Raw genomic sequence first — 144179 nt, 5'->3', positions numbered from 1 at the left:
AGGGTGTTTGCCCCTCTTTAATTTGGCCAAAAATACACTTTGCTTCTAATCCCAGTGTTCTTGATGAAAAAGGAGCATTGGCCCCAGGGTCTATTCCAGAACATTCATGCCTGATCTGCTGCCTGTTATGGGCAGACAATGTAGGTTCTTTACCCTAATGTATGGACACAAGGGAAGGAGATGCCGACCAGTCACCTTGGCGGTTCGTTATTAGAAGATGCATGTTTTGTCTTGAATGCCTTCATCATCTCAGAAGGAGAGAAACAGTGGGCCCTCCCACAGGCATGACAGCCAAGTTGAATTTTGAAGCATGGGAAGGAATTAGCAAGCCGAGAGTGTGTGTGTGTGTGTGTGTGTGTGTGTGTCGGGGGTGGTATTCTAAACACAGGGCACAGCCCATGCAAATGCAGAGAAATGAGAGACCAGAGTGTCATGTTCTGGAAAGCAGGGAAAATGCTGCAACACTGAAGGCGTCCAGTAGGACTAGAATATATGGCAAAGGGGTGGGAGATGAGCTTGGAGAGGAGGGCGGAAGCCAGCTGAGGTAAGGCAGGGCTCTGCGGAAGGCGTAAGACTATGCCCTTTATTTTGCAGTGAAGGAGGAGCCAGCTGAAGATTCTAAGCAGGAAAGTCACAACATTAGGTTTTTATTACAGAAAGATAACTTTGGAAATGGAGTGGGGCGTTTATATAATTGAAGCAAGACCTGAGAAGATCCCTCACGTGTGGTGAAGAGACAGGGACAAGGAGAGTCTGCACAGCCTTCTTTGCAATAGCAAAGAATCAGAAAAAATCTACGTGTTCATTATTGGAGGACTGACTATATCAAATGCTGCAGAGTCACAGGAATAAATGTATTAACACAATTAAATAGTATGAATTTGGTTTTTATATAGCAACATACACTGGCCTTAAAATAATGATGTTGGACCCCCTCTAAAAAACACACACAGGGGGCGTCTGGGTGGCTCAGTGGATTGGGCCACTGCCTTCGGCTCGGGTCATGATCTCAGGGTCCTGGGATCGAGCCCCGCATCGGGCTCTCTGCTCCGCGGGGAGCCTGCTTCCTCCTCTCTCTCTGCCTGCCTCTCTGCCTACTTGTGATCTCTCTCTCTGTCAAATAAATAAATAAAAATTAAAAAACACACACAGAACCAAATAACATATGACTATGTATATGTGTGAGTAAAAATTTTAAAATGAACTGGAGAGTTCATTTTATGATAATGTCATAATGGTTGCCTGAGGAGAAGGGGCAGGGAAGGAGATAGAGTTAAGGGTAGTGAATGAAGAAAACTTTAGCTTTTTAAAGGAAATGCAGCATTTCCTTCCCCCCCCCCCGGAAAGGAAAATATAGGGTGTATTACTTATGTAATTTTTGTAAGGGTACAATTAGGGGGAAAAAGAGTCTGACAGCAAATATCACACCATGTTATAGATATTAATTCTGAGCTTTAAATAAGTATGAATTCTGGGTATTTGCTAAATTGCATTATATTATTCTGTACTTGAAAAATCAATTCTCTCCTTACACGTTAAAAAGTGTGTTCGTGTGTAAGAGCAGTGGCCAGAGGTGTGTGAGTGCCAGTGGAGTGCGATGGCTGCAAAACCAAGAGATCCGAAGGTTCCAGAAGAATTGTTCATAGGGTCAAGTTGGGAACTAACAGAGCTGAATCATCTCGTGATTCAGCAGGTCACTGGGGGCCTGGACAGGGATGATTTCAGCACAATGCTATGAGTGGTAGTCATACGGGAGTTGGTTGAGAAAATGAGGGGAAGATGAAGAGGTGACAGCGAATTCCATCTGCTTCCAGAAGCTTGACCATAAAAGGGAAGAAATAGATGGCTAGAACCTAGAGGATGATAGAGGTAAGGAAGGTGGTTGTTATCTTTAAGAGGAGAGGAACTTGAGACTGCTTATCTGAAAGAGGAAAAATATATCAAAGCGGAGAGGTTGAAGAGACATGGGTGAGAGGAGAAGACACCGAGGGGTCTGGGGTCAGGAGAAGGAAGGAGGGAACATTCTTTGGTGTGACAGTGAGAGCCTTTCTGAAGAGTGGAAGTTGAGGGGAGTAAGCAGAAACTCAGGATTGTGGGGAGGGAGAGAGGGATGGAATGATTTTGAAGACGTTCAGATCAACTGCTTCAGATTTTTTTCAATCAAAATGCCCTTTCTGAGTATTTCATCACTTGCATATAAAAAGTATTTTTAAATATATACTTTGTGTACATGATAACTGTGCAACCATTTATCTTCTTAGCACTGTAAGAAATGATCAAAGGTAGTAAAAATATTCTTCTTCTGGCACTGAGATCAATTTTGGTTTCTGTAAGTATAGTGAATATTAGAAAAAAAAAATAAACTACCAGGAAATAGAAATGCACTTTTAAATGAAGCTCTTGCCTTAGAGTGTGGAGATTAGGTCTTCTCTACACTGATACATCTTGTAGGAGGCAAACATACTTGCGAATCCTGTCTACCGACTTCATTCATTCAAGAACACTAACGGAGTTGCTATTACCAGTTACTATTAACTTGATAATAACTTAAAACACATGGGATCATAGAATTCCAGCATCAGAAGAAGAATGAAATGGCTTTTACTGATCGACTTCAGCTTCCAATCCATAGAATGAGTCCTCACTGTCCAAAGAAAAGGTGGAGGGATATTAGGACCACAGTGAGACAGTAAGGAACCAGCAACATTTTCTTCTTTCTCTAGCTGAGCCACTCATGGATGACTTCTTGCCCGCTGATGAATATGCTAAGAGCAGCAGTAAGCCTTTATCTCTTTTCATTCAGCCAAGAGTGGCTGAGTACGTTTGTTGAATAAATACAAAGTTATTGGGAAACGGTCACCTCCTTTGCCAACCAAGAGCTTCCAGTAGAATAAGAGAGGAAAACCCCCAGAAATCCAGTGAGACTCACGAATACTCCATCCCTAACGTAGAGTGCAGCTAGTTTTATAGACAGCCAGCCATAGTTATCTGTCCACGGACACATACATTGCTCTAGAGATGTATGCTTGACAGAGATCATCCCATTGGGGAAATCAGGAAATCTTTAATGAGCAAGTGGAATTTGAGTTGGATTTTGGAGGACGGATATGTTTGGACATGGAAACTGGTGGGAAATGGGCATCCCAGGGAGACCTTGAGGAGAGGAACTAAGTCACAGGGCCACCCAGGCACAGGGCAGGTCTGGGAGCAGAGAGGGCTTTAGCTGCTTCTCGGTGAGCTGCGAATCGAGAAAATGCAGGAGACGGGTTGAGGTCAGACTGTGGAAGGCTTTATTCAGGAAACTGAAGCAACACCTATACCCTTTTGTCTAGATACTTTTTGTTTCATATGCGTTATTCTTTCTCAATTAAAAAAGGAGGTGAATTTCCTTACTCAAATTTCTTACTTCCTCCTTATTTGCTAGATCACCATTAAGGAAGTGAGCACCGAATTCACTACACTTTTCGTTGAGGGAGGAGAGGGTGTAAATCATAGTTGTCTAGGAGCAAGGTTAAATGATAAAACTGCTCCTAGTTACCTGATGTCTGCAAATAAGAGTGTGTTCACACCTTACCCACCTTCTTTACACTCGAACCCAACAGCGATACTTGCACAATAAAACTCTTTAAATAATTAAGAATTCATCCACCGAGCGGCTTATTTGGGCTAAATCTGACTATCCTATTATTGATTATTGCTCTAGATTTTCATTCACCAACTCTTCCATTCTTAAAGAGAAAATTTCTTCCGGTTGGTGTTACACATGTTTTCTGTTTCTTAAGTCTCGGAGGAAAGAACCACCTTGAATTAACAAATGTGTTGACAATATGTGATATGACAATACATTCAGATTGGGAATTTTAACAGTTTGAGGATAAATTTAACAGAGATAGAAAATTTTTCTTTTAGCACAAAAGTAAAGGACAAAAGTCAAGATATTTTTGGGACACTAGCCTTGTCTCTGTGGATGTCCTGTGGAGTTTTGTTGTTTGAGGGACTATTTCAGTTATCTTTCTACTGAAGAGGTGTCTTATTAATTAGCTAGTGAATGACTGAAAACTTTACAGAGACTCAGGGTGTTTGGAGTATCATTTTTGTCACTCAGATCATCTAATTTATATATTCTTAGAAAGCTTCCATGTGAAGAAAGCCACATGAATGGTGATGATAATGTGTTACAGTGGAGTATCAACCCCATTAGGGAATGACTGTGCTTCCATTCTCCCTGACAACCTAACAGCTGTGTCAGTTTCCAATTAAAACGCTGTGTGTTGGTGATCTGCAAAGGTGACGAGAGGGGGGTCAGGCAAGGTAGAACTTGTGAGAGCAGCAAAATCTTCATTTAAGGGATGTTTAATCCTAGCCCAAAATTTCTTAAAATATTTGGACCAAAAAAACAGTGCAAAAAGGAAGAGCAAATCAGTTAAATTTTCTGCTAAAAAGTTATATTGTAAGGTTAAGAACTGCATTTTTTGATACATTGGTTAGCTTCAGCCAAGACCTTTACTAAGTTGCTCTCCCCGACAAATTGCACTGTTTTTAGCAGATCTATTGGTTTAGAGAAGCACAAGTTGATGGCAAATTACTCTTTTACTTGGGAAAATTTTCATGTTATATTATTATAGAGACAATTTGGGTAGATTGCATATTTGATAATGTGTCTGATTTGACATATTTGATAGAAAGAATTTTATCATTTTTTCATTAGAGGTTATTAAAGTTAAAGGCTAATTAGTTAAGACGGTGGAGGCGTATCTTGAATTTCCAATCACTTCTTGGGGAGGGAAGAACAAAGGTTGCAAAGCCAGGAGTTCTTGAGCACAAAAGCACCATCTAGTGACCAGAGTGAGTAACTGCATGGACACAATAATAAAGGCAGAACCCATTACAGCGCTGGGCACAGTAATTGGCTCCCTTGTGTTCGCTCTTCTACCAGCGTCAGTGTTACTATCAAATGAAAATAAATTAGCAGCTAATCTGTAATTAGTTTCAAGCCTTATATTTATCTCCTTTCAGTAAATTCTTATGGTTTAATGTTTTCATGCATTTTTCCGCCTTTCAGTATTGGCTGTTTCAAAATGACCTGATAATCATATTAAGTTGCAAATGACTAATAACTGATCTCAAGTCTTCTCGTCCCAAGATGTATTTAAATTTTGAAAGAAAACTCTCTATGAACAATATAGGAATCTTGAGTATTAACTAGACTTACAGTAGTGGTCATATCACAATATGGACATATATAAAATCATTATGTTGTACACCTGCAACTAACTTATATAATTATATCTCAGCAAAAAGAGAGATCTTACGGGTTAGTAGGTCTGTAGGTATTTTTAATAAAAGAAAACTCCTCAACCTTTTAAAATAATTGACCAACTTTTGATAGCATAATTTTTTTTCTCAATTGGATGGCATGGCCATTAGAAAACCACTTGGAAACATCACCAAGGCATTAAAATTGCTGGCTACTCATGCCCTCCTATTGCTTAGGAGGGCAGTATGTGTAAATAAAACACTACAGAGTTAAGCTGATACACAGAGATATCATGTGTTATTTTTTTTCTTATGAGATGTCACGATTTTTCGTTGTCACTTTATAGCCAAAATATAGCTTACTAAAAGCAAAGAGATGGCTGCTGCCTTTTACAAAGAAGAAACAGATTTCCTGAAAGTACAACCACATAAAAGTTTTACAATTGTTTTTTTCAGGCCTGGATTTTCACTCTCTACCCACCGTGCAACCTACCTCTTCAGAATATCCCTATGTGCTTCTATGACACAAAGTGTCATTTTTATCATCAGGGAGCATGCCTACTACTTGTTAAGAAAATAGTGTTCTCAAACTAAATGCCCAACAACAGTAAAATGATTAAAAATATATAGCTTATCTCTGTGCTCGACTAATAAGTACCCAGCAAAAACAAATTGTCTAAGAATATTTAATGACATCAAAAGATGCTTTGGACATACTTTGATCAGATTCTTTAAGCCTTCATAACTATATTTAAGTCTGCTCTCAAGTTTTAAAAAAGTCGAAGAATTTTTTACATCCCTAGAAAAAATAATGGAACATTAATGTCATTATTAGTCATGGTCTTCTGTGGATGTTGGGATGAGGGGATAAGTTTTCATTTCCTATTTACTCGTTTGTCTTTTTAAAAAATTTCAACTCCTGTTTTTGCCAGATTGTATTAATGTCCTCAACTATTTGTCCATCCTATAGTCTCACACTTCATGTAATTTTGTAGCTTCCCCAATAAAAAGGGATATTCTCATCACCCCTTGTATTTGAGTTCACACTTGTGACTTGCTTTAGTCAACAGAATGTTAGCAAGCGTGCCATGAGCAAAGGCTTGAAAAGTGATTTTGTGGTTGGGCTTGCCCTCTGGCACCTCTGCCAGCTCCACGAGAAGACTGGCCTAAGCTAGCCTGCTGGTCCCAGGAGGAGGATAAAGCACGCACCAAGCAGAGTCAAGCAGAGTCAAGCAGAGCTGAGCCCAGCTGAGCCCTGCCTTCATGCTCATCTTTCTCTGAGAGGTTTGTGGTTGATGGTAATGCAACATTGTTGTAGCAAGAGCTCCGTAATTCACTAGTATTCCAACGAAGAGTCTACACGGGCGGTTCAAACCAGTAGTGTCCAGGATAACTGCAGAGTAGAAAAGAGAGACCCAAGGACGGGACAGATGTCTCCTCACTGTGCAACAGGTGCAATAATGCTCATTCTCATATCTTCCTTCTTTAATGTCTTCTTATAATGAGATCTTAAATACTGGAATCTGTAGTCCAGGTAAAGAGATTACCAAGATTCTGGATCAACTCTTCTCATTTGTGTGCCTTTCCTGAGATTTTCCCTTTGGTTTTCCTTTTAGTCATACGTAAGGAAATTTGTCAATAATATCATCCTTGTCAGAGAAGTCACCATGTTATTTTTCAGGTTTTCATGCTCCAATTTATCTCTCTTCTTTCTCTGTTCTTCCCTTCTTTTCCTCATCTATGGTTTTCTTGATCACAACAGTGAAACAACACAAAGGAGCAGCAATTCTAGTGGGGGTTTTTTTGTTTGTTTGTTTTTTGTTGTTGTTTTTCTTCAGGGACCTCTGCCCTGGATCAGCTTGATTTGATACAAGACTGTCTCACTACATGTTTACCCCTGCAGGTGTTCCTCTTGTGTGCCATCCAGCCTCTGGTTTTCGGGGACTCCAGTACCTTAATAGACAGCACTTGATTACATTGACCAGCCAGGCTGAGGCCAGCAAATTCAGTCACTGTTCCCCTGTCTCAAGCCAAAGCAAGTAGGGTTTTAGTGGAGGTGGAGGACTCAGGACTAAGTTCCTCCAGAGTGGGCTCCGAGCCACTTCTCTCAAAGACCTGAGGTGTTGGGACAGGTCCTAGATCATCAGCAATGCTGAGGAACCAGCCGTGTGCCTTCACACCCTGAGCTAATCAACAGGGGACACCTGATACCCAGAAGGAACCATGAGGCACTCAGGGCTGTGGAGAAGGCATGAATAAGATGGCAACTCATCATGGGTCTTCAAGCAGGGTGACACCATCTGGTCTCCTTTGTCTTCCTCCCCGTTTAGCAGCAGAAGAGTAGATGTAAGGAAGAAGGAGCCCCATCCCACCTCCACTCCAGGCCCCTCCCGCCTATGCTGGCTTGGGGATGAGAAAAGCTTGAATACGTATGAGATTCAAGCTAAAAAAAAAAAAAAAAATGGAAGGAAAAAAAAAACCTGGAGTACATTTGAAGAACTAAAATAAAACATTTGATAAATTGAAGTGACTTAAAAAGATGGGTGCTCAGTCTGGTATCATTAAGGAAACGTGAAAGCCAGCTGGAATGCGCAGTTAGAACACTGCTGAGAGCAGATACTGGAAAACTAAAACTACTTAATGCCTAAGCTCCCAGCCAGCTGAACCTGCTTACTCAACCAGCTTCCTCAACTTAACCAAACAAGAGATTTCGGATGAGGAGGAAGAAGAGAAAAACAGATGACTCTTTCATTGACTGATCATGAGAGAATGGCCTTCCCCTCCACTCCCTGCCATCCATCTCTTTCTCACCCCCATCCCACCCCATCCCACCTCCCAAGGACTTTGCTCCTTTTATGGACCAGTGACTTTCAGCTAAGAGATGATCTCACCAGGCATCCCTTCAGTCTTGTAGGAAGAGAAGCCAGGTGTCTGCATCCATTTAGAAAGAGATAATTAATGCTACACACACTTTGTTCCTCATAAGGCTTCCTTCCCTAGACTGAGTCCTCCATGCGCGTGTGTGCACGCACACGTGTCCGCGCTCTCAGACAAGCTGGTGCGTGTGGTGGGGGAAAGGGGTTGCTTGTTTCAGTTCTCCTAAAAGGTGCCTTGGAAATCTTTACACCTGGAATGGGAGGGCCTAAGTGTCTCAGGTCCTCATCACTAGGCTGTAGTAGCTCATTCCAGGCAAACGGGAAGCACTTGCCTCTCACACTGGCCTGTTGGAAACATGGAACTCACGTGAGTGTAGCTCGCGCTCACTGCTCATGGGCCCAGCCAGCCACTCGGCTTGACCCCCGCAGCTGGACTCACCTTGTATTGCTACCACCGCAGCCACTCCTGAGAATGGCTGTTTACAAATGACCGCTAGGATGGCCACTCCACGTGGCATGTGCTTTACCCGCTCTCGGTCATGGCCGGCTCCCTGCAGCACAAAGTCTCCTCAGCCCCACTGACGGACATGGAGGCCCTGGCTTTGACCTCCTCTCTCCCATCCAGTGTCTGAGCTCTAATATATCCTTTCCTAACTTGAGACCCTTGTGGGCCAGCGAGGGGTCCTCCCAGTCACACCCCGCCCAGGAAGCCAGGGCCATCTTTCCCAGCGGCGGGGTCAAAGAGGAAGGTAATTCTCCAGAACCAGTTATGGTGGTTCACAATGGCAAGCTATTCTGTTGACAACAGTGAGCAGATGATTTCTTCAAAGTCAGGTCAGACTGATTCCCTACTGCGTGGGCAACAGGTCTCCCATTTTGGTGGCTTTTTGCTCCCTGCCTCTACAAATCTAGGACCCCTTTGATGAGGTCCCTTCTTCGCATCTTTCACTGTGTACTACCTCACTTCTCCCCAGTGGCTTGCCTTCCTGGTTGGTCCCCACTTCAAGTGACACAGATGCTATATTACATCATCTGAGCTAGCCATGTCTGTAAGTCTTAGAGTCAAATACCCGCACCATGTGTGTGTGCTTTAACCTCATCCCTCACACTTAAACACAATCAGGGTGTAGCAGAGACTTTCTGTTGCGTGAAGTCAACTCCTGTATGTTTTATCAGAACTTGTGTTAGAAGATTTAATATTTTGGGATGCCTGGGTGGCTCAGTCAGTTAAGCGTCTGCCTTAGGCTTAGGTCATGATCCCAGGGTCCTTGGATTGAGTCCTGCATCAGGCTCCATGCTCAGCGAGGAGCCTGGTTCTCCCTCTTCCTGTTGCTCCCCCTGCTTATGTGCTCTGTCTCTCTCTATCTCAGACAAATACGTAAAATCTTTTAAAAAATTAGAAGATTTAATATTTTAATTACACAGTGAAAATCTCTTTATGACTTCGCATTTCCTTTTATCACACAAGCACCATGGCCCATCTCGGTCTGCCACACAGGTGTTTATTGTCTTGTTTTGGCTAAAATCAAGCACAGTGGTGACCGTTTAGCAGAGTTGATGGTCCTATATCATTCAAGTGTCCTATAGGTAAACGCTCCTATATCACATTCAGTTTGATTGCTTGTCAAGTTGAAACATCAATAAAATGAACACTATTAAGCTGTCTTAAGTAAATGCTAAACCCAGAGAAGCTAAGTCATAAAAGTATTTCCTGGACGTGTTTATTTGAAACAGACATACCACCACTGTCCGAAAAGAGCAACCTTTTTTATCACCTCAGGTGTTCTCAATTCAGAGAAATTAGTGTTCTAAGTGAGAGAGAATAGTGTAGCCTTTCAGGGAAAATGAGGTCTCCTGAGCGGGCTGGTTCGCTCTAAATGCGCCGCAGTGTCAGATTCCGAGCGCACTCCCAAGCTGCTCAGCCCTCCTGGGTTCTAATTCGGAGCGCTTAGAAAGGCCTCCTTCCTGGTTGTTCAAGTCACACATCCTAAAATCCTGCAGCTGTTCCCATAAGATGGCCAGCAAGATAACAGCTATAAAATTCAAACCGTAAGATGCAAATGTTTGCCCATTTTCTCAGTTCTGCCCTAGCAAAAAAACATTCTGCCTCCTTCCCTGCTTCCGAAGAGCTCTTGCTCTGGGGCAGGAGAGGGGGGCCTCTTTATGACTGTCCACAGGGAAAGGAAGAAGATCCTGCGACCAGTCGAGCTTACTACATGTCTTGGTTTCTTGAAGGCCTACAATTTACCCACAAATGACTTAGTTTAGTAATGCTGAGTTTGTTTCCAAGGACACCCAGCGAAAGGAAGGGCCACCTTTGAAGTGAGTGGGCACGGACCGCCCTTCTGTTTTTTGCCCGTGAACAAAAGCCCGGCCTTTCTAGTTCTAACGGTTTGGACTAATACAGTGTGAAAAACTAAATATAGAATACTTTCGTTAAAATCAGATTAGGCTAATTCTATATGAAGTGCTTTAATGAAAAATGTTTAATGGTGGAAAGACTAGAAGGCTGGAGGTAAAGCACAGATGCAGGAATGATATTCTACCCTCCCCGGAGAGCCCGCTGCTACACACTGTGAAACGTCAATTAAAGTTTAGAGTTGCCTGGCTCGGCTAAATGTCTTTTTCATGGGAAATTTTCATTCTCTTCTGAAATGATCATTTGGGCTTAAAATATGTGCTGAATTACGTGGGCATTCCAAGTTACGAAGAAATGGCTTTCTTTTACAAGCGAGCTGTAAGCATTCTTTGCTGTTTTTATGAGGTCATCGACATGACTTTTAAATGGGGCTCTAGGCCAACTCTGATTCTCACATCAGTTCATTAATTCACACAGCTGTCTCTGAAAACTACAAGAATAATATATACCGCAGACAGAGGGCCGGAGAGGGGTGGGGTGAGATTTCAAGGCTGTATTTCAGTCGGGAGATCCTGCTGACATCATAAACTATGAGAAGACAGCCTAAGCTGTTTGGGGAACAGCAGTAGCCCCCCTGATGGAAATATGGCTGGTTTTATTGATTCTTTTTCGTTTTAGAACATACGGGGCTGGGGCGGGGGGGGGATGCCCGGCCATTTTTATTCTGATCGAAGTCAGAACATGAAAGGCAGGCACTGCAGGAATGCATTCGCAGGGAACCCCAAGCAGCACCCTGGGGTGGGAGGGATGGACCGCGATGGTGTGGACGATACGCGCGCAGCCGCACTGACGTGGGAAGGGCAGGGGAAGAGCTGACCGCACGCTGAGTTTGTGGCGTGGGCCATTGCAAACTCACCGTCTCCATCAAGAGTCTTCTCAGATGAGATGTGACACAGATGTGATGGCAGCAGGGCTGAGGCATTGGGAGAACCAAACCCTCTGACAAAGGTTCCTTTCCCTCGGCTCCAAGGTGTTGTGGCAAACACGAAGCGTGGAGGATCGCATGTGCTGTGATGGGACTTTGGACCGCTTTGCCCACTTGGTCCCCGAGAGGAGAGGCGTTGTTAACGTCTGCACCACCACTTCAGTCTGCTAGGGGCCCAGACCAGAAGGGTTTGACACCCAACTGGATTTAGAGGCAGCGAAAGAAATGTTCGTGAGGCGGTGCTGGTTTCCAGCGCCGCCTTCAGCATTACAATGGTATTTTTAAAAAGGATAGCTGCGGTTTCATAGCCTTTCCATTTCCGGATTTGTTTTGGTTGCCATGGGAAGGTGAGCTAAGCCTCTTGGAGAGCAATTTTAGTTTCACAAATACATCCAGCCAAATTTCTATGTCTTTGGATGGGAGAAAGTTCTATGAAATGTGACATTTTAAGTGTGCTCTTCAGTGGGATATTGGAGGTTTGGGTGCCCTTACCTCTGTACATAAAAATGACCTTTTGTACATGCAAATTGAAGCTTTGCATGAGAAACATAAGTGTCCTTGAAGAGTATAAGATGGCTAATGCGTGGAAAAAAAGGTGAAAAAATTAAGTTTACTGAAGAGATCAGAAATGAATCTCCCATACGATTTCTGGAAATTACACACTTTTCATTCTCCTTCTATACTTAATTATTCTGGGCATAAAAGCTGTGGATCTTTCACCTAGAATCTTGAAAGTATGTAAAAGCCTAACAAATTGAGCAGGATTGTCTTAGTATGCTGAGGTTGCTACAAAAAATTACTATAGACAGTGACTTATAAACAGCAAACATTTATTTCTAAGAGTTCAGGAGGCTAGGTAGTCCAAAATCGTGGCGCCCACAGATTCTGTGTCAAGTGAGAGCCCAAGCCTGCTTCTTGCGGTAACCTCACAAAGTGGAAGGGCTAAGAGGGAGCTCTCTGGGGTCCCTTTCATAATGGTACTAATCCCATTCATAAAGTCTCCACTCCCATGATCTAATCGCTTCCCAAAGGTCCCACCTCCAAATATCATCACATTGGGGATAAGGATTTCAACATGACTTTGGGAGGAACACAGATATTTATATCATAGCTGGATTCCCAAGACATAGGCGGCAATCCCCAAGCTTTACCTGAGAGGCTTTCAAGTTGGCAGCCACGGCTCTGCCCCTAACATCCCAGGCCCTGCCCTACCTTATAGCTTCCCCCACAACTCTGTGAGCTCTGACCAGATGTTAGACCAGGTGGGAGTGCCTCTTCATCAAGGAAAGTTTGAGCAGTCCTCATGGAGACCATGTGCAACCTTAGCAAGGCGGGTTCACCTTTTGATAGACTTGTGTTGAGAAGTCCAAGTTTAGTTAAATATGTTGTGATTTGTTTTTAAAAAGATGTTTTGTGTACATTTCTGTAAAGAAAGCATGACTATAGCCTGCTCATGGGTTTTCATTTCTTTTTTTTTTTTATAAGATTTTATTGATTTATTTGAGAGAGACAGTGAGAGAGAGCATGAGAGGGGAGAAGGTCAGAGGTAGAAGCAGACTCCCCGCGGAGCTGGGGGCCTGATGTGGGACTCGATCCCAGGACTCCGGGATCATGACCTGAGCCGAAGGTAGTCGCTTAACCAACTGAGCCATGCAGGCACCCGGGTTGTCATTTCTTAAGAGAGAATGACTCAATTTTGCATGCTAGCAGTAGTAAATGGGTAAAAATAAATGACATCTCTCATTAAGCAAAATTGCATAATTTTAATTAAGGAATAGTTTATAAATTGGGGAAGCAGGAACTGAGGGAGAAAACTTAGTGTAAGAATTTTAAATGTTTAGAGAGAGATGTTTGAAATCCGAAACTAATCTTGCTAGCTTTTTAAGGGGTAAGACCGCCAGAGTGACGAGTTAGGAGATGTTATGGACTGATGTTTGTGTTCCCACAGAATTCATAGGTTGAAGCCCTGACCACTAATATGATGATATTGGGAGGTAGGACCTTTGGAAGGTTAATTAGGCTTAGATAAGGTCATGGGGGTAAAGCATCATAATGGGATTAGTGACCCTATAAAGAGGAGGAAAGGACATCAGAGCTTTCTCTCTCTCTCTCTGCCTTGCGAGCACACATTAAGAAGTTTCTCATGAGGAACTGTATCAGCCAGCATCATCATCTTAGACTTCCCAGCCTCCATAACTGTTGAGAAATAAATATGTGTCATTTAAACCAGCCGGTCTATTATGTTTTATTATAGCAGCCCAAGCCAAGACAGCAGCAGCATTCTGAATTTTATTATTTTAGTCCAGTGAATGAGTCCTTTTTAAAATAATTACTGAATTTTCTCTTTTGTTATTAAGATTTATTTTATTTATAGATTATAGACTTATCAACTGTTTCACTGTAGTTGAATTTTCTCAGTTACACGCTTCAGGTCCTCGTACTGTATAGCAGACAGCTTACCAGCCATGGGTAGCCTCAAAACTGGAATGTCCAGGTGACAAGGAAGACATCAAAAGAATCTCTGTAAAATGTGGAATATTTAGAACTTGTGGATCCTTTGTTTATATAACAAATCTAGTCTTTTCCTTGGTGAATAAAAATTTAAGGTATTAAAAATGCTCTTGTAATCTCGATATGATATGGACTCGAAGATTGAAGTCCTGTCTTTGCTCCTTGGTTATTCTTTCTTGTTTTCAAATAGAAAACTGACCTAGGAGAGAGAGACTCTAAATATTAGACAGATTCATACTGTGAATAATTTCTGTTTATCTCTTTCAAATATAGCCAAGTGCTTCCATTCTGATTTCAAATAATTGTCATCTAAGCAATAATGTTCCTTTGGGACTAGTAATATTGTCTAATGGCCAGCCATTCCTTCTGAGAGTAGTTTTCATTTTTATCTATTTATTGATTTATTAGTGACCTATCTCTTTGATCCCTTTTTAGAAAGAAAGGAGGCCACTTTAGATAATCCCATTGTTTTCTTGGAAGGATTTTTATTACTGATTATATTTATCCTCAGGAGCGCTAGGAAACTGTTCAGCCCTTGAAGATGGGATCTGCAGATACGCTGTCTGGAACTTTGGTCCTTTGTGGGACTAACGGTTGGGTCAATGATCCAACCATCAGGATCAGCTGGATTTCTGCCTCCCTTCCCCTACACAAGTCTCCATGCCCTTAGTGGCCTAGTGTTCCCATGACTTCCCCTCATTGCTTCCTAAGTCCTCAGGAACAGTGTTAGGTAATGGTTAAAAGCATGGCCTCTGGTTTCAGACCTCAGTTTAAATCTTCATCCTATTTAAATATTATATGACATAGGAAACAACTCTATTTCTTCATCTGTAAAATGGGCATCATAATGATCATACTATCTTATGAAATGATTTGGGGGTTAAAATGAGACAATGTATTTGAATTACCTGGAAATACTTGCATGACCTAGGCACTCAGTAAACATCCATTCCACTGTGTTCGCCGTATCTGGACCCATTTCTTCTGTTTGATTTTCTCTGGTTCAACTCAAAGCTGAACTCCGGTGGTTATCCCATTGAAAGAAATATAACAAAGATCTACACATAGATATCAGCAACTAATGAAACTGAGTTTCAGGAAAGTTAAGCAACTTTCCTAAGATGACAGAATTAATGGCAGAGTCCATTGTCAAGCTCAGGGTGATCTGACATCAAAGTCCATCCCCTTGACCACTATACTGACAGACTCACAGAAGCTGCTGCCAAGACTCCATGCAATGGGGAATTCTCCTCTAAGATAGTTCTCGGTATAGATGGTGAAAAGAGCAAAGTGGACACTAAACAGCTAAAAATAAGCAAATGTCCTTTATCAAAGATCTACAGTGGAAGTAATTCTCTCAACAGTGGAAGCACACCTCTTTCACGACATATTAGCTGATTCTGAATATTAATGACCTTTGTTATTTTTAACTCTAATAAATGAAAACTGTCACTTTGGAGGGGGTCAGTGACCAGTAAGGAAGCATTGCATTAATCCGGGAATAGATGATAAGCTGAACTGGGAAATGGTGCTAGGAATTGAAAAGAAAAGATAGAAACATATTCCAGAAACTTCCCACCTGCTGAGTCAACCTCCCTGCCTTCTGCCCTCCGTGGCTGATCATATCGCACCAGTCCACTACCTCTGCCCCACCAAGGACAACCTCATTCTCAATTGTTTTACTTTCCTCTCAGTCTCTCCAGCCTCCAGGCCATTATGGACAAGATGGGCTTTGAAACCATTGCCTAATTCACAGCCTTCTTCTCCTGGCCTCTCTTGAGTTCGACCTCTGTGTCCAAAAACTATCATCTTGATCTTCTGGAAAATAACTACTGAATTTTCTCATATGCATACCAAGGAAGCAAAGTTGGCCCCTTGATTTACTCTGTGTCTTTGCTTGTTTGACCACTCTGTGCTCTAGCTTCAGAATTCCAGTGCTTCCATAAATTCAGCACAATCTCAATGATTAAAGTCATCACTTTTCTAAGAGTTAATAACCTGTGACCTAGCAAACACACTTTGAGATATAAAATGACTTTGGAAATTCTTTTTTTCAGTATTCTAGAAGAATTTTAAAAAGATTGGTACTAATTGTTGTTTAAATGTTTAGCATACCTTATTTTTAAAAATAGTACCTCCATTTACCAGCTATGATGTTAAGGGAGTAACAGCTATCTCATAATTTAAAGGTTAGATGACAAAATAGATACAAAGTCCTATCACAGTGTCTGCAATGTAAAAGAAGCTCAATTAAAAGTAGTTAAAAGTAATCTTTCCTCCCCTCTATCTCAGTAGACAAGGCAGGAAACCTCAATGCTCACAGAGTTTTTAAAGTTTATTTACACACACACACGTGTAATTTATATATTACTGTAAGAATGAAACCTTATTTCTCATTGATACCTAACAGTGAATGGCACCTGATATTAGCTTCCAACTTTTTATACAATAAACTACACAATTAAGTCTTACTATATAAAAAGTGACACTTTAAATTTATTTGATGAGTGATTTATTAAGACATTTACAAAATTAGGGTAGTAGGTTTTTATCCTTTATTAATACATAGACACATTTTCAAGATTAACCTTAAAATCTTTAATATCACTTTTATAAAAGTATATTATTGTAAATTGTTCAGTAAATCCTGGAAACATGTTAAAGTATTAGTCTAAACTGTTACAAAAAGAAAAACAAACAAACAAACATGAAAGCTCTTTCTCTAAAAGCCTTTAAATCCTTCCCAAGTATATTTTTCTCCAATGATTTGCTTTTATTCTGTCTACTTTTTGCATAAATTTTATGAGTGAAATTTCAAGATTTCTAAGGGGGTATATGAAAAGCTTTCATTTTGTGTTCTACACTTAACTATTCTTCCTTGTCATTTATAAGGTGAGCTCAGTAACGCTTATAGTAATGCAATTGAATGTTTATTTAGATGTATTGACGTCCTAAAAATTGAAGCTTAGTTTCCAACCATCCTTGTTGTGTGAGCTTGGAATTTTGCTAGTTATTCTTTCCTTTTCACTGTGTTATGTGCAGGTAAAAACAATGCATAACTGGAGATTGGGGACAAAATTTCAAATCCATTTACAAATGTCCACATATTCTGACTTCAACTTAGTTTATAATTAAGTGTTGATATTTAGGAACCAACTTAACAACATTTACTTTATTAATGACTACAAACAATATGATTTAATTTTTTAATTTACCATTTCTTTCACAATAAGAAAGATTTAGCTCATTATTTTAAGGAATTTGCTAACTTTTCTATTGTCAGGTTAAATTTTTAAATGTCGAAGAATGCAAATGTTCTTATTTGGTTATTTTCACTACTAGAATTTTTCCCCAATATTATTTTACCCTCGAATGGGATTATTTGTAGCATAGCTCACACAAGTAAGTGCATTTAAATTAGTTTACATCAACACTCCTTTAGTTTTGGTTCATTTATGGTTTTATGTAATACTACTAACCCCACTTCTCCCCACTTTTAAAATGAGATGCTTACAACAGAAAGGTTATGAAGATATAACAAAAAAGGATATTAAGATATAAAAAAATTACATGTAATTTGCCTCCTGCCTTATAATATTAGCAATTTGTAGGTTTATGATGCTGGTGATGTATCAGGTGTTGGCTGTGAAAGTGAATAGGGGTTTTCACAGGTAGACCCATGCGCACAATGAGTGTAACTTGATCTGGATGGAATTTCATATTGAAAGAAGTAATTTATTGCATATTTGACCCTTTCAATCTCATGAAAGTATTCCAGGAAAAATTGTAGCACCTCATATAAAGAATTTCTTAGATGAATGTTTTGTACTATTTTGACTTTGACTAGGCTGTTTTTCTTAGGTCCTTATCAAATAAAATAATTCTCCATCAGACTGAAATGGAATTGCATATTTTAAAGTGTAATTGAAGATGAACTTACATTGTGTCAAAGATTGAAGCTTATATTGGGATTGAAATGCAATTATATAACTGAATGTGGAGAATAGTGTGTGACTATTATTAAAATTCTCTTTAAGATTAACTCAGCTTGTGGAATTTGACACAAATTCTCCTTTTCCATATTGATGGACTGGCTTCTTGAATCGGCACAGTCATTAATTTGAAAGGAGACTTTGAAAAGGTCTCAAGGGAGACTTTCTGCCCCTAATCTACCTCTGATTCAAGTTGCCACCGCATTTGGTATCTGTCTTTCCAGATCTCTCCCATTACTTTAAGCAGACTTTGTTCAACAGGGTGACTCACTGTGTGGCCTGTCTAGCTAGTAACTTGGGTCTCTTTACCCCTCTTTCTTACTAACAGCCCCCGCACTCAATTGATCATAAATGCCTCCTAGATTCTGTCCTTCTCTGCTCTCACAACCATTTCCTGGAGCCTCTGAGCATCCTGTCTTCACTCCCCGACCATTAGAAGCCTGTTCCTAGGCTTGCTTTCTCCCAGAGCTCCTCAGCTACTGATGACACGTCTTTGCTCAGGCACACTGAAGTCTCAACTTTGCTGAATATTTCTGGCCTTTTCTCAACTCTCAAATATTTCTGGACTTTCTCTTCCCCGCTGTGCTTTTCTTCTGCTTGGCCAAGGAAAAAATACTTACCAGTCCATAGTTCTCAAAACATGTTTGGTGAGTAACTGGCTGAACGAAACTCCAACATTGGAGAGTAAAACATCAACCTACCACCTCCAGATAGACTCATTAGGTTCATTTCTCTGGGTTTGGAGGTGCTGACTAGTAAGAGGACACAGGGCCTTGAGGACAGTGATGGAGCAGATGAGAGATCAGCAGGGACCCAGGAGGCCACCAGCCACACTTCACCTACATCACCGTGGGCCAGGGACACATCTGGTCAACATGGCCAGACTCAAAGTCTTAAAATACAACCCAAAGAAAGAGGAAGGGAGAATGGAAAGTGGAGTCTGATATTCTTGAACCCTTAGATCATTTAGGTGATTGCTTCGTGGATAACTTTGAAAAAATAATGTATTGAGGTGATTATGTATTGAGGTTATTAACATAACATGAAAGTAACCACTTTAAAGTGAAAAACTGTGGCATTTAGTACCTTCCCGATAGTGTGCCGCCAGCAGTGATGGAAATGGTTTGGAACCACATAAATACATATTTTCCATCTTTCCCTCCTACCACTGTTTCACACAATATCCCTTCAGCACATGGATACACTCTGAAGCTCTCCTCCCTCTCAACCTTGAAGGTAATGTCCAGCTGAAGTACCAGAAATGTGTCTGAACGTCTGGGAGATGCGAATCTCACTTCTTATAATTCTTATAATTCTTATAATTCTGGTGTAACTGCGTGATGCTGAGCGAGGAGCTGGAAATGCAGATCGGGTGGATGACGCTGGACCCAGACTCAAGCCTACATTTCTGCCTTGGAGTTTGGGACAAGAAATACGCCTCTGGTGGCTCTTCTATGTCCGATTGCAGATCAGAGGTAACAAGGAAATTCCCCGATTAAAGAGAAGAGCAGTGAACGCACAACATGAGAGTAGTGGAAGATGGTACGAGATGGAGCTTCTCCTGGGCTCCTGGGAAGGGTGTGTGTGTGTGTGCGCACGTTTCTGTAGACTTATATCACTTACTCTCTTCATAAGGGTGGTAGATGTTGGTAAATCTTGAGATTTGTAAATGTGTAGTGGTGAGTCTTTCTTATTTTCATTTTCTCACTGTTAAAAGACCCCATGCAGTGCCATGTAGAGGCCAGTTTTGGCCAGAGCGAATATCAGCATTTAACTTCAATCTTGAAGGGCGCCTGGGTGGCTCAGTGAGTTAAAGCCTCTGCCTTTGGCTCAGGTCATGATCTCAGGGTCTTGGGATCGAGCCCCGAATCGGTGGGGGGGGGGTCTCTGCTCAGCAGGGAGTCTGCTTCCTCCTCTGTCTCTGTCTGCCTCTCTGCCTACTTGTGATCTCTGTCTGTCAAATAATAAATAACCTTTAAACTTCATTCTCAAAATATGTCTAAGTATCTGAAATGTGATTGGCACCAAGAACACGTTTCTCTATAAAGCACTGAGATCATGTGACTGTGGATCTGTTAGCTGACGAATTTATATGTATATATATTTATATGACGAATCTATATAATGTCTACAGTGAATTGTATGAGAGCATTACCTACACTTCTTCTAAATTATTTTATTTTTAGAATTAACCACACATATTCTTTCTAAATCATGGAAATACCTTTCAAGCTACTATGACCATCCCATCACCAAGGTAAGACTGTCCTCACATTATCCACAAATACTTGGTCCAGAATAATTCCAAGTGACAAAATTTCGAGAACAGGCTGCCACTGCCTGCATAAGACAACATCCCACTGTAACAGAATGGACAGACTGTTAGGAGATTCACCCTGATCTGCTGTATGTGATTTCCTTCCCGTAACACTGGCTGCTGCATGCTGGTTTTAAGACATGGCTTAATCGATGCTATGAACCCAAACCACATTCTCTGGCTCCTGTAAGAAGTCCGTGCTACTGAGTATGAGCTTTGTTTTCTTAGTGACATCAGTTTGTTTTAACATTCTCATCAGGGACTCTTGTGAGAGGAGACGTAAATTAGGCTTTACTCTGTTCATTCTGAGTTTCTCACAAGCAGAATTTTGGTGAATAATCTTTGGAAATCCAAAAGCCTTACACAGTATGATAGCATAATTCACTTTCTCCCTCACATCTCATCTGACATCCTTCTGCGGGGAAAAATGAGTATTTGAGGCAGGAGACAAACACAAATGAAAGAAGAAGGGGCTGTGAGGGTGAAATGCGGGACAGCTGAGAACAGCGGAGTTTGTTGAAATGTATCTGCTCACTCGGGGTGTGGATTCTCAATCGTCCAGCTCCCTCCACGCTTCCACCCGTCTGACTTCCCCACCTGCAAGGGCAGCTGCTCCAAGGAGCAATTTATAAAGTTGCAGTTCATATTGTGGTTGCAGTTCTAGGACTGACATGAAATTAAATCAGGCTTGAGTGCTGTAGGATACAAAGTTACCTTCCGAGTTTGCAGAGCCCTCTATGACTCCTAATAAATCTTAGAAAGGTAGCATTCCACCAGTAACTGCCCAGTTTCCCCCCTCAGGAGAGGACATTGAAATGGAAGCAATGAAGTTTTCTTTGCTGCCAGATTTCATACCACAGAGATGTACATTGGAAGCCACATTCCTAAGCACCCCCTTTCCAACTATGGGGTACATGCTTTCTGAGACTGTTAATGAGCCCTTAACCTACTCCTCTGTTTTCTAAGTTGCTGGGGCCACATGGTAGGAAATCATCCATGAAAAGATGACTGTACCCACAAAGTTTCTTATTTCTCTGTTTTTCAAGTCTAAAAGGTAAGTCTTTAAAAAAAAAAGTCTAGGAGCCTATAAACATGCCTTTGCTCAGGTGTCATCCTTCAGCCTCCAAGGACAACAACTGAAGCTTGACCGCCAGGGACTCCTCCGTGTGGCTGAAGCAGGAACCATCAGAGGGTAATGCCGAATTATACCTAGTGCTAACTCAGGTTTTCTACTGTTTTAAAATTTAACCTTCAATTTTGAGTCAATCTGTCTTAAATCTTGGGACACAAATGGTCAGCTGAGGCCCACACCAAGTGTTTGTTGGCAATGGCACTTAATTTTCCTCAAACCTACTTGAGTGAAGCATTACCATGATGCCCCGTGATGATGGTTGATTTTATGTGTCAACTTGGCTAGGTCATGGTACCCAAGGTTCCCAGTTTTTGGTTAAACACCAATTTAGATGTAGCTGTGAAGGTAAGTTTCAGATGAAATTAACGTTTAAATCAGTAGCCTTTGGGAAGCCTGGGTGGTGCTGTTGCTTAAGCGTCTGCATTCAGCTCAGGTCATGACCTTGGGGTCCTGGGATGGAGTCTCCTGTCAGTTCCCTGCTCCGCAGGGAGTCTGCTTCTCCTTCTCCCTCTGCCCCTTCCCCTGCTCATGCATTTGCTTGCTCTCAAAAATAAATAAATAAAATCTTTAAAAATAGATCGGGAGCCTTTGAGTAAAGCAGATTACCATCTGTAACGGGTATGTACCATCTATAGTCCAGTCTGTGGAAGGCCGTAAGAACAAAGGCTGAACTCCCCCAAGGAGAAGGGAAGTCTGCCTCAAGAATGCTTGTGGACCCAAGCCACATGGGCTCTTGCCTGGGCATCCAGCTGCAGATTTTCCTTGTCTGCACTCAAAATCCTATGTCCCAATTCCTTAAAATACAGCTCTGTCTTTCTCATTGTGTATGTGTGTGTGTTTGTATATTTTAACTCTGGAGAACCCTAACACATCTCTTTTGCAAATGATGAAACAAGAGTTAGAAATTAATTGACTGTAGGCCATGTAGGTGGTTAGCGGCAGGGTAGAGGGTGGACTGCCCTTTCCTGCAAGGCCATCCTCCTTCTAGTCAACCTAGAGAGTCCGTGTCCCTCCCCGCCTGTGACCCACAGCTACATGAGGGGTGCATGAGGAGCTGCTTGTCTTTAATCCTGTCAGCAGTTTATTGGAAAGCTTTTCGCTGCAGCTTGCGTGAGGGAAAACGATTTGCTTGGGATGAATGTGGCCACCGATGTGCTTATTTCCCTTAATCTAAACAGGGCCTCAGGCACACTTCATTGATCATGGCTCTTAGCTGAGAGGTGGCCTTAAAGCTGGCGGGCAAATATTATGTTTCTCAGGCAGCCCTACGCTGTCAGCCACATTTCCTGATCTACTCTGATTAGATATATAAACAGCTTCAGTAAAACAGAGCCCAAGCTTTGCTGTTAAAAATATAAGATAAGACTTCCATAAAGATTCATCAACAGCAGAGACACTGTCAAAGTCAAGCCTGAGCCCTCAGAGCTCACAGCTTTTTTTTTTTTTTTTTTTTTTTTTTGTGCTGTAAGTAAGGTCAGTGGGTGAATAACCATGATTTATAATCCTGTTTTAATAGTGGCTAGTGCTTTGGTTAAGGGACACCTTGGGGAGAAGAAAGGGTTAAAATAATTGAGCAGGGTCACAGAGTGTTCTCATATTGAGAACCCAGCAAGGGACTGACATTACCAAAAGTTACTTAGTCATTTTTTACCTGCTAAGAAGTATCACCCAGCTCCAGCGAACAACAGGCAAGAAGTGGGCTGCTGCCAGCAAGGGGCAGAAAGCTTATGAAGAAGACCAAGAACTCCCCTGAAACTCAACTGGGGAAATGCAGCAACTAAAACCAAACATTTTATACCTTCAAACCATCACGGCTGTTTCAGATACATTTTGTATGATAATAAAGTACAGGGTAGGAGAAGTTTGTGGAATTTTCTCATAAATGTGTGTTTAATTAGTGTGTGTTACAATATACCCTTTGAGTGTTGGTCCCAAGGATCAATGAGAGGACCTAAAGGGCGTGTCCAGCTCCAATTTCTTGGAATGAGAACATATCCCTTTTCTATGTAAATTTTAGTATTTGTTTTTCAGAAAGAAAGGGATTGATATCAGTTAAGAGGAAGAAGGAAGGCGAGAGCAAGAAGAGGTCTCTCCAATATTGCTTGGTGGGAAAATGTAAGAAGTTAACATGTCCGTGGTTTTAATGTGTTTTGGTATTTATATATAATTTCTAAAAGGCATTTTGCTCACACAAAGAGCTGATCATTCCCTGCCTTAATGATCACTTACGGTTTTCCTAGGTGAACCAACACAGTTTCCATGCAATACTAAAAATAATTGTTAACATTGAGCATTTACCATATACCCAGTACTGGTTAAGCCCTTTACACAGATTAGCTGAGGAAATCCTGCCAGAAATCAATGGCTTCCTGCTTTTTTTCCCTCTTAATCTCAGCCTATAAAATTACGCATGCTAAATTTAAGCCTTTCTTGGTATAGGATACTATCCTCCCAGGTTCATGCCTGGTTTGGGTGAACGTGAAATGTAAATATGCCTTTTGTTTTTCCCCAAATAATAGTTTTATTGTCTTGGAATTATTGTAATCAGTCAAGGGTTCCTGTGTCTGGCTGTACATCAGAATGGCAGGAGGACCTTCCCAAAAATGATGGGTACTGGGCCTCCCAAGTGCCGAATCTTTAAGAGCGGAACTCAGGAATTTGCATTTCTGGCAAGGAAGGTGATATCTTTCTCCCTTTCACCGAAGAGTTAACAGAGCCTCATAACGTTTAACAGCCAAAAATTTACACTGGTAGCAAGTAGGTAGATAGTGAAATTGAAATGCAGGTGGTTTTAGGACTGTTTGTGTTTCTATAAGAAAAAATGTATTTTCTTTCTACAAAGTACTTCACTGCTTAAAGCTAAAGTGATATTGGGCTGCCCTGAAGGGTACATTTGAGGCACTTGGGCCACCTCTCTGAAGTTTCTAGAAAAATGAGTGCATACAGACTTTCTTTTTTGTTTTGTTTTTAAGATTTTATTTATCTATTTGAGAGAAAGAGTGAGCGAGAGTATGAGAGGGTCAGAGGGAGAAGCAGATTCCCAGCCGAGCGGGGAGCCTGGCATGGGACTCGATCCCAGGAATCCAGGATCGTGACCTGAGCTGAAGGCAGTTGCTTAATGAACTGAGCCACCCAGGCACCCCTGGACTTTCATTCTTTAGATTAAATATCCTTAGGTTTGGTTTATACATGGAAATGGGTTTCGATTGTTAGATTGCCTGGAGAGAAGCTTTCAGGCTGGTGTGGGTCTATGAATGGATGTAAGGAAGTCTGGGGCCACCAACATTTCGGGAGCAGACCTAACCTTGCACCCAGAATCAGAAACCCAGGCTGTCCCAGTCACTTCCTATCTGCTCAGCTCCGAGCAAACCTTCCGATGTCTTTGGGAGCTCTTCTATCTCGCTCTTGTCTCTGGCATTTCAGTGAAGGACCGTGAAGGACCATACCCAAGCATTTTGTCCTGAGGAGGGGCTTCTGCTTCCCTGAACAAAGATTGAGAACAGAGGTGCAGGCAGTCATTTGATGCGGTAAATCCTGCGTGAGAGATAAAAAACGAATCTCTGATAAAATCCAGGCATGGAGAGCCTGACTGAGAGAAGGGTCTCATCTTCAGTTCATACTAAATTTGCTTGATATTGGTGTTGGGGAAGGACGGGGTGCACTTAGCTTTTCATCAGCAAAATGAGCATTCTGTTCTGTATGTTATTTTAGAAAGTTCCTGCAACAGAGTTCCCCGCATTTTTTAAGGGAGGGAATTTTGTGTCCTAAATATTGCACTCAGGGCTTTTAACAGTAACAGTAAATGATTTCCTTAATTTTTTCTCAATCCCCAAGTATACAGTGCAGACACAAACAGATCTAGCCTTTTACTATTTCAAGCTCTGAAATATTTCTATATCAATCCAGGAGCACTGCAAAGCTTAGTGGGCAGGGTGATTCAGAGCAGGTTACTCTGATTATGGGGCAGTCTGTAGTTGTAATTTCCTGTTTACCCGAGGTAACAGAGCATCTTGCTACCACAGAGTGGAATCAGACGGACCCTGTTTGCACCCACGAGAGCCGAAGTTACAAGGACCATTTCTGTTTTTTAAACAAGCCATGTTTACTCTCCACGGGGCTTAGCCCTGCCCATTTCCTCCTCATGTTTATGTCCCATTGCTCTATTTACATATTTCTTCCAAAATCCTATCATGGCAGTTGCACAATTGTGATTTTCTTCCCCTATAAAGAATTGTATATAATAATTACATGAATAGCGGCGCCTGGGTGGTTCAGTGGGTTAAAGCCTCTGCCTTCGGCTCAGGTCATGATCTCAGGGTCCTGGGATCAAGTCTTGCATCAGGCTCTCTGCTCAGCAGGGAGCCTGCTTCCTCCTCTCTCTGCCTGCCTCTCTGCCTACTTGTGATCTCTGTCTGTCATAAATAAATAAATAAAATCTTTAAAAATATATATAAAATAATTACACGAATAATATTGAAATATGCTATAAATATACAATATATAATTATCACTAATATAAATTTCCCTCCTGTATCACATGCTCCAGCTGCTCCCTGACAACCCTGCCAAACCCATTCTGTTCACTACCGAATAACCTTGGGGAGAAAAATGTGAAGCTGACAACGATTCAAGAAAGAGGACAGTTCTCTGAAGCCCCAACCTTACAAAATGCTATTCATTCCACCGTACCTGTTTAGTTAAACTGAAAGAAGTGTCAGTCTTGCAAGCCGAAGTGTGAGCATCCTGACCAGCGAGGCCGAGCCTTGCACGCCCGGGGCGCGGTCACCATCACCAGCGTGGCGAGGGCCACTACCCGCGAGTGCATTCGGGCCCTACTTTGTGCTGCAATGTCTTTCGGCATGCAGCTGGGATTGGTGGTTGAGGCCTTTGCTTTGAAGCAAACACCAAGAAAATGTACTTCTTGGGAGGTTTTGACTAATCTTCCTATTTTCAGATGCAGTGCTGACTAATCTGACCATTTTCAGATATGATGCAGAGTGGAGTTGCAGAAATGCAAAGTAAGGAGCTGGTTTAAGAATTAGCAAAAGTCTCTTAATGAGAAATTGAGCTAGCATCAAGGGACATCCATGTGGGGAGCAAGAACCCATTTTAAGAGTATCTTAAAATTTTATAACTCCATCTATGAATGAAACCAGGCACACTGGCAGGAGGGAATAGAGCAAGTCTTCTGGAAACTCTAGAGAACAACCGGTTAAGTGATGGCCCTTCTCAGGTTCTGTTCTGATTGTTTGAACTCTCGTAGGGTATTACAGACTTCATTTTATAGCATCCCGATTATTGCTCCTCTAATCTTGTGTTTGGCAGCCTCAGGCTACGGACATTAAGGGAGTAAGTGTTTGCTCTGGGAACTGGCCTGTACATTGTAGAACATTTAGCATCATACTCATTAGACACAAGCAGCATTTCCTGCACCCCAATTGTGACAACCAAAATGACCCTGTGCAGCATTCTTCAAACTGAATGAAAACAACACCCATTTGGCATTTCCATTTCCATTAGGAAATGGACCAGATGTTCAAGAGGAAAATAAAATGCACTAAAGAAGAAAAATACTGGCTTCTGTTCACAGGTGGCCTGAAGGTCATCCCAACTCCACCCTGTTTTGGCTCCTCCTCTTGTAAATGGTTGGCTTTCCTGGGTATTATTTTCTTGCTTCTAACATTTCTTTTAATGTCTGTATCCTGTATCCCATAGTAATGAGACACTTTGCTGCCCACTCTCCTCTAGATGTGATGGGGGACTTGCCTCAAAGATCTGGCTGCACCCAAGCCTTTTAAAGGGCACATTAATAAGTGGAACTGTAATCATAGGAAGACAGCAAAGGGGTGGAGAAATCTAGATAGAATATGTCATGAAGGGGCGCCTGGGTGCTCAGTGGGTTAAAGCCTCTGCCTTCGGCTCAAGTCATGATCCCGAGTCCTGGGATCGAGCCCCACTTTGGACTCTCTGCTCACCAGGGAGCCTACTTCCTCCCCTCTCTCTCTGCCTGCTTCTCTGCCTACTTGTGATCTCTGTCTCTCAAATAAATAAATAAAATCTTAAAAAAAAAAGAATATGTCATTAAAAATTCTGGGAGAAATGAGCTTGTATAGAGAGAGAAGGAAAAGAATGAAATAATAGAATATACACTAATAGTCTTTCAATCTATTGAGTTATAAAGGGAAAATTCTGCGCTTATCAGCCAGGCTAGCTAGGGCTAGGAGGTCTGAAGTTAAAATATGGACTATCTTTCTGTATTTAAGGCTTAAGTGTATTTAAGTTTAAGGTGTTGATTTGATACAATTATAAGTTGCAAAAATGGTTACTGCTATAATATTAGCTACCTTCTCCCATCTCTTCACATAGTTATGATTTCTTTTTTGTGGTGAGAACACTTAAGATCTACTCTCTTAGCAGTAGCCAAGTATATGATACATTAGTATTAACTATAATCACCATGCTGCACTTTTGTTTTTTAATTTATTGTTCCATTTTGGAAGTCTCATCTCTCAATCACGCACTTCAGCCCCTGGCTCTCCTCTGCTCTTAAGTAAACTCTTTCCAATAACTGATGACATCCACATGATCATTCTTGTGTCCACATCCTGGGAGAGATGGTGACTTTCTGGACTCTGGCTGTACTATCAGCCAGGGAAGCTCATCTTCTTTGTCCCCCTGCAGTTCCTTGTAAGAGGAACTCAATAACGATCTGTTGAATGAATCACTCGGTCAATCAGGAAAGCTTAATTTGGGGCGCCTGTGTGGCTCAGTTGGTTAAGCAACTGCCTTTGGCTCAGGTCATGATCCTGGAGTCCTGGGATCGAGTCCTGCATCGAGTCCTGCATCAGGCTCCCAACTCCACGGGGAGTCTGCTTCTCCCTCTGACCTTCTCTCTCACTCTCTCTCAAATAAATAAATAAAATCTTTTTTTTAAAAAAAAAGCTTAATTTTATTTTTCATTCTAGGAAATTAATTTTTTCTGCATTTATAACCATGACAGCATGAAAGCCCGTTTTAAAGTAATGTCCACCAGTTAATTAGAAGGATTAATGTTGTGCTGATTAGACAATAACTATCACAGTAGTGAATTGTGTTTGCCTTTAGGTACTGGAGAAATAAAATCAGCTGAACCATTACAGGTAGAAAAAAACCAAAGCAGAATCATGACAGAACTGGCAGAGACTGCATAAAGGAGGGTTCCATTAATATCCAACCCCTATAGAAGAGTGGAGTCACTTCCAAGGGCGCCTGGCGTACATCAGGCACTCAGTCAACGTCAGTATGATATGATGACATCATCAGCATCATCACCCTTGTGGTAACAAGGTAATTTTAAGTAATGTTCAGGTAAGACACATGATAATGTCAAATCACACATTGATGAAGCTATTTCACTTTTGTTTTCAATTATTCTGATGACCCACAGAAGGTGGCCAGCTGGTACCCGTGTGTCTCGTACACAGTTTGCAGTTTAATCCCTGAGCCTACCTCAAGCTCAGAGCTGGAACTGACTACCACTGTTTTGTTTTCATTACTCTTTATTTAATGATTACTTTATTACAAACAATATCAATTAATTAATGATGGTGTCTACATTGTCCTTTAAGATATGTATTTTGGGGGATAAAGCAAACCAATTTAAAGAAAATGTGAAGTTATTGATAGGAGAGGAGGAGTATGGCTCAGATAAAATCTTTTTTCTTTTTTAAAGATTTTATTTATTTGAGAGAGCAAACAGAGGGAGCGGGAGAGGAAGAAGCAAGCTCCCTGCTGAGGGGGAAACCCGACATGGGACTGACACGGAGCTGCGACCTCCAGGATGGGGCTTGATCCTGGACCCTGAGATCAGGACCTGATCCAAAGGCAGATGCTTAACCCACTGAGCCACCCGGGCGTCCCCAGATCAGGCAAAATCTTGATGGGGAAGGCTTGTGTCTAAACTCTGGGAGAAGGCTTGGGGGGCATTTACTTGACTTCATCAAACCTCCATAATCTAGATGTTTCTGCCCACGAAGGAGGCTATCTTTAGGTGCCCCGTCTACACTACTTGGCCACTTGATTGGCACAGGTGGCCTAGGAAGTAATCCTTCCTCCTCAGTCTACTAATGGAGAGAAGGAAACAATACGACCCTCAAGTCAGATGCCTCGGCCCCCTGCCCAGTTCCCCCCTCAGGGGCCAGTAGTTGGAAATACTCACTGGATCCTGGTTGGTAGCAAGGAGGAGCCCTCACAAGAGACATGAACTTCCTCCAGTGCTGGGCAGGTCAGCGGCTAACAGCAGGGGCTCCGGGGGAAGGACCCGTTTGTGACATTTACTGATTTCAGTGGTCTCAGTTCTCCCACCTCAGCTCATCCCATTCATGGCCGTGTTTAACAACTGGCTGACAACATCCCTGAATATTGAACAGTTGCCCCTGGGGAGCCAGTACCAATGGGGTTCAACACACAGGTGTTAGTGATCCGCAGTGTAAGCACGTGATCACGTAACCACTTATTTCCTCCATGCCAGTCTTTTCCTCTAAACTTCATGCTCCAGGAGAGAAGAAATGACATCTGTCTTATTCGCCCCGGGAACCCCCATGCCTAGCGCAGTCTTGACACTTAGCAGATGTCCCACAAGTACTTATTGGCTAGTACTTACTGGCAGACGGTCTGAGGTTATAAGGAGTTTCCACAAGGGTCCCAGTTTCTTCAATTGTGCAGTTTTCTTAAGCTCAGTCAAGTTTGAGGGCTTTTTGTTTTGTTTTATTTTGTTTGTATTCTTTTTCTTTGAGCAGCAGACCAGCATGGCTCCACCATTTCAAAGAGCAAGTGTATATTTATGTAAGCCCGAGAGGAACTGGAGCTGGAAGGAAGGCGAGCTGGGCTGCTTCAAGTGCTCCTGCCTCCCGCCACCTGCCCCACCACCCCAGAGAGCAACCCCAAGCCTGCCGCCCCTCCTGCCAGTGGCCTGTGGACCCTGCAGCCTTACAAGTTAACCTCCGGGAATCAGAAGAGTCAGGAGAGCCAGTACTGGCCGCCCTGCCCCACTGACCCCTGGGGAGCTTTCATGCCTGCCCCACCCACCCTGCAGTAGGGGCCGGAGGAGGTGAGGCCAGCGTCTGGCTTGGAAAGGACTGCTGTGTGGGCGTCATGTTGGGACCAGGAGGTGGTGACAGTGGATGCGCTGTGGCCAGCGGGGCGCCGGCCGAGGTTCCCTGCACGCTGTTCCGGGTCAGCTGCGTGGCCACTGGTTGTCCCAGACTACACAGCTTCACAGACCGAGCCCTGGCTGCCATCCTCCTTTAAATGTAGGGTTGGTGACACTCCTTTCCTCCTGAAGGCAGGGGCATTGCTTCAGTGTCTTAAAGGGAGCCTGTCCTTCGTATCCCACCTGTTTGAATGTCCTGCCCCTAACTGATGTTGCAGAGCGTGCCTGGGACTTCTGGCCTGCTTGGCTGGGCTTCAAGGTCATAGAAGCTAGCTGAAAGGAAATGACTGCAGATGGGACATCACCCCAACCTGGTACCTCAGCTTCTTCCATTCACAGCCTTTGGCCTGGGAGCTTCAAAAGTAATGAAAAAACTATGCGGGCCAAGATACCTTGGTTCTATTTTTAACTTCATCACTGATGGGCTGTGTGACCTCAGGCAAGCTACTAAACTTCTCTGAACCTTAGTTATTTCATTTGAAAACTTGGACCACATGATTGTTAAGGTCCCTTTTAGCTCTGATGGTCCAAGGTGCAAAAATTCTACATAACTTCTTCCTTTAAAACTGAAGTATGCTATCTTAAAAAAAAAAAAAAAAAAAAAACTGAAGTACGCTTACTGTCTCTAAAGAGTCTATATATGTTTGAAAAAAAAACAAACAATGAGGTGCCTTGGTGGCTCAGTCAGTTAAGTGTCTGCCTTGGGCTCAAGTCATGATCTCAGGGTCCTGGGATGGAGCTCTGCCTCACGCTCAGTGGGGAGTCCGTTTTTTCCCTCTCTCTCTGCCCCTCCCCACCCCACTCGTGCTCGCTCACGGTCTGTCTCAAATAAATAAAACTTAAAGAAATTTACATTAAGGCACATAAATGTAAAAGATCACCACACTGAAATAAAGAATAGAGAAACTGAACGTAACACAGAACTTTGAGACAAAACTATAGTTACCTATAGCGAAGCAAAAAACTAATGTGTTTAATATTTCACTTGGATTATAGCAAAAAGAGTGAACTAAGGCAAGAGTGATCAGGTGATTTTTGTTATGGTGGTGGTGTTCTATGTCAAGCCCCAAGATAGTCCAAATATGCCCATGATGTCATTATTAATGACAACCAATTCCTATTTCCTAATAAATACTATCATTCACTGCCATCTAGTGTTAACCAGATAAATGAAATTTTTTCATGTTGTCTCCCTAAATTCTTTTCCCAGCCAGCCCTCTGTGTTCAGATTATAGAGCTTGCAAACCATCTCTTCCGAACATCTGGTCTTGTGCTGTGCTGTCTGTGTCCTGAAAAACTGTGTTTCCTTTCTCCCCAGGCGTACCCTGCGGCTCGGTCTCTCTCACTTTGTTTCTCTTCCCCAGACCTCCATCACTGCTACCAGCGCTCCTTGCACGGACTTTTCCTTCAGGATTCATAACGTCATAGAATTAGATGCATTTGTTCTTGGGAGAGAAAGTTTGTAACAGAAAGAGAAAGTCTGTAACTCATCAGTGAATCAGGGAGATCATCAAGAAAAGGATTTCTCCACGTTTGTAAGTGAGCTTCAACGTTCACTTGAATAAAACTCCAAGAGAAGCCTCTGAACTTCGTATTAAACGCTTGAGTTCCAAAGGCTCTGCGAGAGTTTCTAATAACCAACTAAGTTATTCAGGTAAACATTAAGTTGTATAGTAATTACATCCCTGGGCATGTACAGACATGGCCTCTGTTTCAAATGTCTCTAATTACTTCGTGCAAGTGTCTTCGGTTTGTCGCACACGTCTCCAATTGCTGATATAAAATTCCTGTACTACTTTTGTGAACTTTTTAAACAACAAAATACTAAACTTAACCTATTTAGAATCAGAATAAGAAGAATATAACTTATTCATGTATTCGAATTTAAATCATCTGTATTTTTAAAACACTATCTTTAAGAATTAGAACTCTATCAAGATTCATTTAAAGCCATTTGCACAATCCTTTACAGCAGTGAAGCCAAAATATAGAAAATTAAAAATCCCATTTTATGAGAGAGAAAAATTATTGCTGTTCTTCCTAGATCTTCAGAAGTACGCTTCTCTGAAGCTTCAATTAGCCTCTGCTCTCAGGATATAGGGATACGGGAACAAGCTCAGTGTTTACGGCAGAGTCCTTTCACTATGCCAACAGGTGTGTCAGAGAGGAAAATCTCTGTTCTGGTCACTCAGTTCATTCGCTCTTTTCCTTCCTATTTCAGTTTCCTGATAAAGCAGGTTTATGCTTTCCTGAAGATGGAGATTTTTCGTCCAAACCCTCTTCTATGGCTGCCTCCACACCTGAATGCCTGGAGCTAGTCTTCATTCTTCTGATGTATTTGTAAGGCTGCTCTGGCTCCAGCTGCCCGTGTCTGGATTTTGAGGCAACTTCTCGATTCTGAGGTAAATCCTTCTTGTTACATCCTAGCTAATTAAAGTTCGGCTATATTAAAGTCTGAATTAAATTTAGCTTAATCCAGACCAATATTCTTACCATTCAGTTAACAGGAACTATACACATATCCTGAACTTCTGTCAAAATTTCTCACCCCGATCCCCGATCAGCTGTTTGGGCCATATCTTGGCTCATCTGGAAAGCCCAAGCAAGGTTTTCTTCTGGCTGTCCTATGATAGTGTGTTTCTATCACACAAAAGTATACCAACCACATCTAAATGTTGACTTATTTTAGTCCCCACGTAGAATATTTTCACTTCAGTGAAGCAGCTGCATCTCAGCCATAGTGTATCCCCATCACTGGCTACCCCTGGAGTGTTACTGAGTAAATGAATGAATGAGAGGGATGTGGCTGACACTAACCTAAGGAATCCTACATCAGAGCTTTCCACAAAGTCCTGCGCTAGAGTGTCTAGAGGTAGGGCTTCTGCAATCACATGTCTCTACATTCAAATCCCAACTTACCATTTACTGGTTGAATGATCTTGGAAATTCTGTAATCTTTTCTATGCCTCCATTTCCTCATCTGTAAAATGGGGAATATAATAGTTACTTTCTTATGAGGTAGTTATGATTTATTTTATGCATGATCTGTATCATGATGGGCCAAAGTTGGTTTGCGGTGGCTCACGAGGACTGATAGTGTGTATAACTTTTCTGATTCTCCAAATCCTCCCATCCCCCAATCCAGTAACCTCTTATCAGTAGCTTGAAATGAATTGGTCCTGTGAGAGGATATATACCACGGAAACTGCCAAACATTACACATCAAGGTCTGGCTTGGCTTGGCTGTATGCCATAAATTCTCTATAAATGTTAAATCATTACAATTATCACTCAGTAGGTACTCCAAATCCTTTGTGGTTTTTGAGAAACCATTCTGCTAATTAAATAAATTCTGAGTTGAAATAACACTGATGGGACTGTCTATAGATCTTAATCCTTAATTCACTGATTTTTGGCTCCATGAAAATAGGAAATATTTCTGTTTTTCTCATTGCTATAACCCCCATACCCAGCACAGACCTAGGACAGAGTAGACACTCATAAATATTTGTTCAGTGGACAAATAAATGAATGAAATTTTTCTCACTACTCATATTTTCAGAGGGCTTTGAGATATATTTCATCTTTTTCTCCAAACTACCCTTTGGCATTACTAGGTCTGTTTTATCCCTATTGAGTAGCTGAGGAAACTGAAACCCAGAGATGTGCCTAATTAGTGATTTATTTTCATTCAGCGTGTTATGTCCATTAGTCCAGCATTTCTCAAAATGTATTCCATAGATTGTGAATTCTGGAGGATGATAATAGTTATCATGGACAGGGGGATCCATGGAAGAGTAAGTTGCTGCAAAAATACTAAAGTTAAAAAAAATTGGTTTATTCAATACAGTTTTAGCAGAGACTTTATTAAGCCAAGGGACATTGAGAACCTGGAGTGAGGATGGTTCAACACATTATTGGATGTATCCGGCAGTATTTGCGGGAAAGAATCACTAAAGCAGTGCTTTTTAGACTGTCGCATGCACGTGAATCACCAGGTAATCTTGTTAAAATGCAGATTCTGATTGTGTGAGTTTAAGGTAGGGTCTGAGAGTCTGTGTTTCTAATGAGCTCCCAGGGGATGCTCCTGCTGCTGGCCTACAGGCCACACTTGGAGGAGAAATGTGCTAGAACATATGAAGAGTCAAGAAAAAATTTTTGGTATTATGGAGAAAGAGCTAATAACACCACCCAAGCATACCCTACTCCCCATAGGGACCAACTGTTTAAACAAGAATGCCATTGAGCAGGGATGAGGGAAGAGGGGATAAACCCATATGCAGAGCAGTTCTGGAGGAAGCAGCAAGCAAGACTATATTTAGGTAGCTTAAGTGGGCAGGTTTCATTCAGATGTTTGGGGGTGAATTAATTGGGGGAAGGGGCATAAGGAGGGTTAAATAGCCCCTTAAAAGGCATATGGACTAACACAGGTTAATTTTTGTCATTAAAACCCAGGTAAGGAGGGAAGAAACCAGTATTGGTTCGTTATCATTTTCTTTATCTATAAACTCAAGTTCTGTGGGTTGTGAATTTTTAAAAACTAATTCATTATTCAAAACGGAGTATTAATGGCAGAAATTGGAGGGGAGAAAATGGACTGAGATGAAAAGTGAGGAGGTAACACTACAAAATGAGTCAGATGGCTAAGAGCTTCAGAGACCCTCTTATCTCCAAAGACCCACCTGTCCTCTGAGGCCCTGGTCTTGTCTGGGAACCTGGTTTTGGCACCTGTGTTACTCTAGCAACTGCTAGTCTCTGCCGGCGGCCTTGGCCCGCAGCCTCTTCTCTCCTGGTCCTTTGACAACTGTGTTTTAATAACCTTTGTGGGTCACACAGTTCATAAATGTAGAGCTAGGGATTAGTCTAATGGAGGTGTGATAAGGTTCTCCCATAATATTTCTACCAGTGATTCATTTCTACCAGTTACGGCTTGACATATTTTGGTAACTTATTTGAAACAAAAAAGGCTAATAACTCATGACTTCCTGATGGAGCAAAACCTTTATCAGTGTAAAGCACTATTTTTGCTTAATTTCATAATTCCTCCCTTCAGCTCTTTGTGTTAAATTCATTTGATCACTAATGTTGTTTACATTTTAACATTTCTCTTTATCTTTCTGTAATTCCAGTTTATATCATTCTCTAGTAATTACATTTCTGGGCTCAAATGCAGAATATTTGCTTTTTGCTGATGTTTGTATTTATTTGTTAGAGTTGATGGGTGTTATTTTATGTGGGTAGTCTTTTTTATGTTTTAGGATTTTTGTGTGTTTTGATTTTTCTGTCTTTTAAAGAACGCTTTTCTGATATGGCTTCTTTTATTTTCTTCTACTTTTAGTGCATTTGTAGGTATTTGTTCTGTTTAAAGCATGTTTGTAGTTCCTTAATTTTTAAAAGAAATCGTCAAACCTCTCTTTCTTAAGCTGCAAGGGTCAGGTATGAAGCAGTACCTTTACTTGATTTGAATAGAACTGACTCCTTGCTAAGAAAAATGATTAAACACATTTACCATCCCTCGTTCACCACCCATAATTGTGAAATGCAGTATGATTTTTTTATAGTTGTCAGAACCGTCACTGATCAATACTGAAGGCATCATCTACAGTTACATAGCACTGGCGGTCTTTGAAATGTATACAGTGGAAATTTACAAATGGGTTAGCCACTTCCCCATAAACATCTGTGCCCTGTGCCATAGGCATCCATGCTCTGGTGTGCCTGATCTTCTGGAACATTTGTTGATTAGTGAGAATTCCTAGGTATTTCTGTTCCAAATTTTGGACTCAGGCATGGTCAGTTAAAGCTAAGCTTCAAAATATCATAAAACAATGATCCAGTGCCCAAGAGGACCTTAGGAAACACTCCTTTTTTCATGTTTCAGCCTTGTGTTTTATTGCTCTTCTCTTATCTAGTGAATTGGAGCACATGTCAAATGGTGTTCCTCATTATGGTGAAAAATGAAACAAAAGGCGCTTTCCCCCCATTACCTTATATCCTGAAATAGCCAAAATATATACACATGGCACCAGAAGAACAGAGAGTTTGCCTTTTTCTAACTTGTTTTACAAGTGCAGTGCAGACAGGCTAAATCCAGCTGCGATTGCTGTGGGTCACAAGTGTCATTAGCAGCCCCGAGTTGAAGCCCCTGTCTAGAGCGGACTCTAGAATATTCACATGGCAAGGTTGTTGGTGCTGCCTCACATCTTCTCCTTTGAAGGTTGCGAAGCCACTTAATGATGGAGGGGTTATGTTTTATCAGTGATGCATTCTTTTGTATAATTCAAAAGCATCTGATCCTTCTTACCTTAACACAAATTCTTAAGTCCTACACACAACACTCGGTATATTAATATAATAGCCCAGATGTACAGTCCTAATTTTCTACTTACTCCTGTGATTTGTGTCATTTGAAATATATTGTGGAAATCAGAGTTTACGTTTTAAAAGTTATCTTCAGTGGTAACTCTCAATATATTCACTTGTAAATCCTTTTTAGGATGTCATTTTTCAGAACATGAAGATAGATGTGTATATCCTTGGGAACTTAAAACTTCAGCTAATTACAGTTTTCTGAAATTTTGTGTATATATGTATGTATATAAATGTAATAGTTTTCTATGATAATGATTTCTTAGAACATTTCTTTAAAAGCAAATATTAACAATAAATGGAAACATTTAAAATTATACTTACTTTAGCAACTGCCACTCTTTTTTTTTTAAGATTTTATTTATTTATTTGACAGAGAGTGATCACAAGTAGGCAGAGAAGCAGGCAGAGAGAGAGGGAGAAACAGACTTCCCTCTGAGCAGAGAGCCCAATGCGGGGCTCGACCCCAGGACCCTGAGACCATGACCTAAGCCGAGGCAGAGGCATAACCCACTGAGCCACCCAGGCGCCCCTAAATAGTTTAATCAAAACACTCATCCTGACTTTTTCTTTCTCATCCTTTCCAAGCAGGTAAGGACCTAAATCTTAAGAAACATTTTACCGAACCAGCAAAATTGTGCCCAGATTGAAAGACATACCCCACGTTTCTGCTCCAGTACCTTCTCAAGGTAGACAACCTTAAAAACTGAAAATAGAACAGAATGACTACTTTAAGCAGCTCAGCACTTTTTTGGCTCCATTTCATTATGTTTTCAAAGTGCGTTATGGTAATTGCATACCAATCTTGGGGAAAACTAAAAGCAGCAGTTTGCTGAATCTCCACGTGCAAAGAATATCAGTAAATCTAACATGGTATTATGTTTTGTTTTGTTTTTAAGATTTTATTTTTCTTTAGTAATCCCTACACCCAGGGTGGGGCTTGAACTCACAACCCCAAGATCAAGAGGCCCATGTTCTACCAACTGAGCCGGCCAGGTGCTCTCAACATGGTATTATCTTAATAATAAGGAAGTTGTTGTATTATGTTGATTCTTATTACAAATTCTAGGACTTAAAATGGCAGTAACAAACACCTCATTTTGAGGTATTCCATAGCATTTAGCTTTTTCTCTCACTGGCTTTTTTTCATAGCTAACACACACACACACACACACACACACACACACACACACACACACCCCTACTTTAAAAACTTAACATTTTGAAAAATTTGATCTGCCACACAGGTGGCACACTTCACATTATGAAATTAATATAATCCACATTTCAAAGGTTATGTCAATTCTGTGGACTGTCATTCACCAATTTTTTTTTTAAAGATTTTATTTATTTATTTGACAGAGAGAGATCACAAGCAGACAGGCAGGCAGAGAGAGAGAGAGGGAAGCAGGCTCACTGCTGAGCAGAGAGACCGATGCGGGACTCGATCCCAGGACCCTGAGATCATGACCTGAGCCGAAGGCAGCGGCTTAACCCACTGAGCCACCCAGGCGCCCTGTCATTCACCAATTTATAGAAACTTGGAAAATCCCTGATCTTCAGGCTGGTCGTTTGCTGGCTGTCTCTGTGACCAGCTTGGGTGGAATCCATTTGAAGTCAGGCAGTGGCCGCTTGGCTCCCGGAGAGTGGTAGGTCTGCGGAGATTCAGATGAGGAAAAGGCCGCTTGCTTGTCGTGCAAGTGGAGAGGGAATGGCGGAGCTGACCACTAGATGGCAGTGCTCCGACGGCCCCAAAGCTGCAGGGCTCTGCTTGACTGAGAAGGACAGTTGGGCTTCACAGTGCCCAGGCCATTTAAATTTGGGTGAACGCATTTTTTTAGCAGGTTTGTAATGGGAAAAGGTTTCAAAGTGACCCTGAATGGTGGTAAGTGCATACATTTTTTTTTTAATTTTTTTTTTTTCTTTTTTACAGATAGAGAGAGAGAGAGAGAGAGATTACAAGTAGGCAGAGCAGCAGCCAGAGAGGGGAGGAAGCAGGCTCCCTGCCAAGCAGAGAGCCCGATACGGGGCTCGATCCCAGAGACCCTGAGATCATGACCTGAGCTGAAGGCAGAGGCCCAACCCACTGAGCCACCCAGGCGCCCCAAGTGCATACATTTTTATAGGGAGTCCAATACTGCAGTTCTCTGGCACTTTTCTGGTTCCTGTAGCGCACCCTGGACTTGAAAGACAAAACTGTCTGAGTCACCATGGTGTTGGAGAGATGGCTCTCAGTCCCTTTTTGAAGACTACAGTGTGCTTATTGGTTCCATTCCTTCACGGGACCTATCCCGTGTCTCCAGGGCTGGGGACACCTCCCAGCATCACTGTAAACTTGGGAGGTGTATCTGGTTGTGAAAGATTTTGTGTCTGCCTGAGGTGTCTGGAAAGTAGAGACGTCCGTCCTCTTCATCCCCAGATCCTTTGGCTTCTTCAGAATGAGTGCTCTTTACAGTATGTGGTTCTCAATCAGCCTATAGTGTTTTTGCATTTATTGAGTCACATTGGAGACAGGAAAACAATTATCTTTGTTAAGCCACTTGATATCCAGCTCTCCCCACCAACACTCCACCACGCACACATCCCTCTCTTTGTGGAAGTCCTTAAGTAGGGACTTAAACCAAGGGTCCTGCTTTGCCTGAAACCATACCTGTAGCAGGTGTTGATGAGAAATTCATGTTGTTGTTGTTGTTTTTTAAGATTTTATTTATTTATTTGACAGAGATCACAAGTAGGCAGAAAGGCAGGCAGAGAGAGAGGAAGAAGCAGGCTCCCCACTGAGCAGGGAATCCGAAGCAGGGCTTGATCCCAGGACCCTGGGACCATGACCTGAGCCGAAAGCAGAGGCTTAACCCTCTGAGCCACCCAGATGCTCCTGAGAAATTCACCTTTTGAGAGCAACTGTCTCTGTGGCCAGCTGTGGAAGAGTTGGTTGTTACTCTAACAGGTTCCCGAGCTTCGGTATTGCTTCAAAATTAGATTCTTGGAAGCTGGTTTGGAAGGTGCAAGTGAAACTGTCTTTCAGGTTTTGCTGGTACTACTGAGACCCTTTCTGTCCATGCACCGTAATAACCCTCCTTCTCCTCCCTTTCCTTCTTTTTTCTCCATCAGTTTTTAAAAACAACCAAACGGTTGAGGTTACCACTGATAACTTTCTCTTCTGAGACTGGTCCTCCCTTTTTTCAGATTTGGTTCTAGACAGGGACTAGATCTCCTTTAAGCCGCTAAATACTTCTGATTCACAAAGAAGTTCCATTTTCTATACCTGCTTATTCTGTGTACTGTTTCTTGGCGGCCTCAGTAATGCAGGCTACAACAGTTAAAGCCTTTGTGAATCAGCAGCACCATCCACCTTTGCCCTTGCAGGTGCCCAGTACATTTTAGCAGAAGAATGGGCAAAACCGTATGTAATTGTCACTGTAGAGATTCCTGAAATCAAAACCCTTCTGCACAAAATGAGGTCTCTGTCAATGAGATCTTCCATTTGGGCTCCGTATCAATTACACCTCAAGGGGGCGCTAGTTTTACTGTTGACATTACTGGAATGGCAGCTGGGTTGTCTGAAGTCTCCTTTTGCTTCCTGAGAACCTGTGGAAAGTTCTGAATGCCTTCCAAGGGGGTGGGGGTGGTTTCTAGTTGGAAATTGCAAGGGGTGGCCTGCAGCTTCCTGTCTTGTCTCCCACTGAAACTGCTCTTCCTTGAAAGCATGTTAGTGGCAAAGACGTTGGTGCCGGAGACTCTACAGTAGAAGGCTCAGTTGTAACAGAGTGAACTTTAACCCAGCATGAAGCTACACAGTGAACAGAACTGTTACCATCCCTAGAATCAGAGACAGGTCCTCTGTCATTGGGCTTTGACTGCTTTCTTGACACCATTTCCATAATGCTGTCAGGAGATGTTCTAGCTCCTGGTTCCTGCAATTTCCCTGCAACTGTACTTGGGATTGGGCAGCCAAGCAGGTGCTGCTCTGGAAGTTTCTGTGGCAGTCTTGGCACCTGGGATCCCTGGATTACAGGGTTACTGGCCCCTCTGTCAGACCCTACAGACATCTACAGACGCTGCACACACTAAGGAATGTCTAAAGTTAAACATTTCTTAGATATACTTGATAGGTTTGTAAAATATCACTCTCTACTCTGGCCAATGATTATTTCTTTTGGAAGGATTCGGGCCATTTCCAGGCTGCCTTTTTAAATCTCAATGCCCTTAAAAATCAGTCTTTAAAATAACTCTGTGGACTAAACACATTTGGCAGACAGAGAACCTGGATAATTCCTATATGCGCTCACATTCATATCTAATCTTCAAATGATATGTTTTATTTTCACCATCTTCTTATAAATCACCATTATTTTAAACAGATACTAGACCCACAAAAGGGCTCTCTAGGGCCTTGTGGCCCTCTATGTTAGTCTATTAAAAAAACAACAACAACAACAATATGCCCATTTGAATTTTTACAACTTACAAAGTATCACTCATAATCTGGGAAGATAGTGAGGTCTTACATATCAAGCACATGGATGAAATTGGATTTGAGAGATTTGGGGATCAAACTGGGTGGGGGAGTCTGTACTAGGTTAGGACAGCTAAATTTGTAACATTGTCCTTGTACAGTTCTTATATTTTTCAGCTTGGATGAAAAGGAAAAAAAAAGCTTTAAATAAATAATTGTTCTTCCAGAACTTTACAGATGATTCACTCTTCTATAGTGGCTAGTGTTTTTTGAGTGCTAATACCTAGAATAGTGCCAGTTCACTACGCCAAGCATCTTACCTGCATGAACTCGCTGAATCATCAGCACAACTCTGTGAGGTATGTGCTCTTTTTAGCCCCCCTGAGAGGTTAAGTATGTTGTTCAAGGTCACACAGCTAGGAAGTCATTTGACTTGGAGAGACTCAGTCAGCCTGACTTTAGAGGCTGCACACCCAATTTCACTCAGTCTGTCATGCCCCATGTCTTCTAACCTTCAAATCCCCGTACCTGTGAATGTGACATTGCCAATATCCGCTCAGTGACCTTTCAGGTATAGTGTCCCCAGGGGAAAAAAAATTACGTTTCTCCTGATTTTTATTCAAGAGATAGGAAGGCTTCAATGTAAGGTCACAGCATGCACAAGTAGACCTATGAGGTCACATCTGAGCACTGTGACTTTGGACAAGCTACTCTACCTAAAAGTGTCATGATTTCTTTCATAAAGCAAGGATGATGAATAATAGGACCTACCTCATGTGGTTGTTTTGAGAATCAAGTGAGTTAGCAGTGCTTGGAGCAGTACCTGAAACACAGTAAATATTTCATAAGCCACCTTCTTGTTACTGTCTTTTTTTTAAAGATTTTATTTATTTGACAGAGAGAGACACAGAGAGAAAAGGAACACAAGAAGGGGGAGTGGGAAAGGGAGAGGCAGGCTGCCTGCTGAGCAGGGAGCACAATGTGGGGCTCAATCCCAGGACTCTGGGATCATGACCTGAGACGAAGGCAGAGGCTTAAGGACTGAGCCACCCAGGGGACCCTTGTTACTGTCTTTAAATGTGCTCACATCAAAATGTTGAAAATGGTTTAGAAATACACAGTCGTGATGGCTTATCCTGACCAGCACAGAGTTTGTACTCTGTTGATGTTTGGTGATTTGAATCTGGGGCAAAAACAAGAATAAGAAAAAGTGCTGTAATACATATTTGAATTAGTTTTCTCTAAATGTGAGGTTTTTTTGGTGGTACACACTCCATGATTTGTTTGGCTGATGAGATCCAGAAGTACCTGGGAGCGCCAGCTTGTATCGGAAGAAATTCCCTGTGTAATCACTAGGATATAATCCCCTTTACCTCAGCTAAGTCAGTTCTCCTAAATACACTGTAATCGCATTTATTGAGGTAGGCACTTTGCATGCATGATATTTTCCAATCCTACCAACACAATAGCAATTTATACTCAGATCACCATTTTAGAAATGTGGAAACATATCCAGAGTCACTCAGTCAATAGGAATTAGGATCAGTATTAAGGTTCAGTTGCGTTATTGCAAAGTACAGACGTCACCCACATTAACCATAGTCAAAAAACCATACTCAGCAACCACAGAAGACAGAAACAGTAGAAAAGACAGAAAAGTGGCATTCGAATGTCTCTTTCATCAGTTAGAGATGTGTTATTCAACTTTTGTAGGGCAAATGGTCAGCAAGAATTTGGGACACTAAACTTCTTTTCTGAGGCACATTGAACCGGTTTTCATGCAGTATCTTTTAGGCCTGTGATATTTGTTGTTTTCACTGATTTTTGTTATTTACTTTATATGTGTGTATTCATTGACATCTGTTATGTGCAAGGGCCTGGGCCAGGAGCTACAAAGGATGAAAAAAGGAAACATAAAGAAATAAGGTGTAAGTCTTTAGATCACTTGGGACTGATGATGATAATCTCAAAGATGAACTTGAGATGGACTCTCTTTCCCACTAGATGGACCCTAGTGGAACGAGAGGCATGGTCAACCGAAGAGGCACAAGTGGCAGAGGAGAAATGCACTGTCAGCAGTTATGAGGATGCAGGGAGCATCATCAGTTGGCCCATTAAGGAAGACTTCAAGATGCAAGTTCTACTTATACTGAGCTTGAGAAGAGCTGGAGGGAGGACATCTGGGGTGGAAGAGAGCCTAGTAAGAGGCAGGAAGTGGGAGGCCATGGTGTGTTTGGATGAAATAGTGTTCTGGTTTGGATGAAATGCAGATAAGGCTAAATTAGACTGATGAGTCAAGTTACAAAATTAAGGTTGCTTATGAAAGAAAAGCAAAGTCTTTAAAGCCTTACAGCATGGGTGTGAAGGCCAAGAGCTCTACTTCAGAAAGATTAAGCAATGCAGTACGTTGGTTTCAAGTCTAGGACCCTGAGAGAATGGTACCATTGGTAGGAAATAGGAAACCTGGAGGAACTGGTATGCACTCCCCTATTCATATTCATGGGTATTCAATTGGAAGAACTATGGGAATGCAGAACTAGAATTTGGGGGGAGGGGCAGAAGAGATTATATCAAGGAGTGGTTACAAACCTAAGCGAAGTTGTGATATGGCAAGACGGCCGGCAAAGAGATGAGTATGCAAGAGAAAAGGGTCAAGGACAGACCTCAGGGGTGTAAGTATTAGCTAGTAGGCCATAGAGAGAAGACAGTGGGAAGTAGAGGAGGAGCAGTAAGAAAAATAGTGGAAAAAACAGAATTCAGTGTTTGGGGGTAAAAGGGAGAATTTCAGAAAGCTAAATGATTTATTCAACTGTCATCTCCTCAAGAGCAAGTTGGATAGCCTATTTCCACACACCCCCCCCCCCATAATAGGTGTAGTACAATATGGCACGTATTCTTACATTCTTGGTGTTCAATTAATATTAAATGAATGGTGTCAATGCTCCACAAAGTTTGAGGAGTGGGAAGACTGTGAGAAGACCATTCGTTTTCATGAGTAGGACATCCTGGTGATCCTATACTGTGAATTTCAGCCTTTATGTCTTAAGGAAAATAAAGGACAAAGATCTTGTCTGAATCAAAGACTAAGGAACATACAATATTGTCTCTAGGGCATGTATTCTGTTAGACCATAAATGAAAACATGTCTGGTTTCCTCATATATTATCACTTAGCACTCTGCCTGTTTGTATGAGTGTGTGGCTGAGAATGCGTATGACAGCAGGAGATGGAGGCCACCAAGATGTCCATCTGTGGAAAAGAGAGGAGTCCATGCAATGGGGTCCACAAAATTACAGTAACATCTGTCAGAACCCTTGTGCTAGGTGGACAGAGGGTTCCATAGTTGTCTCATCAACACATTAAATGGAAAGAAGTAAGGAGAACAAGAACCTTGGCATCATAACACCTATGTAAATAAAAACACACATGAACCAATACTGGTCAGTGTAATACAAGGGTACACATATAGCCAAAGACATCCATTAGAGTGGGCATGTCCTGGGCAAGTGAGGGAATAAACATGAGAATTAGGGTGAAGAGGAAAATAAAAACAAGGACCTTGAAAAGATCAACAACGATGTATGTGACCAATGCATACTTTGTGGTGGACATCAAAAGAAAAAAGGGCATATGTGATGGAGGCATTTTTTTTTCATCATGGTAAGTGTACTCTTTATTCCCCACCCCCAACTTCACCCATCCTCCCACCCACCTCCCCACTGGTTTGTTCTGTATAGTTAAGAGTCTGCTTCTTGGTTTGTCTTTTTCCTTTACTCATTTGTTGCTTAAATTCCACACATGAGTGAGATCATCTATTTGTCTTTCTCTGGCTTATTTTGCTTAGCATTATACTTAACACTATCCATGTTGTTGCAAATGGCAAGATTTCTTTCTTTTTTATGGCTGAATAATCGTCCATTGCAGGTAGGTACATGTGTGTGAGTTTGTGTGTGTATATACACTCACACACATCTTCTTTATCCATTCATCTATTGACGGACACCTGGGCTTCCTCTACAGTTTGGCTATTATAAATAATGCTGCAGTAAACATACGGTGCATATATCTTTTTGAATGAGTGTTTTCATATTCTTTGGGTAAATACCCAATTTTGAAATAACTGGATCATATGGTATTTCTATTTTTAGTCTTCGGAGGAATCTCCATACTGCTTTTCAGTGTTTGTACTGATTTACATTCCCACCAGTAGTGCATAAGGGTTCTGTTTTCTCCAAATCCTTGCCAACACTTACTGTTTATTTTGTTTTCGATTTTAGTCATTCTGACAGGTGTAAGGTATAATATCTCATTGTGGTTTTGATTTGCATTTCCCTGATGATTTGCGACATTGAGCATCTTTGCATGTGTCTGTTGACCATTTGTATGTCTAAGAAATATCTGCTCATATCTTCAGTCTATTTCTAAACTGGATTATTTCCTTTTTGGGTGTTGAGTTGTATCAGTTCTTTATATATTTTGGACACTAACAATTTATTGGATATGTCATTTGCAAATATCTTCTCCCATACTGTAAGTTGCCTTTTAGTTTTCTTGTTTCCTTCATTGTGCAGAAACTTCTTTATTTTGATGAGGTCCCAACAGTTTATTTTTGCTGTATTTTGCTTGCCTCAGGAGATGGAGCTCAGAAAATGTTGCTTGCCCGATGTCAGAGAAATTACTGCCTGTGCTCTCATCTAGGATTTTTATGGCTTCAGGTCTCACATTTAAATATTTAATCCATTTTGAATTTATTTTTGTGTATGATGGAAGAAAGGGGTCCAGTTTCATTCTTTTGCATGTTCCTGTCCAGTTTTCCCAATACCACTGTATTTTCATTTCTCCTGTGTTGAAGATTGACTATATGATTGTGGGTTTGTTTCTGGGTTTTCCATTCTAGCCCACTGATCTATGTGTCTATTTTTGTGACCGTAACATACTGTTGTAATTACTACTGCTTTGAAATATAACTTGAAATCTGGAATTATGATACTTCATTTTGTTTTTCAAGATTGCTTTGCTATCTGAGGTCTTTTGCGGTTCCTTACAAATTTTAGAATTGTATGTTCTAGTTCTATGAAAAATGCTCTTGGTATTTTGATAGGGATTGCATTAAATCTGTAAATTGCTTTGGATAGTATGACATTTTAACAATATTTGTTCTTCCAACCCATGAGCATTGAGATGTCTTTTTTTTTTTTTTTTTACATCATCTTGAATTTCTTTCATCGATGTTTTATAGTCCTCAGAGTATAGGTCTTTCACCTCTTTCATTAAATTTATTCCTAGAAAATTTGTTTTAGGTGCAATTGTAAATGAGATTGTTTTCTTAATTTCATTTTCTGTTGCTTCGTTATTAATTTATAGGAATGCAACAGATTTCTGTATACTGATTTTGTACCATGCGACTTCACTGAATTCATTTATCAGTTCTAGTAATTTTTTTGTGGGTCCTTAGGGTTTTCTATATATAGCATTATATAATCTGCAAATAAAATTATATTTCTTCCTTATAATTTGGATGCCTTTTATTTCTCTATGTTGTCTAATTGCTGTGGCTAGGACTTCCAGTACTACATTGAATACAAGTGGTAAGAGTGGATATCTTTTTCTTCCTGATCCTCGAGGGAAAAGCTCTCAATTTTTTACCATGGACTCTGATGTTGGCTGTGGATTTTTCATATAAGGCCTTTATTATGCTGAGGTATGTTCCCTCTAGAGCTACACTGCAGAGTTTTTATTATGAATGGATGTTGTACTTTGTGAAATGCTTTCTTGGCACCTATTGAAATGATCATATGGCTTTTATTCTTTCTCTTACTGATGTGACTTATCATGCTGATTGTTTGACAAATATTGGACCACCCTTGCAATGGATTCCACTTACTGTGGTGTATGATTTTTTAAAATGTATTATTGGATTCAGTTCGCTAATATTTTGCTGAGGACCTAGGTCATTAGAAATACTGGCTTGTAGTTCTCTTTTTTTGTAGTGTCTTTCTCTAGTTCCATGTGTGATGGAAGCATTTTTACAAATCTCAAAAAACTAAGTGTAGTAAAAAGCTCACACAATAATCAGTGGGGTGACTATATAGATTTTACATTTATTATGATTATTAGCAAACCAAAAATATAGAAACAGCACATCCTATCTATATCTATAGTAAAATTCATGCATATAATGTCTATTAATTTGGATCTCAACTCAAAGTGACATCAGGTGTGTTAGGAGCAGCAAGAAGGGTGTGGTAGTTTATTATAGTTGGAACAGAGTACACGGTGTTCCACCCACAAGTTCTTACAACACACACAAAAAAAGCATACCCAATGGTATAACCTAATATAACACTTTATTGTCTAATGCATTACATATTACATAATTATCAAGCAGGAATCCAGTATATTGACATTTGTATTCTAGCTTAAGAGTTACATTTACTAGTCCTTATCATTAAAATGTGTGTTCTAACAAGTCAGTTTTCTACCCAAATAATGAGAAGTGAAGTACAACTTGAACTCATTAGCAAGGATATTCTCTATACATACTAACTGGCATAAAATATGAATAGAGAGAAGGTTTATTTTACAAAGAATACAGGAACCATCCTTTCATATGTAGTGAAATCAGAGTCCTAGTTCTGCTTTTTCCTCACTTTTGCTAACCTGGAAATTGGACTCAACAGGGTCATGCAAACTTCCCCGACAGGAAGCCCCACTGCAGCCTAAGGCAAAGGGTTGTGGGTCTTTGTCTTTACTGCTTTCAACACAGAATTCCACTTGCTATTCCTTTGTTCTAACTGTTCTTTTTTAAACCTATCTTGAAAAGAACTATGGTTATCTTCATCCTCTGTCTCAGAGATGATTTCCATCTTCTGAATGATGAGTTTGATAAGCTCATGCTGTTTTTCCAGAAGAGAAGTGAGATCCTTCAGCCTAAAAGGATATACATGTCTCATGAATTTACTGTCAATGATCTTTTCAGTCCTTGAGTGCAGAGAGGCCTAGGTTACGAGAGGTGTTCTATATCCAATGGGCTGTGTCAGGTCATAGCTTTGTGGTAGTCCTAATCCTTCTAAGAAATACACATTTTTTAAGGTTAGGTGTTCTTCTTAAGGTTGTGCTGTCAGTTCTTGGCCAGTTTACTTTTGTTCCCATTTTAAAGATTAAAGTGCTGTTGCACAGAAAGAATAAGCAGCTTACCCAAGGTCATAGTTAGTAAGCAGTTGAATAGGGCTTTAAACTCAGGTGAATAAACTCTAATGCCCTAATGCTTAACTACCGTACACTATAGCTTCTCTAGGAATTCTCAAAATCTTTCAAAACTTTGATGTATGAATTCAGATGGCTCATGGGAATGCAGTTTAAGATACTAACTAGAAAACTGATTGTTGAACTGCAGCAAGTAAATTGTTGGGTCTCAAAAATTTCTCATGATTCTCAATATACTATGACATCAGTCAACTAAAGTATGACTTAATATATGAGATAAACACAAATATATAATATAACCTTACACTATACATCATTATTTAAAAGTTTTAAGTTTCTCAAATACAGATGTAAAGAAAAACACATACCGATACTTCTGCTTCAATATTTCTATTTCTAGAGATGTGTCAACATTTGGAATTTCCTGTCTTGTTTCTTTGGTGTGAAAAATAAAATGAAATATACGCTGTGGGATAAACAACGAATAGTTACTCAGGTTGAACTCAATTCAGGAACTATTTCTTGAACGTGGGCCATGACTCAGCTACTGCATCAGGTATGCTAGGATGACAAAGAGCTAAGACATGGCTATGGCCCTTAAGGAGCTCACAGTTTGTTAAGAGAAACTGGAAGAGATGATGCTGAGTGAAATAAGTGAGGCAGAGAGAGTCAATGATCATATGTGGAGCACAAGAAATAACACGGAGGACATGGGGAGATGGAGAGAAGGGAGTGGGGGGAAATTGGAGGGGGAGATGAAAGATGAGAGAACTATGGACTCTGAAAAACAATCTGAGAGTTTTGGAGGGGTTGGGGGTGGGAGGTTGGGGGAGCCTGGTGGTGGGTATTATGGAGGGCACGTATTGCATGGAGCACTGGGTGTGGTACATAAACAATGAGTTCTGGTACACTGAAAAGAAATTTAAAAAATAAAAAAAAAAGAGAAACAGGCATATAAAGAGCTATAAAACAAATCATGCATATTATAATAAAGTACAAGCTGTATAGATAAGATAGAAGGAGAAAATTAGAGTGGAAGACTGCTTATGAAAAAGTGTAACCAAATCATCTTATATTTTCTCATGAAAAATGCTCATCATAAGTGGTGGTATTCCATACAAGATTAATTGTTCTCTAAAACCACACCATTATCCAACACAACTGAATTTCCCATAAGGATGTTTCTGAAATGCTATTTTAATAAATATTTTTAAAATTTTAGTGTCTTAAACCATTGATAGACTGGAATGGGTCAAGGACAGAAATGAAATCACCAGAAATGAGACAATTCTAGGAGTCCAGGCAAGACAAGAGGACAGTACACACAGGTCATCCGGGAAGCCTAATAAACCAAACATGGGAGTCACTGGGTGTGAGGGGTCAGCAGGGGGGAAAAGAAACATCAAGGATGACATCTTGCATAAGCAAGTGAATGGTGTTGACATGAATTGAAAGAAACTTTGGAGAGAAAAGAGGCTTTTTCATTCTTTCCCTGCAGGGAAAGTGAAACATGGGAGAAGTGAAAATTGTGAGTTTTTTTTTGCATGAGTTTGTTCTGAATATGCAGAATTGAGGTACCTTGAGACATACTAGTAAAGAGTCAGGGTAGACAGCTGGACATAGGAGCCTGGAACTCAAGGAGAGTTTTAGGCTAGGGAATCAATTGCTGAGAGCCTTCTGTGTTTTAGGAGTAGTCACAACCATGGATCTGAATGCAATTAAACAGGGAAATAGTGTAGACAGAATAAAGCCTAGGCCAATGCTCAGATTGACTTTATCATTTCATGACTACACATGGAAAAGTAATATGCAAAGAACTGAGAAAAAAATGTTCATAGAAGAGGAAGCCCAGGCATGGCCAGGATTAGCATCTAGTACTTCTGATTCTTAATAAAGTCCTTTTCCATTATAAGGCAGTGGCTTGCTTAGTCTTGGACACTTAGTATATTGTCTATAATGTACACTCCCCATGCACGTGCGTATGTGCGTAAGTATCTGAGCATAGGTACATACGTGCTCTACATTTGCACATAGACATATTCTTTGCACATATTATGTAGGTGGCATGTGACTAGGAAAAATGAAGCGTACACTGTAAGAAAGATACAGGGCACAGCCAATCACCCACCCATGCATCTGCCCTCACAGGGATGTGGTATACATTTAACACAGATGTTGTGAATGAGCCAGTAGGACAGATGCCTCCCTCCCACTGCCCATCACTTTCTCACTGTGAGTTAATCATGCACTTATTATTTTTTTTTAAATCACAATTACTTCTTTTCCTAAGGGCACCCTTAAGGATAACACCATGAATGAATGTCAAACAGTATCACGTTATTTATGCCGACATTTTTCACACGTACTTACCAATAACCCTGAACATCTGGGTCTGTTGGGATACACAACGATGGTTTTCTGGTCGACTCTGCGCAGGAACCAGAGAGGCAGCTTCTTCTCTAAGCTGGTATGAAGTTCCACCTAAAGTGCAGTTTGGATTGATTGAGAGGAATCATTAATAAACATCTGGATTTTTACACCACAGGAAAGCAACCATTAGTACAGCGAACTGAAAACAGACTCTGGTGCCCTGCTTAACGCACAAGCAGCCGGGCTGGCCAGGTTCACCACCTCTCCGCTCATCCACTGACACGATGGGGGCCGCAGTCTGCAGCTGAGGCAAACTGCTTAAAGAGGGAATTCAATGGAAGTGAGCAGATGCTCACTCTTCAGGGACGGTGACTGACACCACCCACAGAAGAAGACAACTTGGCCCGTCCTCTGGGGCGTCGTACAAGATGCACACCTGTGACAGGGGAGGAACTCGTGCTTAGACGGAGGACCACAACCGGAGCCAGTGGAAGGAATACAGCTGGTGCATCAAAGACTAGTACTCCACTGACTTTTCACGCTGTGCTATCGGGTGCAAAATGGTTTATCCGTGACCCATCTTGAGTCTAATTTCTATTTTCAGAGATATAATCATTTGCGTCATTTAATGGGTTTACCTTGAGTTGACATTTTACTTTTTGTTTGCCAAATTTATCTTCTACTCACTTTTTGTAGTCCTTTGTGTCTGTTTAGATATGTTTATTGTAATTACCATGTAGGTGAGAGTTTGCTCTCTAAGCTAAGAACACTGGCTTGTTTATATATGGGCAATTCAGTGGCTCACATCCACAAATGGTGAGATGCTAAGAACTTCCCTGACCACCTGTTTAAAACACTGGCCCCCCTCCCACATAACACACTCTATCTTGCTTCCCTATTTTTATAGCACTTACCACCACTTAACATGCTCTTTATTGGTTCTAGTTTCAAGAATAGCTATGTTTTCTTGTATTTTATTCACAACACCAATTAAAAATTTTCTTTGGGTTTCTATAATAGTTTCCAAGGTTCCTTTTTCCTTGGGCTTAAGAGCAATATTCCTTTCCTCTTACAATATACATTTTTTCAGAGGTCACATGTTATCATTCACTTACTTGATTGAAAAAGATTTATTCAAGCCTAGTGCCTGCCAACAGACAAAGCACATGCTGTGTCTTAACCCTGTTCATTTTCTACATAGGACCTGCCAGATTTCCTTCCTTAAATATGGTCCTAGGGAGGGTGGCAAGCAGAGCTTCAAGTCCAACCTTGGTGGGTCTGGTGGCACCCACTAAGCATGGCTCCTGTGGGCTCAGGACTGATCTGCACCTCCTCTACCTGGTGGCTTTCCCACGCTGGAGGTAAGTGAGTTCCATGGATCTCCCTCTGTGATGTGCCTGTCCGTGTGCAGTGTTGACAGTTGCCAGCCTGTCCTGGAAATGGGATACTTAATGTGGAAAACTACAGAGCTCCAAGCTCCTCATAATACAACTCCTGTCTTTGAGAAACTGTTCCGTCTCCCAGCATGCACTGCCCCAGGGACCTCTCTGTCCCCATTTAGGTCTGAGAGGACTCTGTGAAAAGACCAAATGTCCCTCTGTGAGAGGGCTGCTGCCGTCCCCTTATGCTCTGGTTCTGATGTGGCCTCACACTCAGGTTGTACCTGACAGAGTTGCCCATGGATTATAGAAATTTGCTTAAAAAAAAAACAACTTAGGGGAAATAAGAGAATGGCTTCCTGGTTTTCTAGCCAATGCTCTTCGTGATCCAAAACGAGGCAGATAACATAGGAGCAGTTGCTGTGCCCATTTCCTTTACAAGCCCTTTTGTTGCTGTGTTTCAGGGAAGAGGTCAAACCTAATATAGAATTGTGCTTTTCCTATTAACCGTATGAACTGGTCAACTGTATTAACCGTGTAGTTTAGTGGGCTTCCCGCAGAAATCTTATGTAGTGCTGTTGCTTGTATTGTTCTTTTTATTTACTTTCCTTGACCTTTTCAAGAGTTGTTAGTTATGAGGTACTGCTGGCATGCCTGCGAGGAGGTTTCTGCATCTCTTTTCCTCCTCTTCCCTACCTCCCTCAAGTCCCACACGCCATCTTTGTTCCAGTAGGAACTGGTCAGTTAGCTCTTTCTTTAAACTTTCTCCACTAAATCAAGATAATTACAGATCATCTTAAACACCACTTTCATTTTGTTCTCATTCTTTGGAAGAGCCAATAGCGTCCCACACACTAACGAAATAACTTGAAGCACTTCCATCATTTACTGCCCTTGCTTTCAAAGCTAAGGTTTTCTGAGGTGCCTGGCTGGCTCGGTCAGTAGAGCAAGACTCTAGATCTCGGGATTGAGAGTTAAAACCCCAGGTTGGGGACGTCTGGGTGGCTCAGTTGGTTAAGTGGCTGCCTTCGGCTCAGGTCATGATCCTAGTGTCCTGGGATCGAGTCCCATATCGGGCTCCTTGCTTGGCAGGGAGCCTGCTTCTCCCTCTGCCTTTGCCTACCTCTCTGCCTACTTGGGATCTTTCTCTGTTTCTCTCTCTCTGACAAATAAATAATAAAATCTTAAAAAAAAAAAAAAAAAACAAACCCCAGGTTGGTAGTGAGATATTACTCAAAAATAAAATCTTAAAAAAAAAAAAAAAACAGAGCTAAGGTTTTCTTTTGCTATTTTTTAATAAAGCCCTCTATAATCTTGAGCAGCCTTAGTGCCCTCTAAGGAGCCATCCTTCTAGGCCAGGCGGCCCTTCACCCCTCCTTAGCCACTCCTCATTCTGCCTTCAGCCCTTTGCTCCTGCCGGGTCCTGCCCTTCTAGACCAGCCTCACTACTCTTCTGAATCCTATCTTTCAAGGTCTGGCTCGCATGCCAACTCTTCCATGTAGCATTTTCTTAACTGTGTTTGCATTCATTTTCTGGACCTAACACTTTAATCAGTTAATTTATATATTTTTGTTCTTTAAATGTGCCAAGTCCTCTGTATAATGTACAGCTTAGTCACAGAACAGAGACTTTAAGGATGGTTCTAAGTTGACTTCGATGTTTTACACTCTGAGTGTTCTGTTGGTGTCTCTCTAATTAGAATTCTCTTACGTGTTAAAGTTAGCAAATAACTGGATGACTTTGTGCTGGGGCTCTGTGTTCCCTCAGGCAGATTGTGCTGTGCTCCACACGTGTCATGTACGGGAACACTGTTCAGAAATAAACATGTGCTAATGGAGAGCTGAGTGAGTGACACAGAAGCAAGCAGTGTGACAAAGAAAAGTGAAGAGAATAAAGTTAAATCTTACCATGAATTTGTCTTTCTCTTGAACTGGCCTAAGTTTCTGAACGTGTATGTTCAACTGGTCATCAGGTATTTTTGAAGCATCAAATATTCCCATTCAAATTTGAAATTTAAAGACAAGGCAAATAAGAGCATAGAAATAGTTTTGCATTGTGTAACAGGAGATCACCTCACAGGATTCAGCAGCCAAGGACCTATTCAGAAGCCTCTGACTTGAGCGGATTTTACATTGGATTATTTAGAAAGATGTCAGGGATGTGACAAAGGAACAAAATCTCATGGATGCAGTGAACACTTCAATATAACACGTGATATAGGAACCTTGCAAGAGTATGGCCAAAATACCAGGATCCTTGGAACAGTGGGGCTGTGACAAGACAGAACACCTTATACCTGTCACATCCTTATTTAGCAGCTAGCTACCTGGTTGGCCACATGCTGACATTAAAAGAGGCCCAGGGGCGCCTGGATGGCTCAGTGGGTTAGAGCCTCTGCCTTCGTCGGCTCAAGTCATGATCCCAGGGTCCTGGGATCGAGCCCCGCACTGGGCTCTCTGCTCTGCAGGGAGCCTGCTTCCTCCTCTCTCTCTGCCTGCCTCTCTGCCTACTTGCGATCTCTGTCTGTCAAATAAATAAAATCTTAAAAAAATAAAAGAGGCCCAGATAATTTCTCAGGTTCTCTGCTGAATTTTTTCTGAAAGTTTTTCCCTCATTTCTGAGTCTTTGACTACAGCTATAGAGAACTATAGAGAACAGGCCCAACAAGCACTATACGGTGTGGTACTTTCAGCACTAACAAAATACCTGTTTTAAATAACTGTTTGCAGAAATCAGCTATGCTCATACATGAATAATTAAGATGGTGTTAATTTCAAGGAGTTTTAAATAAATGCAGTACCTACCTGCATAGCAATCCTCTTCAACAACGCATGCTTTTGGACCTCTGCAATGTCGCCAACGGCCAAACCAATCTACAGTACAACACAGCAGTGAGTCATCACCAGTTTAGTGACACCTAAAAATGCACTAAGATCTCTCTGGTGCAGTGGGGGAGTGAGCACGTAACTGCCTAGTAGTGGCCCCAACACACAGGGCTAACACCTCTTGCAGCAAACCGTAAAGCCTATATACCTTGGTCACAATGGTAGCCACATGGGTTGTGATTTTTAAGTGTTATCATAAAACACTAGGACACCCATCTGAAAATTAATTTTAATTTAAAATAAAAATTTGTTATTTTTGGAGAGGACAAGGGTGCTAGAATATCAAATGCCACTGAGGTAACCACGCAACACGGTTGCAAACTCCAGGAGTTGGGCCTCTCTAAGGTAAACAAGAGTGACTTGACAAATGGAGAAGTTAAATAGCAAACCGAGGTGATGCAGAAATATATATCTTACATAGGTTTGGCAGGAAGAGATACACTTCAAGGGTAGGTGTGGCTTTGGTAATAAACAAAAACAAACAGGAACTCCATCTAGAAATCCGTGGCTTCATAGAATTAGGTGAGGGGAACCTGTCAGCTTAGTTCTACTCAATCCCAATTAAATCCACTTACTTACATGAGCTGACACGTATCTGTTAGACAATCACCGCCTATGCTGAACCAGCCTCCTGGATGCTCGTGTTCTCAGAAAGTCAAGTAAACTGCATACAAGAAGGGCTCGGTCTGTCCAGCTCACCACTGTATGCCCAGTGCTTAGAACCACAGCGGGGACAGAGCAGGAACACTAGATAGCTAGTGAGTGAATGAGCAGCGAGCGTATACTACAGAGTGGGCAGACTAGCACTGAGAACCACATGTAGTCAGCAAGTAGGCTTTATTTGGCAGGATAGTGTTTTTTATTTTTAATTTGTAAGGCTTTTGGTGGGCAATCTCTCTAGTTTATATCAGCCTCCATCAAAAACCAGATGTCTCATACCGGCGGCTTCACACGCTGAAGATACTTGCCTAGAATCTGAAGACATCTGATCTTGTGAGTCAGAGAGTAGATAAATTACTATTTAATTCTAGCTAATGTTTATTTAATGCTTATCATGTGCCAAATGATTATCATGTGCCAAGTGCCATTTCAAGTGCTTTGTATTAGCTTATTTCCTCTGCATAAGCTAGAAAGTAAGTTTTATGATATTTTTCTGATTTGTGTCCCCCAAACTACGAAAACACAAGGAAGGGGCATCTGATTCAGACCAGGGTGATGGCAGGGATGTGTTGGTTAAGAAAATCTACCTAGGAGAGATGATGCTTGAGCTGAGTGTTGAGAGCTTGGAAAGAGTTAACCCAAAGTGGGAGGGCCTTCCGGGAAAAGGAGCAGTTTGAACAGAGCCCAGAAAGCACACAGAAAAGTCTGGCACACTCAGTGAACATTCATGGTGCATGTCTGGGTGAATCCTGCCAACAGTGGGGAGCTGGGTGAGATCTGGGTAAGAATCAGATCATGAGGACCCTTGTGTAGCATGCTGATGGGTTTAGACTGAATTAAAGAGTCCTAGAGATTAAAAAAGAAAAAGATGAAAAAAGCAATTTCAGCTTTTCCTTAGAACATCTCTGTGATGACAACTGGCAGGAAGGATTAGACAGAGAAGTGAGACAAGAGAGCCTCTTTGGGCTACTGCAACTTTATGGAGGAGGAACCATAAGGGTGTAAGCCAACTGAAAGTAGGCATTAGAGGCAAGTATTTACTGGGAGAAGTGGGGGAAGGGCAGAGCTCAATCTAGAGTATCTTCCAATGATCTGAGTCAGATAATCAGGAAGGTTCTACTGAGAGGAGCAGAAGAGCTTGAAGGAAAGAAAACACTGACAGTCTTGGCTCTGTTGGGTCTGATTTTCTTCTGGGATGTGCAGGTAGAGATGGCACCCCTGTGTACTACTGCTAGGCCAAATCCTCTTCTAGATGATTATCTTCTAAAACATAAGTGATTCTAAGGGAAGAATGTGAGCTTTATGTCATTCTTTATTATTCTTAGTGCTATCCTATATTTTTCTAGGTCATCAACATGAAACACTGGAGTTGCATCAAGTAAGCGAATCAAAATATTAAGTAGTTGATATTTTCTTTTCTTTCTGGAAACACTGTATAGCACAATCTCTGCTGTATAGTCAGACTCAGTGTACTGAATGTGTGCATGTATGCATAAATGAATAAGGAAAAAAATACACTGTAATGTCAGCTCAGGCATTCCATGGATCTGGGATGTACTTCTGCCTGCACTGGCTCAGGCTCTCATGGCTGGAGCAGGTTCTCTGTGAAGGGCACATTCGTGTCTGCTGAGGATGTTCAGCCTGTAACTGGTTTAGAGATGGCACCCAAATGCCACAGATGCTCTCATGCCTGAGAGGCTCTTCCCCACTTGAATCTCTGGTTAATGAGAAATTTAAAGGCAGAGATGAGGTTTTTTTTTAATCCTTCATTCCACCAAGATCTCTGCTGATGCTCTGACCTCCCACCCAAACTCAGAGCGGCACAAACACCATTCATCTTTATTTCCTTATTCTGCTTTGTAGTTCTTCATAGCATTTTTTCATCCACATGACATTGTATCACATACTTATTTACTATTTAACTTCATGACTGGATTACAATGTCAGGCCTGGGTGTTGGTCTATTCACTGCTGTTTCCCAGCACCTGGATCAAGGTCTAGATTCTTCATAAGTATCTGCCAAGTGAATGCATCTTGGCTGGCATCCTCTGGGCCTCATGCTGTGCCTGGCACACCTGGGCACTAAATGAATGTTGAATGAATAGATTTTATCATAGTCCCTTTTTCCTTTCATGAAGAGAGTTGAAGGAGGCTAAGAATAATGATCATTGCTAAATGCCCCACATGATCAACAAACAGGAAATATAAGGAAAAATTACTTACAAGTAAATTCATGAGCACAATTGGGACAAACATGGTAAAGGCAATAATCTGTATAAAGGACAGAACTGGATATGCCAATTCGTTTCTCAAAAACGGTTCTAGGAAGGCATCACGGTAATTAATATCTCCTAGCATCATGCTGAAGGTCTGGATAATAGAAAGCAATGGAGTGCTGAAAGCATCCTGAGAAAAGATGGTAAAAGTGAAATGCAAAATGCATATAAGGAAAAAATACTTCCTCAAGAGTAAAATGATAAAAATCATATTGAGAATACTTTAAGTCACGGGACTATAGCTACTGAACGTGATAAGAACTACTAATAAACTGGCAATAAAGTTGTCAAAAAAGATCTTTTCTGCATCTATAAAAAATCATCATGCATTTTATATATAAACATTTTTAAAAGATTTTATTTATTTGACAGAGGTTAAGTAGGCAGAGAGAGAGGGGAAAGCAGGCTCCTCGCCGAACAGAGAGCCTGATGCGGGGCTCAAGCCCAGGACCCCGAGATCATGACCTGAGCCGAAAGCAGAGACTCAACCAACTGAGCTACCCAGGCATCGCTATATAAACATTTTGACACTGGGAAAAAGTCATTGAGTTAGATGGTATTTTTTCCTGTGATAAAAATAATTTGAAGGCAATTTTATCAGATAAAAATAGTTATGTTACTATTAATTTTCTAGGCCATTCAGATTTAAGTATAAATATATATTCATAACATTCACATCAACAAAATTAACTACTAACATAGCTACCTCACCTGCAAGCTCAGGAGGACGTAAAAGCTGAGGCCAAAAGCCAGAAGAAGGAAGACAAACACGACCGTAGACCTTAACAAAGTTTTCATAATCACCTCCAACATAACAATGAAAATCCCACAATTTTCAAATCTAGGAAAATGTAAAAATTAAAGTATGTATTTACTTTTCTGGTCAAATTGTATTTCACTCAGAGTTAATATTTACCATACATTAGGAACTGTGTTTCACAGATGAGTAACGGAGACATGAGAAATCAGGACTAGTGGGCGCCTGCGTGGCTCAGTGGATTAAGCCGCTGCCTTCGGCTCAGGTCATGATCCCAGGGTCCTGGGATCGAGCCCCACATCAGGCTCTCTGCTCCGCGGAGAGCCTGCTTCCTCCTCTCTCTCTGCCTGCCTCTCTGCCTACTTGTGATCTCTCTCTCTCTGTCAAATAAATAAATAAAATCTTTAAAAAAAAAAAAAAAAAAAAAAAAAAAAAAAAAAAGAAATCAGGACTAGTTGTCTCATTTTCAAACTGTTGAAGGGTTTTATTTTTCCTTCTTGTTCATGTTTATCATTGTTTTACTACTTGACCACTAGGTTATTACTTCAAGCAAAGAGGAGAGAAAAATCTCCTCATGATCATAGAAAGTGCTAGCAAAGCCCGATAAAGGGATCCTAGAGCTGAGTTAGGAGATGCATCCAGTGGGGACTCTAAATGAGCTCATATACCACAAGGGCACACCCATATGATTTACAGGACCTCCTGACCTCCTGAGGTTTCCTTTTTCTCTCCTGCAAACCAAAATTGTGAAACATTTAGAGAGATAATGGATGTGTCCTCTAGCCACAAATCTGTTTTGGCAAAAACAACTTGTTAAAGGCGGAGTCATGAGACTTTAAAGATGAAAGGGACTTTAGAGGCCTCAGAAATGAAGTTCCCAAAGCTGTCCAGGAACTCGCTAAGGTCACTGATAATGGCAAAGCCAAGGGAGTGGCAGTACCCAGACTTGCCTTGAAGCCTCTTGACTTTCAGACCACTGTTCTTCCCACCACACCATGTCCTTTCCAAGGTGCTGGGCTCAGCCCCACAGCATTGTGCTTGTGAACAGTGATGTAGATGATATAGTAGGAAAACCATGGTCCCTGGGGTTAGAAAGATGTGGGTAAAATGTCCACTTACTAGCTGAGATCCTGGGAAAGTTATTTAATGCATACCTTCATTTTCTTCTTTTATATACCGTGAGTAATAACATTTACCCCCTGTTATTGTAAAGATTATATGAAGTAACACTATCTGGAGGTAAGGGAGCCTAGTCCTTTTCCCCCCTCTATAGTTTTTTCCTAAATTATTTTTTCTTGTATATCATTATTATTCCCCCTACCAATGACTTCATTTTGATTATTTTAATCTAAAGCAAATTCTTTTCTTGCTGTTGTTAAAAATTTTTTTATTTATTTGACAGACAGATCACAAGTAGGCAGAGGCAGGCAGAGAGAGAGGGAAGCAGGCTCCCTGCTGAGCAGAGAGCCTGAAGCGGGGCTCAATCCCAGAACCCTGGGGTCATGACCTGAGCTGAAGGCAGAGGCTTTAACCCACTGAGCCACCCAGGCACCCCAATCCAAAGCAAATTCTTACCAAATAATACCAAGTAAAGCCAAGAATAGCTAATACTTTTATCTCCACTTACTACTCACATTTAACCCAGATTTGTCTAGACCAGTGTTTCTCCACCCCAGGCGATTTTGCCACTCAGAAGAACTGGACAATATCTGCATACCTTTTTTGTTGTCACATGGTGGGGGTGTGCTACTGCTTATCTAGTGGGTAGAGGCCAGAGATGCTGCTAAACATTCTTCAATGCACAGAGCAGTATCTGCCCCCATCAAAAAAATTATCTAACCATGGGGCACCTGGGTGACTCAGTGGGTTAAAGCCTCTGCCTTCAGCTCAGGTCATGATCCCAGGGTCCTGGGATTGAGGCCCTCATCAGGATCTCTACTCAGCAGGGAGCCTGCTTCCTCCTCTTGCTCTCTCTGACGGCCTCTCTGTCTACTTGTGATCTCTGTCTGTCAAATAAATAAATAAAATCTTTTTTTTTTAAAGATTTATTTATTTGACAGATAGAGATCACAAGTAGGCAGAGAGGCAGGCAGAGAGACAGAGAGGAGGAAGCAGACTCCCCACTAAGCAGAGAGCCCAATGCGGGGCTCGATCCCAGGACCCTGGGATCATGACCCGAGCTGAAGGCAGAGGCTTTAACCTGCTGAGCCACCCAGGCGCCCCAATAAATAAAATCTTAAAAAGAATTATCTAGCCACAAATTTCAGTAGTGCCAAGGTTAAGAAATCTTGGTCTACACTCTGAGTTCCAAACTTCTCTCACTTTTTCCTTAATAGTATATAAAAGATATCTTCATAGTCTAAAACAATTGGAAAAGGAATAAGACAATTATAAATCTATGGTACTTCAAATATTAAAAATACCTAAGGGACACAGAAATCATTCAAACTGGCTTTACCTCTGAAGATACAATAAGAAGTTCATCCAGTAGAAGTGTATAGCAATTGCCCCACATTGCCACTGCAAAGAAGCTGGTATATCAACGAATAAGGGGGACACGAAAATGATGCTTGTTGTGTAGATAATCCATTCAACTACATTGGTGTTATCCAAAATATAGTTCTTTTTCTGAAAGAATTCAGAATTACCACATGTAGAGACCAAGACCTGGCATCCTACACACACACACACACACACACACACACACACACACACACTTTGGCCAGCAGCAACATTTTTGCACTTGGGAGAGGTTTAGGACCAAGGACCCAGCTCCTGCCTCCCTTGACTGAACTTCGAGCCCAGGTATGGACCAGTACTGGAGATGGCCCAGCCTCTTCTATTGACCTGGCACACTTTGGAAATCTGATACCTAAGGAAATTCAACAAGTTTCTGGACTTTCTCTGTAGAGTTCATTCCTTATTAAAGAAATTCTTGGGGAGCTGCAAGTTGATTTAGATCATTCTTTTCTCCCTGTGTAAGGACATACATGTGGATTTCTCAGGATACAAATAAACTGAAGCTGCTTCTAAGGGGGTTTGAGACCTGTGCTAAGACTTAATGACCACAACAATTCGAAGTCGTTTCCTCCTCTTAAAGATTTCATGTTTTGGACATCGAATTTCCTGTAGAGGCAATGATTTTACTATCAATAAAAAAATGTGGAGACCAACTCTGTTAGAGAAATCATGTAACTTTATAGTTTAAACTACAATCTGTAAAAATGAAAATTATGACAAGATTAAGTAATATGCTCACTATAAAGTTACAATGAAACAATATAGTCTAATTCTCCAAATTGTGACAATTTACTACAACCATTGATAGATTTACACACATACCTACATACACACACATAGACATACATATATAACTACTTGCAATGTAAAGTATATCAAACAAATGTGAAGCATTGTAACTATCATTAACATTCTTTAATGCAGGTATCAGTGTGCTTATATAACTTATATAACATTTTATGTAAAAAAAAATTTTCACATAAAATGAGGTATTATATAAAAGATATATATCTTATAAAAAGATGCACTAAAAAAACCCCATAATGAATAGAAGACTTTAAACCTCCACACTGAGAAATAAAAGATTGGTGCCATTTATTAGCCAATGTAAGGACCTGTAGATAATTTACGTAATTCTTGAGTCTGATCTGAATTTGGTTCACCCATTAAAAAAAAGGTATGAAGTAAAAATTATGCTATAAAGAGCTCCAAATTTTATTATAACTTGAAATTTTATCCAATAAAGAAAAGCATTCTTTTTTTTTTAATTTTATTTATTTGATAGCACAAGCAGGTGGAGCAGCAGGCAGAAGGAGAGAGAGAAGCAGGCTCCCTGCTGAGCAAGGAGCCCGACACAGGGCTCGTTCCCAGGACCCTGGGCTCCATCTCAGGGCCCTGGGATCATGACCTGAGCTGAAGGCAGTCGCCTAATCAACTGAACCACCCAGATGCCCCTGAAAAGCTTTCTAATTAAGAAAGGAATTCAAGGAAAAACCCAGTTGAAATGGAGTCATGGATCAAGTAAATTTTTTATAAATTGTTACATTTAAAAGTATCAATTCAAAATCTACGATGTCAGCAAAATATCTAATTGATATGCGAGAAAAATACAGAAAAGGCATTCATAAGCTCATTTGTAGCCAAGCAGACCCATATGGACTGACTAGTACAACTAGAACATCTTTACTTCAATTTTATCAAATAGGCGCCATTCAATGCAGGAGTCTTATCTAAAATCATGTGATTTCTACAGTTTGAAAAGTTTATGCTTGGTATTTCCAATCTACACATTTGTAAAGATATGTGATTTTATTCTGACATATATTGCTTCAATAATAGTTTAGCAATTTGTGTTCTGCATATTAAAATATTTGCAACTTTAGAGATATAAAATGTCTTGTGTACCTGTTGGAAAATTTGGACCACTTCTTTGCAATATCCAAATATACTTGACAAAAAAACTAAAATCATACAAACTTTTATAAAATATGAATTCTGAAACAGAAAGTTACAAAAGTTATGAAGGATATCAAATAAAAAAACACTTAAACATCTTCGTAATTTCCACTATTAAATATTTGTTTTTCTTCTGCTTCATTCATGCATATTGTTCATATTTGCTTTAAACAGAAAATTACTGATACCAATATAAAGATAACTCATCCTGATTTCATAATGTCCTTTTTAAGAGAGGTTCAAAAATTACCAAATGAATTCAAGAAGAATACAAATCTGTATACCTATGTAAAAAATTTTTTTACTATGGTAAAACACACATAAACATAAAATTTGCCATTTTCAAAGTTTTACATTTTACAGGTACATTTATATTTCAAAATGTATAATTCTGTGACATTAAGGCAACCACCACCACCATCCATCAGCATTTATGCCCATAACTTTTCATCACCCCCAAACACAAACCCTGTATCCAACTAAGAACCACTCCCTCTCCCCCCAAATCCCTGACAGCCACACATCTACTTTCTTGTAGACCTGTTTTAAAGTTTTATACTTCAGCATTAAAGTTAGCATCTCATATATGTCAATTCTTTTTAATTTACAAACTCATTTATTGACCTATTTATTTATAGTCCCTCTCATTCCACAAGAGATTTTAGGAGAAACTGTTCATATAGGAATTCCACAGTCTACTTTTAATAGAGTCCTGATATTTCAGATTTGCTATGGGATTCATATTTCTAAGGAAATACAACACTTTTGATAATATTTTATTTTAAAAAGTTGAAATATGAAGACCAATCGAAAATACCTTGGTGTCTAATATTTCTGAATGGTCATGAGTTTCATTGATGATTCCAGTTGAGTTGAAGGCCATGCCTGGTTTTATACTGATAACAAGAAATGTCATAGGTAGGAGACCAATACAGTAAGATCCTAGGTTCATAACATGGGCTCTAAACCCATAAGCCAACCTACAAAAATAAACAAATTGTAATTTCAACAAAAATATATAAGATAAGCCGTGGAAAAAGTAGTTAAAATCTCGCTCAGAAATCTACTTAGTAAATTCACTGAACTTTACAAACAAGATCTTCAAATTCACCCTTTTTCATTTTCAGAAAAGGAATCTCAATCTCAACTTTCCAGAAAATGCTGAGTTATTTAAAAATCTCTCACCAATTAATGGAAAAACAGAGACTTTAGCTCATATTTTCTGACTTCCACACTGATTGCTCTTCCCAGGTACCTCTCTCACTTCACTGTCCATTAAAATACAAGGCCCAGGAGTGCTTCTTTATGTCTTCTATAAAGATTTCCACCCCTGAAATATCTCATTTAATGTCAGAAATAAACAACAGCATTTTTTAAAAAGATTTTATTTATTTGACAGACAGAGATCACAAGTAGGCAGAGAAGCAGGCAGAAAGAGAGGGGGAAGCAGGCTCCCCGCTGAGCAAAAAGCCCAATGCAGGGCTTGATCCCAGGACCCTGACATCATGACCTGAGCCGAAGGCAGAGGCTTTAACCCACTGAGCCACCCAAGTGCCCTAACAACAGCATTTTTAATACCAAAATTTGCCTTCAACACATTTCCTTTTCAAAGTGTAAAGCATTAAGATAATAAAATCTAAACAACTAATTAGAAGACTTTAAACAAACAATGGGGCATTATTAAAAAGAAATACTACTTAATACCCACCATTTCATAAGTAAGTATTCTTTACACACAGGATGGTTGAGAAGTTCTATGCGGTTATGTTGTACCATTACCTGAGAAATAAGGAAAGATCAATCAAAATAAATCCTATTAAACTACTGAGCACAAGTAAAGCTTTTTGTGTGCTCATTTTATAATTTTAATATTGTAAAAGTAACACTTTGTTATGAAAGTTTGAAAAATCAAAAATTAAAGCAAGAGTGTATGTTTTGAAAAACAAGCTAGAGAGATCCATTTTGTACATGTGGTTATTCGATTCAGTCTGTCTCTTTCAATTTCTCATTAGTTGAGATAGAATAAGCATTTTGCTCTTATACAAAATTACAACCAGAAAGGATATTAAAGATAAATAAGGAATCTCTACACCCTTTTTCTTTCCTTAAAGAAACTCAGGCTTATCTTTCTAGAATTTTAAATAGTATAGTACACAAGTCATTAAATTAGCTTGTAGATTATTAAGTTTTCATGAATTATTGGGATCTACTAGTATCTATTTCAAATTTTTTTTTCCTTGGGGGGAAGAGTCAAGATGGAAGAGAAGTAACAGGCAGAGACTACATCAGGTAGCAGGAAATCAGCTAGATAGCTTATCAAACCATTGCAAACACCTAAAAATCCAACAGGAGAATGAAGAGAAGAAGAGCAGCAATTCTAGAAACAGAAAATCAAGCACTTTCTGAAAGCCGACCAGCGGAGAAGTGAATCCAAAGCGACGGGAAGATAGACCGCGGGGGGGGGGGGGGGGGGGGGGGGGGGGGTGCCCGGCAAGCCGTGGAACAAAGGAGCACTAAATCAGGACTTTTAAAAGTCTGTTCCACTGGGGAGCCACCTACAGAGATGGAGCCGAGGAGTGAGCTCTCAGCTCGGGGTTACCTTGAACTGCTCACAGGCTGGGTGAGCTCAGAGCGCGGCCAGAGACCAGAGAGATGGGAGTGACTGAGTGCTATTCTCTGAGGGCGCACTGAGGAGTGGGGCCTCGAGCGCGGGGCTCCTGTGGGCCGGAGACGGGGAGGCCACCATTTTCAGTCCCGTCCTCTGGAACTCTACGGAAAGCGTTCAGGGAACAAAAGCTCCCGAAAGCGAAACTAGCGAAACTAGCGGATTACTTAGCCCAGCCCCTGGTAAAGGCGGTGCAATTCCGCCTCCGGCAAAGACACTTGAGAATCACTACAACAGGCCCCTCCCCCAGAAGATCAACAAGAAATCCAGCCAAGACCAAGTTCACTTACCAAGGAGAAGAGCGGAATTCCTGAGGAGGAGAAAGCACAGCATGGAACCCATGACTTTCTCCCCATGATTCTTTAGTCTTGCAGTTAATTTAATTTTTTTTAATTTAACTTTTTTTTTCTTCTGGTAATTTTTTTTTTTAACTTTTACCCTTTCCTTTTTTAACATTTTTTAACCGGTTTATCTCAACAATACCTTTCATTAAAAAAATAATCATGAGGGGCGCCTGGGTGGCTCAGTGGGTTAAAGCCCTGCTTTTGGCTCAGGTCATGGTCCCAGGGTCCTGGGATCGAGCCCTGAGTCGGGCTCTCTGCTCGGCGGGGAGCCTGCTTCCTCCTCCTCTCTGCCTGCCTCTCTGCCTACTTGTGATCTCTATCAAATAAATAAACAAAATCTTAAAAAAAAAAAATCATGACCTTTTTTTTATTAATATTTTATTTACTTGACAGAGAGAAATCACAACTAGGCAGAGAGGCAGGCAGAGAGAGAGGGGGAAGCAGGCTCCCTGCCGAGCAGAGAGCCCGATGCGGGGCTCGATCCCAGGACCCTGGGATCATGACCTGAGCGGAAGGCAGAGCCTTTAACCCACTGAGCCACCCAGGCACCCCAATTATGATCTTTTCTGAACCTTTATTATTATAGTCATATTTTATCCTTCATTGTATCTAACTTTATTTTTTGTATAGACATAGGGTATTTTGTTCTAAAAAATTTGGGGTACAACTTCTTCTAACAAATCAAAATATACCCTAAATCGAGTTCTGGGCTTGTGCTAGTCTCCAGCCTGAGCAACTTCTCTCTACTTTCTTTTTCTTTATTCTCCTAACCAATTTACTTTATCAAGTCCTTTTTTAGAAATTAAAATTTTTTTTTCATCTTTATAGGCATATTCCATCCCTTCATTGTGTTTACCCTTATATATGTTTTTCATTCCTTAAAATTTTGGGAGGTAGTTTCCTCTAAGAGACCAAAATACTAACAAAATTAAGTGGGTGACCCTGTTCTAGTCACCAGTCTAATATATATATATAGAATATATATTCTTTTTTTACATTTTTTCTTTATTTGTTTTCTTTTTTTAATTTTTTTTTCTCTGAACTACTTTTTATCCCCTTTCTCCTCCCCACAATTTGGGGTCTCTTCTGATTTGGTTAAAGCACATATTCCTGGGGTCTGTGCCACCCTTTTAGTATTTTATTTGCTCCTTCATATAGTCTTATCTGGACAAAATGACAAGGCAGAAAAATTCACCACAAAAAAAAAGAACAAGAGGCAGTACCAAAGGCTAGGGACCTAATCAATATGGACATTGGTAATATGTCAGATCTAGAGTTCAGAATGACGATTCTCAAGGTTCTAGCTGGGCTCGAAAAAGGTATGGAAGATATTAGAGAAACCCTCTCTGGAGAGATAAAAGCCCTTTCTGGAGAAATAAAAGAACTAAAATCTAACCAAGTTGAAGTCAAAAAAGCTATTAATGAGGTGCAATAAAAAATGGAGGCTCTCACCGTTAGGATAAATGAGGCAGAAGAAAGAAGTAGTGATATAGAAGACGAAATGACAGAGAATAAAGAAGCTGAGCAAAAGAGAGACAAACAGCTACTGGACCATGAGGGAGAATTTGAGAGACAAATGACACCATAAGACGAAACAACATTAGAATAATTGGGATTCCAGAAGAAGAAGAAAGAGAGAGGGGAGCAGAAGGTATACTGGAGAGAATTATTGGAGATATTTTCCCTAATATGGCAAAGGGAACAAGCATTAAAATCCAGGAGCTTCAGAGAACCCCCCCTCAAAATCAACAAGAATAGGTCCACACCCCGTCATCTAATAGTAAAATTTACAAGTCTTAGCAACGAAGAGAAAATCCTGAAAGCAGCCCAGGAAAAGAAGTCTGTAACATACAATGGGAAAAATATTAGATTGGCAGCAGACTTATCCACAGAGACCTGGCAGGCCAGAAAGAGCTGGCATGATATATTCAGAACACTAAAAGAGAAAAACATGCAGCCAAGAATACTCTATCCAGCTAGGCTATCATTGAAAATAGGAGAGATAAAAAGTTTCCAGGACAAACAAAAACAAAGAATTTGCAAACACCAAACCAGCTCTACAGGAAATATTGAAAGGGGTCCTCTAAGCAAAGAGAGACCCTAAAAGTAGTAGATCAGAAAGGAACAGACACAATATACAGTAAGTCACCTTACAGGCAATACAATGGCACTAAATTCATATCTCTCAATAGTTACCCTGAATGTTAATGGGCTAAATGCCCCAATTGAAAGACACAGGGTATCAGAATGGATAAAAAAACAAATCCCATCAAAATGCTGCCTACAAGAAACTCATTTTAGATCTGAAGACACCTCCAGATTTAAAGTGAGGGGGTGGAAAACAATTTACCATGCTAAACATCAGAAGAAAGCTGGGGTGGCAATTCTTATATCAGATCAATTAGATTTTAAGCCAAAGACTATATAAAGAGATGAGGAAGGACACTGTATCCTACTCAAAGGGTCTGTCCAACAAGAAGATCTAACAATTTTAAATATCTATGCCCCTAACATGGGAGCAGCCAATTATGTAAACCAATTAATAACAAAATCAAAGAAACAAATCGACAATAATACAATAATAGTAGGGGACTTTAACACTCCCCTCACTGAAATGGACAGATCATCCAAGCAAAAGATCAACAAGAAATAAAGCCCTTAAATGACACACTGGACCAGATGGACATCACAGATATATTCAGAACATTTCATCCCAAAGCAGCAGAATACACATTCTTCTCTAGTGCACATGGAACATTCTCCAGAATAGATCACATCCTGGGTCATAAATCAGGTCTCAACCGGTATCAAAATATTGGGACCATTCCCTGCATATTTTCAGACAACAATGCTCTACGGCTAGAACTCAACCACAAGGGGACATTTGGAAAGAACCCAAATACATGGAGACTAAACAGCATCCTTCTAAAGAATGAACGGGTCGGGGCGCCTGGGAGGCTCGGTGGTTAAGGCCTCTGCCTTTCGCTCAGGTCATGATCCCAGGGTCCTGGGATCGAGCCCCGCGTCGGGCTCTCTGCTTGGCAGGGAGCCTGCTTCCTCCTCTCTCTCTCTCTCTCTCTCTCTCTCTCTCTTACTTGTGATCTCTATCTGTCAAATAAAATCTTAAAAAAAAAAAAAAAGAATGAACGGGTCAACCAGGAAATTAAAGGAGAATTGAAAAAATTCATGGAAACAAATGATAGTGAAAATACAACGGTTCAAAATCTGTGGGACACAGCAAAGGCCGTCCTGATAGGAAAATATATAGCGGTACCAGCCTTTCTCAAGAAACAAGAACCGTCTCAAGTACACAACCTAACTATACACCTAAAGGAGGTGGAGAAAGAACAAGAAAGAAACCCTAAACCCAGGAGAAGAGAAATCATAAAGATCAGAGCAGAAATCAATAAAATAGAAACCAAAAAAACAATAGAACAAATCAACAAACTAGGAGCTGGTTCTTTGAAAGAATTAATAAGATTGATAAACCCCTGGCCAGACTTATCAAAAAGAAAAGAGAAAGGACCCAAATAAATAAAATCATGAATGAAAGAGGAGCGATCACAACCAACATCAAAGAAATACAAACAATTTTAAGAACATACTATGAGCAACTCTATGCCAACAAATTTGACAATCTGGAAGAAATGGATGCATTCCTGAAGACATATAAACTACCACAGCACCAGGAACCAGGAAGAAATAGAAAACCTGAAGAGACCATAACAAGTAAGGAGATTGAAACAGTCATCAAAAATCTCCAAACAAACAAAAGCCCAGGGCCAGACGGCTTGCCAGGGGAATTCTACCAAACATTTAAAGAAGAATTAATTCCTATTCTCCTGAAACTGTTCCAAAAAATAGAAATGGAAGAAAAACTTCCAAACTCATTTTATGAGGCCAGTACCACCTTGATCCCAAAACCAGACAAGGATCCCACCAAAAAAGAGAATTACAGACCAATATCCTTGATGAACACAGATGGGAAAATTCTCACCAAAATACTAGCCAATAGGATCTAACAGGACATTAAAAGGATTATTCACCACGACCAAGTGGGATTTATTCCATGGCTGCAAGGTTGGTTCAACATCCGCAAATCAATCAGTGTGATACAACACATTAATAAAAGAAAGAATAAGAACCATATGATACTCTCAATAGATGCTGAAAAAGCATTTGACAAAGTACAACATCCCTTCCTGATCAAAACTCTTCAAAGTATAGGGATAGAGGGCACATACCTCAATATTATCAAAGCCATCTATGAAAAACCCACCGCAAATTTCATTCTCAATGGAGAAAAACTGAAAGCTTTTCCGCTAAGGTCAGGAACATGGCAGGGATGTCCATTATCACCACTGCTATTCAACAAAGTACTAGAAGTCCTAGCCTCAGCACTCAGACAACAAAAAGAAATAAAAGGCATCCAAATTGGCAAAGAAGAAGTCAAACTCTCACTCTTTGCAGAGGATATGATACTTTATGTGGAAAACCCAAAAGACTCCACTCCAAAACTGCTAGAACTTGTACAGGAATTCAGTAAAGTGTCAGGATATAAAATCAATGCACAGAAATCAGTTGCATTTCTATACACCAACAACAAGACAGAATAAAGAGGAATTAAGGAGTCAATCCCATTTACAATTGCACCCAAAACCATAAGATACCTAGGAATAAATCTAACCAAAGAGGCAAAGAATCTATACTCAGAAAACTATAAAAACTCATGAAAGAAATTGAGGAAGACACAAAGAAAATGGAAAAATGTTCCATGCTCCTGGATTGGAAGAACAAATACTGTGAAATGTTTATGCTACCTAAAGCAATCTACACATTTAATGCAATCCCTATGAAAATACCATCCATTTTTTTCAAAGAAATGGAACAAATAATCCTAAAATTTATATGGAACCAGAAAAGACCTCGAATAGCCAGAGGAATATTGAAAAAGAAAGCCAAAGTTGGTGGCATCCCAATTCCGGACTTCAAGCTCTATTACAAAGCTGTCATCATCAAGACAGCATGGTACTGGCACAAAAACAGACACATAGATCAATGGAACAGAATAGAGAACCCAGAAATAGACCCTCAACTCTATAGTCAACTAATCTCCGACAAAGCAGGAAAGAGTGTCCAATGGAAAAAAAGACAGCCTCTTCAACAAATGGTGTTGGGAAAATTGGACAGCCACATGCAGAAAAATGAAACTGGACAATTTCCTTATACCACACATGAAAAGAGACTCAAAATGGATGAAGGACCTCAATGTGAGAAAGGAATCCATCAAAATCCTTGAGGAGAACACAGGAAGCAACCTCTTTGACCTCAGCCACAGCAACTTCTTCTTAGGAACATCGCCAAAGGCAAGGGAAACAAGGACAAAAATGAACTATTGGGACTTCATCAAGATCAAAAGCTCTTGCACAGCAAAGGAAACAGTTAACAAAACCAAAAGACAACTGACAGAATGGGAGAAGATATTTGCAAGCGACATATCAGATAAAGGGCTAGTGTCCAAAATCTACAAAGAGCTTAGCAAACTCAACACCCAAGGAACAAATAATGCAATCAAGAATGGGCAGAGGACATGAACAGACATTTCTACAAAGAAGACATCCAGATGGCCAACAGACACACGAAAAAATGCTCCACATCACTCGGCATCAGGGAAATACAAATCAAAACAACAGTGAGATAGCACCTCACACCAGTCAGAATGGCTAAAATTAATAAGTCAGGAAATGACAGATGCTGGTGAGGATGCAGAGAAAGGGGAACCCTCCTACACTGTTGGTGGGAATGCAAGCTGGTGCAACCACTCTGGAAAACAGCATGGAGGTTCCTCAAGAAGTTGAAAATAGAGCTACCCTATGACCCAGCAATCGCATTACTGGGTATTTACCCTAAAGATACAAATGTAGTGATCCAAAGGGCCACATGCAACCGCATATTTATAGCAGCAATGTCCACAATAGCCAAACTATGGAAAGAACCTAGGTGGTCCATCAATAGATGAATGGATAAAGAGGTTGTATACAATGGAATACTATGCAGCCATCAAAAGAAATGAAATCTTGCCATTTGTGAAACGTGGATGGAACTAGAGGGTATTATGCTTAGTGAAATAAGTCAATTGGAGAAAGACAACTATCATATGATCTCCCGATATGAGGAAGTGGAGATGCAACATGGGGGGTTTGGGGGATATGAAAAGAATAAATGAAACAAGATGGGATCGGGAGGGAGATAAACCATAAGTAACTCTTAATCTCACAAAACAAACTGAGGGTTGCTGGGGGGAGGGGGGTTGGGAGAGGGGGGTAGGGTTATGGATATTGGGGAGGGTCTGTGCTATGGTGAGTGCTGTGAAGTGTGTAAACCTGGAATTCACAGACCTGTACCCCTGGGGATAAAAATACATTATATGTTTATAAAAAATTTTTTTTAATTTAATAAAAATATAAAATTTTTTTTCTTAGTTGGGGTGGGGGGCGAAGAAGAGGGAAAGAAAGAATCTTAGGTGGGCTCCATGTCCAGTGTGGAGCCTGATGCGAGGTCTGATCTCACAACCCTGAGATCATCACCTGAGCCCAAATAAGAGTCAGATATTTAACTGACAGAACCACCCAGGTGTCTCCAAATTAATTTTTAATTATTCAAGAAATACATAGCAGAAGTGATGTCAGCAAGATAGAATAGAAAATTCCAGACCCTCCTACACCCATTGAGAGAAGAGACATCAACTTAATAGCAATACCTGGAAAACTATCTTTGTGAGAAATATAGAAACTAGTTAAGAGGTTCGGGCACCCTAAGTGAGCCTGTAGCCAAGAAGAACCACAATCAAAGACAGTAGGAAATTCATGGCATTTATCGCCACAGTCCCTCTCCCAGCACGGAGCAGTGAGATCAAGAGAAAATTCCCAACTCCTGGCTTGTCCCTGAGGAGGAAAGTGAGATGTGGAATGTTCTAATTTTGTGGGGAACTGTCCAAGGTACAGGTTTCTCTCTTGCCTAAATCTAAGCACTGACATGTCCATCTAGACTTTCAGACTTCTGTGCACAGTTCTTTCCTATGACGGATTAGCTGTCCTTCCAGAAGAAACCCTCTCAGCTCAGGTATAATAAGGGAGGTTTGTTGTGGTTTTAACACACTATTCAATCTTGCCAAGAGTTGCCCACTAAGTGCAATGTATTTATTCAAGCAAATTATTCTTAGTCCATATCTTATTAAGTGTATTATTTTTTAGATCCTTTTAGAATAAAATCAAAGATTTTCTCCTATTTTCATTCTGGTGGTGAAAACAATACACTCTGATAGAGGTATTGCCTATTCTTTAAGTTACAATTAAAAACCTCCACATACATACACAAAAATTCTCCTAAGTATAGCTGTTAAGGATAGTTACTTTTAGGTCATTTGGCTATTGAGTCTGAACTATAGTAACAACTGCAAAACATAATATACTCCAGCAGAGCTAAAATGCTTTGCATAAAGCCAGTATGAGAGTCAGTTTCCACTGCCAGCCTTGTGGGCATAAAGTCCATGTGACTCTGCATCCTTCCTACTCCAAGTACTCAATAAGTCTTCTAGATACCACTTAGATGATGGTTGATACCATGGTCTGTACCAACGTCTTTCATGCAGAGACATTAATTCATTTAAAGTGAATGAAAATTCCCAATTGGTCTAGACCAGGGCTGTCCCATAGAACTTACTGCAATGATGGAAATGTTCTATATTTGTGCTATTCAGTAGGAGAGCCCCAAGGCACATAGTCTACTGAGCACTTGAAATGTGGCACTGCAAATGAAGAAATGAACTTTTAACTTTAATTTTAATTAGTTTTAAGTAGTCACATGTGGCCAGTGGTTACCTATTAGCACAGATCTAGACCCTAGACCACATCTGGAAATATAACCCTCAAATAGCTTTTCTTTTGCTGACACACAGTGTTAATTTGTTGCCAGTGTTTATAAGCTGGGCTGCCCTTCCCACATGGTACTAATTTGCTGATGCTAATAGCTGATCTCCTTTTAAACCACCTAGTAACCTGTTTCCTCTGTAGTTGAGTTTGAGACCCCTGATTTAGACTGCAGCGGATCACCTTGGCATGGTTTTTATTGTCCCATCTGTTGGAAATACAAAAGTCCTCTTTGGAATAAGAGCTGGTTTGGTCTTAGTCTCTTGGGCAATTTGGGTCTATACTGTGTATGCTGGACCTGCTTTCAGATTGGGATCATTTTTCCAGAATGATCTAAGTGGTTCTGAAATGTCAGAGTTTACCATGGATCCCAGTGGTTAGCTGACTTGGAGGCTATGACTGTAAGTTATCAACCTTGAATTTTCCCATGGTTTTGCATGGAAGAAACTCTTAAATATATATGTTTATATTTAGGTGGACAAAGTTGGGGAGCAAGTGTCAACTGTTAGCCTATGTTGTCCATAGTTATTGGATTGTATGTTGGGGCAGGTTTATAATATGACCATTAGGATTAAAGTGATCAAGAGTGTGGAACTTTAAGGCAGATCACATTATAGCAACTATAGGAAATGACTACTTTCTTTCCTAAAAAATAAAGGGTTAGGACAAATAAAGGACAGAGATCTAAAACTATTAATGTTAAATTCTTTCCAGGCCCCTTCCTGGAACTATTGTACCAAAACATTATAGAACCCATGCAAAAACTGCCTGGATAATGAAGACACCGGACTTACATTGAGGGTTGTAAGAGGCTCGTATGTAACATCCTGTATAGGTGTTACTTTCTTGGTAAATTCTAATGGACACTGAAGATACGTGAAATTATACTCGATCTGTATAAGATAAAATTTTGAAAAAATTAACAGTCTAGTTTATACCTCCAAAATGGGTCTTGACACATCAAATATGCAAGGCTATAATTCTTCTGAAAATTAAGTAGTTCAAATAAAATTGAGTCATTTTGTCTGAAGAAATGTAGATTAAGTTATTTCAAAAAATAAGTATCTTAGGGGTACCTCGGTGGCTCAGTGGGTTAAGCCTCTGCCTTGGACTCAGGTCATGGTCTCAGGGTCCTGGGATCGAGCCCTGAGGCAGGGCTCCCTGCTCAGCGGGGAGTCTGCTGCTTTCTCACCCTCTACTCCTCCCTGCCCCACTCATGTTCTCAAGTTCTCTCTCTCTCTCAAATAAATAAATAAAATCTTTTACACATTAAAAAAATATATCCTAGAAGCCTGTTATTTAACATGGAAGAAGATGAATTCTCAAAAGATCACTTAGATCTTTGGAACTTCATTCTTCAGGCAGTACTACTGTAGAAAATATAAAGACAAGAAACAACCCTAAATAATGCTGTTAGAAACAATTAAAATATTGGGAGAAAATGGAGGAAAAATTCTCTCACAAGTAGATGATACAATAATATGTGGTAATGAAGGTAATAATTACCACCTTCTGAGATTGTGGAACTCTAATAACATTTTTAATATTCATTAAAGAATTAGAGTAAACTTTAAATTATCATGATAAAATAAACTTACATGGTAGTCTTTGCAAGATTTGTCTTCTGTGGAGGATATTATGCAACAATCTAAAAGGACCTTTAAGAAAGAAAAAATGGCTGAAATATAGTCAGAAGACTTACATAAGAGACAGGATTTGATTCCCCTTCTAAAATTATACCGAAGAAATTACTTTTCCCTCCCTTCATTTCTGGTGCCTCAAAGATAAACTATAATCCATGTCATCAAGGAACAAAGTTTAAAATGTAAAGTGTTTCAACTACTATTGCACACTTCAAAAACACCAAATGATTCAGAAAATGTACTACATGGTTAAGAATGAAATTACATTTACTAAAATTTGAGTAAAAAATATTTGATCAGTTTTGCCAAAGATTTGATATCCTGGGCTTCTAGAGAATATATAAAGGATTCCTTTGCTCAGTATCTCATAGTGATAATTTATTGTCTCTAATTGTGATCTCACGGCTGAGCACTAGGGTCTTTCTTTGGTCTCGGTGTCATCTTTCATATTGCTCAAGCATGGAGTACTGGGTTGGTTTCTGGACCTCACTGGCTGAGCAACACTGACAAAGTATTCATCCAGAGCTGCGTGACAGCATAGCAGGGAATAAATGTTATACATAGCAATACTGAAGGCCCTCTAGATGCATAAGAAAAGGAGAGAATGTTTAAGGGATTATTAGAGCCATACCTCAAGAATGTGTAGGAACAAATATTTTTATGGGGTGTCTATTAACATAAACAATTTCAGTCACCCCCCAATCTGTGTGTTGGAACTTTCTGGTGCCCCAAATTCATCATCCTGAGGAAAATAAATATTGCCCAGTTTGCCCTCCTGGCATAGAGTCTGGACACAAAGCCCCAGATGACCCCACCAGTGTGTCCCCCAAAACTCATGGTGCATCTGGTCAACCCCACTTGCAACTGCAGGGGAGAAACAGGGTCCCAGGCCGCACTGGGAGGGCACTGCTGTCCTGGCTGGTCTCAAGCACCAGAGGGATTTAAAAAGTTTAATCTCTGGGGCGTCTGGGTGGCTCAGTGGGTAAAGCCTCCGCCTTCAGCTCAGGTCATGATCCCAGGGTCCTCAGATCGAGCCCCATATCAGGCTCTCTGCTCAGTGGGGAGTCTGCTTCCCCCCCCCACCTGCCTCTCTGCCTGCTTGTGATCTGTCAAATAGATAAATAAAATCTTTAAAAAAATAAAAAAGTTCAATCTCTGTTGGTGACCCAGCAGTGATACTAAGGGTCATAAAAGGCATCATAAAAAAATAATAATAATGAAGACAAAGCTAGTCAGTAGTGCTGTGTAAAGCAAAACCAAAGAAGCAGATCTGAGACTGAGAATTTTATAACCATCAGCACAGACAAACTAAAGATGGGGGGGGGATTATGTTAATTATTCAAATGTGTCACCTGAGGCTAAACTGAAAGACCTTCAGGTTTCCCTATTTAAGGAAAACTTCACAATACTAAAATACAAGGAAATTATAGAAAATATACAGTAGTGTTAAAAAAAAATCATAATCTACAATTGTGATAATTCTTAATATTTTAGTATAATTTCTTCAGTTCTATCCTATGTTTTCCACATGTGACTATTTCTTACATTTTTTTACTATTATTAATAATGTAGCAGGAAACATTACTGTATAGAAATCTATCTGTACCTATGATTATTCATTAGGACAGATTACAACAACTGGAATTACTAAGTAAGAAATTCCAAGACATTTTCAATTCTGAATGTTTATGTTCCCTTTGATGAAATTTAAGCACCTATCATTAAGAAATGATAATTTATGGACTGGACTGGCTCCAGTTTCTTATTAGGTATTATAAAGAAAAAAATGCATCTGAAGCACTTAGCACATACCAAATGCTTATTGAATAAATAAAAACAGTAAGTGTGAGTAGCTGTAGTACTAACAAACACAGAAGCAGTATAAAAATAGTAGGATGTAGACTATATACCAAGCACCATTCTGAATACTTTGTAAGTTTTACCCCTAATTTTTTAAATCACGTTGCAAGATCAGTATCAGCAACACTTTTTTAGAGGTAAAGAAAGCAGAAAACGGGGGTGCCTGGGTGGCTCAGTCAGTTAGGCAACTGTCTTCAGCTCAGGTCAGGATCCAGGGCTCCTGGCTCCTGCGTCATTGCGTCATCGGGCTCTCTGCTCAACGGGGAGTCGGCTTCTCCCTCTCTGTTTGCCTCTCCACCTGCTCCTACTCTGTCTCTGTCTCTCAGATAAATAAATAAAATATTTTAAAAATTAAAAAAAGCAAGCAAGCAAGCAAAAATGAAGTTCAGAGAGGTGAAATGACTTGCCTAAAGCAGCACAGCAAGAGGCAGAGCCAGGACTAAATCCCAGGACCATCAGGCTCTGAACTGGGCCCTATGTCCCCTGTGTCTCAATGTCTCATTGCCTCCTCCAGTATTTGAATATATTTTTCTCTATGAATGATACTTGACATCCTTCCTCTTCTTTTGATTATTCTCTATCTATCCCAATCTTCAAATCTCTGCCTTCCCAAGGAGGTCTCCCATCTAGTTCCTTAAACACTCACATCCTCAACAGTTCATGAGTGTTTGTCTTGTTGTAGGAGTCCAGTCACATGCTGGGTATATGTTTAATCCAGCAGAGAAGCACACATTTGGAGGTCCTTAGAGGCCAGGCAGGTAGTGTAAGTGAATAAACTGTGCCAGCCTTAAGAGCTCTTTCCCACTGCTTCTGAAATGTTGGCTCTCTCTGAGCTGGCTTCTGTCTTCGCAGTTTGGGTAGAGGCAAATACAGAGAAATATCTCTCTACTACTAGGAGTAGTAGAGAGACGGAATGACAACACATGGCAACAAATCGGAAGCATTAGACAGAATATACAAAAGGAAAAGTGTTCACAGTGGGAGCAGCGTTTGCCCCATCTAAAGGAAGCAGCTGCTACTAGCCCAGCAGTTCCCTCCTCGTAAGAAGGAGGCCCAGTCACCAGACCTTCTGACTTTTACAGGAAGCCAGATATCTGGATCCTTAAGTAGCCTGGTTTTAAATGTTACCAACTACTGTAGCTTTGAGACAAGAACATGTATGCCCCCAGAAAAACCAGCTAGAGACTTTATTCAGCCAGCAACCACCATTAGCGGTCTTTGTTCTAGATGGGGATTATTTGAATAAATAAATCTCCTGACTATATTTTCCTAGATTCCACACGACAACTAATAGCATCCTTTAATCTAAGTAGGTCCTTATTAAATACTTGTTGGCTAACTTCCCTGCTTGATAGCCTATGGGAAATAAGAAACTACTTTAAAAATGAAAATTACTATTATTTACGTTGTGATTAAAACAATAGATCCTCGTATTATATTATATGCCAAGCATATACCCAGAAGCAGTTCTGTCTAGAGAGCTTACTTTCATGCACTCAGGGAGGTATTCTACCATTTCCATGACTGGACATTTATTGCTTGGAGAATAATGACTAAAAACCTTAAGGCATTCTTCCCATCTGTAAAAAATAACAGTAGTGATAATAATAAAACAAACACAAATCTTGATCTTTCTGTTCGATAAAGCAAAGCTACCAGCTGAAATTCAAGATTATATCTTTAGAATAAACCTGAATTTGTTCCAGTGGAACAAATATGTGAATCAAGATCAATCCATTAATAGGATCTTTGTCCATTAATGGAAATTAGAAATGTGGACAAATTCCAGGATGGCTGTTATAATCACTGTTCTTGTTCTCTAAATGCCTTCTACAGGAGGTAAGCTTTTATCTTCTTCTCAACCTGAAATCATCCTGGTTATGTTGGGTAGAGAAAGTCATAGTCATATAAATACAATAACAACACAGTGGACACATGATAGTTAACATTCAATCCATGTATATATCATGTGTTCCACTAAACTACAAAACATGTGTCAAGTACATTAATAAGCACAGTTTCTGCCAGGAGATTGCATAGCCTGCTCCTTTCTCCAACACCATCCAGCTGGACAGAATAAGAAGATACTTATGATCACAAGGGGGAAATAAATCCCCAAAAGGAAGTAAAGAAGAGAATTTACCTCCGAGAGCTGATCTAGGTCATAAGAGACTACTTCTAAAAAGTACCCAAATTTTCTGTTAACCTTATCAGTAAAAATCCATCTAGAATATCTACATAATCAGTAGAAAACTTCCAGTTTCACACTTGCACTGACTAGTATTTCAAAGAAGTGATCCAGCAGGGGGATCTTGAGATAAAAACACAGGCTCGATCTGTCTTGAATAGGAAAAGGTTCATCTCTGGGTCCGTGACTGGGTGATACTGGGCCCTTGAACATACCTGTGATTACACAAAAAAGTTTATGTATGAAAAGTAGAACAAATGACCCTCCAACTTCATCATTAACACTCTGTAGAGTATGGTTTAAAAATCCACAACCACAAAAGATCCTGTGTTAAGGGAAATTCCAGTAGATGGTCCTAGTAACAGCATGGATATGCCCTGGAGATAATTATTTTAATTTTTATTTATTTTTTAAATTTCTTTTCAGTGTTCCAGAATTCATTGTTTATGTACCACACCCAGTGTTCCATGCAAAACGTGCCCTCCATAATACCCACCACCAGGCTCACCCAACCTCCCACCTCCCAGTCCTCCAAAACCCTCAGATTGTTTTTCAGAGTCCATAGTCTCTCATGGTTTGTCTCCCCCACCAATTTCCCCCAACTCTCTTCTCCTTTCCATTTCCCCACATCCTCCGTGTTATTTCTTATGCTTCACAAATAAGTGAAACCGTATGATAATTGCCCTGGAGATTATTTTCACCAACATCCATTTTCGACATTTCTGTTGGTAAGAGAGTGTTGGGCAGATTCATGGAGATCAGGGCAGAGTGTGCTAAACAAAGACAAGACTACACATGCCTGAACCCCATGCGTCTTACATGGGTGTTATGAAGGTGATCTATGCTCCCAGAATTTACAGATGGAAACCAAAAGCCAGAGAGGTTAAGTAACATGTCTGTTGCTACCCAAAGAGTTAATTAAAATTTTTATGTAAACAATTGCTGTTTAAGGAATGTTAACAGCTGAAACTTATTCTTTTCCTATTTCCTCTCAGGTTGTGTATCATCCCATGTGCCCAGAGGACACTATATGACAATGGGATAGGAAGACAGCATACCTTTTGTTCTTGATGGTGGTAAGAACCACCTCCTTCCTCTTATTGTGAATTGCAACATGCAAAAAGGAGGCCTGCTGCTTGTTCAGGACGATGTCAGCATCATAGCTCAGAAGAAGTGCAACGGCTTTGGCATGGCCTTCCCTTGCAGCAAAGTGAAGTGCAGTGTTCTTTTAGGAAAAATAGAACACAGTTGGGGCGCCTGGGTGGCTCAGTTGTTAAGCATCTGCCTTCAATTCAGGTCATGATCCCAGGGTCCTGAGATTGAGTCCTGCATCAGGCTTCCTTCTCCCTCTCCCACTCCCCATGCTTATAATCCCTCTCTTGCTCTCTCTGTCAAATAAATAAATAAAATCTTAAAAAAAGAAAAAATAGAACAAAGAAAATCCAGTAACAATGGCTGGTCATCCTTTGGCTATTTTTCTGCTTTCATTGTTGAATTGCTTAAAATAAATTATTAACAAACTTAACTATTTAATACCAAAATACATAAAATTTAAAGCCAGTGTTCAGAATCAGCCTTCGCATAATGAGTTTATAGTTTGAACATCATGTGTGTGTGTATGGTAGGGCAGGGGTGCTGTGTGTGTGTATATATGAAATTCCATATTCTCTTTTTGCAGTGGGATGATTCCACAAGGATAAATGACAAATTTTCAGGGTAAGGATACTGGAGTGACCACAGTATACTTCTAAGAGATTTATTATCTTAGAGCAATTAATTCCAGATTTGGGGTTTTCACAGGCTTGTGAAATAAAAAAAAAAAAAAAATGAGAGATTGCTAGAAGGTTGCCAGTCTTTAATTTTGCCCCATAGAGACATTTTAAAAAGCAGTGAAAACTCTCTATCATTTCATGAAAGAATGTGCATTTATTTTAATACACTCCATAAAAAGAGGGAGAACTTCATAGCAGAATAAAGGATAATCCTTCAAATCCAATACACCTATCCCTGACTTCACTTTTCTTGGTTCACCAGAGAGTAGTGAAAATTTTTTCATAGAACTACATGGGCCTGTGGAGTCTCCGTGAGACTTAAGAGGTGTTCTCAACATGCATCCACCCCATTGGCATTCTTATTCTTTTCCCCCTGCAGTAAGAACCCAAAAAAGAGCACGAATGCAGCAAGGAAAGAAAGAGAGTGGCTAAGAGGGCGGCTTTCTTGCAATTTTGAAAGTTTCTCCTACGCCAAAACATTGGGCAGGTATGAAGAGCACAGTACATACCCCTTCTTCATCCACCTGATCTGTGCACTTCAAGTTAGTGTCAAGAATGACCTTCATGGTCTGAGTGTACCCGCCTAAGGAAGCATGATGCAAAGCAGTCCAGCCATTGTGGTCACTGTGAAAGAGTTAAGAAAAGACTGTGTGTTCACTTCACAGGTGAATCGTGGGAAAGGATGCTACCCACTGGAAAGGTAAGTCAGGTAACAACAACAAAAAAAACCCTGTCTAAATTCTAGCATCTAAATATTACATATTTCTAACAAATGAGCTAATTTCCAGCTTAATGGTCTTAAATGACCTTTCTAAAATGTGATTCACACCCACTTTTTAATTTAGCAGATTAACATATAAAAGTACATAAACATCTGGAGGTGGGTAAAACTAGAGTTAGCATGTCTGTGCCGTACATATTTTTTTCAAGGCTGTAATGTACTTATATACACTATTTTGAATCTTGTTTTATTCTTTCATCAAATATCACATCAAAATTTTCCATGATGGGGGTGGTTGGTACCTGGCTGGCTCAGTCAGTAGAGCACATGTCTCCTGATTTCGGGGTTGTGAATTCAAGCCCTGTGGTGGGTGTAGAGATTACTTAAAGATCTTTTAAAAAATTCCATGATGGTAGTATTAGTCTTCATGGCCACTAGGTATTGCTAATAATCATAATAATAATATCACCTTAAGATGCTTAGCTTAATGCTCCTTATTCTTCTAAGTGTTAAGGTCTGAAGAAAGCTTTCCTTTTGTACTCTCAAAGATGCTTTCTTAATCCCTTTAGAAAATGTTTGTTGTTTCTCACAGAAGTTCAAGATATAAATACAATGAAGGCCTGTCATTTTTCCAAATTAGAGATAGAAAAAAAAATGAGATCCTGACATAATTTAATTTCAGTGCTGGTGAGCAATTATTTTAAGGTACAAAGTCCACATTGCCATTTCAGTTATTATGATGTCATTAAGCAACAAATCTCTGGCCTGGATCCATTTGGTATCCCCTTTGCATGTCCACTGCTTGGTGGCCCATTGGAGGTAGGAGGAAAACTTAGCAAAGCATTCATTTTGCAGCTGCAACCCTACTTTGCACGACTGGTGCTCTGATTAAAAAAAAATAATAAATGTGCTTTTGAACTTAGCCTAATAAGATCTTTGCCTCCTTGCTGGTAAAATTACAAAATAGCTCACCAAACCTCTATAAAACTTTTCTTTTTAAAAAGATGTCATTTAATTATACTACATTTTTTAATGCTTAATTATTTTGTCTTTGCTCCTTTTGTTAGTCTTTCTATAAGTATAATGAAATTTAGGAATTCTTCATGTCTGGTGTTGCAACGCAAAAGGAGCTTTTCATGTTCATCATCCATCAGACTGAATGAAAAAGTCTGAATCTGTTTGGGGTATGTGTGCACACGTATTTGCATAAAGGAATGGTAGCATGATGAAGCCAAATATCAAGAACTGTATTTCAAAGTTTCTGAGAATTACTTTCCACAAAGCCACTTATTCCGTGACCTCGAATGAAGTCTTCAACTTTATAAATTATGACATCTTTGTCTGTCAATCAGAAATAATACTGATGTGCCTTTCAATTTGTGAGAAGTCATATATGTTTTAAAGATTAAGTAAGACAGATAAAAGTACTTAGTGAGAAAGTTAGCATCATAATTAAAAATAACATAGAAAAACAGCCAGAATATGGCCAATTAAAAAGAATATATAAATATTTTGATGACATATCCTTACCTGAGAAATAATGCACCTTTTTTCAGAAGAAGTTGAACTACTTTATCATGCCCATTTTTTGCGGCTAGGTGGAGAGGTGTCATTCCATGAAGGTCACCTTCATTCAAAAGCCTCGTGTCACTCATGTCTTGCAGAAGTCTCTGACAGGTGTTGATTCGCCCATAACTTGAAAAAATTAGGTTTCATGTTTTCAAAGCAAATATTAAACAGAGAGAAAACATGCTCACATATTGTATAAACTGACTCTTACCTGGCTGCAAAATGTAAGGGTGATTTCTTATCTTTACTTTTGGAATGAATGGACACATTAAAGTCAAGTAGGTTATTTACAGAGACAGGAATCCCATGTCTACACGCATAATGTAGAGGGGTACACCCATCATCATCTTCATCCATTACCAGCTGTTTAATATGCTGCATCTATGGAAAAAAACAAATATTCTAAATATAGTTTTGTTTTCATGCTAATATAGTATTTTTCAAATTATTCTGTAGGACAGTATTTCCCCATAAGGATCAATATGTGTACCTTGAGGACAAAAATATAATAAAGGTACTAGAGTAAAATAAATATGGATAATGGTATATGCTCTGCCTCCCTAAAATGTATATTACTGTATTAACGGCTCTGAAAAATCCTAAGAATAAGAAATGTACTTAACTGTTCAACTGAGTGTTTTCTAAATGTGTTTGCTAAAGGCCACCCCCTTCAGCCCTCCTTTTATATTTTTCCCCCAAATAACACTTAAGAGCTTAATGCTAATGTGTTCTGTTAGGCAAAAGGGATGAGATGCTGAAACTAGATTTGCTTTATTTTTATATGACTATGAAATAAAAAGTGAATACCAAGTGAGCACTTCATCCAATCAATAAATTTTTATTTTTGTTTAAAATGTTCAAATAAAAGTATTTTTATTCTTTGTTAAAGACTTTGACAATATGAAAAGCTACTTATTACAAAAATATGATGAACTTCAGATATACCTCATAGTCACTCAGTAAGTATGTGCTGGTGAATATAAATATGGAGATAACATTTCAATCTGTCAAATCAAATACGTATAAATTTTTCTTAACTGATGATGAAATACTGCTAATTGACTCATGCATGTGGCTTTTCCACTGATAAGCAATTCATAATGGTTAAAAGAATGATGGAAAGCTGACTCATTATAGATGGGGATCTATGGAAACCATTTGTAACTTGGAAAATTCAATACCAATGAAATATATGATCATAATCATGTGTTCAAATATGGCATCTTTATTTTAAAATAATTTTTAAATTCCAGAGTCAGCCTTCATAAAATAAAAATCATAATAAGCAAAATTATTATATTCTCCATCGAACCCAACTCAGTTCATGGAAATTCACTTATACATATATTACCTGCATAAACTCAGGTCGTAGATTTTTTAATCCATGAGGCTGCTGTACCGTCAAATGTAAAAAATTACGTCCAAGATGATCTTTTATGTCTACACGGGCCCCTAACAAAACACAATATAAATATAATTACTACTTATTTATTTAAAGCATGACCTATGGTAGGCTTTCAATTTAAGAAAATAAAAGTTTTTTTACTTAAAACTATGTCAAACATTAACTTACAGGAAATTTTATTTAGACAACAAAACTGTATTTAAAATTGGTTTACCTTGGTGTTTGTGCATGTGAGTGTGTGTGTGTAGGGGCAATAGAGACTAGATGATTTGTTATGTCAATTAATATATGATAGCTTAGCTTTTAAAGCATAAAATATAAAGATGGAGAGATTAGATATCAAGAAAAAAGAAAGGACAGTAGCTCTCCTCTCTGTAATCTTCACATCAGGTTAGTACCTACAATGAGGACAGTCATAGCACCCACACCACAGGATTAATAATTGAGAGAATGTAGTTAAAATGTTTATCAGTGTGCCTGTGATAAAATACTTACTTTATAAATGTTGTCTATTGTTATTCCAAAATTATCTTTTTAAATACCACACCTTTACTGGACTGAAAATTCTTCTAGACAGGGAAAGTATTCTATTTATCTTTGTATTCACAGCACCTGGCCCAAAGCATGGTGCACAATAAATGACCAATAAATGTTTAATATCAAATTGAGTAGTAGTTCTAAAAGCTTGGCTTGGCCCCTCATAGTACCTTTAGAGAGTAGCAAATTTACAATATTCCAAGATGCAGAGGCAGTTGCTAATATAAGTGGAGAACGTCCTTCTGAATCGGTGCTATTAATATCTGCTCCCTAAAATAAAACAAGTTATTCAACAAAGAGTTTATGAACAAATTAGCTTACACTGCAATCAGTAAGTGATGTTAATTCATTAAAATAGAGTAACCATTATAGAGCTAGCACTCAAGTACACGACTAACTACAGAACTACTTAGAATTTCCCTCTAATTCTTATGTTGTAACATCAGAAATCAAGACATTCTTTTACAGTTTCAACAATAAAAATTATCCTCACGTGTTAACCTTTTGATTGACATCTGGCAACAGATCAATGTTACTGTATGTAACATCAACGTTAATGTTAGTAAAAATGTTACTAAATCATAAAAAATAAAATCCTCCGACCTATAGTAACAGTTTAGTTCTCAATGTAAGAAAATACTTTTAAATATCCATGATACAAAAATCTTCCAAATTTATTGCATATGTGATTTTTAAAACATTCATAAGAAGTTGTTCACTTTTTTAAAAAATCCATTTCATCTGAAATAGATGAACTGAAACAACTGAACTGAAATAATTCAGATCCTACAGTGAAATTTTAGCCAAATATGAGAAAATTTATATTTAAAAGTCATAGATATTTTATATGACTAAGTCAGTATTTACCATGATGTGTTAATTATAATACTTTACATGACCAGAAACAGGGCTTTAAAAAGTTCATGGAAAGATTTCTATCTTTTGGACAGGATAATAAAAATAACTTAAACTCCAGCTGTGGATAGTTCCCTGTTTGGGGGGGGACCCGGCAAGTACAGATGAATGATAGCACCAGCAGCCCCTTTGAAAATCTCATGTTGGTTAGTGAGGTTGCCAGGTGACATGGCTGCATTTGTAGGAAACCATGCATGACAAAACTATGGCATATAATGAATCTTTCCAGGATTCCTCTATGTAAATACCACAATTTCAATAGTTGCTATTCACAACAAACCCACAACAAACAGTACAAATAGAATTACACTTTGGCTGATACAGTGGGGCTTAAATAAATACATCATATATTCGTTGGTGCAAACGACTTGTTAAAATTTAACTCAAAAGCCAACTGAGTAAGTACCCTTCTCAGAAGGAAAAAGACTGTATGCTTTCACTTGTAACAGACTTGGGACTATATTTTTAATTTCTCAGTTTTTCCTTGTTTGAAAGACGGCACCGAGGCATCCGGGGTAGACGCTTACAGTGAATGGAGGAGGTGACTCATGCTGCCTATCCTGCTTCCACCTGGAAGCTTGTTGTGCATGAAGAGTCATCAGAGTTGCGAAGCCTAACCCTCTTCTAGGACTGGTTCACAGAACTGTCCTTGCCATGTAATCACCATCCCCCAACACTAAAAACATGGATCCAGGTATCAAAAGTATACTTTGGTACTTCTGACCAACTACATGGCAATGACATCTGGCCTAGAATGTATTCATACACAATATAACCTATTTGTAAATGTGTCAGTCATCTTTTTGTAAACTTTTTTTGCTGAGAAGCAACAAATTAAATTTGGCTTATTTGAACATTTGTATTATTTAATTATATGAGTGTTCAACTGGAAATAGTAATAAAATAAAAAACTGTCCATGGAATAGTTACCACTGAAATTAAGTAGCCTGCCAGTTCATGGTGATCAAATAGTGAGGCTCTGCAAAGAGAATGACACGCATATTAAGGGACTACTGATATAGAAAATAAAGCTACTATACTGCACTAAGAAAGTCAATTAAAATGACCATTCAACAACATAATGAAATGCTAGGCAATCAGTAACCTTCCAAAATGTATAACTGACTGTGATGAGGATAATATTTGCAAAGTCAAAGAATACAGAAAGTTCAAATACATCACAAGATTTCCCTCCTCATCTTTTAGTAAAATGATTTTCTCCTTGTAAAATCACCATGAAGATGTGAAGTGAGTAGTAACAGCTGTCCTAAGAGCTGAAAACAAAAGACAGAGGAACTGGTTGTTATCACCGTGATCGTGGGGAATAAAAACAGTTGCAGGCAAGGTGCACCTAAAATTCACTGGCGGTGTTCAAAATGCCCCCTTTGCCAAAAGTTAAAAGGCAGCATTACTTTCTTAAGGTTTTATGAAGCCAAAAAACAAATTGTGGGGAACACTGAAGTCACTCTGGTATTATCTCACAATGAGTCATAAGGAAAATATTAATAAAGCAAGTAAAAACTTTCAATCTACATTACAGCATCTCTGTAATAAATATTAATACTAATGACTGAAAATTTTGTTTCCTATTGCAAATCTTCTTTCTTTGTTCCTATTTAAGATTATCTCAGTTATTTAGCCTTTGTATATAAATTTTAGAACTGGCTTGTTAATTTTCACCCCAAATTCACAAGAGGTTGCATTACATTTCAATTATATTAAGTGGGACGCCTGGGTGGCTCAGTGGGTTAAAGCCTCTGCCTTCAGCTCAGGTCATGATCCCAGGGTCCTGGGATTGAGCCCCACATCGAGCCCCGCATCGGCTCTTTGCTCCGCAGGGAGCCTGCTTCCTCCTCTCTCTCTGCCTGCCTCTCTGCCTAGTTGTGATTTCTCTGTCAAATAAATAAAATATTAAAAATAAATAAATAAATTACATTAAGTATGTTTAGCAACTGTAGGAAATGAATAACAACATTAAGGCCCCATTTGACTTGTTCTTTTATCTCCTCAGTCTAGAGTTTTGCTACTCAAAGTGTGGACTGCAGACCAGTGCTAACACCAACTGGGAGAGGTTCATTAAAAATGTAGATTCTCAGTAGATCTTAACATTGAGGCTGGGAGAGGTTAATGACTTGCCAAATATTATGCAGTCAGGTAGGGCTGGCACCCTATTCCCCTTCCTCCAAAGTTTACTGTTTCAGTCAAAACAAGGAACTGGGGTCTTTGCACTATGGTAACTAAAAGAATTCTAGCCCAAAGAGCAAACTTCCCTTTGAAGCGCAACATAAACACCAAATATCACTGGCTATTAAAAGGACATTCCAGGATTATAGATCAGTATTCGGTTAATCAGAATTGGACTGAATGGATGCAAGAAATCTACAGCCAATCCAAGTTGAGTATGTCCAGCTAGAGTAGTCACCAGGCTGAGGACACTTAGAGGTCAGGTAAATGATTTATTTTTCTAAAATAATTCCTTCTTATGCATACTTGTACATTAAAGCTGTGATCCAAATGCACACATTTTATTTATATCCTGATCACTGGATTTCTAAATTGGCTTAAACCTGGAAATAGTTTATAGAATTTTAAAAAGTTCCTGAGACCATCCCAAAGAAGCTGGGAGTTTATAAACTACTGCCCTGATACTAATACATAGGTGCTTGAGAATCTCCGGTCTGGAGGTTAGTCAATTGTTTTTATTCTGATTTAATAGCCATTTTCCTATCACCAACCTTTTATTCACAAATGCCAATTTGTGTGTGTGTGAGAGAGAGAGAGTCAGGGACAGAGAGAGGAAAAGCTCATCTCAGCTACTTCTTTCACTCACACAGGAAGTATTTACTCCTTGTTTTTCCTTCTCAGTCCATACTGCCTGCTTTCTGCCTTTGCATCCATCAAGCCTACAGTTTCAGATGCTCTTTTTCTCTGATGTGTATTTCTGTTAACCTCTCATCTTGTTTGGAGCTTGGCCACCATCTCCTAAAAACTGTTTTGAAAATATTTATAATTATGAGGGTGAGTGGAAAGGGTTGGGAACAGCAGAACATCCAGATGTGTCTGCTCCATTATCTCCACTAAAAATAAGGAAAAGACACACATAAGGAATTGAAACAAATAAGAAAAGGCTTAAAAAACCATGTAGGTTGATCTCTGGAGCATATAAAAGATTAATCTTGAGCCTATACCCACTGGCCTAAGAAACGATCCAGAACATGCCACTGGAGACTTTATTCTTAGAAAATCTATTTAACACTCTAATTCCAGAGGAACATAGAGATTCCATTTGAAATATAGGATCTTTATCTCTGTTCTTTTCTTTTAAACGATAGAATTTCCGCTACTATGAGTGCTAAATTTTTCTTGAAGGGTACACTTTAACACATGCAGACTAAAAATGTGTATACCCAATGATAGGCAGGAAACTTGCCTGTGAAGGAGTGTCTCATGATTTCCATCCACTGCGTTGACGATATCGCTGCTACCAGAATAAGAGGATAGCATCAGCTTAACAATCTCAGTGGCTCCCTGGGTGGCAGCAAAATGAAGGGGTGTGCACTTCCCATTCTGCAAAGAGTTTTAATATCAGGTCCAATATTTAAGTCCAAATTTAAGGATATAACCTAAATTCAGCTGTGAGCTTTTTCTTCCTAGATCAACAACATCAAGCATTAATATAAGAATCACAGTGAACAATTCTGCTTCCTTGAAATCTGAGAGCTTTTGACAGCTCTGGCAGTACCTCTACTAGCATTATCAGTTTCATTATCCACCCATATTTGTGTTTGAAAGTGTTATGGGTAGCTTTCAGAATTCTTTGGCTAGGTTGAAATGTGATATTCTCTTGTTCTGCTTCTACCTGAACAGCAAAAAATGATGCCTGCTGCAACCTAAGTTGACTGTAAAAGAGCAATAAAGCATTTTAGAGACTAATTTACGACAACCCTAAATAAAAGCAGCATGTAGAACATGAACAGTTACTTCCATCAGTTCCAACTGTGCACCGTTGTCCAAGCACATTTTAATCATCTCCAAGTCACCACTTTGAACAGCCATGTGCAGGGGGCTAGATTTCCCATTATTCACAAAGTTAATGTGAGACTGTCTACTATATCCATGTTCTTCACCTTCAGAGGAAAATAGAATTCAAGAGAACAAACATTATAAATACAAGGAATTTTAAAAAAAAAAAGATATTTAGACATATAAAAGCCTCTGTGTAAACTCTATTAAATATTTTTCAAATTAATAGCATCGAGTACAACAGGCTTCTTTATAGTACATAATGTATGAAAACGTCTACTCACCAAACTTTAATATTATTTCCATGCATTTTTTGGCACCTGAGAATGCAGCCTGGTGAATAGGGAAACATCCCCATTTATTTGATTTACATGGCTTAGCTCCTTTATTTAACTGGAAGAAAAGAAAGGAGAAAAAAAAAGTCAACTGATCCAAGTTAAACCCCAAATCACAAGGATTAACAAGAATTAATGCCACTCTTAGGTCATTTCATTATTCTGTGCCTAGGTAATACTATATAGAGAAGCTTCATAGGAAATCTAGGGAAGAAGGTAATTGTGGAAGGGGGTTAGGATTATTAACTAGAGACACTTTGTATTTTCCAAAGATGAAGTAACAATGTAGACATAAGAATATCAACTTGATATTCCAACTAAAGTCAACACATTTTTCAATGAAATTAATGAAGTGTTTTAAAACATTACCATGACTTCTCCTATACCTATGTTCAATACATAAATAAAGTGATATTTCCCAAATTCCTTTCCTCTCATCTACATAAAATTAATAAATGGTAAGACCAGCACTCTTGTTAAACTATGAAAAGCAGGTATTTTCATTAATGGAAATTCTCTACTAAAAGAATGAAGATCAGGTATTTTCATTAGTAGAAATTCTCTACTAAAAGAATGTTACCTTGATCTCTGAGTCCATTATTTTCAATTATCAGTTTTTAAACAAGCAGGAAGCTGTGAAGAAGCAAATATTATCTACACTCTCACTTCTGAGGAACATTGTTGGTTTACATTTTAGGAAACAACTGTTTTTGTCTTATTTCTTTTCAAAAGTAATTTTCTGTACACAAAATGATCATTTTGTTCAACAAGTTCTACATTCTTTAAAAATATGATTTTTAAGTATATATGGCATTTTTGTGTATGTATTTTTGTGTATGTGTGTGTGTATTGTGTATTGTATAAATTCCTATTACAATAAATCCCTATTACTGAATTTCTGCTTTTTTTCAAGTTTTCTCCCTCTGATATATGTACCACTAGCATTAATATCAGTAATAGGTTTAATTATCTCCTTGGAATGTATTCCAAGAATTGAAATTGGTGAATCAAAAAGTATTCACACCCACAGTGAATGAAATTCTTTGATTCATCAAAATTTCTGAATATCAAATCAACAAGTTTGTTCCATCCAATTTAAGAGATTTAAAAAAATCAATCTCATTATTTCAATAGGTTTCTCCTTATTACAGAAACTAATTAAACTTCATGTGTTCCTGGCCAATTTCCTGTATCCTTTTCCTTATAGATTTGTAAGAATACCTTAAAGATAAATTTTTATCCATTTAAAGATAAACAAATGGATATAATCATATGCTTAGTCTGTTCACGTCAACTGATGTGCTATAATCAGATACTAAACTATTTGTACATTCCCTGGATAAAGCCAGTGTGGTACCGTGTGTTACTCTTTTAATGATTTCAATCAATTTTGCTAGTATTTTGAAGATTTTTGCATCTATAAATTTATATGTAAAATTGGTCTAAATTTTCTTTTGAGGAAAACTGGCAAGTTTTAGAATTGTTACATTTGCTTCTTAATATTAATCTGGATATTTTCACTCTTTTCCTGTGCTATAAAATAGTTACCTGAAATGAAAACCTTTCCCATACAAGTTTGAAAGAACTTATAAAATCTATAAAAGCTTGTAAAATTAGCTGACTACTGAGCTTAATAATGCATTTTTAATATTTTTTATAGTTCTCTATATAAATTAGAATTAACTTTTGGTTAGTTACTAAATTTCAATTACTTTTAACTATTTACACATTTAAAAATGAATTTCCAATTTTTTAGAATAGGATTATTCACACTGACCTTTTGTCATCTTAAAATTTCCTATCGTATCCAGATAAAGTCCTCCATGATTTGCAATTCATCTTTTTCTCTTTTATTTAGACTTGCCCCATACCAGCTCTATTTTATCATCTTTTTCAAAGAAACAAATCAGCTTATCAAATAATTTCAAAAATCATTAATATTTGTTTTCAAATTTGCTGTTCCTTTATTACAATTTTATTTGAGGCTCTCTTTCTAAATTCTTGGTTTAAGTGTTAATTCATTTACTTTTTGTCCTCTTTTTGGTCCAATCATGACAGTTTATAGGAATATGTATTTTTTCTCCAAAACATCTAATTAAATAGTTAGAACGTATTTGTAAATTTAAATATTCAGGAAGATGTTCTAAAATTATTTTTATTTTCTTACTCTCTGGGAGAGTAAAGAGGAAAAAAAAAATCAAGTGGCAAAAATATATACCCTCGTCTGAATAGCATACAAGTCATTAAGCGATAGTTGAAAGAAAGCTTTTTCTGGAATTCTAATACCACACTTAGAAGGGACACTATGTAGGGTAAGAATCAGTCATTTCAGACAGGCATCTCCAGAGTTTCAGTGGACCACCCCACGAAATCCCACCAGAGAGAGGACTGGTCCTACTTTTAGGGCTGTGGCCAAGGACCTCAGTCATTATGTCAGATAGGGCTCCCTTTCTGAGAATCCATGGCGGCAACTTCTAGTCCTAGGAACATGAAAGTCCGTGTCTCTTGGCTTTTATATCATGAGACCAACAGGAAGTTTGTAGTTAACTATGCTTATCTCTCCTCGGACTATTCAGAAGCTCAGAGTCAAAACTATGGTCCACGTTTACTAACATCCAATCTACTATACTTTGTATTTTGCAATCTAGCCTGACCAGCAGCTTCATCTTCATTTTTGCTGTCTATACTTTCTTGTCACTTGGTTCTCCTCACATTTTCTCCAATGTTTTCTTGTGAGTCTTCTGTAAACAATCTCAGATTGATTTAAGGAGTGTGCACAAATACAGAAACACACAGAACTATCTTTCCTGACATTTTCCGCATTTTATATTTTGCTGGGAAGATCTTCTATAAATAACAACAAATCTGCTATAAATAACAACAATTCATGTTACCCTAATGAAAGGAAAGAAAATGGGGGAAAATGGTTAAAACACAAACCAAGATTTGCAGTGCTTCACTGTTGTCTTTGGAACATGCAATTATCACAGCTGTGTTTCCATTTTCTCCTTCCAAATTAATATCTGTACTTCTGTGCTCAGTCAAGACCTACAAAAGAGGGAGAAAACGGTCAAACAGTTAGCTATCAAGTTGCCAATGAGAATATTTGCCTTCCATTAGATTATAAGCTCCTGGATATTAGGGACCATGTCTTTACTCATCTTTTTTCATCCCTCTCCCATGAAATCAGGCATAAATATCTACTCAGTAGGTACTATATACATTTCTCAAAAAGATTAAATAATGATGATTTGGGGGCACCTGGGTGGCTCAGTTGGTTAAGCAATCAACTCTTGATTTTGGTTCAGGTCATGATCTCAGGGTCATGAGATCAAGCACTGTGTCAGGCTTCACAGTGGGCATGGAGCCTACTTATTCTCTCTCTCCCAGGGCGCCTGGGTGGCTCAGTGGGTTAAAGCCTCTGCCTTTGGCTCAGGTCATGATCCCAGGATCCTGGGATCGAGCCCCACATTGAGCTTTCTGCTCAGCAGGGAGTCTGCTTCCTCCTCTCTCTCTGCCTGCCTCTCTGCCTACTTGTGTTCTCTGTCTGTCAAATAAATAAATGAAATCTTAAAAAAAAAAAAAAATTCTCTCTCTCCCGCTGCCCTTTCCCACCCTTCATGTGCCCATGCATGTTCTCTCTCAAGGAAGAAGGGAAGGGAGAGGGGGAGCGGTTTCTGTATCACATCAATGCAGGCAATATGGAGTTATGAAACAATAAGTAAGAAATACAGATACTAACAAACAGCTCACTTAATACTTCTCACTTGTATTAAATGAACTACGTTAATTAACAAATTAACAGCTTCAAGAAAATTTGTGGAGCCATTCAGAATGTGCGAGTGTGGAGGAAGAAGGGAGAGGAAGAAGGAAGGTGGGAAAGGAAAGAGGGAGCAGGGGTGGATGGGGAAGGGCTGCTTCTCCCCTCCGGTCATTTTTCTTGTACCTCTATTCTAAGTATTCTGGGAAATGTCAATTAAAAACTCCATTCTCTTCAACAGAGAAAAGAGAGCTCATGTAACACTGATATGGCTTAACTCAATTAATTCTGACTTAGTTGGGAATAGAAACTTTTTCTGGGATGTAATAACTTACCGTTCCTGATAAAATAGTTAAACAGTTTTTCTGATGGAATTTAACTGAAGAACTGTTCCCTTGTAGAGAACACAATGCAGTCTCTCCTGTCAAGCAGTGACGCAAGCAGTTAAGGTACTGCAGTTAGGAGATCTCGCCGGGACCAGCATCAGCTAACTGACAGCCCAGAACAGATAACAAGCAACCAGGGGAGGTCTGCCGGGACCCAGGACCGATTCAATCCTTTTAGAAAGGAGAGGATTTGGGCAGCAAACTGTCAGACTCTTCAGATGTGACCCCTCTGTGTCTGACTGATTAAAACAAGCAGCTGCCTCAGAAGGCTCTGTCTGATTGATCTGAAGTAGTGAGGGCCGAGAGCAGACCCTGACCAGACCTATCTCAGCTGGGCACCCACAGATGGACTTCGCGTTCGGTTCCTTCTTGTCCTGCGCCCTCTGTTATCTTGTTTGTTGTGTGGCTTGTCTTCTGTCCCGCTCTGTGTGCCATGTAAGAAGCCAAGTTTAATCACATGGCGAACTGTCGTGGAGTTTGGGGTCCTGAACCTGCTTTATAATTGTGATTAACTTGGCTTTATGACTGAATAAAGCTGACATTGTGAAAAGACACAACTCCTGTATGTGTCTTCATAGCATGCCCATGACATCCCCTCAGCTGGTGGCTTCCAGCTGATTATGGGCCAAGAATCTATAGATCTGGGGCACCTGGGTGGCTCAGTCATTAAGTGTCTGCCTTTAGCTCAGGTCATGTGGGATCAAGCCCCATATCAGGCTCCCTGTTCAGTGGGAAGCCTGTTTCTCCCTCTCCCACTCTCTCTCTCCCCACTCCCTCTCTCGCTGTCTCTCTGTCAAAAAAATAAATAAAATCTTTAAATTAAAAAAAAGAATCTAACCAGTTTTTATTTTATATCAAATCTAATAATTAGCTCCTATAAATGTGTCCCCCAAGAGAGAATCTTTGAATTGGCCTACTAGAGGCCTTTGATCTTAGAGCAAAACTATGATAAAACTATAATATGTACTTATAATTACATTCCTTAAGAATTTATTAAACAAGCTATTTCCTAAAAACCTTGACTTAAAAAAAAAAAGTGCACAGAGCCCCCTTGTTAATAGAATATGGCCTGATAGGGGAAACAAACCATGAGAGACTGTGGACTTTGAGAAAAACTGAGGGTTTTAGAGGGGATGGGGGTGGGGGGTTGGGTGAGCCTAGTGGTGGGTATTATGGAGGGAACGTATTGCATGGAGCACTGGGTCTGCTGCATAAACAATGAATGCTGGAACACTGAAAAGAAATAAAATTTTTTTTAAAAAAAGCCCAGATAGGTAAGCAAATAAATTAGGCTTACTAATTAGCTCTGGTCATAAAACAAAATTAAATGGAGATTTTAGTATGTAAGAACACAGGAGATTACTGATGAAAGAAAGTGAGAGCACAAGTTCATTCTGAATGTCAGGCACTTTCACATTCTGTTCTCAGCAAACTCTGCATTCCTACTGAGTCTGTAAGAGATTTTTTCTCTCTTTGCCCTCTTAAAGTCAGAGATCACAGATTTACAGCACTTGTGAGGGTGTTACTGCTTACTACCATAAGCACAATTTTTCCTAAAGCTGTGTAAAATTGTATGTGGCAGAGATCCCAGAGAGAGCACCTGAACTGTGCCCACTTCAGATTCATACCCAAGCAGGCAAGCCTGGAAGTTTGTAGGTGTGGCCTCCAGAGGTCCCTTTGATAGAAATCCAGGAAGCCTCACAGGAGGGTCAAACCATGCTGAAGGGGTAAGCCCTAAGTACTAAAGCTTAGAGGCTACTGAGAAACGAGGCCACCCACTAACCTCTAGGCCACTGTGTCCCAGGAAACACAGCTGATAGCTGCACAAGAACTGAGGGGACATTGAAGTTTTTACTTTACAAGCCCATAGGCAGGAGTAGACGGTTTGGGGGAGACGAGCCAAACAGACAATGGAGAAGCATTCCACATTCAGCAAAGGCTGGTGGGGTACAGGCTGGACCCTGGGTGTAACTGGGAGAGACCACCCTAAAGGAGTTTACAAGCACACAGAGAAAATACCCCCAAACTCCTCCCCCTTCCACTTACATCATCTCTGGTGAAGTAGAGGGTTTGGAAATATTTATAGATGAAGTTATGGCTGGTAAGATCAAGCAAAGGACAGACAACTAATTTCAGTTCTTTCATAATCCTGCTTTTTTCTTTTTTTTCTTGTTCTGGTGTTACCAGGAAATTCTCTGTTATTACCCCCCCCCCCCCCCATCTAGTTTATAAATCAGCTATGGGCTTATTTCTAAACTTTCTTTTCTATTTCTATGTGATATCTTTCTGTATTTGCCAGTCTTAAGGTTTCTGATTCCTAATTAAAAATAGCCCTTCCACTGTTACCTGCCTTTGAATTCCCAAATTACACTTTCAGATTAATTAAGTCAATGGGCATTTGTTTCTGAAGAAAGCCTTCAGAGAAAACACAAGAGTTCCTTGAGGAAATATGTGGCTTCTTTAGGTGGAGAGAGGTCCCCACAGTCACTAGGGGGTCCAATGCAGAAGGCATAGAATAAGCATCTGGCTCACAAACAATGCAGACATTTAAAAACAAATAGCCCCCTGCCAAAGGCCTTTTCAGTAACCTCATCAAAGGGCTGTCCTGAGCCATCTTCCTAGGGGATGAAACTTAAACTCATCCTTTCTCCTCCAGGCAAAAATGCCCATTTACTCATTCATTCATTTATTTACTCAACAGCCATCCTGACGAGGACTGGAGGTACTTAGATTAGCCGCATACAGTCCCTTCTTCAAGGTTAACCAGCCAGAGCCAGAGTAACCACATGAACTTCTTTTTAAATAAGTCTTTTGATTTTAATATTTTTTTCATTTTTTTATTATATTCAGTTATCCAGCATATAGTGCAACATCAGTTTTTGACGTAGTAATCAACGATTCATTAGTTGCAGATAGCACCCAGTGCTCATCACAACACATGCCCTCCTTTATACCCATCAGCTGGCTACCCCATCCCACCCCTCCCCTCTAAAACCCTCAATTTGTTTCCCGGAGCACAGGAACTTTGATTACAATACCACGTGCTAAGTATTGTGATAGAGTATACACGTTACAGTGGGAAAGCAGAGAGTAGGCTCCTCTCACACCCTCTATGCCCAGCTTCAGGGAACCAAGGACCCAAGAGGCCAAAAGGAAGTTGTCTGAGCTACAGGGAGCATGGAGCTCAAGACCACCCCTGGGATTTTTGGGGTGATTTATACACAAAGTAGGTTTTGGGATGGTGGGATAGACCTGATATTTATGTAGAAACTTAATCCCTAATGTGATAGTATTGGGAGGTGGGGCCTTCAAAAGGTGATTAAGAATGACAGTTGGGCCCTTATAAAAGAAACCCCGTAAGCTCTCTTGCCCCTTCTGCTTTATAAGGACACAGTGAGACGACAGCCGTCTGTGAAAGACAAGTCTTAAGCAGGCCCCCACCAGACACCAAATTGGCTAGTGCCTTGACCTTGGACTTCCCAGCCTCCAGAACTGTGAAAAAGAAATATTTCTGCTTAGGCCCACAGTCCATGGTATTTTGTTACAGCAGCTCAAACTAACTAAGATATGTGGTTTGGCCTAATATCCAAGTCATTATTTGCAATATAACTACCTCAGAAAAACTTATTATAAGTTCCAAATTGCCTCTCTTAGAAATGAATATGCAAAACATGATCCCTTTGTAAATTTCATTGCTCTTTAAATCAGTAACCATGTGTGTCTTCTAGTGTGTCTGTGAGACTCTGTGATGCAGTTTAAAAGCCTTGGACTAAAACTTAGCCTTTTGGCATTCACCAGCATTTCCTTTATTTGACAAAACTCACTCACTCTGAGGTCTTGGAAAAAGTAAGAAATCTCCCCCAAAGTGTCATTATATCTTCTGCCAAGTCATGCCATCCACTAAGGCATGTTGTCTGCTGTAACAAAAATAGTCGTAATTATGTTTTCTGTCTTCCTGAGGCATTCATCACTGTCTTCCTTTTTATCATTTAGTCAGTCAGGTAAAAAATAGCAAAGCATTAACTCACAAAGATGAGAACAAAGTCCTAATTTTTGTTTTCAACCAGTTATATGACATTAGGCAAATTATTTCATTCTCTCTGTGCCTCAGTTCCCTCAGCTCTGATATAAGGATAATAATAGTCTTGGTACACAGTTCTCTTTCTTTGAATGAGGATTAAAAAGTTGAAACATATAAAACTTTTTCTTTGAAATGCTGATACATAAGAACCCTTCGATAAAGACAAGATCATCATCAACTGGTCAAAAGCAAAACCAATGTTATCATCACCATATTTCCTTCATCGTGGTTGGCTAGGCTGGCTACTCTGGCTTAGGTAGAGACCGCCAGACTGGGGTCCTGGCTCATGCTATGATGGGGCATGGGCAGCAGCCTTACCTTCATCACCTCGTTGTGCAAGTTCTGCACAGCGATGTGAAGGGGCGCCATCATGCTGCTGTTCCGGAGGTTTGGGTTAGCTCCTTTGCTAAGAAGAAACTTCACACTTTCAACCTGGTTTTTTTCTGCAGCCCAGTGCAGAGGGGTATTTCCGTAATCATCCATGACGTTCAGCACTACAAAAATACACCGAAATAACAGTTAGATTTTGCTTGGACTATATTCAACACCTATTGTGTGCATGTTGACTTCAAAGCCAAGTGCTGCTGACACAGGCTTTACCTTCTTTATAAAAATGATACAATATAGCTTCAGTTCTCAGGAAACATCTGCCAGACACCTAGCAGGGATATGCTGAAGTACAGACACCAACACTGTCAAATGAGTTAGATGTCCGTCTATAGCATCCACAAGAAACAGATTCTCCTGTTGCTATATGTTTTTATCTTAAGTGTGAATTTGAGGAGAGTTACAAAATATTGAGTTTATATAAAAGTAGTAACTATATGTCAGAAATACAATGAAGTTCCATACAACCATTACTGCATTCAACCCTCCAACGCCCCACAAGGAACCATGACCACTTTTTTCAGAAAGATAAAGAAAGATGAGGCCAGAGGTTCAAAATCTTGCCAATGTTACACAACCAATATGGAGTTCTATAAACTGCCTTACTCTTTGAACCTCAGTGTTATTATAGTCAAATTTGGTAGGAAGGGGTGGGGGAGAGGGAGGAAAGACAAAGTTTAAAATATATATATACTTCACAATGTTTCGGGGGGATAATATCAAATCATGTCTTCAAAAATCTTAGTAGAATGGCCCATAGCAATGGTTCAAAAAAATGTTAATGAGAAAAAAGACACACCACTAATAAACCATAAAGCTAGAACTAGAGCTTGTGCCCCTAATGCCACATGTGATTTCCGCTTATTTCTACAATGTAACATATTACTGTACTACTTACCCTGTGAGCTCAGCATAAGAGTATGACCTTTTATATAGCAGTTATCTTATACCTATTCTAAAATAGACATGTCTGCTTTATCAGCCTTTTTATTTAGTGGCAGGATATTATTATGTCTGAGGAGGTGGGAATGTATTCAATCATGAAAATGATTTGGGACCACGTGCAACCACGCTGCAGCCACAATGCCCATGTTTCTCCTTTTAAAAATTTATCTTTCCTCTCTCCTTTCATTCATCCCATACCTCATTCTCAGCAACACACCCACACACACGCACATACTCCCACTCTCTCATACTCATACACATCTTTGGACCAATCTGTCTGATCAAATCACTCCTTTCAAGATTTTCATTCAGCACCAAACTTAAACAGGGGCCTACAATGATAAATTCCCATTCACTAACTAACGAACGAATTTGACTTTTATCTCTATCAGTTTTCAGAAACCATTTTTATAAAGGTTATTGAGACCCTTTTACACAAGGGTTATTGTGATCTTCTCCCTACTTGAGTTCTTGGGTGCAGTTACTCTTATTACACATCTATCTGAGAACTCTTCCCTGGGCTTCTGTACCATCCCTTATCCACCACCCTTTTCGCCATCCTCTTGCTGGCTTTTCCTCTGCCATCTGATCCTTAACGTCGGTGCTCTACCCTTAAGCTACCTTTGCTGTCAATTTCATAGTCTCCTAAAGGATTTCCATGCACTTCCATAGCCTCTGATACTTTCTATGAACAATGGCCCTGTGGGGGCAGCTCCCTTCCTTCTAGAGTTCTAGTCTACTGGATATTTCCAAGTAGATGTCCTCTGGACCTTTCAGACTTAGTATGACCAAACCAAATTGATTATTCTTCACACCCCACTCTCACTTTTCTTCTGTTCTTTTTATATGCCTTCTCTTCTGGATAGCTTTACTATTAGCCTAATCTCCTAAATTAGGAAACTCAAAGTTGGTTCAACTGCTTGCCACTTACTCCTCACACTCAATCTCTTATCAAGCCTTGTCCATTCTACATGCAAAATAGCTCTTGATTCTCTCCCTTTCTTCCTATTGCAATCTCAAAACCCTCATGGACTCTCATCTTCTCTTTGCTACTAAAATAGCTTTTCATTTGGGCTTCCTCCTCCAATCCATCTTCCACAATACTGATTGAATCCTCTTAAATAATAAAGGTCTTATCACAGTATCTCATGGCTTAAATCTGTGGCATTGCCCTTCCTTATGTGACTACAGTTGAGTTTATCAAATAAGGCTGTGAGTGCATGATGCTGGATAGGAGAGGATGTTCCATCTTCTTAGAGCCTTGATTTTATTCAAGGACATGTGATTTAAGTGCAGAATTACCTCAATGAAAATAGTAAAGAACACATCAAATGTGTGTAAAGAAAATCTCTGCATGTTGTGCAATGTCCCAGATCCCTGCACCACCCTTTGCAGTATTTCAGTGGAAACTAGCTCGAAGGGAAAAACCACACTCCCAAGTGAGATATTCAGGCCATTTATAATCTGGAACTCATCTGCCCTTCAGAATTACTTCATATGACTCTTCCCAATGAATCTAATGGGATGATGGACTTATACAGCACTCATTGTAATATCCCGTGACCTTCAAAAGAGGAGTCATTGATGATCATCTCCATAAGCTCCACTTGACCTTCTGCTGCAGCTTGGTGCAAAGGAGATGCGTTCATATCATCATATTTGCTTAATTTCTTTGGTTTCTTCATAAGGTTTTTAAGTCCACATGTACTTCCTTCAAAAACCACCTGGAAGTATATAAAAAATTGTTACCGCCAACAAGCATACATAAAACTTATTAATACAAGTTAATTTCTTGAGGGAGGAGGGGCAGAGAAAGAAGGAGGGAGAGAATCTGATGAAGGTGGAGCCCATGCAGGGCTCAGTCTCACAATCCTGAGATCAGAACCTGAGCCAAAATCAAGAGTCAGGTGCTTAAACCACTGAGCTGCTCAGGCACCTCACTACAAGCTGTTTGTTAAAAGGTTACTATCACCCAAAACTATTCATCATGCTTATGATAAAGTAAATATTTTTTGAAGAACACAAAATGAGTACAGACATATTGAAGGTACAAGTAAATGCTTGAACATTAATAAGTGCATTAAATAAATGATCTGCTTTTCTGATCATAAACTTGTATATGCTGTAGAAATAAAGGCCTTGAGAAAACTTTTATTGAGGTAATTATAAGGGATGTGATCTAAAAAATAACAAGTATAGTGAAAATATAGAGAAAATTTTTTAAGAATTTCTTTGAGAAAGAGAATGAGCAGGGGGTGAGGGACAGAAGGAGAGAGAGAAACAGACTCCCTGCTGAGCAGGGAGCCTCTGTGGGACTTGATCCCAGGACCCTGAGATCATGACCTGAGCCAAAGGCAGGAGTTTAGCCAACTGAGCCACCCAGGTACCCAAAAACATAGAGAGATTTTTTCAGATGAAAGTGTACTTATATCATAGCATGTGGGATTTTGGTTAAATTAAAAGATTTTCAGGATACAAGGGTTAAGTCCAGGAATCTAAATTATTGTCCCATCTTTGACCTTCCTGCTGACAGTCAATTCCCATCCAATGTTTCCTTACATAGCAGAGCTAGAATTACACCAAAACAGTGTTATGTAACTTACTTGGTTAGTAGTCTAGATGGCTATCCACTCACACCCTAGGATTACATTATTCCTCCTCTTTTGACTAGTAGGATCCTGCACCAGACCAAGTCAGCTCAACCTCACTGTTCTCTGCACATTGGAAATGATAGCTATATTGTGGACTTACTTAGGGCTACACACAAGGACACGGAGAGGTTACACAATTTGTCCAAAGGGACTCAGTAAATGGCAAAGTCAGAACTTGAACAGGAGATGCATGGAATATGTATTTTGGCTGATTGGTCAATGATGGAAAAACCAACATACAAGAGAAACTGAAGCTGAGGTAAAAACCATCATCACAGAATGAGCTGTGTGACAGCCAATATTCTCAGTGGAGAAAAACTGAGAGCTTTTCCCCAAAGATCAGGAACATGGCAGGGATGCCCACTATCACCACTGCTATTCAACATAGTACTAGAAGTCCTAGCCTCAGCAACCAGACAACAAAAAGAAATAAAAGACATCCAAATTGGCAAAGAAGAAGTCAAACTCTCACTCTTTGCAGATGATATGATACTTTATGTGGAAAACCCAAAAGACTCCACTCCAAAACTGCTGGAACACATACAGGAATCCAGTGGGGCGTCAGGATATAAAATCAATGCTCAGATCATCAGTTACATTTCTATACGCCAACAAGACAGAATAAAGAGAAATTAAGGAGTCGATCCCATTTACAATTGCACCCAAAACCATAAGATACCTAGGAATAAACCTAACCAAAGAGGCAAAGAATCTGTACTCAGAAAACTATAAAGTACTCATGAAAGAAATTGAGGAAGACACACAGAAATGGAAAAATGTTCCATGCTCCTGGATTGGAAGAACAAATATTGTGAAAATGTCTATGCTACCTAAAGCAATCTACACATTTAATGCGATCCCTATCAAAATCCCATCCATTTTTTTCAAAGAAATGGAACAAATAATCCTAAAATTTATATGGAACCAGAAATGAACCTGAATAGCCAGGGGAATGTTAAAAAAGAAAACCAAAGTTGGCGGCATCACAATTGCAGACTTCAAGCTCTCTTACGAAGCTGTCATCATCAAGACAGCATGGTACTGGTACAAAAACAGACACATAGATCAATGGAACAGAATAGAGAGCCCAGAAATAGACCCTCAACTCTATGGTCAACTAATCTTCGACGAAGCAGAAAAGAATGTCCAATGGAAAAAAGACAGTCTCTTCAACAAATGGTGTTAGGAAAATTGGACAGCCACATGCAGAAAAATGAAACTGGACCATTTCCTTACACCACACATGAAAATAGACTCAAAATGGATGAAAGACCTCAATGTGAGAAAGGAATCCATCAAAATACTTGAGAAGAACACAGGCAGCAACGTCTTCGACCTCAGCCACAGCAACTTCTTCCTAGGAACATTACCAAAGGCAAGGGAAGCAAGGGCAAAAATGAACTATTGGGACTTCATCAAGATCAAAAGCTTTTGCACAGCAAAGGAAACAGTTAACAAAACCAAAAGACAACTGACAGAATGGGAAAAGATATTTGCAAATGATATATCAGATAAAGGGCTAGTATCCAAAATCTATAAAGAACTTATCAAACTCAACACCCAAAGAACAAATAATCCAGTCAAGAAATGGGCAGAAGACATAAACAGACATTTCTGCAAAGAAGACATCCAAATGGCCAAAAGACACATGAAAAAGTGCTCAACACCACTCGGCATCAGGGAAATACAAATCAAAACCACAATGAGATGCCACCTCACACCAGTCAGAATGGCTAAAATTAACAAGTCAGGAAATGACAGATGCTGGCAAGGATGCGGAGAAAGGGGAGCCCTCCTACACTGTTGGTGGGAATGCAAGCTGATGTAGCCACTGTGTAAAGCAACATGGAGGTTCCTCAAAAAGTTGAAAGTAGAGCTACCCTACAACCCAGCAATCGCACTACTGGGTATTTACCCTAAAGATACAAATGTAGTGATCCAAAGGGACACGTGCATGCCAATGTTTAGAAGCAATGTCCACAATAGCCAAGCTATGGGAAGAGCCTAGATGTCCATCAACCATCAATGGATATCCATCAATGGATAAAGAAGATGTGATATATACATATACATATATATGTATGTATATATATACACATCAAAAAAAACCCTCAAAATCTTGCCATTTGCCATGTGGATAGAAATTGAGGTTATTATGCTAAGCGAAATAAGTCAATCAGAGAAAGACAACTATCATATGATCTCACTGATATGAGGAATTTGAGAAACAAGACAGAGGATCATAGGGGATGGGAGGAAAAATGAAAAAGATGAAACCAGAGAGGGAGACAAAACATAAGAGACTCTTACTCTCAGGAAACAAACTGAGGGTTGCTGGAGGGGAGGGGAATGGGGAGGGATGGGGTGGCTGGGTTATGGATATCAGGGAGGGTATGTGCTATGGTGAGCGCTGTGAATTGTGTAAGACTGATGTTTCACAGACCTGTACCCCTGAAACAAATAATACATTATATATTAATTAAAAAAAGAGAGAGAGATTTGGCTAATAGTTAAAAAAAAAGGGGGGGAAAGAATGAGGTGTGTGATAGACTGGAATATTTTGAACCATAAGAAAAGATCTTGGAGAGCAAGTTCAGTAAATTTTTGGCACAGTTGGCTGTTGTCACTGGCCTGTGAAAGTGTAACTCCAAACACATGCTCATTTCCACTGATGTCAGGGAAAAAGTGAGAGGTTTTTTTGAATACCTTTTTTTTCTCTAATGCTCTTTTTTCTTCCTCTTGCTTTTTATATTCTTTATTATGACTGGACCAAGGATAATTTATCATAAATGACACTGTATCTCTTCCTTGTGAAATTTTGTGGTGACAATGTTGATATTCCACTTTTGATTGATTCTCACAAGATATGAAAAATTCCCAAGCAGAACTTTTTTTAGAAAATCTTATGGCCTAAACAGAATAAACTTACTAAAAATTAAGTAAATCTTTAAAAACAATTTCATTCGATGTTATTAATGTTACTATAGCAAACAAAATTTTATAAAAACCTTAATGTGATGAACTTGCTTCTATTACCTGGCCTTGCATTATTTAAATTTTCATGAATACTTTAGATCAAAAGTATGTTGTTTTTTCAAAAATTAAGTAATATATCCTTTTATAATATCTATATTAACAGACATCCTAGTTCCATATTCTAGTTCCCTACTTGAAAATTCTTACTATCTGTTTTATACAAAAAATTAAGAATTTTCAAATTTGGGGCACCTTGGTGGCTCAGTCAATAAAGCATCTGCCTTTGGCTCAGGTCATGATTCCAGGGTCCAGGGATCGAGCCCCACATTGGACTCCCTGCTCACCCAACTCTTGTGCTCTCTCTCACCTTCTCCAATGAAAAAATCTTTAAAAAGAAAAAAAAAGAATTTTCAAAATAATTAAATATAATCATGTTTATTAATTACTCTTCAACTGACTGACAAGAGTGTTAGTCAAAGGTGCTTCTAGAATTCCTTATATTTCAAAGTGTTTAGGTATTAACAAATATGAACAACATGCCTTATTCTATTAGTAACATTTTTATAATGTTTAGATATGATGGTATCACTGAGAACACACTAGTCAGAAGACACCAGAAATGGCAATGAATTAGGTATTTTGATATTTGATTGCCAAAGCCAAAGCCAAATTGCAGAGTTTGGGCCAAAACTAAGGCTGTAGCCAAACTGTGACATGTCCCTGAACTGCACACAAGTGCTCTACTCCAGAAGCCACCCTCTTCTAGCACCATGCTGCACCATGTCCATGTTGTGCTTATTAGCTTAAACTATACCAGTCTGTCCACCTGAATGAAGTGTGCCCTGTTCTCTTTCCTTTCCAATCCACCTTCCAAATGCCCTCCCAAATTCTCCCTCCTTCTTGAGGCTTTCAGGAGAGCTACAAGATGCCATTCTCTAGCCTAGCCTTTCTTTCTGTCTCTCATGACTGCACAGTGAGAGACAGGCCACAGAAGGTATGGTGACATTATAGCACTGACAGTTACTAGAATGTGTGCCATGGATTCCCATGTCTTAAATGTTTTCTCCACTTTAATTTCTAATACAGTAACTATTGGTAGCTTTAACCCCATAAACAAGCATTCTTTGGAATCATCAATTTTAAGTTTAAAGGGATTCTAAGACACAAAAAAAAGTTTGAGAAACATTCTCTAGTTCATTCCTCAGACTGTCTATGCTGAATGTGCACTACACATTTGGATACTTATTTTACATGATAGTTTATATACGTAAATAGGTTTTCCAGAAAGAGAAAGTGAAGGAAGGAGAGAAATAAGGCAGATCCAGAGCTCTTACAGAGAGCAGGTGGGGTCATATGGACCCGTATACACCCCATAATTTCCCCAGACTACCTTTTTAAAAATCAATGGGAAAAATTAATGGAACCTCATTCCAATGCTATATTAATATATAGGCTAAAATTATTTCTCAATGTTCCTCTCAGCTTTGCAAATATGTGACCAAATAATAATCTGTCTGACTTTTTTCTGAAGGTATTTCCTATCAAATATTTCATCAAATGAAATGAAAACATTTTATAAGACAGTAGCTTTTCATAAAAACCACCATAAAATAACTACTTCCTAAAAATGCAGCAACATCCTCCAAACAAATAATCCAGATACTTGCTTTGATTCTACCTTTGGCTGTGAGTGGTCACGTTTGACACACATTGAGATAAAATTGTTAAACTACTTAATGTATTTTAATATAGTTAATAAACGTGGAGCATATTAGGATTTACTCAACAACTAAAAGGATTCATTCAACAAATGCCAGGTTGAAGTAAATAAAACAAAATCCCTTAAAAGTTTGAACTTTGGTTTTTGCTCTGTTATCACAGAATAGTATCGAAGAAATCATTTTTCTATGACAGTCTTTTAATTGACACTTTTCAACTACAAAACTCTATGTAACAACCCATAATTTTGGTGAATGAATGATAGAACAACAAGCATGCAACCATTTCTAAACTTAAACAGATTCAGTAATAAAATTAAAAATGAGGTTCTTTCAGAAATATGCTGTTTCTCAACTTCTCACTCTACCAAAGAAAGTGTCTAATTACATTTGGAAGTGTTTTAGCACTTGAATTTGATGTTCTCCCAGTAATAAAGGGATTACACTGCCCACTCTGCAGGGCCGGAGAGAAGAGTCTACAGGTCTGATCAGTGATGTGCTGTCAACACAAACCCAATTACATACTCTAGAAGACAAGTACTAGGCTCAGATGCTCCTAAGATAGTGCTGAATTCAAAATGACAAAAGAGCATCTAAGTACTTCATATAAGCTCATCAGATGTGCTAAACAGTCTGGATTTAGTACATCATATGTTAAGTCGGGTTTTGAAGAGACTTCTTAAAGTTCTGAAAGTAATCCGGGAATGTCATTTAGACAGAATTATTTTATATTCACTCAATATAGTTTTATTGTTTTGTTTTGTTTTTTTGTCACAGGATTACTTCAGATTCTTTTGGATTCCAAACTACATGACTAGGGACAGAACATAATCACTTTTTAAGAAGCTAATTCTAAGCACTTTAAAACAGAGGTATCAAGTACATTTGTTCTAGGTTGCTTTAATGAAATACAACCAGTAATGGGGTAAAAAAAGAGGGAAGCAGGTGAAAGATTTTGACAAGTGAAGGGTCAAATGCTTAGAGTGTCATGGAAAAAGGTAAAGGCCTCAATCAGATGGTTCTCTGTCCACATTTCTCATCTTGTAAGGTTTCTTCCATCCTTTGATTTTTTTAGTATTCCTGAGATGGTGTGGAGATGCTGGAGAAAATACTATACACCACATCTTTTTAATCAGAAAATCTTTAGAGTCAGAACTCTCTATAGTATTAGAGGTACCGATTTATAATAAGTCTCACCGCTGACATTTCTACAGAATGATCTGGAATTACTTTAGGTAATAAAATACATAAACCCTTCAAACTACAAGCTCTATTATAGCTTCTAAAAGCCTTAAATCACATAAATGGCTGTACTTAGGCAATAAAACTACATGAAGACAAACAAAAATATGAAGTTTGAGACTCTGTGCTGCAGAAATCCTTTGGCAAATAGCTCTTGAAAACAAAACCACGTTGGTAAGTGAAGTATTTCTAAGATTTGTGAAATGTACAATTTTCTTCCAGTCTGTAATATTAATTCCAAAAACACTATCCTAGCACTGGAACTCATGACCTCAATCCTTTGGATTAAGCCAAAAGACCCTAGTTAATATGTTTATATTAAGGAGGAGGGAAGAAAAAAGAAGTCAGTGTTTAATCTGGATGTGCAAATAGGGGAAGGCTGGTTTGTCAGTTTATGTGATTTACTACACAGGCTTGACTCGGTAACAATCCCTGCAACCTATTTAGAGGTCAGTCTGGTGATTTCTATCAAAATTAAAGCTGCACATACCTCTTGGGTCTGCTAAGACTTTGACATGCATGCATATTCACTAATACACTAACAGAATCAGCTGTATCCACACTCACTACACAAGCACATGTGTGATAGCAAAGCACAACAAAAACAAACACAACCTGAGAGTCCACTCCTGCTGAACTAGTGAAGTAAATCATGATACATTCACATAAGGGAATACTACGAAACTGCCAAAAAGAGTGAGAAACATCTCCAGGTGAATTTTAAAGTACTCTAGAATATAATTTCGTAAGTCAACGTGTGTGTATTTGTCCAAACTCCCCCTCCACCGCGCTCTGGAAAATACTGGAGGCACTGATAACACGGTTCCAATTCAGGAAATGGATTTGCGGTAGGGGGTGGGGTAGGAAAGACTAGTAATTTTAAAGTTTAAAAAAAAAAAAAAAAAAAAGACCCTTCCTCCTGCTGACAACGGGAGGAGAGCCAGGGGCGGGTTTGCCAGCCCTCAACAGCCTCGGTCCCCCGACCCGGCCAGACAGCTAGTACTGCCTCCTGGGGCGGACGCCAGGGTGTCCCGGGAACCGTGCAACCGACAGAGCCCATCCTAGCCCTGAGCGCCTCGAGAAGACCACCCATCCCACGTCAAGGGGCCTCTTCTTCCACAGTCCTTCCTGACGCCCCCACTCCCCGGAGGAGCCCGCCAGTCCCGCCATTCCCCATACTTTGGCGTAAGTCTCTCCAGACTGCAGGTGGCCGCGCCGAGGTAAGGGCAGGTTGAGCAAAGCGGCAGGCAAACTGGGCACAGCAGACGCTCCTGGGGCGCCTCGCAAACGCGGCCCCTCGTCCCCCGCTCCCATTCTGAGAAGGTCCCCAGTGCCCGGCGTCCTCCCGTCGCGGGGCTGCCGGCTGGGAAACCCCGAACGCAGGAGCGCAGAGTTAAGCCCTGCCGCCCCCGTCCGGCTCCGGACCGGTCCCGACCGCCCATCGCCCGGGGTACCTTAAGCGAGTCCTTGGGGTCGTCCATGTCGTTCTCCACACCCTGGTAGACGGCGCCCTGGGGCTCCTCCTGCTTCCCAGGGTTCAGCATCTTCCTCAGGCTGCGCCTCATCGACCGCACCCCGGCGCCACCTGCGCCAGCTGCTCCCCACGTGCGCGGGCACCGGCGGCGAGGGAGCGCGGAGAGCTGCTGGCGCCTCGCTCTCCCCCAGGCGGAGAGAACTTCTGGAAGGGCTTCCGCGTCCCAGGCTGTTTGCAGCGCAGGAAACAAGAGGGGCACGAGGAGGAGGCAGGGACACAGACCTCGTGGCCGCGCCGAGACTGCCCCCCGCTCGCCGCTTCGCGTCCAGAGCACGCGCGACTTGCCTGTCCCGGCTGCGCACACTTAGAGTCAAGGTGTCAGGTCTGGGTGGATCCAAGGAACCTGGAGTCTTTTATAACAAAAACAGTTAAGAACCGCCCACGCGCTGGACCGGGGCGCGTTGGGGGTGGGGGGGTGGGGTGGAGGATGGCGGGGGATGGAAGTGGAGAATGAGAGGATAAAGGAGTCCCTTGGGAAGATTTTTCTCTTTTAGGATTCCTCCCCCCGCTCCCCCAACGCTTCTGAGTTTGGGTGCCCATTTCGTTTTAGACTCTTTGAGTCGGAAATAAGATTTTTTTAAAAAAATATTTATTTATTTGACAGAAATCATAAGTAGGCAGAGAGGCAGGCAGAGAGAGAAGGGGAAGCATGCTCCCCGCCGAGCAGAGAGCCCGATGTGGAGCTCGATCCCAGGACCCTGAGATCATGACCCTAGCTGAAGGCAGAGGCTTAACCCACTGAGCCACCCAGGTGCCCGGAAATAAGATTTTTATGAACACTTCTCTTTCCAGAAGAATAGGGAGAGAGATTAAACCCTAGCACCGATTTGAGTAAGTAGATCAGGTCCCTTTGAAACTCAGGTTCCATTTCCTATGGATGGCAATACTAATCTCACGATCTGGTGTTTCAGAATGGCTTAAAAAAATGACTGTTAGGATAAAGGTAAATCACATTGACTGCTGTCAGCTGGTTTACCCTCAACTTTGTTTGTGAAAGGCTTATCTTCAGGGCCTGCCGTGCATCTATTAATCTATGTGTGTAAGTTGTGGAGAGGAAAGTGTTTTCCTCTCCGTTGATCAGGCTGCTTCTCTCTGTTCATTCAGTGGAGCCTTTGAAACTGTAGCAGTTATGTTTAGGCTACAAGATTAGAAAGGAAAAAACTTCTTTCAAAAAGTGACAATACTTTGCACAGGCCAAAACTATCAGCTTCTTGTTTGGACAGTCTGTGCGCTCCTTCAAGGCCCTGGGTTGTCCTAATCACATGGCAATCTCCAGTATGTGTCACAAGACCCTCATGGCTCCAGGACCTGGCGTAGATCCTGTGCTAAATAAATAGAGGTTTGCGGACTTCTTGACCGAGGGGCTAAGCTGGGCTGAACGTAAGAGCAGGTGATGTGGCATGATGATATTTGGGGACTATGGAAGCTCCCCTCCCCCCCAAAGCTATCAATAGATTTTACAGGTTGCCATCTGTTCCACCCATGGAATAGAATTCCTTAGAATTCCCTAGAAAGATAATATTAAGGTTATCCCTGTTTACCAGCTGATGGGCATTTGGATTATTTCTAATTTTAGTTTGTCAGAAGTAATGCTGCTATGAAATTTTTCATACAAGTCTTTCCATGGACACCTGTCTTCATTTCTCTTGGTTACATACCTAGTAGTGAACTGTTTGATTATATGATAAGTATGTGCTTGGCTTTGTTGAAACTGCTGAACCATTTTCCAAAGTGTCTGGGTCATTTTACATGCCCACCAGCACTGTATGAGGCTTCCAGTTTCTCCGTATCCTCACAAAACTTGGTGTCAGCAATCTTTTTGATTATAATCATTCTGTTGTGTATACAGTGGTATCTCATTTTGGTTTTAATTGGCATTTCCCTAATGTCTAATGATATTGTCCACATTTTTCATTTATTAGCCATTCATACGTCTTAACAAAATGCTTATTGAATTATTTTGCTTTTTTTAAGTTGAGTTGTCTTCTTAATATTAGGTTGTAGGAGTTCTTTATTCTGGATACAAGTCTTGTATCAGATAAATGTTTCACAATTTTTTTAAAACATTTTATTTATTTATTTGACAGAGATCACAAGTAGGCAGAGAGGCAGGCAGAGAGAGAGGAAGGGAAGCAGGCTCCCTGCTGAGCAGAGAGCCCAATGCAGGGCTCCATCCTAGGACTCTGGGATCATGACCTAAGCCGAAGGCAGAGGCTTTAACCCACTGAGCCACCCAGGCGCCCCTCACAGATATTTTTGCAGAGTCTGGCATCTCTTTTTATTTCCTTAATGGTGTCTTTTGTTTTTGTTTTTTCAAGATTTTATTTATTCATTTGACGGAGAGAGAGAGAACACAAGCAGGAGTGGAAGAGGGAGAAGCAGGCTTCCTGCTGAGCAAGGAGCCCCATGTGGGGCTCGATAATAGGACCCTGGGATCATGACCTGAGCCGAAGACAGATGCTTAATGACTGAGCCACCCACATGCCCCTTAATGGTGTCTTTTGAAAGGTAAAACTTTTAATTTTGAAAAATGTCTAATTTACTAGTTTTTATGGATTATGCTTTGAGTGTCATATATAGCAAATTTTGCTTATATTCACAATAAAAGGCTTATTATTCTATTCTTTTACATTTATTTTGAGTTAATTTTTATATAGGGTATGAGGTAGAGGTGTAAGTTCATTTTTATTGCATATGGATATTCAGTTGTTACCATTTGCTAAATAGAGCTGTGCTTTCTTCATAGAATTGCCTTGGGACCATAGTCAAAAATCAAATGACCATAAATATATGGGTTTGTTCCTAGATTTCATACTCTATTCCATTGATTGATAAGTCTGCGCCTAAGTAAGTCAATACCACAGTCTTGATTTTGTACTTGACGGCAAATTTTGAAAACAGTAAGTGTAAATGCTCCAAACTTGTTCTTCTTTTTCCATATTGGTTTGGCTCTTCTAAGTTCTTTGCACTATAAATTTTAGAATCAGTTTGTCAATTTCCATGGAAAAGCTTGCTGGGATTTGATGAATTGGCATTTAGTCTATAGATCAATTTGGCAGATGTGCCATCTTAACAATATCAAGTCTCCTAATCCAGAAATGTGGCATTTTCTCCATCATACGGATACTTCTTGATTTCTAAACAGCGTTTTACAGTTTTCCATGGACAGGTCATACACTTTGTTGTTGTTGTTAAATGTATTCCTAAGAATTTTATTAGTTTTAAGATATTTTGAACAGAATTATTTTCTTAATTTTACTTTCCAACTATCTGTTGTTAAAGTATAAAAATAAAATTTGAATTTTTATATTTTTGTGTATTCTACAACCTTGTTAATCTTGCTCATTAACTTTAATAGTTTTTTTTTCCTGGATTTCTTATAAACTAATAAGATTGTGTCTTTCGCTATAAGACGAAATAAGTTTGCTTCTTTCTTTCCCAACTCTACATCTTTAACTTCTTTTTTCCCCCCTCCATAATGCACTGGTTAGAAGCTCCAGGACATTGTTGAACAGATGTCCAGAGAGCTGACATCTTGCCTCTTTCTCAGTCATTTGGAGTATGATGTTAATATTAGAATTTTCATAATTGCCTATTATCATGTTGAGGGACATAACTTCCATGATGACTTTGTTAAGAATTTTTAATCATAAGGAGGTATTAATTTTATCTGATGCTTTCTCTACAACTATTGAGGTGATTGTGTGCTTTTTCTCATTTATACTGTTATTTTACATTAACTGATTTTCTAATATTAAGCTTTTATATGTTGCTGAATTCAATTTGCTAATGTTAAAGATTTTGGTGTTTATATTCATGAAGATATTGGTCTGTGGCTTTTCTTTTGTGTAATGTCTCTGTATGGCTTTGGTGTCAGTGTAATAGTGGCCTTACTGATAGAGCTGAGAAATGTTCCCTTCTATTTCCTGAAGTAGTACATATAATACTGGTATTCTTTCTTTCTAAAATTTCTGATACAAGTCACCAGTGCAGCCTAGTGAATTGGGTTGTCTGGGCTTTTTTTCTTTCTGGAAATATTTTTAATTACCAATTTCCTTTTCTTTTATAGGTCTTTTCTGAATTTATAATTTGCTTGAGTAAATTTTGGTAATTTGTGTCTTTCAAGAAATATATCTGTTCATTTAAGTCATCTATTTTTGGTATAAGTTTATTCATAAAATTCCCTTATAATCCTTTTAATTCTTATAGGATCTGCAGTATGCCGGCTCTTTCATTCCTGATTTTGATAATTTGTGTCATCTCTCTTTTTTAGCTTCTTAGTTATTATAAACTATTGCTTATCAAATTTCTTGATCTTTGCAAAAAATCTAGTTTTTAATGTTATTGGTTTTTCTCTAAAATCTACTTTAGGTTTCATTGTTTGTTTATTTCTTCTTTGATTTTTCTTTGTTTCTAATTACTTTGGGTTTGATTTGTTCTTCTTTCATTACTTGCTTGATATGTAACCTTGGGTTATTGATTTTAGATCTTTCATCCTTCTAGTGTAAGCATTTAAAGCTATAAGATACTTTCTAAACATTGTGTTAGTGGCATCCCATAAACTCTGATTTGTTGTTGTTTTCATTTATGGCTTCTTTTTTTATTCACAAGTTGTTTTTTAGAAGTGTAATGTTTAATTTCTATATGTGTGGGGTTTCCCCAAATTTCTTTCAGTTGTTGAATTCTAATCCAGTCTGGTTGTGGTCAGGGAACATACTTTATATGATTTTAGTCTGTCTATATTCAAATGTAGACTTGTTGAAACATGTTTTTATGACTGGCATGTGGTCTATCCTGGAGATTGTTACTTGAAAAGAAAATGTATTATGCTGTGGTTTGGTCAAGTTTCTCAATATGTTATTAGGTCCAGTTGGTTAATAGTGCTGTTCAAGCCTTCTGTATTCTTAGTGACTTTCTGTCTATTCTTCTATCAACTACCGAGTGAGGAGTATTAACATTTCAGTTATAACTGTTAAATTGTTTAGTCTCTTCATTCTGTTCAAGATTTGCTTCATTTTGGGGATTCTCTGTTCTTAGATGTATGCATATTTGTAATTGTTGGTTCTCTATTGCATTTTTCTTTATCATTATGAGATGTTTTTGTCTTTAGTAATATTTCCAGTTAAAGTCAATTTTGTCTGAGATAGCTATTCCAGATATCCTATATTTATTGTTTCTTTGGTATCTTTTCCCATCCTTTTACTTTTTTTTTTTTTTTAAGATTTATTTATTTGACAGATAGAGATTACAAGTAAGCAGAGAGGCAGGCAGAGAGAGAGAGAGGAGGAAGCAGGCTCCCCGCTAAGCAGAGAGCCCGATGCGGGGCTCGATCCCAGGACCGTGGGATCATGACCTCAGCTGAAGGCAGAGGCTTTAACCCGCTGAGCCACCCAGGCGCTCCAAACCTATTTGTATTTTTAAAGTGTGTTTCCTATAAATAGCATAGAGTTAGATGATGCTCTTTTATCCAGCTTGATAGTCTCTGCTTTTTAATTACTGTTTAGTCATTGACATTTAATGGAATTGTTGCTATGATACTTCTATTTTGATATTTGTTTTCTATATCTCATATCATTTTCTGCCATCTGTTCTTTCTTTATTGCCTTCTTTTGTGTCCAACAATTTTTTTCGAAAACAATTCTCATTTATTTGTAAGTTTAAAAAATTTCATTTTCTTAATGTTATGCAGTCTAAAATACAGTGTTTTATTTACCATATCGGCTACTCATTTCTTTCTGTAGATTTGAGTTACTTTCTGGTGTCCTCTCTTTTCAATCTAGAGGCCTTTCTTTGAAATTTTTTGTAAGGCAGTTCTGCTTGAAAAATATGTTAAGGCATACTTCTGCTGGATGGAGAACTTCTGCTTAACAGGTTTGGGTTTTTTTGTGGGTTTTTTTTTTTGAGCAACTCAAATGTTATTCTGTCCTCCATCGTTTCTGATGAGATTCAAAATATCATATCATATTGTTGTTACTTAAATGACTTAAGATTTTTGCTGACCTCAAAAGTTAATGATTGTCTGTATGACCTCAAAAGTTAGTGATTGGGGGCGCCTGGGTGGCTCAGTGGATTAAGCTGCTGCCTTCGGCTCAGGTCATGATCTCAGGGTCCTGGGATCGAGCCCCGCATCGGGCTCTCTGCTCTGCAGGGAGCCTGCTTCCTCCTCTCTCTCTGCCTGCCTCTCTGCCTACTTGTGACCTCTCACTGTCAAATAAATAAATAAAATCTTAAAAAAAAAAAAAGATAAAAAAAAAAGTTAGTAATTGTCTGTATCTTCCCCATTTACAAAATAATAAGCTTACCATGCTTGCATTTCTCTCCTCCCTAAGTTTCTCTTCTATCCATATTAATATATCCAGTATTCTAATTTCTGATTTTTAAGAAATTAAACTTTATAAAATATTTAGACAATCATAAATTGCATTCTCATAACCTTTATAATTCTTTTTCTTGAATCCATATTAATTTTTTTTAGATTCTATATATAAGTAATTCTGCCAGGAAAAGTATGTTGGTGGTAAGATGCCTCAGTCCTTGCATGTACAAAATTCTCCTTATTTTGCCTTCCTAGTAGATACCAGTTTAGTAGGTACAAAACTCTTTCAAAGTCATTTTCCCTCAGAAATTTTAAGACTTTCTTATTCCCTTTTACTATCCAATATTTGCAATTAAAGTGTCTTATGTCAAGCTACTTCTCATTCATTTCTTGGTACTTTATTTCATTTATTTCTCTGAAAACTTTAGGACTTTTATTATATTCTTGGTGTTCTGAAATTTCACCATCCTATAACTCGATGGGGATTTTCTGTTGTTTGTCTTGTTCTCTACTCCGTGGTCACTTCTAATTTAGTGATTATCTTTCTAAGGCTCTGGGAAATTTTCTTCTATTTTGTTTAGTGTCATTATTTATTTCTACGTAAGTTGGGCATCTTTTCATGGCAAATAATAGAAAAACACAACCAGAACTGGCTTAACCCAAACTAGAATTAATTGGCTACAAAACTAAAAAGGCCTGTGGCAGAACTAGCTTAGGACCCAGATGGATCCAGGCCTCCATGTCATCGAAGCTGTTTCTTGAGGCACCTGTGTGACTCAGTCAGTTACATCTCTGCCTTTGGGTCAGGTCATGATCCTGGAGTCCTGGGATCAAGCTCTAAGTCAGGCTTCCTCTTCAGTGGGAATTCTGCTTCTCCTTTTCCCTCTGTCCCTCTCCCTCTCAAATAAATCAATAAAATCTTAAAAAAAAAAAAAACCTGTTTCTATTTTTTTACATCAAGAGCAAGAAATTTCTCCACTTCGGGGCACCTGGGTGGCTCAGTCCATTTAGCGGCTGCCTTCAGCTCAGGTCATGATCCCAGAATCCTAGGACTGAGCCCCACATTGGGCTCCCTGCTCATCAGGGAGCCTGGTTCTCCCTCTTCCTCCTTTTGCTGCTCCCCCTACTTGTGCTCTCTCTCTGTCCAAAAAAATAAATAAAATCCTTAAAAAAGAAAGAAAGAAAGAAAGAGAAAGAAAGAAATTTCTCCACTTCTTTGAAGTTTCACCTACAGCAGCACCTGGCTGAAATCGTTGAAGTTTACATCTATGAGTGGGATCACTGAATTTCTACCAGCTCTACAAAATTTCATGATGTACCACTGGCTCTAATTGGGTTATAAATTCAATATCTTAATCGCCACAGCCAGAAAAAGAGTGATCTGATTATTCAGATCTGAGTTACATGCCCTTTGTCAATGTCATACTTGATGTCAACTTTGCCTGAATTGCATGGACTGAGAATGAGGGAATCATCATTTCTATCACCCTGAGATCACTTGGAGTACACTGGCAGAAGGAGGAATTGACGCTAAGCGTCTGTTTCCAGCTGGTTGTGTAGATGTTTATATACCTTCTCTCTGTTTGATTTTTCTGGTTACATATTAACATTTCCTGATCCATCTTTCCTTGCATCTTAAGCTTCTTGTCACTCATTTATACATAAGAATGCATACCCATACGTATATATGGGTATGTGTGTGTGTATGTGTGTGTGCATATGCATATATGTATAATTTATTTTTCTTTTTACACTGTGTCATGGGAAAATTCTTCAACTTGATCTTTCAATTCACTGTTTTGCTCTCCAGTAATGTTTATCATTCAAATATAGTTTTTTTACTTTCATGAAGAAATTTTTATTTCAAAATCTCTGCTTGAGTGTCTGTAAATGTAGTATATTCTCACGTGGTTATTTTAAAGTCCTGATCTCCTTTCCTCTTTACAGTAGTGGTCATTTCCTTCACATGTTGAGTAATTGCTGTTAGTTCATTTCTGTGTTTGGTATCTCTATGCATTTGCCTTTACAGTTCAAGCTCAGTCTCTGGGGATTGTGTGGGAGAGGCCAGATAGGCTGTTGGGAGACCACACAGTGTGCATCAGCTTCCCTTCTGAGTTCAGCAGTTCCTGTCCTCTCTGGAACATTGCTCCGCTTACAGGCCCCCATTGCCCACACTCCCCTTTAGGCTATGGGCAAACACCATTGCTGTCTACTGCTTACTACAAATTTGAGAGGAGAGAGGTATCGACTAGCCTTACTCTGACCATTTCTCATCCATTAACAACTGTTCTGAGGAATGATTAAAGACTACCTCTTTTATCCTTCGGCTCCTGGCTCCCTGTCATTTTTCCCATCACAGTATCCTTTTGTCTATGCTTGTGTTTTCCTTTATTTATATCTCTATAGATGTAATCCTGCTCACCTTCCATCTTTCCAGAATTCTTTAACATTTCTAGATGGTAGGTGGCATTGCTTGCTTTTTTTGTTTTCCTACCTTTGTTTGTATTTACTCTTTATTAAAATTTGACATTTCATAGGTTTTCAGATGGAAAGGAAAATAAATATGTGTACTCAGACACATAACTATCACATTAACTATCTTAATTTAATTGCTTTTTCTTATTTTTTTATGTAACTTTCCAAAATTCTACCTTGTTCCTGCCAAATTGTATGGAAAGGAGAAAATTTTCATATAGCACGTCTTGAACATTTAAATTACATGAGAAAAGGATTGGGTCAGGGAGGAAGGGAGGAAACTAATGTTCATGAGATTCTCCTATTCACAGGGTGTGCCATTAGTCTTGTGACCGTTGAGTCTCACATGGAAAATTCTGCTTCATCTTGATAAATAGGGAGATAAATTACACATACACATACACACACGCTACTGTGGGCACTAACGAAATGCTCTTTTCTGCCAGGGAGTCAGAGAAACTCAGTGTACTTTGTTACAGAGAAACCTGAAGGAAATTCTGCTTTGTTTACTACCCAGAAGACTAATTGCTGTACATAGATTATCCAAACCAGCACCATTCCCAGGGCCCTTAGCAACCATAGTCTAGAAAAATTATTAGAAAAATTAATAAAAATGCAAATCTGATAAGATTATTTAAAATGTGAGATATTTAGAAAGCTAATTAAGTTGGCCTTCTTTCTAGACAAGGAAAACCTTGCTAAAAGTTAATTATGTCATACCAAATAATATTTGGAAGTTTAGAATAAAGCTAGGTATAATAAATTGATTTGTATTCTTATAAACTTTTATTATATAACTTAATCAGATGATAGAATTCATCTTTATGTTGTGAATTTTTATTCTGTTTAACCTAAAGTGATCGGCAAAATTTTATGATGGGATTAATCTTGACATTGTAAATTTTTATCTCTATTTAACCAGAAGCAACAGACAAAATTTAAAATGTTGCCGTGATATCTGCCAGTGAATGAGAGATAATGAAAGATTTCTCATAATAGTAGAATTCTTTTATAGGATTTGAAAGTATAATTGAAACTTCCTACTGATTATAAAAGGCATGTAGGGTACAACTTTACTTGATATGCACTAAACTAATTTATACATAGATCATTTTAGACTGGGGCAGTAAGAATACAAAAGAAAGCTCTTTTCTCTTTAGCACCTCTGTTTTTTACCTTAACAAATTTATTACATATGGAACACTTTTAGTCCAAGGATATTTTAAATTATTTAAATTTAAAACATTTTAAAGTATTTAAAATATGAAAACACTTTATCATATTTGTCCTAAGTAGCTCATACTAATAATGTCTGTTGTTCAAAATCTGTCTTTAGTATTTAGAGATATTGTTTACTGTTTCAAGGATATATTAATTTATCTCAGTCTGTGAAAAGAAAAACTACTTGGGATCCCAATTCTTAAGCTTTGTAGCGAATTCTGGACAATAGCTTAAACAATTTGAATTGAATTAGTTGTAAAATAAAGTTTTTATTTTATCCAATGCATTATGGTAAGGTCAGGTTAAAACTAAATAACGTCAAATGTAAAATGAGAGCCTGCATTCCTTTCAGTTGAAACCCAAAATGGCATTTCAGATATATAATTAGTATTAAAATTATACTAATTTCTTATATGAGAAAACTTTTCTAACATCTAAATCTATGCATTATCCTTTAAAAATATGAAAGTTACTGGGGTGCCTGGGTGGCTCAGTGGGTTAAGCCTCTGCCTTCAGCTCAGGTCACGATCTCAGTGTCCTGGGATCAAACCCCGCATCAGGCTCTCTGTTCAGCAGGAAGCCTGCTTCTCCCTCCCTCTCTCTATGCCTGCCTCTCTGCTACTTGTGATTTCTGTCTGTCAAATAAATAAACAAAATCTTTAAAAAAAATGAAAGTTACAAGGTAATAAAAATTATTCTTACCTTCATTCATAAAAATTGACATCCTGTTTCTGATGTTACACAAGTATAAATGTCCAAGTAGAGAACTGTTCTTTTCCTGACAGAGTCAATATGTTACATCTACTTTTATAGTTCCATATGATTATACAAGGAGTGGTTCATTCTAAGAGTCAATATTATGCCTTTTTATTAGACTATCTTACATAAAAGATGGGTAAACACTAAGATTGCATAATGCCAGCTTTAAAATTTGATTATTGGCAACTGAAAAAAAAAACCCTATTGTAATTATTGCTTGCAGGTTTATCTCACCTGCCATGACCCCTTTGTAATGCAGTACCAAAAATCAAAATAATTAACAACAGTAGGCTTAGGAGAATTATCTGGCTTTTTTGGAGAACGAATTACCGTCTTCCTACTAAATAAAATTACTAAGAAAAGTAAATAAAGGATCATAGCATTATCACTTGTTAAAATCTGCTACATATCAGTATATTAGGGGTAAAACTGGCCTATCCAAGGAGAATTATCTAAAATAAAATATGATAGATGCCTCATGTCATAAACATATATCTGTGTCTATCATGGATATGATTTAAAGAAAAATGTATTGCTAAAGTGGTTAACTATCAAGTTACCTTATGAAAGCTGTAATATTTAAAAATTAACTTTGCACATTAACTATGACAACTTGGTTAAAGATCTGAGGATGCCTGGGTGGCTCAGTCAGTTAAGCATCTGTCGTTGTCCCCAGTCATGATCGCAGTGTCCTGGACTCGAGTCCCTCATCGGGCTCCTTGCTCAGTGGGTGATCTGTTTCTCCCTCTGCCTGCCATTCCCCCTGCTTGTGCTTGCGCTCTCACTCTCTCTTTCTGACAAATAAATAAATAAAATCTTAAAAAAAAAATGTCCCCTTTGATGTAGTCTCCGTTTTCTTTCCCTAAAACATTTTTAATTCACTCATTTAATTATTATTGAGAAACACTGATTGAGTAGTCACTCTAACAGGTAGTGTATTGGGATCTCCCAGAGAGCTGCCAGCTTGATTAGACAAGAAAGTAGACATTTTAGCTACAGTGTACAGAGTGTATTAGCATAAACTAATTGTGGTAATAAAAACTGGTACTTTAATCATACAGAGTCCAAAATAAGTATTTCTAATCAGCCAGAAACTTTTGTTCAAGTGATAGTTCAGAAACCAAGGATATGCCTGTATAGTGACCCTGTCATCTTCCTCTCAGGGCTTCCCATGTTGCCTTGTTTATTTGTATCCAGCCATGAAAGACAGAAAAGCATGGAGCAGCTCCAGGGGCATCGTTTTGGGCTAGGTCCTTAGTGGTGATGTGACCGTAATAACAGCAAAGGAGGCTGGGAAAGGTGGTGCTGAGGAGGAGGAGGAGGGGGAGTGTGTTTCATGATAGTCCCTTCTGCAGGTGCTCTGGGACTGCAGCTTGTGTGGGAGGTTGTTCAAAGACCACTCTGTGAAGGAAGCAAAGCCCATCGGATTTGATGAGTAGGAGCTAACCTGGAGTGGTGAAGGAAGAGGTATATGAGCAAGGTCATCGTGGAGAAGGAGGAGCAATGTGCAAATCATAGGAGTAAGAGAAGATGGTAAAATTAAGGCGTTTCAAGAACATGGGTTCCCGTGAAGGAATAGGAGGAAAACAGAGCACAAAGGGACATAGATGGGTTTTGTAATATGGTCGTCCATTTTGAAGGGTATAAAACCATTTTTCATACGTTTCTCTAACAATGTTGTGAGAATTAAGTAAGCAGGATAAGAGTAGAGTCACTAAAATCAGTAAGGAAGGGATAGTGGCCATAAAGTTGAAAAGGAGGAAGTCCAGTCCTGAATCATGACAATGGAAACAAAGAGGGGGCAGGATTTATTAGATGTCTAGGACATAGACGTTACAGACATCGGAGGACAATCTGAAGGTGAGATGAGTGAAAGAAGAATGTAGAATGGCTTCAGGGTTTCTGGTTTCCTTGAGATGGAGAGGAGAGGAAGTAAAAAGTGAGATGTGTTCAGAGAAAAGGGAGAAAAAAATCCTGCCATCCAGAAGGCCATGAGATGAGAGATTTCAAAATGTTAGAAATATTTAATATTGTAAAACCTTCAGTTGGTAAAAAAAATGAGAACCAAAAGGTAGTTTTTCAATGTGGAAACTAGAGTCTCACTGGTGACCTTGCTAACAGCAGTATGAGCATTTAAATTTATTGGTTAATACTAAGCACTTAAATAGCATTGGAAATAATATCACAATTGTTATGATAAATAATAGTACAGCTTAGTTTAGTGTTTAAGTGATTCATTTATAGATAGGAAGGGACTTTGATGTTTATCACAATGATATTGGGCAAATTTTAAAATTAATAATTATGTTTTGAATATAAAAAAGATGATTTCCGTACAGAATTACTGGAGTTCCAATGCTGGCATGTCTCCATATGGAAAACTTTCATCTCTGCCTAAATTGTTGGGAAATTTGATGATGATAATGCATATGATTATTATTACTAAAACATCATGCTGAGTATTGTAATTTACAATAATGTTTTTTAAAGTTCAGTATAAAAATAATATAAGATCATGCTATTAGCAAGAATGATGATTTCTGGAATTTATGACAACAAAATGTGAAGGTATGAAGAATCAAAAATTATTTTTTTCAAATCCTTATACCCAATGACATTTTAGTTATTATTATAAAAGATAAACATTTTACTAAGACATTTCAATGTAATTCCAGATCTCTGAAGGATAAACAATAGCTTGTAAAAATTAGCAAAACTGGAATTGGTAGAATGGAAAATCTCTCAAAACTGAAAATGCAGGGGCACCTGGGTGGCTCAGTGGGTAAAGCCTCTGCCTTCAGCTCAGGTCATGATCTTAGGGTCTTGGGATCGAGGCCCACATCGGGCTCTGTTCTGCAGAAAGTCTGCTTCCCGCCCTCCCCTCTCTGCCTGCCTCTCTACCTACTTTTGATCTCTCTCTCTCTGTCAAATAAGTAAATAAAATCTTAAAAAAAAACTGAAAATGCAATACTGCATTATCTGGAATAACAAAATCTCAAAGAAATGAAAGTGACATGGAAATTGGCCTATAAAATACATTTGTTTATATAATCATATACTCTTAAAAATTGAAATGAAGCAACTTTTTCTCTATATATTTTATGAGAAGCTCAAAAACTTAAGTGGTGAATGACCTGCATTTATTTTAAACTTATAATGAGTTCTTACAAAAACAAACAAAAACTACCTTTTACATTTGGTTATATTTAGTTTTATTTTCTCACTCTCCAGGGATGAATAAATGCAATAATTCCATAGTAGAATGTAAAACAGCTATGGACTAATATAGAGGACCACTACAAATGTTGGTCTGTCATCCCAGTAGGAAATCAGCAAACCCATGTCCAAAGTACCATCTACTCACAGAAAATTCTGCAAATGGTCTGCTAAACCAGTCTTCTCCAGGCCAAGAGACACAAGTTTGTGCAATGACATGGAATTTGAAGTAAAAGGACCTATGTTTGAGTCCCAACTTGCCATTTGGTAATTTCATGACCTTAGGTTGGTCTTGTAGTTTCTCTGATTTTCTCATCTCTTTTGCACAAAATGGAAATAGTACAACAAGCCTCCCTGGGGTTGTTACAAGCAAATTAGACAGTGCATGAGAAAATGTTGATTAAACTGTAAAGTGCAGCATAATCATCTGGGTTTTATGAGCACCATTACAAAATGCTTATTTATTATGCTGATTATCAGTGATAGGAGAACACATTAGGAACACAATATAAGACACAACATTTATGAAACTTTCAGGTGGAAAAACATTTAATCTTGGACTTTTCTAAAGTCAAAGATGCTTTATTAAGGTTCTTGGGAATAAGATGAGCCTTTGGGGCAATGACTGTAGAGTGTTTTTAATTGAACCATTGTAATAAAAGGGAAATAATGCTTTCTGCTTCTTTATTCCAAAGTCACCAAGATACTAAATTGATAGTAACATTTATTAATGAACACAGTGAGCCAGATTGATACTTATTATCTCGTTTAAGTGCTTCACATTTATTACCTCAATGAATTCTCATGACAATTTATGAAGTAGGTCTTTTATTTTGCCCATTTTACAAATAAGGCAGGTAGGGCATGGAATGGAATGGTGGAGTGACTTTCCTAAGTCAATGTATGTGGCTTTTAAGAACTGCCACGGATAGGGATTCTGTAGTATCTTTGGTGGTCAGTTCTAACATTTAATGATCTCTATGCATCAGCAAGTCTCAAATACTCCCTCTATTGCTCTACAAATGTAAGTTATTTTAATCTGTAAATACTGAGACCTAATCGTCTGATTCATCCTGACTGTGCTCAATAAGTATTTCCAGGCAGATTGCCTGCCCAAGAGGAAATCCTTCCAGATATAAATTTCCTGTGTTGTGGTTAAAGAAAAAGAAACAAATTACCATTGCTTACTTCCTCAGTAAGATACAAAATTAATACAGATTAGGGTCTACATTGGACCAATCATCTGTCACCCTCATCAAGAGATTCTAAGCACAGATCCAAGGAAGATAACTAATCTCTAATAAAGGCCAAATGGAGAGCCGGGGTGAAGATTATGAGTCTCGTTCTTTAAAAATTGCTTCCCTACTATTGAGAACATCAAGAGAAATAACACAGTTTTGTTTTATACCTAACAACATTTAAAATAAATCTTAGTGTATAAATTGAAACAGAATATTACAATACATTGTCAAACATTAATCTACCATTTTAAATGATACATTTATTAACGTTTACTGAAGACACTCTGGACTAGATGCTGGACATAAGAAAGAAAGGAAAGAAAAGGGAAAGGAAAAGGAAGAGGAGAGGAGACATAGTTTCTGGCCTGAAGGCCTTCTCCTGGGAGCAAAACCCGTAGGTGTGTTTGCAAGAGTCAAGAAGTGGTGGCAAAGGCATTTCAGGGAGAAGAAACAGCATGGACAAAGCCTGAGGGACTGGAAGTCTCCTGTAAGGTTTTCAGTGTTCTCAGAACATAATAGGTGGGGGGGCTGCACCAGAAGGTGGAAACAAGGGCGCCTGGGTGGCTCAGTGGGTTAAGCCACTGCCTTCGGCTCAGGTCATGATCTCGGGGTCCTGGGATCAAGTCCCGCATCGGGCTCTCTGCTCAGCAGGGAGCCTGCTTTCCCTCTCTCTCTCTCTCTCTCCCTGCCTCTCTATCTACTTGTGATCTGTCTCTGTCAAATAAATGTTAAAAAAAAAAAAAAAAAGAAGGTGGAAACAAGATTGCTAAGGGCTTTCTTATGCTATAGATTGTATGAAACACCAAAGGGGTGGGGGGAGTGAGACAACATTCAGTTTGCTTTTTAGAAAAATCAGTCTGGGGGCATCTGGGTGGCTCAGAGGGTTAAGCCTCTGCCTTCGGCTCAGGTCATGATCCCAGAGTCCTAGGATTGAGCCCCCATGTCGGGCTCTCTGCTCAGCTCCCTCCACCCCTCCTGCCTGCGTCTCTGCCTACTTGTGATCTCTGGCTGTCAAATAAATAAATAAATAAATAAAATCTTTAAAAAAAAGATGAGAAAAATCTGTCTGGTGCTGTCTGAAGAATAGGTTGAAAGCACAAAACCTAAAGACGGGGACAAGCTAAGAGGTCCTACCAGGCAGATAATAATAAGAGTCTGGTTGGGGGGGGGGCAGTAAAAATTCAAATAGAGATCCTAGCGGATGGATAAGATTTATGGGAGAAAGAAACAGCAAAAATTCTAAGCAGTTGAATGTGGGTAGAGGAAAGGGGATTTTTTTTCTGGGGATACTCCATTTCTGGGTGGTGAGTGGTGTCACTCATCAGAAGGTCAAGGGAGAGGTCTGAACTGGAGGACAGTTGAGATCATCAGAGTAAGAAAATTAACCAAAATGAATAGATAAGCCAGACTAGTATCATAAATGAGTGAGGACTGGTGGAGGAAATGAAAGTACTATGAAAGTAACATAAATGAGAGTGGCAAATGTGGGTAACTACATCCTGTCTAAAGTCCTCAACTCAAAAATGTGGTTCATGGACTGACTGTCAACATTGACATTACCTGAAATCTTGTTAGAAATGCAGAATCCCAGGCCCAACCCCAGAGCTACTATAGCCAGATACTCATTTTAACAAGATTCCTTGATACTCAGGCACGCTAAAGCCTGCGAAGCACTGATTTAAAAGGTCAAATTGGGTCTTTGGGGTTTTTTTGTTTGTTTGTTTTTCTGTCTACATAGTTGGTTTGATGTCAAAATATGGGCCTGGTATTGTCAAGTCTGATTTTTTCAAGAGACGATTTCCCAATTTTAGCAGACAGCAGCTGTATGGTCAAGGTCCTAAAAGGAAGCAGAATTATCCACAGATGATTCAAATGTAGAGAAATAAAAGGCCTTCTTATAGAGGTGGGTTAAGATGGAGAGAACCAACAATGGCTGGTGAGGCTTCCACTAATTAGTAAGAATGCTCTGGGAAGCATGATAGGCTGCTAAGGCAGAAAGAGAAGAAGAATTAGGGCTTCCAGAGCCCACTGGGACCCAGAGTGCTAAAGGAGGACCTGCTGGCAGGAACAAGGCCACCGCCAGAGAGAGAGCATTGAAAGAGGGAGGAAGCAGGAAAGAACCACTTGACTTCTCTCTCCTGCTGTCCTTCAATGTTCTGCTGGGGTCTTTTGTCCACACCCATCCCCAAGCCTTAAAGGAACTGACAAGAATCACCTCCCAGGGCAACTGAGCAGGACAAAAACAGGTGGGGAAAGAAGAAAGACTATGCAAGTGAAACCAAAAACTTTTGGGGCCATATCTAGAATAAAGAGAGAGGAGAGCCAAGACTAATGTCCTGGGGAATGCTACCTGCACCCCACCATGTGGGTGTGATGCATTGCCTCTGTAAGCGGTGCCACAGGATTAGAGGACAGAATGTGGTACAAAGTCATAGCTTGGGCTCAACAGGAGCCCCTAAAACCATCCAAGTATCTCCACAAGAAGGAGATCATCCTCTATCTTGTCTTATCATCCTCCTGTTGCTTCCCAGTGCTGTCTTCCTTCCACTTTTTCTCCTGCACACTGCACTTCCAGAGTAATATTTTTTTCCTCTTGAGTGAGCATCCTTTAATAAGGATTCTCGTCACATTCAGGGAAATAATCTGATGCAATTCCATCCATCTGTTCAAACAGTGAAAATCTGCTCTCATAGAGCATGTTCCCACAAGATGCTGGCCCAGTTGGCCAACCAGAGATACAAAGGGTGCACTGCACACCACAGACTTTGATGCCATTTGAACAGCTAATTTTCCTTCTGCACAGATGTTTGTCTTCTGTTACATCATGTGTTTATATTGCCTGATTTTCTGTAAAGTTGCCACATCATAGTTTTACAGTGCAGTTGCCTATCCACAAGGGTGTTTAGGCACATGAAAAATTTTAAACATTAGGAAAACTCTTAACAAGTGAAATAAATATTTGGGGAGAAGATAAATTCAGGTGTATTTGTTCTGGAGTAGTAACCACTATTTAATCTCTATCTTCATTTGTTGATTTTTCCTCCAGTGGGCTTTTGATATCTTTTGGGGTTCTTGGATACATTTCCCAGTGTTCTTTTATTTTGATTTCATGGAAATAACTTGGTGATTTGGTGTAAAATGGTGAAATGTCAGAGGTTCCTATGCTTGTAATTATTTTTGAGTGATGGTGATGAACTTGCATTCATCTACTAGCATTGCTTTCTACTGGCTCTTGGTGGTGTTATTGTAGGATTGAAAGTATCTGTTCAAATATTATCTTCATTCCATTTACTCATTTAGCTAGAGTAAGTTTGCCTTCCAGTGTGACCTGACTTATGAGCCTATCATTAAAATATATATAGGTATTATGTTTGTGCAGTAAAAATATAAAGAAATAAATTATTTTATTTCTTGCTTTTGATATTGATTTCTAATGACCTATGTTTGCCATATAAAGCCTACATTTGGCATCTCATAGGAGAATGAGATGTTGGAAAACTCAGATGAAGACTTTTGTTCACAAAGGTGTATGGCAAACAGCCCAGAATGGATGTTGTTCCTTGCCTACTTGATATCCATTGTACTTTTTTCTTTGGAAATACTGAGTTTTGCTCAATGAGTTTCAGGGACTAAGCCGTAATAGTTCTAAACTGATTATGGTAATCCCTCTTGAACTTGAGATATAAGAAGTTTGGCTAGGGAGCAGTGGGCATTTGAGAATAATTTTTCTCCTTGATTAAAGGAGAGAACCATAGGATTAAAAGCCCTTTTCTTCCTACTTACCTCCCTTCAGCTTTGGACATTGTCATGTGAGGATTTAATGCCTTGGTCTGCAGCAGCCATTTTGTGCCATGAGGCAAACCACCTGAGTGAAAGAGGGCAGATAATGGTGACACAGGAAAAACGAACAGATTCTACATCTGCAGCACAATCATGGAGCTACAGAACCAATCCTGGAAACCCATTTCTTTGTACTTTTTATTAGTAAAACAATAAAGACTTTCTTTTACTTGCATTTAAAAACATTCCTTCAAATGCATATAATTATACAAAGCCTCTCCCAATTTCTTATTGAAATGCCAATGGTGACACAGAAAAATTGCTAGTAACTAATTCTGAGAACAAAACAGCAACAACCAAAAGTCTTTATCATTACTCTTTACCTTTATTAAATATGGCACAAATTTGAGAGATGTCTCTTGGGTGCTCAAAGAAGAAGAAACCAATCAAAACTAAGCAGAGATTAGCCCCCCAATTTGGCTTTATTTTTTATGTGGGAAGGAGGACTTATTACCCATATTTTCTTTTTTTATTTTAAAGATTTTATTTATTTATTTGACAGCACAAGTAGTCAGAAAGGCAGAGGAGAGAAGCAGGCTCCTCACCAAGCAGAGAGCCCCATGCGGGGCTCGATTCCAGGACTCTGGGATCATGACCTAAGCCAAAAGTAGATGCTTAACCAACTGAGCCACCCAGGTGCCCCATTATCCATATTTTCAAGAATAAAATAAACTAGGGGCACCTGGGTGGCTCAGTTGGTTAAGGGTCTGCTTTTGGCTCAGGTCATGATCCTGGGATTCCAGGATCTTGGGATGGAGGCCCCACATGAGACTCCCTGCTTAGTGGGAAATCTGCTTCTCTCTCTCTCTGAGCTCCCTCCCCACTTGTGTTCTCTCTCTCAAACAAATAAATAAAATCTTAAAAAAAAAAAAGGAACAAAATAAACTAGCAGGAGTTTTCTCCACGTTCTATTGCTGTTGTATGTTCTATTGCTGAAGCCAGTTACAGTGAGGGAAAAATCAGTATTGATAGCTTTGCCACTGGTGTACTCCTCTGTTTTTTCACCATAAAAGTTTATTAATAGAAAAACCAATTTTTCAATTAATTGAAAAATTATTTGGAAAGCACCATTGTATCTCAAGGGCTGAGTCAAGGGTGACTCAGGCTCCTAACATCAAGATATGCTGAGTAAAATTAGGTCATGATAGTATAAATTCCTTCTACCATCATAAATGTGTATCATTGCTTTAAACATCCTGTACTCAAGAAGTATTGTAATTCCTTTGTATAAATACCCAAACCACAGTGATAAACATGGCAGTGTATTACTGTGTCACTTGAATCCACAAAGCTATAATTTGCTACAGAAAACTAAATTTCCATTTTCTGCCACTTGAATTCTTATGAACCTTCTTATGATTTTACATTCAAATGTTAATTTTTAAAAAGCAATTGTGTCAAATATATTCATATGCATCATTCCAAAAATAGAATGTATAAAAAACCTTAAGAAAACTAGGAAACTCTAGCATAGAGATCCATAGGAAAGAGGGGCATTTTAAACATAGAGTTTAAATATGTGTGTGTTTGTGTGTGTATACATAATGTTCAGGGAATATTGAACAAATTGAAGTGTAACTGGCACCCAGGTAGAGAAACAAAATATTACCAGGATCTCAGATGACCCCACTTGTGCCCCTTTTAGTAGTAATTCTACTTTAACCACTTTCATCTTCCAGATGCTTAATGCTGCCCGTCAGGGTACTCAGAGATGAAGATGATGAGGCTTTTAAAACCCATTAGCTTTCCAAGAGCATTCCCCCTTCTTCCTTGGATTCAGATCATTTTCACACTGTGTTCTTCAGGGAGTGGCACCAGTAACAAGGGAATCGGTAAATGAGTTCTTGAAATTAAGCCCATTAGAAAGATTCTTTTCTAAGACCTTCTTGATCTCAGGTGAACTTTACAGAAATCTCAGTTTAAGCTTTTCTCAGTTACAATTCTATTGAATTTTAGAGAGGCACCTCATCTAGGCATGCAGCCACACAATGGGTTCTATTTGGGAGTATTGAATATAAAAGGTTTTGGGGGCTTTTTGGCAGAAGTTAAAACTATGTTTTTAGGACATGGGATTTAAGAATATCATGATGAAAGAAATAGGTGTATGCTTTAAAGATTAAAGATCTTTATAAAACCCGAATTAAATATTTTGTGATTACCATTGGTCTTTCACATTCATATATTATGCTACTCTTGCTTAGAGGTCACATTGTCATGATTGTTAGCTGTGGGATGTTTATATATGAAACAGACCAGGAAGGTGTTCTGTTGTCCTTGGAAAATGCACCCCACTAACTTCTACTGTGGTGAGTCTCACACACATAGAGAATTTTAAGATTCTTTTTAAAAGATGTTATTTTTTTAATATTAGTTAATGTAATCAAAGGTTAAAATAAAAAACTTTATGAGAATGTTCCCTGACCATCTTATAACACCAAGACTTTCCTCCCTTTTTCACCTAGAGTTTTCCTGCCTTTTTCATGCATTCTGTTTCTGTACCATAGCACTAAGACCATCAACGTGCAAGTTGGCCATATAGACATCTGTGTGTGAGATGGTCTCATACAGACCATCTGTGTGATTTGGTAGGCTATGTAATTACTTTAAGTCTAGATCTTTCCAACAAGGGGTTTCACATGATCATGCTCACTTCATAGCTTCATTGAGTATAACATGGCAGAATATTTAAAGCATGTATTAATAGGTAGCTACTCTCATTACATTCAGTGCCTAAAATGTACTTATTTTAAAATGATTATAGATTTGAATTGCATGTAGTCTTTTAGGTAGCATTCAATTCTATGCCCACCCATATTATTTTGTTACTATATAGCTAAAACTATTTCTAAAATATTTTGTTTCTATAAGTAACCACTAAGTTACAAATTACTTACAAGTTGTAGCCATAATATACAGATCAATACAAATTATATCCCAAATGTTTATTCAGTACATTCATACAAAAAATTAAATACAAATTGTGGTTAAGTTTCTAAGATAGGACATATAAAACTATATCACCATAAAATAGCTGAAACTGTATTAATTTATCTAAATGGACCAGATCCCTTAATGTCAGAGCTCTGGGTTACTCTGAAGACAAGTCCCTCTGAGGCTTAGCTATACCCTGCTGCCTACTGAGACTTCATGGCTTTACTATCCTTCTTGAGCCTGTAAGATCAGTAAAGGGCTACAGAGAAATTGTGAGAAGAGAACAAAGAAGAAAGAAAATTTTGATGAAACACCAAAAGGAAGAAATTTGGAGATCTTTGAGAAAGGATCTGAACAAAGGCAACATTAAGGATTATATTGTACACCCATGTTCACGTTCATAGCAGCATTATTCATAATAGCCAAAAGGTGGAAGCAATCTATGTTCCGTGGACAGATGAATGCATAAACAAAGTGTGGCATGTGCATGCAATGAAATGGTTATTCCACTTTAAAAAGCAGAAGAATCCTGACACATGCTATAACAGGGATGAATCTTGAAGACATTATACAGAGTGAAATATTCCAGTCACAAAAAGTTAGAAGCCAAAATGAACAAATCGAAACAAATAAGTGTGGCATAGAGATAAGATAGAGGGAAGAAAGGATTTTAAAAAGAAGAAAAAATAAGATTAATATCATAAAAGAAGGGAAGGTACCATGTCCATGAAGCATGAATATTCAGAGAGAAAAATTCCTGGGATAATATGTAATAGATCATTTCAGAAATTTAAAAAATTCAATAGAAAGTTTAGAAAATAAGATGAAGAAAATCTTACAGGAATTAGGCCATCAGAGAAACGATGAAAAATAGCAAGAAAATAAGATAACTAGAGCACATTCAGATATTTGGACTTCTAGAGAAAGGACTTCTAGAAAAAGAGAAAATTGAACTAGGGTTTGGGGGCAGGGAGGGAAATAGTTACAGAAATAGTTGAAGAAAATTTCTAAGAACAGAGAGTTTGGAGTTTGTTGATAGAAGGACCCACTAAGTGCTCTGCACAGTATGTAAAAGTGGGGCGAAAAACTACAGAAAAAATAACAGCTTTCAAAGAGAAAAGGAAAAGGGTTTTATAAAAAAGAAAAAATTTTAAAGAATGAGAAGAGACTTAACAGTCACACTGGAAGACTGGAGATAACTCATGTTTTCAAATTTTTTAAAAAAATTAATCTCCAAACTGAAATTTTAAACCCTGATTAAGTGTTCAGGCAGAATACATAGCAAGCTGAACACGTTATCTCCCATGCTTTCTAAAAGAAGCTAAAAGAGGGGCGCATGGGTGGCTCAGTGGTTAAGCCTCTGCCTTCGGCTCAGGTCATGATCTCAGGGTCCTGGGATCAAGCCCCACATCCGCATCTCTGCTTAGCAGGGAACTTGCTTCCCCCTCTCTCTCTGCCTGCCTCTCTACCTACTTATGATCTCTCTCTCTCTCTCTGTGTGTGTGTGTGTGTCAAAAAAATAAATAAGATCTTTAAAAATTTTTTTTAAAAATTAAAAGAAGCTAAGAGAGAATGCACCAATTCATACCAAAGGAGTAGAGAGAAAAAGAAGATGTGGAATCCAGGAAAGGAGATTGATGACGGGAGGGGAAGGGAGAGTAGTCACCAGGAGGATGGTGAGAGGAGGGCTTGCCATGACCCTGAGCCAGAGGACTAAGATAAAACCATTCCAGACTGAAGCAAGTCTGAAAGCTCTGAGAGAGACAAGCTCAATAAGACAAAATTGCTAGAATATCTAAAACATGTGGACATGCTGAAGATGTATATAACTGAAGGAGAGTTGGAAGTTCAATAAGTAATAAATACATAGAAAAGTTAGCAAATAAATGTGCACAATTATTAATTCCAGTGAAAATAAAATATACAGAAAAAGAATGAATCACTGTATCCTTTTAAAATGCATCTTTCAAGAGCATTTACAGTGATATTATAGTAGAATTATGACAAACTAAAGTTTTAGAAAGTGTGTGTGATATTGTGAAAAACTGAAAAAGAGCTTATGCCTCGTTTTCCATTTTCAACAGTCAATAAAGGATGAAAAATGAAAAATCAAGACATGCACAATCCAGAAGCATATTATGTTGAGATACAGAGATAAATAACAAAATTATTAATTAGATTAAAAAATTAGATAAAAAAATAATTAGATAAAAAGTGGAAAATTATTGCCTTTGTGGGGTTTAAAAGTAGTGCTGGCCTGTGCAGTTTTTTGTTAAGTGTTACAGAACTATTTGATTATTTAAAACATGTACAACTTTGATAAAAAATAATAGTTTTTAAAATATTAGAATATTTATGGTACAGTTGATCTCTGCCAATATGATAGCTCTCTTCCAGTAATTACAGTGATTCTTACTTTCCATTTTAGAAGAAAAACATCTTCACCAATTCTAATGGATATTGCCATCCAGTTGACTTCTAGGTACTCTGTCCCTCCTCACAGCAAATTTTCTTTACATGACAAGACAGGAAGTAGTAAATGTGAGTAATTCAAAATATGAGTGATATAATAATCTATATGTAACAGTGGTAATATGGCAATGCCAACTGAAATTTCCTGAGAAAATTAAACATCTAAGAACATACATTACAGATCATGTCTTGACAAATTAAAAAAATTCAATCAACACTCCTAATATTGTTTAACTTCTGTGCCAGATGTTTCCATTACATAGGAAGGGAAAGGAGGAAGAAAGAACTAACAGCTAATCCTTGTGAAGAGTGACACGTTTAATGCCTCTGTAAATTGATGTTTACAAATGTGGAGAGTTTAGAGCTGGGAGGAGTGAGGGTACTACCTAGTGTAAAGACTTCATAGAAGAATTTTTAAAAACTAAAGCTATTAGTTGACTGACCAGTGATTTGATGAAAGACTAATTTTAAAATACAGCATGTTCATTTTCCCCCAGACGGTGTGTCAAGTGACCATACAGAGATACAATTTACAGAGTATGTATAAAATGATAGGCAAGCTTTCATTTGGCTTCTGGCCTCCCAAGACTCAATTATAGAAAGGGGAAGAATCCATAGGTAGAAAGGAGGAAATGTATCTTAAGCCTTTTTCATGCATTGAGAGGAAAGAGTAGTGATAGAATAGGGAAGCAGATTTCCCCAACAGCTATAGGTTCTCAGAGGGTCTGGTTATTTTTACCTGGCCAGGAGAAGGACAGAATTCTAATAGAGGTTCCTGGCAGGGGCAGTGACAGCATTGATGAAGTTCTAGAACCTAGGTGAGGTTCGGTGGGCTGAGGTCCGGAGCCGATGTCCAAGAAAGAATTCTTGAGATATCTTTGGTGCAAAATGGTGGTTTATTAAAGCATGGGGACAGGACCCGTGGGCAGGAAGAGCTGCTGCCCCGGGTTGTGAGGGATGGCAGGTTGTGTACCCTGTGGTTGGGGGAAGGTGAGGGGAAGGGAGGTTTCAATGGAGTTTTCATATGCTGAAGAGGCCTACAAGGTGCCCAGAGGTCTTCAGGCTTGATCAATGTGGTCTTTTGGCAAGCCATTAACATCAAGATAGTTGAGAGATTCCTGTCTTGCAGGCAAGTTAACTATTTGTTTCTCGTTTATGGTGGTCAGGGGTGCCTGAGGAATGCTACACATATTACCGAGGGGAGTGGGTGGAGAGGGGGTGCAAGGTGCCAGCTTTTGCTTTGTCCTCAGCCAGCCTCCTGCTCCCTCATCAGCATGAGCTGGCCATGTGTCCTGTTGCCTCCTGCCATTGTGGTGAGTGGCTCACCTTTCTCTAGACAGAAAGTGGCCTTTCTGTAGACCTATCAGGCCACTGTCCTGCCTCCTACTGGCAGTGCCAGGCCTCCAAGGATAGGACCAGGTTTTAGGGAAGGGCTACCAAACAATAACAAAAGGAGGCCAGATAATTAAGGTCTGGAACAATCCATGTAAAAATAACACAAATTCTTTAAAACAGCATGTGCAAAATCAATCACAACACATAATTTAAACATACATCAGTGCCAAAAAGTCACAGTGATCCACTGTGAAGTTTCATCCATTAACTGTATCTTAAGCTTATAGTTCTTAGACCCAGAATCAGTTTGTGGCCAAAGAATCTCTTCTTACAAAGTGGTTTTGGCTTGAAAGGGTCTATGACCACAAATGGTTCTATCCCACCAAAGAAGATATATGGACGGCATATAAGCACATGAAAAGCTCTTCAACATTATTAGTCATTAGTCAAAGGCTAAGTAAATCCACAGTAATACACCACTACATCCATGAGAACTGATAAAATTTTTAAAGCCTGAAACTTTCATATATTCTTGATTTGGGAACTATTTGATGCTTTGACATCATGAACAAATCTCAAAATAATGCTGGAAGCCAGACAATAAAGGGTACATATACGGTTCCATTTATATAATACTCTATTAAGCGCAAACTAATCTATATTAATAAGAGACGGATCAATGGTTGCCTGTGAACAAGGGTGGGGCAGTGCGGAATGAGAAGGAGTAATCATAAAGGCACACGAGGACACTTTTGTGAAAGATATTCATTATCTTTATTGAGGTGACAGTTTTACACAGATGTTAATAATGTTTATGATTTTAATCAAATGTGAAGTTTATGTCAATTTAAAACTTGATAAAACTATAGAGATGTGTTACACCATAATTATGGTAAATCAAGTTTATCTTCAATATTAATTTTTTTAAATACATGTCCCGATTTACTGGTCCATGAAATTCCAAAATTAAAGAATCATTGTTTTGACCTTAAATAAAAAATAAATGACCTAGAATGGAAATATTTTAAATCTTTTAGCTTAGCTCAAATTCCATTAATTTCACCCACAGCTTCCTTCTCTCACCACCTCACCTGTACCCCAGGCATAAAGAATCTCAGCAGCTTTTTCCCTGCTCTGGTTCACACAACTCCGTGGCTTCTATTCTGTCCTCTACTTAGAGAGTCTCTATGCCTGCTTTCATGTCCAGCCACCCCCAATCATCATTCAAGATAAGGCTGATCATCCTCCAGAAGCATTCTTTTACCAAGCTATCTCCACCCATCCCCCACTGCCTTCTGAGCCTGTTCGGAACAGATAAAGAATCTTTTTCCACAGAATCATGTCTACCTCTGTTATCACACTTTATTCAATGATTGTAACATCCTTGAGGGCAAGAAATAATCTTTCTGTGGAAAACACAGAAGTGTTTTGTTCAACTTGCACAAGCGTGGTAAAAATTTGACATTAAAATCAGGACATTCACCTGAGCTCACATTCCTGCTTAGAATGACCCAGAGCCAAAGGCAGCTTTAGAGAATCTCCATTCACTACAGATGTCTCTTCTCCCTATTGCCCCCAATACTTACTGTCATTTGCCACATTGCTTTTTAACTTGCTCACCACCTCTCCCCAGTGTGTGATTTCCTGGCTACGATGAGCATTTGACTTTGAATCCATGCTAATTGAGAAATCAATGTTTCTGGATAGAATTAAGACATGTATAGATTAAAGAACAACAAGAGAAGGCTTTTCAAAAGAGGAGGGAACATATGCTTTTTAAAAAAATATTAGGTTTGGGGAGTGCCTGGGTGGCTTAGTGGTTAAGTGTCTGCCTTCCACTCGGGTCATGATCCTGGGGTCGTGGGATTGAGCCCCACATCGGGCTCCCTGCTCGGTGGGAAGGCCGCTTCTCCCTCACCTACTCCCCCTGCTTGTGTTCCCTCTCTTGCTCTGTCTCTCTCTGTCAAATAATAAATAAAATCTTTTTAAAAAATAAAATAAAATATTCATTTTGGGTTTATGACTTATTGACTTGAAAATTCTGTGCATTACTCAGTGCTCACCATGGTAAATGTAGTCACCATCTGTCACCATAGAACATTGTTACAGTATTATTGACTATATTCTTCATGCTATATTTTAATACCTGTAACTCATTTATTTTGTAACTAGAAGTTTGTACCTCCTAATCCCCTTCAACTGCTTCACCCATCCCCCCAGCTCCCATCTGGCAACCACCTGTTTGTTTTCTGTATTTAAGTCTGTTTGGGATTTTTTTGTTTGTTCATTTGTTTTAGATTACACATATAAGTGAAATCATATGGTATTTGTCTTTCTCTGACTTATTTCACTTAGCATCATACCCTCTACATCAATCCATGTGGTCACAAATGGCAAGAGTTCATTCATTTTAGGGCCGAGTAACACTCCATTGTATATATATATACCATATCTTTATCCATTCATCTATCAATGGACACTTAGGTTGCTTCCATGTCTTGGCTATTGTAAATAATGCTGCAGTAAACATAGAGGTGTGTATATATTTTAGAATTAGTGTTTTTGTTTTCTTTGGATAAATACCCAGTAGTGAAATTACTGGACCATATGGCATTTCTATTTTTAATTTTTGGAGGAACTTCCATACTGTTTTCCACAGTGGTTGCACCAATGTACACTCCCACCAATAGTGGATGAGGGTTCCTTTTTCTCCACAGCCTCTTCAACATTTATTATTTCTTATCTTTCTTATGCTAGCCATTCTGACCAGTTGAGATGATATCTCATTCTGGTTTTGGTTTGCATTTCCCTGATGGTTGGTGATGTTGAGCATCTTTTCATATGTCTATTGGCCATCTGGATGTCATCTTTGGGAAATGTCTATTCACATTTTCTGCCCACTTTTTAATTGGATTGTTTGGGGGTCTTTTGGTGTTCAGTTGTATATACACCTTTTATAGGAAGAGAGTAGATTGGGACAGATTTTTAAGATTCTAGTTATTATGTGCCAAGTTGGAGTTATTTATTTTCATGGTTTCAGATGTCTCCAAGTGGTTCTCTACCCTTCTCTAAAGCCAGAGTGGTCACTGTGTTCATATGAGCCACTCCATGTCCATTTCAAATATGCTTCATAGATATATACTAAACTAGCTTGATCCTGTTAAAGAAATGCAAAATTGTAACTATAGGAGTCACAAGTCATGATTTCAATTTTTTTTTAAAGATTTTATTTATTTATTTGACAGAGAGAGGGATCACAAGTAGGCAGAGAGGCAGGCAGAGAGAGAGGAGGAAGCAGGCTCCCTACGGAGCAGAGAGCCCGATGCGGGGCTCGATCCCAGGACCCTGAGATCATGACCTGAGCCGAAGGCAGCGGCTTAATCCACTGAGCCACCCAGGCGACCCCATGATTTCAATTTATAGAAAGCTAATTCTAGATACATCTAAATAAGAGGCTCACGTTAATTTGAAAACATTCTATGGTAACCCATTTATTTTTTTTTAGAAGATTTTATTTATTTACTTGACACAGAGAGAGAGGTCACAAGTAGGCAGAGAGGCAGGCAGAGAGAGGAGGAAGCAGGCTCCCTGCTGAGCAGAGAGCCCGATGCGGGGCTCAATCCCAAGACCCTGAGATCATGACCTGAGCCGAAGGCAGAGGCTTAACCCACTGAGCCACCCAGGCACACCTCTATGGTAACCCATTTATTACAAAATTCTGGATTCTAATGAAAGGATTCAGATTAAATAATGTTCTTTCCATCAGAAGCTTAATAATGCTTGCTCACTGATTCTGTGATTGCTATTTGGCATTTCTTCCCATTCCACCAATAAAGCAAATTGTTTCCCGAAGTAGTTTCACTGGTGTATAAGTCAGGAAACTACTTCTGATTGTGGTTAAATGATGCTGTTTAAAAAGCCTGTCTTCAGAGGGTCAACCTGGAGCAGAGATTAAGTCCCTTTTTATCCAGTAAGTTCCAATTAGCCTGTGCGGGAAGCTTTTATTACCTATGTGCTTCTAGAACACAGGAGAGGGGATGTGGGGATTCAAAGCATTTCATAAAACATCTTCCATAAAGTCACTGAAAAAAAAAAGAAGCAAATAAGTAGAAAAAAATGTATTAAATATTTCAAGATAAAATGATCCCTAACTACATATTTTTTCACAGTGTACATGAAGATTAGTACACACCTTAGAGGTTAGGAGAAAGTTGCCCTTTAAAATGGAAGAGGTATATGAAAATGATTTATTATAATCATACAATAATAAATTATCTATGACTTTATTGGTAATTATGTTTCTAGGTGACAGGGCTTCACTTGGCAAATGTCCAGGAAGTAGGGACCCTTAGAGAATGTACCTCTTCATAAGGAGGAGGGAAATGCTGTAATTAGGCTTTTCTAGACCTTGGAAGCATAAAACCTATCATAAATTCAAAGAAATCCTGTGATTTAGCTCTATGATCCACAGTATTTTTTTCTGTCCAAGGCATTATTAATAAAAAGTTGCAAAAATGACCTCTGTATTCTTGTTAATGTTCAACTTAATAGTAATTATTAATGTATGTCTTGTCCCCAAGTGCCTCACCTTGAGCCCTGTACACACTAGTTGCACAAAAGATAGTTTAATTTCCTGGATGTGACCTGTGGCACACCCAACAGGAGTGTTGTTGAAGCACCACTCAGTGAGAGGCACTATTTAATTGGTCTGGCCCCTTAGTCAGGAGAATCTGAAGCACAGTTACCTCTAACAGGCTTAGAATACACTGCAACAGGGAGAGGAACCTGAGAAGGACTCACACCTCTATGTGGGACAAGATTGGTGGACAGTTTTCCATGTGGTTAACTGAATTATGGAGGGAGATTAGGTAGATGGATAGACATATAAACGTAGAAATAAAACAACTAGAATTAATCAAAACCTATTCCCCTACTTCTTTTTGCTTCTTCCCTCTGTTATATGAATGTGATGATTACTAATTCTATACAGAGGTATTCTGGTAATTAGTGTTTAGCACTTACTCAGGAACTGGTTAAATGAGTGAAGTCATTTGCTAGGGCTGCCACAGACAGGGTAGCTTAAATGACAAACATTGATTGCCTCACAGTTGTAGAGGCTAGACATCCACAATCAAGCTGTCGGCAGGGTTGGCTCCCTCCCAAGGCTGTGAGGGAGAATCTGGCCCATGCCTCCTCGTTCCTGGGTCCTGGTGGTTTGGTGGCAGTCTTTGGTGTTCCCTGTTTGATAGGTTCCTCACCCCCATCTCTGCCTACCTCATCATATGGCATTCTCTCTGTGTGCTTCCTCGGGCTCCAAATTTCCCCTTTTTATCAGGACACCAGTCACTGAATTAGGTGCCCCCTCTATTCCAGTATGACCTCACCTTCACCAATCATATCTGCAATGAGTCTATTTCCAAATAAGGCCACATTCTGAGGTACTGGAGGTCAGGATGTCAACATACGAGTTTTAGGGGAGGATGGTGGGCACACAGTTCAGCCCATAACCAAGGGATACTTCAATGTGTCTATTCACCTTTGCTATGCTTCCCGGATCCCATCGACCCCTCTCTTGTTTGTCATATACTCTTCTTGTCTTGTGTGGGAACACCCTGGGGCTGTTCTGCTTTGTATCACAGGCTGTTGCAAATGGTCATTCTAAGGCAAGATTTTTAAGAGCAATCTTCTCTGCCTTCGAGAAAAGGAGGGTCTACCACCAATTATGTACTGGTGGAGATGGCTGCTCTGGGTGGTTGGGCCATGCTAGAGCCCTGCTTTCCATCTGCTTCAACTCTGCTGCCTAATGTCATGGCAGGTAGTGGCCCTACAAGGACAGTAGCTGCCAGATGGAGCTAGAAGGGCTCCTTTACTGCCCAGAAGCACAGTCGGACAGGCGTCCTGCACATGATCATGGACACACCTCTGTGGGTTTTATTATTTAACAACTTCACCCCCACAACCATATGGTCTGAGTGGATGTTCTTTGGTGAACTACGGGCTTGAAGTTTCTCATTCACTCTTCAGGGTATCATACTTGCAGCTTGTCATTATGACCACAAGTAGAAAGAGAAATTGAGAGATTTTACAAAACAGGTGAAAGTATGTCAGTGGGTTCCCCTTTATCTATGCAACCTGTAACCCTGTCACCATTAAAAATAAGCTCATATTTTACATTCTTCCCCAGAGGTTAGACTAGCTAGATATAATGGAAGTTTATTTTACATTAGTCATTTAGCTGATAATAAATGGCATTTATTAAGCTCACACTGGACAAGTTAATAATTAAACAGCAATTCAGTTATCTAGAATCCTTGGGTGATAAATCAATGTAAAGAATAGAATTTCTGGATGACTAAACATTACAACTTTCAGACATCAACCTTAATAAATCAGTAAATAAATCACCTTTGGATATTATTGATTTTTTTCCAGACTAAAATCCATGTTTTGTTACTTACCTTAAAAACTATTTACCTTTAACTTTTGTTGAGAATATGTTCATCAGTATGAAATAAAATATTATTATGAATTTTAGTATAGCTATTGCCATAGAATCAGTTGAAAAATCCTACTATTTATCACTACACTAAATAACCCAAATATTTCTCTTTTGAAATCTCATATTGCATTCTGAGTTTTTTTCCTTTCTTTAGATGTGTGTGGTCTTTATATAATAGCCATATTAACCCTCTTATTTTGTACCTGCTTATATTAATCCTTTTTGTCAAAGTTTCTAATCCACTATGGAAACCAGGTACTCAAACTTGTTAGATTTCTTTTTTTTTTTAAATATGTTATATTAGTCACCATACAGTACATCATTAGTTTTTAATGTAGTGTTCCATGATTCATTGCATCTAACCCCCAGTGTTTCATGCAAATGTGCCCTCCTTAATACCCATCACCAGGCTAACCCATCCCTCCACCTCCTTTCCCTCTAAAACCCTCAATTTGTTTCTTGGAGTGCTTAGTCTCTATTGGCTTGTCTCCCCCTCAAATTTGTTATATTTCTAAGCATGGTAAGCAGAAATGGGTTCAGATTTGGCCTCATGTGAGAAATATTCATGAACATTAGTGTTTGGATACTATGACACTTATTTGGGTAAGAAACTTACTTGGGTAAGAAACTTGGGTTTCTTACATTCTCTCAGTACTTTTTCTTATCTTATTTTGTGTCTGTTAGTTGTGTCCCCAGAAATTTGAGATTTCCAGACACCTGATTCCTGGATGGGTGAGGCATTGTTCTATGAGTCAATAATAACAAGCATACTTCCACATACATGCTCTCTCCTCTGAATCCTGTTTTATATCAGGCTTTTATATTAAGTCTTCACT

General features: G+C 39.3%; 1 protein-coding gene across 2 annotated transcripts; it reads right to left on the bottom strand.

The window, feature by feature from the left end:
* Window positions 1–47556: 47556 nt before the first annotated feature.
* TRPA1 (transient receptor potential cation channel subfamily A member 1) lies at window positions 47557–121840 on the bottom strand. 2 transcript variants are annotated; one of them, XM_046026858.1, is made up of 28 exons: window positions 121753–121840; window positions 110959–111388; window positions 102482–102641; window positions 99904–100079; window positions 94299–94406; window positions 91308–91416; window positions 90982–91127; window positions 90431–90567; window positions 87931–87979; window positions 86256–86355; window positions 85495–85595; window positions 84355–84524; window positions 84105–84269; window positions 82363–82477; window positions 81140–81306; window positions 79380–79473; window positions 75989–76048; window positions 75185–75283; window positions 65162–65232; window positions 64271–64433; window positions 63403–63492; window positions 61436–61605; window positions 58932–59061; window positions 58168–58350; window positions 55204–55272; window positions 51020–51130; window positions 49018–49115; window positions 47557–48373 (listed from the first exon to the last, which is right to left on the bottom strand). In XM_046026858.1, exons 2-28 carry the CDS (start codon window positions 111067–111069, stop codon window positions 48163–48165), a joined length of 3363 nt encoding a protein of 1120 aa, XP_045882814.1. In that variant the 5' UTR covers window positions 111070–111388; window positions 121753–121840; the 3' UTR covers window positions 47557–48162. The 2 variants fall into 2 exon arrangements, with proteins under 2 accessions (XP_045882814.1, XP_045882823.1); XM_046026867.1 differs by having other exon boundaries at window positions 102530–102641.
* Between the last annotated feature and the right edge of the window lie 22339 nt (window positions 121841–144179).

Source organism: Meles meles, chromosome 1 (assembly GCF_922984935.1).
Source record: "Meles meles chromosome 1, mMelMel3.1 paternal haplotype, whole genome shotgun sequence".
In the NCBI taxonomy this organism is placed as follows: Eukaryota; Metazoa; Chordata; class Mammalia; order Carnivora; family Mustelidae; genus Meles; species Meles meles.
This window is presented reverse-complemented; position numbering and strand designations above follow the sequence as displayed.

Bases quoted from the DNA above. Each gene is read 5' to 3' on its own strand.
- TRPA1 (XM_046026858.1), bottom strand. From the start codon at position 111,069: ATGAGGCGCAGCCTGAGGAAGATGCTGAACCCTGGGAAGCAGGAGGAG. The intron at 100,080-102,481 runs GTCACGGGATAT...GTATTTTTGTAG, and splicing joins CAATGACTCCTCTTTTGAAG to TGCTGAACGTCATGGATGAT. The intron at 76,049-79,379 runs GTAAGCTCTCTA...TCTTTCTTAAAG, and splicing joins ACCTCCCTGAGTGCATGAAA to GTCCTTTTAGATTGTTGCAT.